General features: G+C 37.3%; 2 protein-coding genes and 1 long non-coding RNA gene across 17 annotated transcripts; 1 reads left to right on the top strand and 2 right to left on the bottom strand.

Moving 5' to 3' along the window:
- Window positions 1–10,867: 10,867 nt before the first annotated feature.
- LOC134678551 (dynamin) lies at window positions 10,868–57,178 on the top strand. Of its 15 annotated transcripts, none has more exons than XM_063537151.1 (19): window positions 10,868–11,197; window positions 15,645–15,718; window positions 20,598–20,747; window positions 26,686–26,889; window positions 27,941–28,133; window positions 31,515–31,724; window positions 32,168–32,375; window positions 32,986–33,123; window positions 34,030–34,187; window positions 35,152–35,196; window positions 35,663–35,769; window positions 36,484–36,668; window positions 37,222–37,341; window positions 37,591–37,605; window positions 42,488–42,697; window positions 43,146–43,380; window positions 44,015–44,168; window positions 47,091–47,258; window positions 52,655–57,178. In XM_063537151.1, exons 1-19 carry the CDS (start codon window positions 11,034–11,036, stop codon window positions 52,716–52,718), a joined length of 2,802 nt encoding a protein of 933 aa, XP_063393221.1. In that variant the 5' UTR covers window positions 10,868–11,033; the 3' UTR covers window positions 52,719–57,178. The 15 variants fall into 15 exon arrangements, 13 of the variants coding, with proteins under 13 accessions (XP_063393221.1, XP_063393220.1, XP_063393218.1 ...); XM_063537148.1 differs by having other exon boundaries at window positions 10,870–11,197; window positions 36,481–36,668; XR_010100202.1 differs by lacking the exon at window positions 47,091–47,258 and adding an exon at window positions 45,458–45,527 and having other exon boundaries at window positions 10,874–11,197; window positions 36,481–36,668.
- On the bottom strand, window positions 40,596–42,481 carry LOC134678577 (uncharacterized). Its single transcript, XR_010100203.1, has 2 exons — window positions 41,163–42,481; window positions 40,596–40,841 (listed from the first exon to the last, which is right to left on the bottom strand). It is a non-coding gene; the product is annotated as an uncharacterized LOC134678577 (long non-coding RNA).
- An 11,033-nt stretch (window positions 57,179–68,211) lies between the features above and the next one.
- On the bottom strand, window positions 68,212–74,302 carry LOC134678574 (uncharacterized). Its single transcript, XM_063537198.1, has 4 exons — window positions 74,232–74,302; window positions 73,131–73,324; window positions 71,487–71,667; window positions 68,212–71,268 (listed from the first exon to the last, which is right to left on the bottom strand). Exons 1-4 carry the CDS (start codon window positions 74,254–74,256, stop codon window positions 71,075–71,077), a joined length of 594 nt encoding a protein of 197 aa, XP_063393268.1. The 5' UTR covers window positions 74,257–74,302; the 3' UTR covers window positions 68,212–71,074.
- Between the last annotated feature and the right edge of the window lie 30,924 nt (window positions 74,303–105,226).

The raw sequence follows: 105,226 nt of genomic DNA, 5'->3' as shown, positions 1-105,226 counted from the left end.
ATGGGAAGACGAAATAAAAAATATCGCTGGTCAAAACTGGATGCAAATAGCTCAAGATAGAGATGAGTGGAAAACTCTGGAGGAGGCCTTCACCTGCGAAGACGGGGTTCTTGCTAAATATTAACTTTAAAAACTATTCTAAAATGTCAAATTGCAAGAAATAAAAGGCTATTTTATTTTATTTATTTATTTGCAGCAATGTAGGTTTATATTCAAATTTCGTCAAGTGGATGAAAACTAGAGCTGGACAAAAACAAGCGCAATGACCCTATACGGTTTTAGGAAAGGATATTCGTTAAAAAACTAAATGATTAAACAAAAAAAATGAAAAGTATTTTGTATTTGAAATACATTATTTTAAACACTGTAATTTGTATTTTGTATTTCAAATACCAGTCACCAAAGTAGTTTGTATTTGGTATTTCAAATACTTTTAAAAATGTATTTCGTAATTTGTATTTGAAATACGTGGAAGCCAGTATTTTGCCCAACCCTGTAAATAATATTAATAATTTCTGTACTGAGTGAGGTTCGCAAACTATTATTTAAGGTCGTAAATAATTACGACAATGTGTGAAGTCGACATGTAGCGTTGTATAACGAAAAACTGCAATGTTTACAACTCCTAACCAAATGTAAACAAATTAGGAGGTTGGTGCTCTATAAATATTTTGATACTTTAACATTAAGTTCTAACATTTGCCTATTACTTTGATTAAGTACGTGAATTTATTAATGCCTGAATCATAGAGTTATATATTTGACAGAGGGAATGTCACTGAAGACAAACTGTGACACTGCAATGGCGGACGGTTTGAAGGTGTGCGTGTAGACGAGTGATACCATGTAACACAAATTCTCCCCTAATGGGGAAACAAATATTTTCATTATCGTCTTTGTTTTTAAATATTAAAAAATAGGTCAGTTTTACGTTAGACAAAAAAAAAAGTGTGTACCTAACTGATTTTATAGGTCTTGAAAATGCGCATTGTTGCACAATTACTTTGTGCAAATATTATTACCTAATGATATTTAACTTGTAACATATCTGGATTTAAACAAAAAATAAATATAAGGTAAATGTACTAGTGCTCGACATGTTAATGCCCGCATCGAGCACCATGAGTATGTTTACCTTACATAACAAATAAACTTTAACTATCAAACATAATTCATGTAAACGTCCTTAATCTCCTTATTATCGGGAAATTACCATACCGACCTAGTTTGAAGTGCAAAATCAATAATTTAGCTATTTACCTAAATATCCTAAATGATCTCTTATATACCTACATAATCTTATATACCTGCTTTAATAAGAAGGGCATCAATTACCCTACTTTCGGGAAATTACCCTATTCAACTTACTGGTCACACCCCTGTTTCGCATTTATAAACAATGAAATATGGAGATTTTATGTACTATACCTTGATAATTGGTCAAATTAGCTATGAAAAGTTATTCCGTCACTTTTTTTCTTTCGATCGGTACAATTCTTGCAGGATTTAACTACGCATGCCGGCATATTTTACATTTTTCTTGGACAAATTTACTTCACTGACGTTTCGATCCGTCTGACGGCAGATTGGTGGATGAGGGCATTGAGATAACTGTCAATGTGTGTGTGTCACGCGTAAATACTAGGAAATTGGTGGATGATGGAATCACAGTTTTTGTCTTAGCAAAACTACGTCCGTAGTATTCTAGGTCCATGGCCTGAATCTCATAAATAGGACAAGGGTATAAAGAAACGGATAAACTGAAAGTTCTGAAAAATATCTATAAAATCTAATTATTGGAACGTAAACATACGTGTTTGTCGTTGACTGTACATACTTTAAATAGTGGTAGAAATTATGTGACCTGACTTTGAGTGCACGTAAACGTTTATTTAACTTATTTCCTTAGGTACCTTACTTGTGCACAGAATATCAAAAATATTGTCTAGTATCAAAACTATAATTCCTACTACACAAAGTGTGACCAGCCTAAGATATTTTGAATTTCCCGCCAAAAATTTAGATAAAATTTCAGTAGCCAGACTCTAGAGTCCAATCTTAGCCTGTCCAGAAGGATGACGTAAAAAATAAAAAAAGTACTTAAGTGGAATGTAACATACATACAATGTAACATACCGGCTACACACGTAACGATAAATCGTAGCGATAAAACTGTGCAGTCCGAACGGCGCAGTTTTATCTGCCGTGTGTATGACAAATCGTTGTCGATTATCGTAACGATTTGTAGAAGATGCCTTTAAAGTATTAAATGTCATACAGTCACTAAGGACAATCCTTGGTGCTATGCGAACCAGTCCAGCGAATGCCATGCAAGTGGAGTGTGTTGACCCACCTGCGCATTTGAGACGTCAATTTTTATCCGATAGATTCATTTTTAGGACTATGCAATTTTCGGTACATCCTCTTATCACAAAATTTTATCAACTCTTTATGATCATAATTATGCAGTCGTCTCCATATTGGCGTAATAGAACGCCTCCTTGTATAATTAATAGCTACCTTAAATTTTTGTCTCTATCTTCTCCTACTGTTAGACATATTAACCTTCCTATACAGTGAGTAAATCTAATACGGGCGAATCTCTTAACGGTGGTTAATATAGGACAAAGTAAAGGTAATTAGATAACATTTACTTAAAGTTGCAACAATAATTTTGTCTATACAAAATAATTCAGCCCGCAATGTAATGCAAACACACTCACGTTAAACGCTCGTTGACAGTTACTTTCAAAAACTCCTATTGCGTATGTCAAGCGTATGTAATGTCATTAACTGTCATGAGTGGGTAAATAATAAATAAGTATGATGTTTTTTATCGGACGAAATTACTACCTAGTTTAAAATCAAATTACATGAAAAAATCTTATTAAAGCAATAATTTATTTTAATAACGACCCATTGAAATTACAACTGAAATGTACTGAAGTTGCTGAAATACTTACCTAAAGAAAACCAACTAAAAAAGAAAACTAAAAAACACAATTTACAACAATACAAATTCTGAGAAACCAGAGTTTAGTTTTGCCCCCTCCACCCTTCCAGTTACGGGCAATCCTTCGCGAGCTCGCTGTATCGCGTTTACAATTACTCGAGCGTTTCTTGGTACAACCCGATGAGGGAATCGCTCTCTGTACACAGCTAGCGCTCGATGACCATTTTGTAGTGTTTCACCGTAAATTAAAATCATGTCCATTAATTCAGGAGCAGTAAAAGTTGTTAAACGAGGCATTTTTGTAACATACGATTACTTTTGAATCGAACGACTGACATTGTCAAATCAGAGTTGGAATAAAATAAGAAACTTGCAATTCCACCAAAGAGTTTGCCACGTTTTCACACAATGTACCAACCAAGTTGTGTGGTGTTTAGACGGTTTAGTTAATTCTCGAAATAATTTTGGTAATAACTGTACAACTATTAGGCGGGCCGTATGCTTATTTTCCGCCATCATGGTATAAAAAAACAGGCAAATTAAATACGACATGAATACACAATAATCACTTATGATATGAGATAGAGTCTGTGCGGAAAGAGAAGAGTCGTGGGATTTGAGGGCGCGCCAGTGCTATTTTATGGTTTTTGCTATGCTGACAACACTGGTCACGTGATTATAGTACGACACTAAAGGTCATGATACTTGAATCCCTTTTGTTCCGGTTTTTTACCACGGCTTACTAAACGGAGCCTGATGGTGGTGTCGGCTCGTCAACTCAATCCTCTGATTTAGCGCAGGCACTAGTTTTCTTTTTAAAACACACTTGTTTTTATGTCTCAGATAAGTACTAAAAAGTGACTGCGATTGACAAAACTGCTAAAACTAGTTAAGAATCTGCCCAATACAACTGTAATTTTAGTACCAAACAAGATAGAGTCTCATTTATGTACTGCCTAATCTGTGCAGTCCAACAGTTATTAAAACCGGGTAGATCGGGTAGAAATTGGGCAATAGAACTGTAATTTTATCTGGGATATATTTCACCCATTGTAAACTTGACTTGTAATGTATGTGTACTTTATTAATAATAAATATGAATATGAATAAAAATAGTGCATAAGAAGGTAGGCCTTATTGGGATATGTCCGGTTCTCTCATCTCACGATATTTTACTTCGCCGAAAAGTCACTGCTAAATATGAAATATAACTTCGTAACTAACAGAACCTACAAATAAAGAAATATTTTATTAGAAAAAGTTTCATTCTTTGTAATCGAAGTCTGAATTAAAATATTCAATGTCACTTATGTTTGAGCTAGCTTCAAAACAACCAGGGACACTCATAGAACTATCTTCATCTCAACTGGATGTGCTTGAATCCGGCACGTAGATTACGAATTCTTGCATATCACCTACTTAGCGGTCTTTTATTCGAGATACCGTAGGTACTTTTACACAATTCAGAAAAAGAAATTCCATATAAATATGCATAAAATGGCAAGTATCAAGACTATTTGTCAGTTATTTTAAAGATCATGAATGACCTGCATATTTATGAAAATTAATATATTTTGATATATTCATTCAACTTACCGATTATGTACCGGAGACAAGTCACTTAGGGGGCTTATTAAATAGGTAATTATTTAATATTAAATACAACATCAATACCCGTGAATAGCGGAAACACGTTCCGCGACTTTTTGTAAGTCGATAGTCGGCTTTTAGCCGTTTTCTTCCCGCTGAAAAAACCGAACAATGTTAAATATAATTTTTCTTGTGGTTTCATGTACGGTTTCATCGTGTTTTGAAAATATTTTATACATAAAACTTGCGGTTTTTGTTAATAAAAATATACAATGACAGAAGTTTGTTTACTTTTTACAAGACAGGTGTCAAAGGTTTGATTGCCATATAAAATTTAAAATGTTAGTTCCCGTTTCTGCCACGACTCTTCTCTTTCCGCACAGACTCTACTGATATTAGATGAATTTTCAAAAAGGGTATGCTATCAAAGGTGCTCAGATTAGAAATAATCACGTCAAGTGCTGTCATCGTGACTGATTAAAATGAAGTCAGTTTCTTGTTGATAAACATGATAAATAAATAAGATTTAATATCTTTTAACACGCCTAGTAGTACTTTTATCTACCAAAATAACTACAAAACATTAAAAGCAGTGTAGTGCTAACATGTATTGTGAATGTTCCTCCAGTGGCCTATTTTATAAAGCTACAAGTTACAATTTACAAGCGGAAGTCTCTTTCTGACCCTATGTGTTAGAAAGAGACTTCCGCTTGTAAATTGTAACTTGTAGCTTTATAAAATTGGGCCCAGATAGGTAAGTTTGTAAATGCTATTGTTGTATTGCTAATGAACATTTGACATTTCGGTACCGCAACCATGTTTACAGTACATTGCTGCAGAGAAATTTAAAAAAAATTAATTATGGGGTCGTAATGAACTGCAACTCAAAAAAACCTTTTACTTCATGATTACACTAATGAATACTATGTCCGATTTAATTTATCGCCCGTATTAGATTTACTCACTGTATACGAGAAAGATTTTGACTCTTTGATTATTTCTCCGCAAGTATTTCTAGAATCCAATATTTCTAAGGATAAAATAAGTGCTCAACCGTAATTTAACAACTTAGTGGGCGAAAATTGGTCTGGTTGGCATCACATATACACAGATGCATCAAAACTTTCTACGAATAGTTGTGTAGGGGTTGGTTTATTTCATCACCAGTATAATGTTGTACAAAAAATTAAACTCCCTCCGGAATCTTCGGTATTTATTGGAGAACTATTTGGTATTTATAAAGCTGTTGAGTATGTTTGCATGTTCAATTTAAATAAATGTGTAATTTTTCCCGATTCTAAAAGTGGTCTCCAAATTCTTTTAAAATCACCTTTCAAAATAACAAACAGTTACCCTTTGTTATATGAAATCCGAGACATCTTGTTAAAATGCGAAAAGAAAGGGCTTACTATAAATTTTGTATGGGTGCCAAGTCATTGTGGAATTTCCGGAAATGAGAAAGCTGATCGTCTGGCCGTAGATGCTGTTGCTTCTGGTGATATCTTTCCATATAAAAATTATTGTCATGATCTTCTGTTACTCCCCAAAAGATATCTCAGGTTAGCCTGGGAGTTCTTTTGGTTTTGGAGCAGCCTGGAATCTGGAAATTATTATCTTAAGATTCAAAATGATATAAAGCCGTGGTTTTACAATAAAAACTTGAATAGACGCGAAATATCATGCTTAACACGCATGAGACTGGGCCATACAAGTGCTCCTTCTGATCTTGCTAGATTTAAATTTATTGATGATCCTAAATGTGACTGTGGTGCTGAGGTGGCTGACATTAACCATATATTCTTTTCTTGTCCCTTATACGATCGCACTGTTTTCATGGAAACTTTACAATCTAAACATATTCCCTTTCCAACTGACATCCCTTCCTTGCTTATTAATCATGATTTATATAACATCATAGCATGCTTCATCTTTCATAATAATATAAAAGTATAGTCTTTATAATATCAAGTATATGTATCACGTTGTATTCTTATACCTGACCTGACCACTTTTTCCAAATTCCGTTCCTTTATTCCTTTCCGCGTTTAATTTCCTACCCTTTTACTTGACGTTGGCTACGGGCAACACCGCCCTCAAATCCATACAAAGAAAAAAAAATCTTGTCAGTAGAAAAAGGCGCGAAATTCAAATTTTCTATGAGCAAAGAATTATATGACAAAGAACAACTCTCAATCTTCAAAAGTGTGACCAAAAATGAAATGTAAGTGTGTGCGTAAATTGTCTATGTGAGATCAAAAATAGTGATGTCATGTTACAACATATTAATAATCTGTCGATGTTTGATTGCTTTATCGACTACTTTTTCAAATGTGTTATTTTAAACACTAAAATTCTATGACATTATGACGTATAAATAACACTTGCACTGCGTTTGCCATAACAATCGTTGCAGACTTATCTTAATGTAACTCTTACTGTGTTGGAAAGTGAAGTTATCATGACACGCTAAACATGAACACCTTCAAAAAAGTATAACAATCGTTATTATTTGAAGTCGGTTATAAAAGATAATATCCTAATGATGTCTTGTGAAGAAATAATTACATAGCTATTAATATACCGACAAGTTATCGATACTGTCATATGAACATTTTGTCAAGCCCTAGCGTAAACTAACAGTTTATGTTTTTACACAAAATATTCTAAATTATTGACTAATATGATAAAATATTAGCACGGAACGGAAGAAAAACTTATAATGAACTGTATAAACCGGCTTCTTACACTTTTTACGCTGTTAATTTGACAAAAAATCGCTATGAAAATTTCGCTCGGAATATCATAAATCCTCTGAAATTAGTATTTGCTTGGATTATTTGGCCCTGTGACACTGCAATCCGGCACACTACAAGACACCATAATTTCACTGAATTACTTTATTTAATACTTTTCGTCCTAATCCGTGTATATTTTTCAATTTGAAAATTACCGTGATACGCTCTTGGCCGTCCGCGGCCGTCGTCAAACTCAAGTGGTTACGTTTTCTCATTGGTAGTCTGACTCTTTCGCACTTATGGGATGTTCATATACGTGATGGCTTCCCTTTCGCACACTTAAGCTGTCTGTCAAGCGCAAGCGAATCCTAGGTCTATGTCTATGAGACAATATCCCTTCGCGCCTACTTTTTTCAAATTTGCCGCCTTTTTCTACTGACAAGATCTGCTTGACCAACTTTATATTAACAACTATACTTGGTCAAGCAGATCTTGTCAGTAGAAAAAGGCGGCAAATTTGAAAAATGTAAGCTTGAAGGGATATCGTCCCATAGAAAATTTGAATTTCGCGCCTTTTTTTACTGACAAGATTTGCTTGACCAGCTATACATTGTTGTTTTTGATTTTTGACTATAGTTCGTTTTTTAGCATAAGAAATAAGGTATACAATCTTGATGAGTCTTTTAATTGAAAAACACATTTTATAAATAAGTTACGGCAAATATGTAACAATTATGAATAATACGGTCATTCATATTCTTCTGCTTTCATAAATAATAGTTACTGATTTTTAAAAAGCGTTATTTTGAATTAAAATACATGTCAAGATCGCTTACCTACCTTCTTTCAAGTTCTTAAAGCCTGGCAAAAAAGAGTAGAAAATAAAAAGTGGCAGCACTGTAGTCTCGTCCCGTTCTCTTACATAAATTGATTTGAAACAGCGAACTGATATACATGGAAGTATTCTGTCCGCTCAGTTATGACCCAACGTAAACTATTCGATTGTAGGCGGTGCTTACAAACTATTCGATTCGCAACTTCAGTTCGTCCGAGATGACAGTCAGTGACGGATGGCTAAATTGATTTATAAAAACAACGTTTTTTTGTTATTAAAAATGTCTTCATGTGTCGTGAAGTAGTGAAGAAGTTATTTTAGTTTATACCAAGGATAGTGGAATCACTTTTCACTTGTAGTAAACAGATAACTTCAGTAAAATTTGGAATAAACATGACGATTTGTTTTCAATACTACCGAGCTAAGCTAAAACGTAACAACTGCATACGACTTTCATAACAACATAGGACTTTTTAAATTACGAGGATAATAGGGATGGTGTTATGCCAAATGAAGTAGACTATTTTATTAACTTGTGCTTGGTTTAGGTATTTTCTATATAATTATAAATGTAGTAATGAATTCTTTCTTACAGATTTGTATTTTCCTTTTTTATTTCATGAGATGGAGCTGTAAAAAAACTACCTAATTATTTCAAATTAATAATCAAATTTGATATTATCATTTTACATTACTTTCCATTCAGATTCCCACAAGATGCCATTCGCAGAGAACTATGGAAAAAAGCTGTCCAATTAGAGAGACATGAAATTAAGTGGAGGCCTGGAAAGATATCTAGAATATGTTCTATTCATGAGATATAACTCGTGAGATAATCATATCCGGTCTCCTATAGGTATGTAGATACACTTCCACTGAATTAATTTAACAAATACACACATTATCTGAAAATGTTGATCATTCGAATCCACCCTCTACCGTCACATATATGTAGGTTCTCTCTCAAGCCATTTCCGTCAGTAGAAAAGAGCGGCAAATTTAGAAAATGTAAGCGCGCGAACGGGCGTGGTCCCATACAAAATTTTAATTTTGCACCTTTTTCTACTGACAAACTTGCTTGACGGCTATATAAAATATTTCCATTGGAACTGAAAGTGGGGATTTATTGTGACTCTGCCTATTCAAATATTTTTGACCCGATTCGTGTACCCATGTAAATTTTGCAGGCTGTATAGCCAGTCCGAATTCTAAGATCAAGTTTACCATACATTTACAATGGCGTACTTGATCTTAGAAAAACGGACAGACTATACCTGAACGTGACTTCGCACTGCCATACAAATTGATAATAAAATATACAAAATACTTATTATAGCGGAATACATTTATACAACAATGATATATTTACTTATGTTGAGTTAGTCTGTCATTTCATAACAACATTTTAACTAGTTATCTTTTAATCTGAATTAAATTATTATACGTGAATTATTTGACTGGTTCTTCAATGTATGGCATAAACCTATCCCTGTCCAAGTCATATTCTAATCAAATATGAACCGCAAACTCTCAGCGGCCAGTACGTACAGCAAGAAGGTTATTAGCGGATTAATGTCGCTGATTGGTAGTTATTGACATTATATGCATTTCATCTACACTTAGCTATGTACCATTAGTGTAATAAAGATGACTATTATTTTGTTTACCAGCTTTGATTACAGGCTCTGTAAACGCGTCGTCTTATTTAAATGTAGGCGTAATTTTGTATGTGTGCTAATTTGGCCCGAGAATTTGAACGGTAATGTTCCTAAAGGCGGTTTCCATACTAAATATATGCGTTCACTGATTTGAAAGGGACGACGCTACAGTGTTGCTACTTTTTAATTTCTACACTTTTTTGCCAAGCTGTACTAATGCTATAATGAATCGGGAACACATGCTAAAAATCGGGAGAATCCCGCCAAATCCCGACCATCTGGCAACCCTAGCTGAAATACGAACACTGAGCTTTATACACGATTGCTTAACATAAAAGTCCAGTTTTAAATAATGGACCTGATTATGATACGTTATGGCTAAAGTTCTTTGGTGAATAACATTGTCCGTGACACATGACCTCAGCGTTACGTTACGCGATACGCTGAATCGAGTTTATCATTTTTTCCCCACCTCAAAAAGTGCTCAGCGCCGCTAAAGAAGTTTTCACTTCAAAAACGAATTATATATAGGTATGGTTGGTCAAGCAGATATTGTCAGTAGAAAAAGGCGGCCAAATTGAAAAATGTAGGCGCGAAGGGATATCGTCATAACGTCTCATAGAATATTTGAATTTCACGCCCTTTTTCTACTGACAAGATTTGCTTGACCATTTATTTACCTAAAAAATATTGAGGGTCAGTATCACGGGTGTCATAGGTATTTTAATGAATCATGTTAAAAATGTTAACAACTTGTTCAATACTAAATTAGCGTGCTATTATTACGATAGTACCTAGTATTGTAAGTAAGCAAGCACTATCTATATCTAGTAGGCAAGACGACTACTTATACTGCTGCAGCCAGAAAACTAAAGGTCAACATATATAAGCAGTACCTATCTTATAATTTGTCTTGCGCAATAAGGAGTACTTATTATACTCGTACTCAGATATACCTATACAGCGTTCTATTTAATCTGAATTATTTGTGTGAGGGAGAAAACTTGCCACACGTAATTCGATGGCCTAAATTTGTTCAAATTTTAGCTCGATATATTATATGTTAGATATATGTACGGGTTGTTCCAGTTCCTTTAATGTTAAGTTCACATTTTTTCATGCAGAGACAGCAATATCTGTTGCTCTTCTCTCATACGCTTGCGCATTAGAATCCTGGTACTATATTGATGAACGAAAAATCAGTAAGCGAAGATCTGCGGAGAAGCTCATAAAACGAGGAGTGTTTGGTAAAACCGGCAGCCATGTCGGGGAATATGGGAATGGAGCAGTTGATCCCCATCGTCAATAAGCTACAAGATGCCTTCACTCAGCTTGGTGTGCATATGCAACTTGATCTACCACAAATTGCGGTTGTGGGAGGACAGTCTGCTGGAAAGAGTTCAGTTTTGGAAAACTTCGTCGGAAGGTAAGAATACGTTACGCCTATCACTTAATCACACGTTACAGGGCTTTACGTATAAATAGGTGATATATTATTCAAATTAAAACCTTTGTTCATGTAAACCCATGGCCTATATCGTACTTTCATACAGAATGCAAAACGAGAGTTTATCCTCTTTTAATAAGTTAATAATAAAATCCTAATATTATCTGAAATGTTTAAGTCGTACTTATATTTCTATGCCTAATTTATGGAAATTGTGACGGTAAATTATTCAAAATATACCAGTTGTATTTACTTAAGCAGTAAATTGGTTATGCAAATAAGTAAGTTTTTATATAACGTCAAATTAAATTCAGTCTTATTGCATCGAATAATCATAATTGATAGTGTAATGTAGGCCTTATATGCTTTGAAGGCTGGCCTAGATTTGATGCGCATGACAAGTATTATTGATTTTACGCAACTCTTCTGCCATTGGTTTTTCATATTTTTACATTATTGAATATTCACATATTTCATTTAACCATATGATATTTACACAATTATCAAAACTAAAACGAATTAGAATAAACTACGTCACATACATATAATGATTTCATATGGCAACCTTTTTTTTGTGAGAAAGAGACAGACCGAAATGTTTTGAAGATTGAGTTGGGATGCCGCTATACAGCGCATTGTTCGTGTCTCGACACCGATGCCTGTCGAACATCACTTTGCGTTCCAGCTATTGTATATTGAACACTGTGCCACTATATGACAGCTCATTCACCAATGACGTACTTTAATACAAACATAGAGCTAGACGTTTATTGGTAACTCATCTGTCATTTGAGCACGGTGCTCCATTCACAGTCGAGGTTAAAATACTTCTAACAACGTAACCACCCACCATATTGAAAAAGTAGTTTATCGGTGAATGATGAACAAGACGTTAAAGTAGTGAATTCGGATCGTAAAGTTTAATGTATTTAAAACAAAATGTCGGGGAATTTCGGAATGCAGCAGTTAATCCCCATTGTAAACAAACTACAAGATGCATTTGTGCAAATGGGCGTGCACATGTCTTTAGATCTCCCACAAATTGCAGTTGTGGGTGGCCAGTCCGCTGGAAAGAGTTCAGTGTTAGAAAACTTCGTCGGCAGGTGAGTCTCTGAATATCCTGGATATATGCGATATCCGTTGTTCAATAGTAAATAAAGAAATATTAGCCTGACTTCACTAGTATGAATCAGCTGTCTGTATTTGTTAGTCTAGGAATCTAACCGAAAGTATTGCCTTTGTACTGTATCATGCATTAGTAAAGTAATTAAACCTTAGATTTGTGCAAGAAGTTTTCGTAGAGTGCCACTTTTGATATCTCTGGAGTCTGACTCATACAAGTCAATATGAGCTGGCTTTTTGTGCCATAGTATTAAGGGTTTTAAGATGAAGTAGTCATCTAGTCTAGTTATAATAAAATTCTATATACTTTTTAAAGATAATAATTTTCTTAACATTTTACATTATACATGGAGAAGATAAGTTGCCATTGTATGATACTTTATCACCAGCAAATGCATGGCCTGAATTGCTATCACACAATTGTTATCAGTTGTTGGGATTGGTTCTGCTAAATTGATTGTTTTCAATAAACTTCATATTGCCTATCCTCTTTGGAAAAACTCTGTGCTTACAATTAATCTTGCATTAAATTCGTTATGTTCTATAAATCCTAATGATTATTATATAGTCATTTTGTCCTTGATTCTGATGTTACAGACAGTAAAAACTATAACCAATCTGAAACCAGAATAGTGCAGTGGTGTCCTATTACTTACTGCATCATAGGATCCCTAGAATGTGGATCCTTACATTTGTCTTTCTGAACAAATGAACCAACTTTGTAGGTGGCTTTAGTTTTCTGTGGTAATGTGTCAGTAATTTAACCTTTTATAATAAACATTCACACAAGATATTTGATCATTGATCATGATGTTAAAAAATAATATCATTTTGGTACATTTTTGTTAAGAAGTTCTTTTCAAGCAGATTTCCAGTAAAAACTATAACCCTGGCTGAAATATGACATCTCAATTGGGGCTAGTTTATTAACATCATCATCTTCTTTGTGTTGTCCGGCATTTTGCCACGCTCTTGAACAATATGCCCAGGCATTTAACAATACCTAATTGTCTTTTGTTTTTCATACTATATAAATAAATAATTATGTTCATAAACATAATTATTTGTTTTCCTTCCTTCCTGCCTTCTAAAAATAGCCTGTTTGTAATAAACTACTATTCTTAAAGCCTTACCATCATACCAATATGTTGGAAAGGGACAAACAATTATTATCGGCTTGTCAACTTTAGTAGACATTTATGAATAAGGGGGTTAATAATCAGGCATATGATAGATATTTGTTCTATAAACTCTAGCATCCCATGGTCCTTTTTACAAGTAAAAATTACCTCTTTAAAGAAATCTAAATCATCATCAAACAGGAACAGAGTTGCTTTTCTTTTGTTGCATTCAGTTTTAAAGCAAAACAAATTGCATATGAGCTTTACCTCAGCAGTATTTTGCCTCTCATGCTTATATTGACACCATGTAAGGGAAATATTCCATAGGAAAAAAAAAGTTGAGCATTGCAAGACTTTCAAGCCACAAGAGGCAAAGAGAATTTACTGCCGAGTGTACAAAATATTTTTATACATAAAGCAAAAAAAATAATCAAAATAAATGTGGTTGCAGTTGATACAAACAAGGCCTGACTTTGTGAAGAAGTATGGTGAAATAAATCTTAGATACTAAACAGTGTAGTATTTAGTGTTGTTTCCAATTACATGATATATCTAACTGTCTGAAGCAAACGTGAGTCCATTTTACAAGCTCTTATTTAGTTTCACCTGACCGTTGTCTGTCTGTCTGTGTGTAATCAAATCTTGCAAGTTAAATTTGATCCACTTCCTGGTTTCCGATTGAGCTGAAATTTTGCATGCATGTATATATCGGATGACAATGCAATAGTATGGTACCATCGAGCTGACCTGATGATGGAGACAGGGGGTGGCAATAGGAACTCTGTGATGAAACAGCGTAACCTAATTGTGTTGGGGGTTTTTAGAATTGTCTCGATGAGTACTAGTTGTCTGTCATAAGAAAAGTACATTCAGCAATAAAAGCTTGTACCAAAAATGAAATTTTTGCCAAAACTTATTAACTTGATTCCCACCAGCTTGCCAAATATATTACAATTGAGTAGGTATCTAAGCCTACAGTTTTCTGAGAAAAAGAATCAACACTCACACATTTCCAATTATTAAGAAGGTTAACCTTCATGATAGAAATAACTAGACTCCATACTATTTCCACATACAAATGGTTATTTTTTGGAAATTAGTTAAGGTGCAGCGGGGCAATTTCCACTGCGGGATAGTTTTAACTAATTGGTATACTGGTATCGGTAAACATGGAAGATATTTCGATTAGTTGAAATTACCCCACAGTCCAAATTGCTCCATTGCACCTTATGTCAATTCCATAATTGAGTTACATTGAAATTATGTATTCTGCAACATGATTAACTGCTACTTTTGGTTTTATGATTGACATTCAGTGTCTATATAACATTACGTCGATTAAATGATTTGTAATTGTTCAAATTTATTTACATATATAAAGTAGTTATTGATTTTTCTTTATGGTGGGAGGAACATGAAAAGAAAATCCGTATTTTCTCAAGGTTGGATTGACCAATTTAATTGCAGTTTTATATTATTGGTATCTAATGATTCTCAATCTTACCAATAGGGTCTTAACTCTCCTGATTGCTCGGTTATCGGTTATGATTTTGATTACATTTTTGCAAAGATTTTTATATTTAAGTCACCATTGTTTTATATACTATAATATCAAGGTAAATATTAGAATACTAAAATGATACTGCTTGTGATTCCTTTTTCTATTTTTGACTCTAGACGGGCATCAGGTTAAGGCTAGGTAAGTTAGAACTTGAGACCTAGCTCGGCGGACCAAACCCAACAGTTTTCATATAATATTCAAGTATAAGGCAAATCAGCGACGTATGTTATCTAATGTTATGTTGATGTTTGCTTAGTCAAGGCAACTAAGTTTAAAAATTGGTTTTCTAATGTGTGACATTTGACTCTTGATACCTCCAGTTTTGTAGGTAAGATATGCATCAACACATATTTTAGCCCAAGACAGAACCCAGTCGGTACACGCTTTTAGATTCCAGGGTTGTTTGTATGTTTCTGCATACAAATGAATGTTTCCAATTGTCTCATAATAGTGACAAACTGATCTGCTGCCTGTAGTTAGGTACCTACCAGACCAGGTCGAAGATAGTTAAGCTAATGACGCTGATATGATTTCGTCGGAAGTCTTTAAATTTATGGTATGTTTATGAGTTATATGTTTTATTAAATCAATAGTGGGTTGTAATGATATTTAATTGTTACAGGGATTTTCTGCCCCGTGGCTCCGGTATTGTAACTCGTCGTCCTTTGATTCTACAGCTCATACATGGAAACGCAGGTACGTTGTCGTAGCATCTACATATTTAATGAGGCATTAATATATACAGATTTAATATAAATACAGATTTGCACGTCGAGTACCTACCACCTACCAAACCTATCAAAACCAATCTTGACAATATAGTTAAAATCCTTTCCCAAGGGCAAGAAATTATTCCTCACGTTAACCCTTTACCAGGCTAAGGGATATATATTTCCCACATACGGAACTTCAAACATGTGTTTTATTTTCGATGAGTAAGGCTGACATTCGATTGTCATTTTTGAAATGTCAGCCTGGTTAAGGGTTAATAAAAAAGGACTTTCGATATTCTCACCCCACATTACCGCTCTATCTTGTCACGCAATAATAGCCTCTAAATAAAAAAGGATCTCCCTCGTCTCTCTCTTCTTATATTTAGAACTGCATGTTCTTAATGAAAAAAAGAACAAAAACACCCACTTTACTTTATGAGAGCATACATTCCATGTTCGCTTCCACATTCCAACAAACGTCATAGCACTTATAATTTTTCAACCTTCCATTTATGGTTTTAGTTACTATAGCAGGGATATTTTTTGTGTTAAATACGTAATTTTATGATATGAAGGTGCTGTTTACTCTTTCTAGTCTCGTAAAAGAACATTTGTCACACCTCTAAACCTCTGATATCAGTAATATCAATTTTAACACTTTCAATACCAAGTACCTCATCTAACTTATCTTGAATATCATGTGTAAAATTTAATGATCACTATAAGAAATTCTCGAGTTCAGTTTCCGATTAAGAGTTTTTTTTAAAAACTCCGTGGCAATGTATATGTCACTGAGTATGATTCATAAAAAACTCCAACCGAAATAGATCTCCAAAGATTCTTGTCGTTTCTAAGTGGAGTTAATGAAATATTAACTTAAATATCGTGTACGTCTTCGCTCTATCCATGTATGAATAATGCAGAGGTGTAGTTTTCGCGTTATGTGCACAAATTGTTGCTCATTAACCTTCGGCGCTCCGACGAATGTTAAAACCAACTAATTGGCTTATTGCGTCTGTGAATTGCGAGCATGCATAGATAGAACTTCTGTATACCTTCTGTGTCTTACTATTATATGTAACAAGACCGCTTTTCTTTTCAATGAAGACTAAACGCTTACTCTACTATGAGTACTACTAACTACGTAAATAAGTTTTTTTTTTGTAAATTGGCATAAATAAGTACCAAGGAACAAACGGATATGTCGAAATTATAATATAAAAGACTAAAAGTTCATGCAAATTTTCGTTCATATTTCAGTGACAAATAAATATATCCGGGGTAAACCACTTATAAATGTAAATCCAATATGATGATGATTAAAGAAAGTGACAATTATGACGAATGAACTGAAAAATAAAAACACGGGGATACCGTCAGCAAACTACCTTATGGGCGCTTATATCGCTTAAGGTTGCAACGCGCTACTGGCGATGAGTAGTTACACTATACGTTACCTGACGTAACCCTGTAACGACCTGAGGGCTTCCTCAACACATATACCTAACACGATCCGCGGCGAATGATTGTTTATTGGGTTGAATTTTCCTTGTATCATTATTAAGGTGACTAGTTGGAACATTAATTTTAGAAAGCCTTCGAACATAAGATTATAATACTGTTTTAAATGTTTCTCTCATACTACTCGAAGCTTGCTTATTAATGTATAAGTTTAATCATTTGCTCCCTTTACAAGCAGCATCCTGTGCATATGTGAATGAAAGACTGAGGAAGGGGCTATTTAATTATATCGTTAATGTTTTTATAGAGCAGTGCACTAGTTATGCGCAATGCCAGAAATGTCCACAGTTAACTGACAATTCTTAAACCTTATTGCTAAAATATAAGGTCCACCGATGGTCAGGATGGTTTTGCTGTTAGTGCCATGGTCAATGCGTCAGACCTATTTTAAGCCTTATGACGACGAGATAGGATCTAACACTGGTGTATTGCTGGTGGCATCTCTGCAGGCAGGATGCAGCTTCCGTATCCGATTTTTACCCATTTCGGTGTCGAGGCTTACACGCGATAAAATATACGACGACCAGTTTCGAATAGATCGGACCTTTATTTATACTGCTACAACTGTATTTCTGAAAGAAATCTACGGTAGATTACGTGGGATAAGTGGCTTTACAACACTCTGGACTTAGAAGAATTAACCTTAGAAGCGAGTATGTAATCTCGCACAGATACCTAGGTGACGATGACCGCATCCTGTCACCATCAGGCGGCTCGTCTGTTTGTTTGATACCTATTTCTAGAAACAAAATGAATAAAAAACCATCGACCTCGCTATAAACTAGTAACGCATAAAACGCCACAGGAGATTGAAAAAGTATGATATCAATCAAACGAAACGTTTGAAAAACTAACCCGACTAACAAAGTCGGATCGACCGTAACTTGTGAGTGACTTACCTCTAGGAGGTGGACGACACTGAAAACTTTGAGCGTTGGAATATGATGTGCAGTTGTGTACCCTCTTTAACACGTTGTGTAAACTAATAGAATTTCAAGAACGAGCGCCTAACATATCCATTTTCCTAATGCTAATACGTCGAATATTTTCCAACTTTTGGCAGCACGCTACGTATTGTTACAAGACTATTGATCTTGACCTTGACGTTTTTTAGTTACCTACGTAAAACTACTCCCAGACTTCTATGTGGGTTTTACTGACATTAACCTATTGTGTAAGTAGATACGCTTTTTGTGAGACTACCCCGTCTCTTTGCCACCTTATTATAGACAGCCTTGATGATAGTAGGTAATTAGAAATTGCTGTACGATAGCGCCCGTAATTGCAAACAAGTTCCACGATTTGTAGTTTTGTATGTAAGTAGTTTGTTTTTTAAGATGCCAGAATGTTTTATTCATCCTATACTAAATTGTATTATCTACTATAGAAATCAATCAAATCGTGACGCATATTTATAGGCATAGCAATACTATTATGATGCCTGAAAAAAACTTGTTGTTAATACGTCTGGTGGTGGTATGGTTAAACTCAATCTGTTATAGTTTGGTCAGTGCGTACCATCGTAAAGGCATTCTGTCTAATAACTCTAATAGAACTCTGTTACTTTTCTTATATACGGAGCGGAATCATTTGAGTTATGAATAATACGCACCAGCTTTTTAAATAGCTTGGTTAATATTTGTGTTGATATAGAAAATTATTAAATTAAAAGAAATATAGAAAAATTCTTTAATTTCCATTGGATATTTGCTTAAATTTAATAATCTGTATTATCGCTCGTAGACGTTTCTGTTTGGTGAAAAAAAAAAGTTTATATAATACCTATCAAAGAAATTATAATTCTTTGTTTTGAGCAAAAGGCAAGATGAAAGCAGCGACAATTCGTTATGTGCGCGACTGGTGCTGCCCTCATTTTGTCGGAATTTCTACGTTAAATCTTATGGAGTAAAATTAGTTCAAGCGGCTGCCGCTAGTACTAATGTCGGACATTCCATAAGATTACCTGTGTTTCTGACGATCAGCGCCACCGACTTCGCACGTTCCTAATACAGTTCAAAAGTTTTAGGCATCTTTATGTTAAAAGCTAGGCCACACCGGATGCGTGGGCGTAGCGTAGACGTGCACGTGGTGTATGTACGTGCGCGTCCCAATGCGTTGTAGAATACGAATTCTCATGTCAAACACACTACTATCACACACTAATTTTGACATCAGAATTCGTATTCGTATTTTGACGACCGGTCTGGTGGCCCTGCGCGCGAAGCCGATGATCCTGGGTTCGAATAGGTAAGGACATTTATTTGTGTGATGAACACAAATATTTGTTACTGAGTCATGGGTGTTTTCTATGTATGTATATAAGTAAAGTATGTATTTATGTATATAAATATGTATATCGCCGCCTAGCCCATATTACAAACTTTGCTTAGTTTGGGGCTAGGTTGATCTGTGTAAGATGTTCCCTGATATTTATTTATTTAATACATAGCATTTCTTGGGTACTTTCAATTAACCATTTAGTTAAATATCAGAATGGAATCGTATAATAAATGTATATAAAACAAAATTTTAATGGTTTAAAAAAATATGAAAAAAATCGTACTTGTAATATAAAATGCACTAGTGCAGAAACGTATCACTTTCTGCACACTGTTGACAATGACCCTCTTTTAGAGCATGAGAATTGAAAAAATATTGAAAGTATTGGCCCCATGTATAGACCGAAAATGTGTTTGTAATTAATGTAATTATACTATGGTCCGTCCTATTTCTTTTTCCTAGACTTTTCTTGGTCACTCGTAGTAGCTTCATTAGACGCGAGAAGTATAGTTCTTATTAAATATCTCTAAAAGTTTCAATACAACATCGTCGCTTCTGAGTATCGTTGCATTATGATCCGGAAAGTTCGATCTGTACCCGTTTTGTCTGGATTTTTCTGGGAAAGTCTTTGAAATATGCCCAGGAAGGTTCAATTTGAACTCATTTAATTTAATTGGTCTTTTTAGTCAATGACCCCCGGGTGGCGAGGCATTAGCACGTTGACTGCATCGTTCAATTTGTTCCAATCAACTGTTACAAATTATATAGACTCTGCTTTTTTATATTGTAAGTCTGATTAGAAACAAATGAAACTACACATTACAATGTGTAACCTTTTTCTGGGTAGTCAGCCGCATACATATTACATTATTTTAATTGTTTTGTATAATCTTACAACCACGAGCCACGTGTGGATGTACGAGTACCTAACAGAGAATTAAAGAATTGAAAATAATTATTTTTTTCTTGCCAGTTTACTACGTGTCCATACAAGGTTGACGCTTTTATGTCATTGCCTTTAAAAGGTTAAAGTGAAGGCTAAGTCACGTTTCCTCCAACAGAATATGCGGAGTTCCTCCACTGCAAGGGCAAGAAGTTCGTGGACTTCAATGAGGTGCGAGGGGAGATCGAGGCGGAGACGGACCGCATCACGGGCTCCAACAAGGGCATCTCGCCCGTGCCCATCAACCTCCGCGTCTACTCGCCCAACGGTAAGTCTCTTTGATTTTTGTGACAAAAATGTTCAACGTTCTCTGTGGCGGAGTCTGGATGAAGCAATACGGTACAGGGTAAAAAAAGTATGCATTTTATCTTTTTATAAGAAGCTGGACATGACATCTAGTCCAAAAGTGCTTTCTGCAAAAGACTCTACTCGAGCTATCATACCAGAGATGAACATATTTACGTGCTCATCAGATCAAAGGAAATATGAAGTGGGTTTTCTAGGTGGTTCAGTGGTAATTATCGTTAGGTTAGAACCTTTTTTGTATGGATACTAAACTAAGTACATTGCAATATAAGAAGAGTAGAACTTATTTACCATTTTCACGGTTCGCGGTGACATTTACTTTTGTGTTGTTAGTCATAGGTCAATAACCTCTGCTGTTTTAAGTTTTGCACAGTTTAATTAGTACTACAGATTTTTTTAAGTGTTAGTTTAAATTGTACTGTCACTTTACGTGTATGTTATTATAGTCACGTTCATAATGATTTGTTTCACCTTCTTACCGCTTTATAAAGACGGGAATAAAAAGTGTAGGTTGTATATGACTAACATTAAAAGAGCTAATGAAAAATAAAACCCGTTGTAGTATTGCTTTAGTGCAGTATAATAGGGGTATTTTTTTGTAAATGTGTATCTGAGAAGTTCGTATTTCGGCAGGTCTCTAATGTACCTAAATTTTAGTTTGGATAAGCAGTAGCTAATTACACCGCCACGGTAACCGTTAGGACGACCACGGTCTAGTAAAAAATCAATTAATTGGATCCGATTCTGTACCGATTTACTTGATAAATATATAAAGAATCCAAATAAGCCGGTAGTCGCGAAGACGTCTTGATCCGACCATAAACGTAACTGGATGCAAGTAAACAGTCAATGTGATCTCAAACGACGTGTTTATCATTAGAATTAGTTAGTTTGGTTTGGTTGAGTCGTGCGTTTTTTGAGTGATGGTAATGCTAGGCTAAAGGTATGCGTGACGCGTTTTTGCGCCGTCTAACCAGGCGGGCCCTCGCTTGCCGGCCTCCGGGCCGTGACGTCACAGCCCAATCGTTCACCTTTGACAAGCTGTTTCGATCTACCTGATCAATGCCGCTCCTCGCTCGTCCTCCTTTCTTGACCTAATTCTGTCCCGCTCCCGATTATTTTGTGTAAAGCTATTTTTAAGGCTCAAATGTATGAGTACAATGTTATTGTTTTAGTTTAGAGGTTAGAGACTGGTTGGAATGACACAAAAACATGCAATATAACGTTGAATAATTGTGGCCTTCCGTAGTCATTTTTCGTGAGTCAATCCTTGATTGTCATTGAAGTGTCTTGAATTGCTGCAGTAGAAGCAACTCAGGCCTTATGATGAGTTTATGACTCACATTTAATCTTAGTACTTAAGATAGAGCCACTGCAAGTTAATTGGATACTGAAGTAACAAGATTGATTCATGTACACATATTGTATATAGATGCACGGATATGTGTGTGAAAAGGGCGGTAGGTGCTACGGGCACCGTGCTTTTATACAAAAACGGCGCACCCCCAAAAGACATTAAATGTATAATAATATAATCTGGTAATGGAATTGTTAAATATATTTTATATAAAAAAGATTCAATTATGACTAATAACAAAATACCAATGTAAATGCATTACAATAAAATTGTATTGCAAATCACAGTTTTTTTTCTTCTACTTTACTTAAATCCAATGTAAAGTAAAAATTAAATGAGCTATTATGGCAGGGTCGTTACTTCAATTAACTGAACACGTAATCTAAATTATCACAATCTGATAGCATGTTCTTTGTAATACCTTTGTCTTATCGGTCATCTGCATTTGCAGGGCTACGATATACATAGAAATCTATATCAAGAGCGTAAATGCGGATAAAGTAGGTATACTATAACCTATCTGTCGTCGGCACTATTCCTGTTCCCTTTGACATGTACAAACTTATGCTGAATAATTTCTGCGTAAACTGGGTGCCATTCACTGGCGTCATTTAGGGTGCTAGTAAAATGAGTCGGTTCGAATCCGGTCTGGTACCAAAATCGCTCAATAATAAATAAAGTCAGTAGTTTGTGTACATAATATAAATGTGCCCTGCTGATGGTTTTGATTTTATTTTTTGACGGCCTAAGACTTTTTTTTTAATGTGGATCTAACTCAACTCAACTCTTTTTTTTTCAAAGAAGAATGTGGAGTAGGTATGTCCAATAAGACAAAAGATCACGAGACTGAAATGAATTTGGCTCAATTTTAGATTTTGTCAGTATTCTAGGAACACATATAAAACTTTATTATTATCTTTATTCATCATTTTTCTTAGGCTAGGTTTTTATAATATGTATATAAAAGTAAAATATAAAAACACTTACAAAACAATAAAAAATACATATAAACACATTATAAAAAACCTAACCTAGGGTGCCGCCGGCAGGCATTATTATTATTTGTATGTCTTTTCCATATCTCGGGACCATGGGGTCCCGGACCTTTGGGAGGCGTACGTGGGGCCGAAGCCAACAGCGCAGAGGCCCTTTAAGACACTTTAATCTAAAAGCAAGGGATACACGTGGCGGATACCATCCCCGAACGCACAATGTGATACATCAAGAGATGGTCCCCGCCAGGTGCAAAGACTATTGCAGTGCAGCACTTTTGTGCTGCGATGGGAACTAAGGTCATGGGCTATAGATTTGAAAGTTGGATGGACTGGATAATGGGCTATGGGAGAGACTAGCGGACACCTGCCGTGACAATCAGTCTCAAAATTGTATAAGACAGGTGGTGACTCGCCAACTCATTGAGTGGGCCCCGCAATGGCCGCACGCACAGTGCGACAACAGGGCAACACTTTGGAGCGGCTGTGAGGTTGTCGAGAGGTGAGTCTGCGGTAGCCAGATCCCGGTAATCCGTTCAAGGGCCGCCGGCGTTATGACATTTTACACTTCCAACCTGGAGCATAGGTCCCGCTCTTGCGACTCCACTCTGGCCGGTCAATCAAGGCAAGCACAGAGGCGAGGGCCAGATGACAGGGCCCTCTGGAATAGGGGTCCGCGGTGTCGCCACTCACCGTCAGCTCGCCACAAGCTGCCCCCGCGGGGTTATTATTATTATTATTATGAGCCTATATTGTCCCACTGCTGGGCAAAGGCCTCCCTCTTATTTCTCCACGTATCCCTATAAAACTTATCAAAATAAAAAATAGTGCAGTTTGTTTAATTCCCATGCCTCGTCAGTATTTCGTAACAAACACTATCGTACCAACTTTACTGCGGACCTATTGGAACGCTGCGAGTACCGGTCAAATGTAATTTTTTATCTAATCGGCCTTATCTGTGTGTGATTCAGAGAGTTGTGTACATTAGATTTTCTCAGTGACTTTATAAATCTGTCATCCCGGTTTAGGCTTGGTGCTAAGATGAATATGATTTCATTGTGTGGCTCGGGGATTTGAATTTAAATGCATTGAAGGTTAGGGAAGTTTATCGACTGTTTTGTGAAGATGAAATCTCTCGTGTAGTTTAAAGCTACAAAACTTAGAAATGAGAGTTCAAATGTAAATTGCATCATTAAAAGGGTTTACGTGGGCGAAAACTCGATATAACTAAAGTCCATCCTTAGAATAAAATTTACTAACGGAATATTCTCGGTCACCCAGATATTGTATTTATGATGCACCTACCAAGCGTGCGTAGGATGTCACTGGCACCTCTGTCTATATTCGCTACATATGTATATTGATGATTCCGGGGCGACGGTCGCGTTTTTATCGCCCGACAATCACTCACTCCAGACGACTCCCAGTGCCATGGTCGTTACAGTAACTGACCATTCGTATGCGTTGTTGCAACGAGATAAGGTCTGCCGATGGTCATTTGCTCTTAGTACCGTGGCTTCTAACTACTTTATAAAGTGGCGAAATAATAAGTGCCTGGGCGCCTAACTCCTCGATCAATAACCTTCCAGCAGATTTATGACACGGATGGCATGACGCAGCGCCTCTTCATTTTAATTTTGGACATCGTTATGGGGACAGAATGCATTTAATGAAGACATTACGTCCGCTTAATATGTAGGTCACTACGTGCGGCCATGATGCATAATTTACAACATTTTTCTATGTCCGCCACCATTCCCGACACATATATATACACATCCATAACATACATACATCATGTCATACTACCCAGCAGGGCCACTTCAGCTTCAATGAATGTAGGTACTTAAATTAGGTTGGAATAATTCTATATTTTACCTACGGAACCTTAAAAATGAGAATAAAAGTAACAAGATTTTGCTCTGTTACAAACTGTATTTATTCTTAGTAACTTACAACGAATACGATGATTGATCTATACCGTACTTACTTCCACAGGCCACTTGGAATAGGCGCTACTTTTAGTTAGTGTAGTCACTGTTGCGTTTATAATGTATAAAACATTATATTGTTTTATATGTGTGTTGTACACTTTCCGCTACGGGCCGCGCTGCTCCCTATATCAAGTTCCTGAGCACTGGCCATGAATCACTGCTTATTTACTATGTACAAAGTAATGAATAAAATAATAGGCACGCTCAACTGACTAAGTCTGATATTATCTTCTCCCAGTTTTAATTTATTTTTGTCGAAGCATGCTACATCTTATTGTAGACTATTTATTAACATCCCCAACAATATCTAAGGTATTGAAGCCCGCTGCCTAAAAGTTAATTTTGAGGTATGACATTTCAGTACATTTTGTTTAAATATTAACTGAGTTTCTGGCACAAAATATGTTGAAATGACTGGTATTAAAATTAAATCCTAAACGACAGAGATGACTGTCTTTGTTATTTTAGTTGCCAGTGATAAAGGCTCTTACTCTATCCGTCGAGACGTTTTTGAGCCTTTAGGGGCATACATGTCCAAGTGTTAGAATGTCCAGAGTCACAATGTCCTATTGCCAATAAGCCCAAATGTAATGTCAGAAAGTCTAAAATGTCGTAAAATGTCTATTTGTCATTAAGTCAAACTTATCGTAGATCATAAGGACATGACATATGACATTACTCTCAAAAGAGTACCTAAATTTATTTAATGATGTACGAGTATATGCATGATCTAAATCGTAATTTTATTTGTATGATTGCGATTTGATGTTTATAGTCACAATTTAGAATTAAATATTTACATAGTAGATAATTTAATACACTGTACTTAGTCATGGGTATTACTGTACCAACGATGTTATAAAATACCGGGCGAGATCTCTTATCTTTGATGACGGAGTCGTGACGATCAACGGTTATTATTGTAATTACTAGGTTAACAAAATAGCATCGTACATCAACACATTGGGATGCATTCTGGTTCAAGGCTACTACAATACTCTAACTAGAATGACTCTAATATTAGTATTAAGTCTTGTAAGAGCTGTAGCAGTGATTTCTAGTAAGAATGAGCTCGAAATTCTTATTAAAGAGGCAGCAGCCATCATAATAATGTGTGTATGTGTTGACTTGAAATATATATACATAGAGCCGTTACGCTGTCAAAATAAATTCACTGATATGTGTTAAATTGGTTATATGTCAAAAAGTATCGCTATCTATTCGACGGTAGGCCAAAGGTATGGCGCCATCGCTTGAAAAGGTGGTACCATACCTTTGGCCTATCCTCGACTTATTATCAATTCATATTCGATCCTCGATTAGTGAAGTAACTAATACACTTTACTAATGTTAAAAAGCGAGGTACAGTGGAGCACTACTTTTGGAAGAATATACATATTTCAAATTCTAAATTCCTGCCTCCAACGGTTTAGATGTGCATTAAATATCTAAGTAGAGGAACTATGTTAATATATAGGTATGTTTAAATATTTATTACTTGTTTTTGATCAAGATAAAACTACGTGACTATTTCAAACCCTCACGTATGATTTCCAGTACTTAACCTGACGCTGATCGACTTGCCCGGGCTGACGAAGGTGCCCATCGGGGACCAGCCTGCTGACATCGAAGCCCAGATCAAGGGGATGATCTTCCAGTTCATCCGGCGGGAGTCCTGCCTGATCCTCGCCGTCACCCCGGCCAACACCGATCTCGCTAACAGCGATGCTCTCAAACTTGCCAAAGAAGTTGACCCACAAGGTATGTCACTTAGTTTTCTCGTTTGGAACATTCAAAGGAATAGTCTATCGTGTGTACTATAGAAACGCGAATTATGTGGAGATTTTAGGTGTTTCTTTTTATAAGTCAAAGAGAATAAAATATGCCATAAAAATAAAATATGCCATATTAACAACGCGTTTTTATGGGACAGGGCCGTGAATATATCTCGCTGGTTTTAGCGTTTACTCGCGGTGCCTCATGTTTAGGTACTGTTACATAATTAATTAACGGCTAATTTCCGGGTTGGGATATTCCACTCTTGCCCGTTTTACCTAATTTAGAATTATATTTTTTTGGAATACTTTGTGGGGGATGGGACAGCAAAAATAAGTATTTTTAAAAACTACAAGTTTCGAATGGTAAGAAATAAGACGGACATGCACTTATTATTGCAGTTTCATGTATGTATTTGAACTAGTTGAACTAGTTGAATAGCTATTATAAATACTCGTCATGTAGACATTCTTAAATTTAATTTTGCTACAGAACTTCACATTATATGATTGTCACACTGACACACTCTTGTAGTTTCCAAAATTAAATTAGCTGTTATGAGCAGCAAGTCTTATACATACGTACAACACGACTTTTACCTTTAAAGGGAACTGAAGCGTAGCCACGGAACCGCCACGCCTCGCGACCTACGGCACCGGTTCTGTCCAGTCAATGAAGCTGGTAGCCCACAGAGGCATAATACTACGAAGACATACCAATTTTAGGGCTCCCCAAGTCCCCATCCGTGAACGTGTTTGAACTACTGCTGACCAGCACTCTTGTTTATTGGAACAGAGTGATCCATGTTAGCGTTAAGTTTACTATTTAGGATACGAGATGGCATACTTTCTAATGCACAAGGGAGCGTGCGTGAGACTCAGAAACAATACTATAGAAGCTACAAGGGGGGAGCGAGGAGGTGACGGAAACGAAATGTTCTTATAGGAACCTTCAGTAGGAGTAGCAGAGGAAGCGTTTGTCCGCGTGCTACGGCCGACTTCACTTTGCTGTACATAACAGTCTCGCCATTGTTCAGGTCTGCGCACGATCGGTGTGATCACGAAGCTGGATCTGATGGACGAAGGCACCGACGCTCGCGACGTGCTGGAGAACAAGCTGCTGCCGCTGCGCCGCGGGTACATCGGCGTCGTCAACCGCTCGCAGAAGGACATCGACGGCCGCAAGGACATTGCTGCCGCGCTCGCTGCCGAGAGGAAGTTCTTCCTCAGGTATGTATCTACGCTGAATGCTGAGCCGGTCCCTGGGACCCTGTCAACGTGACAATTTGTTAGGAACGTCTATTATTCATAAAACTAAAATGCCTCGTAGTTAGAGACAAATGTCTATGTGAAAGAGGACGAAAGAATAATAACTAAATAGCCTGACAAGATTTTATTTGGTCTAAGTAGTACTAATTTAGTTTAATGGCAAAGAGTAGTTTGGCAACTGATGTTGAAAGTCATCGAATGTCACGAGTGTAAAGAAGTAGAAAATATTTCGCATTTATTAACAAATATATTCGTACCACAAAATGCCTACACTTTCCCAAAAAAATTTATAAATTAAAAGAAAAACCAACGGGGTGCACTCCGGGAGTGTCGGCAGAAGTGAAAACTCAACGACATTGTAACTCAAAATATTAATAACAGCGCCATCAAGTGCAAAAAGCAGCACTATGTATGACTTACTTGACTTGACTTACTACAGTTATATTAATACCAGTTTGAGGGAAACTCAGTAGATGGCATTTAAATAAAAAAAAACAATGACATTGTCCGTGTCACATGACGTCACGCAAGCGCCTTACGCGTTACGCTGTCTCGAGTTCGACAAAATTTCGGTACCAAATAGAATCTTGTCAGGTAAAATAGAGTTGCATAAGGGCAAATCGTTATGAACGAAATTCGTTTATAATGTCACTTTGACTTTCCGTGGTGACTAGGTACTTTCCAATTGTTCTACATACTGTTTTATATCTATTATGGGGCAACTGTTTATCATAAAAAATAATAGTATTTTTTTTAAATACTCTGGACAAGCGTTCTTCAACTTCTTAGTCTGTAATGTCAATTTTCGGGATCTTATGTGTCGTCAGGTTTCAACAAGGTGCTAAGCGAATTTATGTGTACTGTTAGTGTAACTGTGTAGTGCAATAAGAGCTTTGCGAAAATAGAGGTCACAGTGAGATTTGGTGCTCTACATATTCCTAGCAATCATGTGACATGCAATTTCTGATTGTTTTTTTTTTTATTAAGAGCCGACTGTGTTCCACTGCTGAGCAAAGGCCTCCTATTCTTTTTCTGCTCATGTCGGTTTTGTGCAAATTTTGGTCAATTATTTTATTTGGTTTAAAAAGGTACACATATTATGCTACACGTAGCTGCGCTTTCTATGTTTTTTTATTGTATTTTTTTATTTGGATTTTGTTTGCATGCCATTTGGACGTAAACGTTTTTTTAATTGGAATTCTAAGGTTATGACAGAACCTCGTAATTGCATTGGATAATTTTAATGCATGAGATCCCTTTTGTTGAGCTACAATCAATTAGTGAATCCTGTTGGTTTTAGTGTCAATGCTATTAACTATTTTATCCGAAATGAACACGTTTCTGTTTGGCGTTGTTAACATTTAGGGTCATTATCATTTTATATTATATTTACTTAAAATTTAAATCGGGCAACACGGCCTGTATTACAAATACCTTATAAACTAACATACATTATACCAAAGAGAACTTGAAATAGAAGAATATTGTCAAAGTGATTTATGTAGTCAGTACATTTACTGCCAATAAGTATCGCCATCTACTCAAGAGTAGGCCAAAGGTAAGGCGCTAAGGATCAAAGTCAAATGGCGTTCTAAAAGTTTTAATGTCAGTAAATGTACTGACTACATAATTTACTTTGACAATATTCATCTATACAAAATTCTCTTTGCTTATACTACCTAAATAATAAAACACTGGTAAAATACGTTCAATTTGTTATTTTTGTGGCAATTACTTTCAGGTAGTTTGTTGTTGTCAGTTTAATATCAATTTTTCATTGACTGACAGTTCTGAGACTTGCGCTAACCACCGGTTAATGGTCCGGTAATATGAAATGAAAATGTTTGTATAAACACAGTCGTATAAAGCAAAATATTGGTACTTTGAACCTTAACTTCACTGAAATGAAGTCGAAGCTTGCTTGTCGTGTACACACATTCAACATGTGATACATTTTCTCCGACTACTACCGTCTAATGTTATTGACGTCATACTGCCAAGCTACATGCATAAATAATGCAATAAATACTAACTCCATTGGTATCGATTTTTGGCACGGCTTAATAAGTTTTGTGTAGGTAAAACATTACCTATATAAAACTTGTTGTTTCGACTATTTGATAAATAAATAAAAACGGTTTTATAGATTGCGAAACTAGAACTCAGTTGCCGCCCCTTTTCCGTTTACTTGATATTTTATTTACTCTTTATACCGGTATCAGAGGCTAGTTACTAGTCTCTGACTTTATGTGTTTTGCTTATTCATTTATTTTTTTTAACATTACATACCCAATTTTCCTATAACCATTACGTTGGTACATTTTGGTCTAATTCATGCATCGAAAATGTTGCTTAATATTTTTTTATTATATACTAGGTGCGATCTTTTATATGTAGTAACGTTAACCAATTAAGTGGCAACGAGTTTTCCTACAGCTTACTTCCTAATGAGATTCCCTAAGCGGTCACGTGAATCTTCGACATTGCATGCTGAGGCATTTGTATGGCCTTAGCACTACGCTAACTAATCGCAACTGAAATGTAATAGGACAGAGAAAATAATTCTAACCCGCACACCGCGTGACCTTGGCCGCCACTTTTTGATTGATTTCGAGGGGGTCATGAATCAAGATATCGTCATCATTATCGTGCATAGCTCATGAGTAGCAGAGTCCTTATTATTGTCTGTAGAAACACTCGTTATTTATAACTCCAATGTAGCTCAATGTTGTTTACTTATCATGCTATTAGCAAATTTATTTAAAAAATGCTATCTGAAATTATATCTGCATTTTCCACTAGTTCTAATTTGCAAATGATTACAGACGCGAAGTTGAAACACGCTTGTGTTTGAGTGACAGAATAAAACTTATGAATTTGTTAAGAAGACAACTTATTAGCATCCGAAATTACCAAACTTGCTTCCCAACTTGGAAAACTGTCACCACTATTAATAAAATAATGCTTGACCCGTTATAGGGTGGTTTACCCTATTCTGCATTCATAAATATTTAATTCCCGGCAATGAATACTAAACTATTATTGATTAATAAATGCTGGTTATGTTAGCTGTCGATAAGCAGAGCCAAGCTAGACTCCCCTTTCTGCTATCATTGAATTTAATCTTAGATTTTAATTAAGTCTAGAATTTTCAAATATTATGCTCTGTAGTTTACATACCTACAACTAAGAATTGAGTGTTATCATAGTGTGTCGAAGCAGGCAACTACTTCATGGAAATATGTTGCCTTGTACTAGCCTAAAATGTACATTTTGTACAAGCGTATTTCTGTGAATGTTGCAGTAGTGACTTTATAAGTTGAATTGTGTATAATCCTGCAGCCACCCCTCGTACCGGCACATCGCGGACCGGCTCGGGACCCCGTACCTGCAGCGCGTGCTGAACCAGCAGCTGACCAACCACATCCGCGACACGCTGCCCGGCCTGCGCGACAAGCTGCAGAAGCAGCTGCTCACGCTGGAGAAGGATGTCGACCAGTACAAGCACTTCCGCCCCGACGACCCCTCCATCAAGACCAAGGCCATGCTGCAGTGAGTATACCCTACGGTGGATCAGATTTTTCTTGATAATATTTGCCATAGTTACATCGTGGTCTATATATAGACCAGCGGTCGGCAACCTTTTAGCAGCCAAGGGCCACATAGTAGTTAACAAAGTTGATGCAGGCCGCACTTTGGTAATATTTGTGACTTTAGCTGACATTGTCGTTTGATAATATTACATAGGTACAAAATAGCCAGGGAGGCTCGCGGGCCGCCTGTTACTGACCGCTGCTATAGACCATCGTTTTATGGGGTTTCAATATACCGAATATGCATTTTGTGTTGTGATTAAAAGAGTCCATTATACATGTATACTGTGCCATCTATTATTCTAATTATTCTAATGATTGTTTAACATAAAGAATTTAAAGAACTAAAAGTTTTGGAATCTTTAATACTGTTTTGAAATAAACTGTACTTCCTTGCTCTAGGATGATACAACAGCTCCAAACCGACTTTGAGCGTACTATTGAGGGTTCCGGCTCAGCACAAATCAACACCAATGAGCTGTCGGGCGGTGCCAAGATCAACCGGCTCTTCCACGAGAGGTTCCCCTTCGAGATCGTCAAGATGGAGTTCGACGAGAAGGAGCTGCGGCGCGAGATCGCCTTCGCTATCCGGAATATCCACGGTATCAGGGTACGTGGACGTTAACCCATTTAATGCCGCGCCCAGTGTGCGCTGCGTGTCATCGTGAACCTTGTCGGGATGCACGAAGGTTGATATTCGGCTGTAGCCGCGCGCATCAAATTATACCTTTGACCAAAGAGCATTTGAAATAGAGAGTTACCGTCATGTCATACCATGGTAATTATGTAGCTACAATACATTTACTGCCATCTTTCGACAGACGATTAAAACTGTTAGAACTCTTTAGACAATTATTCTTTCACTGATATGTGAAACTTATTAAATTTTAATATTAACGCCATCTATTCGAGAGTAGGCTGAAGGTTATGGCGCCATCGCTCGAAAATATTGCACCACACCTTTGGCCTATAGTCGAGTAGATGGCGTTAATATTAATATTTAATAAGTTAACACTTATCAGTGAAAGAATAAGGATCAAAGTCAAATGGCGTTCTTACAATTTTACGTTATGTCGAAAGTTGGCAGTAAATTTATAGTGGCTACATAATTTACCTTGACAATCCGTCTCTATACACTCCATTCTCTTTGCTTTGGCGGTTAAAGGGTTCAATGTGTCCTATCAGTGTTCCACTAAGCTTACACAATATTTGTGCTGCAGGTGGGGTTGTTCACGCCCGACATGGCGTTCGAGGCCATCGTGAAGAAGCAGATCGGGCGGCTGAAGGAGCCGTGCCTCAAGTGCGTCGACCTCGTCGTGCAGGAGCTCTCCAACGTCGTCCGCATCTGCACTGAGAGAGTAAATAACGCACTTTACACCTTGGCTGTAGCACTAACTCCAGGCGGTCTAGCATGAGTTGCATTCTCGCGCGACTTAAAGTATGGACTCGAGCGCGCGAACGCAACACTTATGCTAGGCGGCCAGATGTCATACTTGGCACTAAAGCTTGTTTTTATATCCCAGATGACAGTTTGACTGGCCCAGTCGAACTGTCATTTTAGTATCTTTGATATAAAATAGCTTACATTCAGCGTCAGCCTCTCAGTAATTTTATCTACTCGTATGCTCACAAGCCATTGAGAGGTATTTCTGCCGAAAACAAGTAAGATTAAAATACTGGTAAAATGAAAAGTTGCTGTGGTAAGACTATCATCTTACATACGAAATTTCAATTTCCCAGAACTTCTGGAAGTACGCATAATGGTTTGATGGTCATCAGTGAGTGAGTGAGTCAGTGACAAAATCAGGGTTTTTTTTTAGGTATCAATAAAATCTAAAGTATAAGAGCAAGTATAAGTGCAATTGAATTTTTTTATGCATAACAAGTCCACCATTGACATCATATCTCGAGAGTTTTGTCTATCTGGTATAATCCAAACCCAAGTTCACAAAAACTACGAAGCGCTTCTAGAAAAGGTAGGTAGTGCCCTTGCGCTTCGCTTTGCTCGCCTTGGCGGAGGCATTGCCGTGCCCCCAGGTATATATGACATATGACTTCGCGCCCTTATATACTTTGCCGCATTCAAGAAAAATGATGTCTAAGGGCTGATTAAGACGGCGCGCGAGGCGCAAGCTCGCATGCGATTTTAGTTACATTGCGGACTCTTGGTTACGTCCAATTCAACCGACCGATCAAAGCCCGCAGTGTAATGAAACTCGCATGCGAGTTCTCGCATCGTCTAAATGAGCCATAACTGTGGTCAGATGTCGCGCTACCCGCGCCTGCGCGAGGAGACGGAGCGCATCATCATGTCGCACGTGCGCTCGCGCGAGAACCAGTGCAAGGACCAGCTGGTGCTGCTCATCGACTGCGAGCTCGCCTACATGAACACCAACCACGAGGACTTCATCGGATTCGCCAAGTATGACCGCTCTTCTTCACTTACTCTACCTCAACCCCCACTCCAAATAGATGTTGTTTCAAAAACCTCTGTGCCTGTACGTAATTTAAGGATGGCCGGAGAGTAACCTGGGAATTATTTTAGCCAGACCAAGAATTGTCTGCAGCGATTTGATAGCCCACGCGGAGCAAGTGTTATTTATACGTCTTAATTTCATCGAAGTGTTGACGTTTAAAATTACACTTGCACTGAGTGGGCTATCAAAATCGCTGCAGACTTTTCTTGATCTAACTCTAGTAATAGCATTAGCGAATTCCAGATGACGCAGAGTTGGAATTAGATATTATTTAACATAGTTAATGAATTCAATGATGGGCTCCAAGTAAGCTAATAAAACCCGATTATTAACAAAAATAACATTACATAAGATCAACTATATTTACTCATAATATTCACATCGTGACATTCATGCGACCATCACATCATCCACTTTTTATCTATTTCGTAATCGGGTAAAAGAGAGCCAGTCAAAACTCACAAAACATTATTCGTAAATCTTGTACAACCTGTACACAAATCCAAATAAACACAAACAAATTCACTGTTAACATTATAAGACTGACTTTCTTTCCATATTTTTTTTACCTTTGATTAGGCTTGTTTTTGTCTTCTCCCGACGATTAGTTCTGTTTACGGTCGTGCGTAGGCAGCGCTTACCGCATGCGCCAACGCTCAGTGTTTGTCTAAAAACACAAACCGTTTCCATGGCGATATCATTGCTCGACCGACGTCAATGTTGACCAGCAGAACAAGTCTGAAACAAGCCTCGATCAAGCAAATAGTGTGCAATTGTATTTTAAACTTTTTTAAACGTTATACTATGTTTAGTGGCTCATTTGTAGACAGCACCCGCTAGACTGACCCACGTTTCAGTGTGACTTTCTGCCTCTTCCGTAATAAGGTTCAAAGATAATCGAATTCACAGGTCTCACGCTAGATCTGGTCTGAACGCAGAAAACGTCTCCTCTAGGTTAGTAATGGAGGCCAATGAAATGGAGTCCGTGGTACATTGACTGGTCAAAAGATTTTATTAAAATTACGTGGGATGCGTTCAGTTGTTTACTATGAATTCATTGGCCGTTAAATCGCGTGATAGCAGGTGTATTCACCCATAGCAGACATATATAATGACACTTGATATATCAAGGCAGACGAGCATATGCAGCTAGCTACATTACTAGGGTTTGTTTAAATTCGCCAGGCAAAAATTCAACTTTTTTACGTTATTGGTGAAATTTTTAGTTTGTATGGCAAAATCATTTTATTTTGACTGTTTTACTCTTAAAATTTCTGAACACATCCCAATTTTTCTACCTGTCACTTTAATAATATTTGATCTAGACATCGCCAGTGACGTATATTTACTTGGGCTCCGTAAAATAACAAACGATTTGTGAAATAGCAACGTGTTTTAGATGTTGTCGTCTCTTTTCCAGTGCTCAGAACCAATCGGAGAACTCGGCCAAGTCGGGGCACCGCGCGCTCGGTAACCAGGTTATCAGGAAAGGTTACATGTGCATACACAACCTGGGCATCATGAAAGGTATATCACACGACCAGTTGGCTGGAATGTGCGCTGCGCTATGGCTACTGATTGGTGCTTTTTACTAAGTTTCTTTTGACTAATCTATTAATTTCGAGCAGCATTTTCGAACGGCATTCTGAGGATATATTGAAAAGTATACCCAACTGTACAAAATTTTTGTATTTTGAGAGTATTTATAATAATTTTTGGGTTTAGTCATAACAAATGGACAGTTATTTATGATGTTAGAGCGTGTGGAAAATAGTCTAAAATCGAGAGAAGGCCTGATCTTTAGAATGTGTGGTTGGCTACGTCTAAATTTATAAAATCTCGGCCCTTTTATTTTGTAACGGTATCAACCAAACAGGTAACGTAGAAGTACTAGTGCTCGACGCTGCACTAGTATTCGACATGGGCACTTTATGTCAAAGTGACAAAGATACAATTTGAATACAGAAAAATATTCGCCGTTCAAATTTAACCTACACACTTTGACATAAAGTACCCATGTCGAATACTAGTGCAGCGTCGAGCACTAGTACTTCTACGTTATTAATTGTCTTTTTTCAATAAGACGGTACTGCCATAAATATTCAATTCTATCGACAAACTTTTTCAACGTACGTCCTTTAAAACTGCATCCTAATGCCACTTTCTTCCTTTGCACAGCCGGGCGCTTTATTCAGCTAGCTATTGCTATGGACGAATGTTAGTTTTTTTCTGCCCTAGGAGGTTCCCGCGATTACTGGTTCGTACTCACGTCGGAGAGCATCTCGTGGTACAAGGACGAGGAGGAGCGCGAGAAGAAGTACATGCTGCCGCTCGACGGGCTCAAGCTGCGCGACTTGGAGCAGGGCTTCATGTCGCGCCGCCACATGTTCGCGCTCTTCAACCCCGAGGGCAGGAATGTCTACAAGGTACGTACATATCATCACACGCAAGAGACCACTGCTTACAAACCTATTTCATTGTTTTCATAGTAGCAAACTCAAACAGCATTACAATCTACAAGTCATTATAGCAAACAGTACTTGGTGTTGCTTATAACCGGAGCAATAAATTAAACGGTAGACTGTACTCCTCAAACTGACCAACATTTGTTCTACGATTTATAAAAATAACTAATATAGAGATTTTTATTACACTTTAAAGTTTATTCTAAGACGCAATGTATTGCGAGTGTTTAAAGCGTGACAGGCAACGTCAAAGACACTGATTGCAGCGTACAATGGCGTACATTGAAAATAATATTTGTTTTGTATGAAAACGGAAAAGTATAAAGATTTCATAATTGTTAAAAGTTGTTAATCAAAAGTTATATCGTTTGAGGAATACATTATATGCTTTAATTATTTGCTCGTATTACAGGAAACACCCGGTATATTTTTAACAATTTATCATTTTACATGTGAGTCATTCAGATTAACGTGAATATCTCGAGCAGTGTCTAAAACTGTTGTATGTGTGCAGGATTACAAGCAGCTCGAGTTGTCATGCGAGACCCAGGACGACGTGGACTCGTGGAAAGCGTCCTTCCTGCGCGCCGGCGTCTACCCCGAGAAGACATCCGAGGCAGCGAACGGCGACGAGGTCAGTCCCTATGTCGTTGTAGCTCGGTGTACTTCCTCTCTTATTCTTACTATATTTTATTTTATCAGTCCCCAAGCGTGCCCCGATCCTAACTTTTATGAAACCATATCTAAGTGTATTGTTGCTTTATAAGTTTATAACCATTTATAATAACATATCTTGAATGTATTGTCATGTATCTACTTGATATTACAGCATATATGTCCGTTTTATTTTTAACGTTGATGTATGTTTTGCCATGCTATTCAGGGTGAAGGAACAGAGGTTTGTTTACGCGCCACACACGAATACGCTCCATGTAACTCATGCTAAACCGACACCGTTTTTTTAAATGTTAACGTAGTGAATTTCAAGAATTTATCTATATTATTTGTTTCGTTTTTTATTAGAATACTAGTGATGTCTTGTGCTTTCCTGAATCCATTTTGATGAGGGTCTAAGCGACTTCTCGACATACATATTTACATAGTGAAAGCATGTTCTTATGAGTGTTAACTTTTTGTATTACTTCTTTTGAAACTCCTATATTTCTATCATTTCATTGAATATCATGAGGTCGTTAAGTTGACTAAGTACAAACTACTGGGACGAACTTTCATTAAAACTACCCTATATTTATAACAAAACTAAAAGCCCGAAAGGAAAACGAAAAATATGCAGGTTTAGATACATACTTTCCTTTACAGTATTGAACGCCGTTTAAAAATATGTGAGATATACGGCATTATAATAATAATACTCATAACATTTAAATAATTGTATAAGGGGCACTTGCGCCGTCCAGGGTTAGCCACTAACTCGGGGTTAACCGGTAAAACCCGGAATTACAAGTAAAATTTAACCCTGTGTTAACGAGTAACTCCTGAGTTAGTGGCTAACCCTGGATGGTGCAAGTGGCCCTAAAATACTTATTAATTTGTTACCTGAAGGGTTCGAACCAAGTTATTTGCTCTTCTTTCTCTAAAACCGTCGCCAAACTTATGGTTATGATTCTGCTTCTAAAGTAACATTATTTTTTCCATACATTGGATAGCTTTGGTTTAACTTTCTATTAACTTTCTTGATTTTCTGTCTGTTTCGTTTGATTTATGTTTTTGTTTTATTTTTAGTTATTTCCTTTCTCTGGTTTGTCGGGGATGTCGGGGGGTCGGAAAGCCTCCGTGAGTATATGTTGTTGTCATTGAGCCTGGTGTGTAAACTCGCCAAACTGCTGCAATGGAATGAGAACATTTCCATGTCTTTTTATATGACCTGAGACTCTATATAATATAAACGGGCGGTAATGGCTTACCATCAGGTGAACCGTCTGCTCGTTTGCCTCCTATATCATAAAAAATCATTGCATTTTATTTTCACATTATTATTAATTTATTTAAAATACCAAAAAGTAGGCACGTGGTACGTATCGCGCGAAGAGATAATGTTATGCTTTCTAGTACGTTTACGCTTTTAAAAATAGGAATAAATATTTAAATGCTCGTTGTAATATTGCCTTTATGATACGATTCAGAAAACTATCCTACATACTATACTAAGGATAAATAATTATGCTACCTATTTATAAACCACTAGTGCAGTTTGTTTCTGTGTACATGGTTGAACACAGAAACTAACATTGTTTCCCATTTTATTAAAATGACAGGTGTGTCAATTTGTGACTTTGTAAAAGTTATTTAAGCAGTAAAATAATACTGATGTGATCATTTCTGTTCAAAAATAAAAAGCATCTTTACATACACACATACATGCTCTGCCCGAGGAGAATGTTTCCTTCCATCATATTGTATTTAAAGTGTTACAGTTGTTTTGTTATGGTTTTACAGTTGTTTTTTTTTATGGTCTTGATGTAACACGTGTGACTTAAAGCTGTAACAGACGGGCGTAACGGACTGCGACCTCGGTCCGATCCGGGGCCTGTTCGATGGTGTGGAAGGTGGTCCGTTGAGGACACAGCTATAAGTGAGAGCGAAAAAGAGATATGCTGGCCGGTCCAAGGTCGCGGTCCTATATGCCCGTCTGTTACAGCTTTTAGATTCGTAAGTGCGGAGTGAGTGGTAAGTAAGAGTATGATGCATCCCTGCCATTGAGTGTGTAGTCATTGTACCTTTAAGCTTATTGATTCCACCTCTCACTAGGTTACTACGGCCACCGAATGAGAGAGAAAATAAAATCAATGCTGGGCTGCGAAAAAGGGAGATTATTAGATATTTTTTATTTCGCGGAAAAGGATCAGAAATTATAAATTCGATTGTTGTTACCGTGGTTAGGTCTGTTAAAAGGACACACTCACAGTTACACCCTGTAAAGAGTGCAATTTGCTTTTGTTGCTCTGCTCTTAAATGCGTCTTGTATTTATTCATAGGGAACTATCATACTTACGAATTAGGATACACCGTCTATTGATAATAAGCAGGAGTACTTATGGTATTATACACATGACGACTACGTTTTGGTTGGATTCAACAGATGATTTAATAGTTGTTTGTGTGAAAGGCATTAAAAGTAGGTATTAAAATACACGTGTAGGATGATAGACATTTCATTCGTTTGATATAAGGATCACACGAGTGTTTTAATGACTTATTAATTTATTATGTACAACTTGACTAATTATGTAAAGATTACATATACTGCTTTATCTACACACCTCTGCACTCGTGCTGTTATAAAGTTGTATGTTTTGAATGTTAGTTAACTATCATCACATTGTGAACAGTTTGTTCAACGATATATTACGATTTGCTTTTGTAAGAGTGTTCTGGTTTCTTTTAATAAACTAAAAGATGTAGTGTATTCCCATCACTTCCATGTAAATTATAAATGATTACGACCAAATACCAAAGCACTTAAGCTATTTTATGGAATTGGGTTAGAACAGTCTTTGAGAACCAAGCCTTTTGGCCAAAACGGTTTCCTATAGATATGAGGACATTGCAGCCGCTTTTGGACTCATGTATATAGACGGCACTAGCACGCAATCTACACTCATGACCAAAGAAAACTATGGTGGAACATTTTGTGTTAATGATTCTGTTTCTTTGTTCATCTCCAATTTACTATAAGGTAAACTTGACACCATTAACAAAGCTGACAGTTAGAATGTTTACGCATAGTGCCGCAAAAATGCTATTTGAATGTCACAGTAGCAATCGCATGAGCTTGTATATTTACAATTGACAACATTTCAAAAATTTCAATATCCCTAAATCGAAAACCATTTCGAGAGGGGCTCCTGTAGATTACAAAAAAATATATTTTATATATTTTTTACGATTTTTTGTATTCAAAATCTCTAAAAATAGTTAAAACGGAAATTGACGTCACCCAGCTGCTTCAGTTCTGCCACTACAAGCAAAGAAATGACTTCCGATTGGGTTGACATTGTCATTGTCATTGTCACTTCACTACCAGTGACACTTGACAATGGTTTACTAACAGTTCACATTGTTCGGATATTTTTCTTGTGTGATTTTATTATTTACGACACTGAATTATCACGACTTTCCAAACGACCCTGCATTTTAATGGACTCTACGGTACTTTCTTTAACCATGACCTATTTATACTCCCACAATAGGTAACCTAGCTACGAACGTCCCGGCAAAACCCAGTGGTACGGCCGGGGTTTGAACCCGCAACCTCCGGTTTGAAAGTCACGCGTCTTATCACCGAGCTATACCGGCACTTCATAGTACATAGTTACATACATTCTGATATTAGGTACATACATTCAGATGATCTTCGCAAATAAATAATGCCCTTGTAGGTACATGATCCCAGCCGGCTGCTGCACACCACTGAGCTTTATTGTCCGTCGGAACAGTAAAAAACTTCTTTTTCGCCGACAAACCAGTGTTGTTTTGGCATGTTTTGAAAAAACAATGTTTAATACGAGGCATTTCTAGAAACAAATATTATTGAAAACGGGATGAAAACCAATCGTTTGACTTGAGTTTTGAAGTTTGTGACACTTGTTAATTTGTGATTTTATTTTTAACGTTTGAAGTTATGTGACTCGCACTGTTGTCTATGCTCAAACGTAAATTAATTCAACGTTTTTTCCAGTGTATGAAACAGATCCGTGACGTCACGATTCTCACAAATGACGTTTGTTACATACGCCCTTTTGTTTCAAGTAACAATATAAATAGATTTTATGACCAAAATATAGGACTTACGCAAAATAAAAAAAATACGGGTACCTTAAATTAGTGCGTTTTTTCGATGTAGACAATAAAAAGTAGCACTTAAAAATATGAAATGTTGTCAATCAGAAATAGTTGAGGTGAGATGAGGTTGGTAACGGTATCCTATACAGGGTTAAGGGTGTTACAGCGACTTGTCGTCAATAATCGTGAAATTTACAGTAACGTATTAACGGCAACGCACATAACAATTGTGAATAGGTAACAGTTTAAAATGATTCACGGTTTGTTTCACTAGACTTATATCGACCGGGATATGGACCGTGATTACTTTTTGTATTGTTTTCGGGCTCCCGATATTGCGACGCAGTTACATGCATCTTGTTCTCGGGTAACTGAAGATAGCGGGTGTAGACCGCGCCGCCCTTTGTTATTTGCAAACTTCGCTAACAAGCGAGTCTCGCCAATTATCTCTTTATCCCAATTAATCATGGGCTAAATCAGCCTTACAATAGTTTAAGTGTTCACATTTTTCCCCGTCGTCAAGTTCTTAAATTAGTCCTTTTCTGCTTTCATCACTCATTCTACATTGAAAGCCACCGACGATTGTGACGAATGTAGAATGAGTGACGAAAGCAGAATAGGACTAATTTAAAGAGTTGACGAAAAACGAATGGGACGACCCAAGACGATATCACTTTTTTCACGGTTCATATTAACAGGCTCCTGTGTACAGAGTGATCCATTGAAACATGAGTGTGTAACACTATCTATTGTCATCATTCCTCCCTTAAAAACGACATACGAATTTCACTTTTTGCAGATCCGTAGTCAAAAAGGAAAAAAAACGAAACCCTTATAGTTTTTCTGATCACAATTGAGCACTATGCGTAAGGGTACTCTTCATCTCATCTTCTCTCATTTATTCCTGTAAATATGCTCAAGTTCGTGCGAAATTTAAAAATATTTGTATTAGTGAGGTGAGGCACGGTTTATTCCAGAGCTCGGATACCGGCGGCTCCAGCAGCATGGACCCGCAGCTCGAGCGGCAGGTGGAGACCATCCGCAACCTGGTGGACTCGTACATGCGCATCGTGACCAAGACGACGCGCGACCTGGTGCCCAAGACGATCATGATGATGATCATCAACAACGCCAAAGATTTCATCAACGGGGAGCTGCTGGCGCACTTGTACGCGTCCGGTGATCAGGTATCGTAGAAAATGTTGTATGTTCAAATTTGCCCAGTGTACATTCTCAGAGCTAAGAAAATTTCCGGGCGTTAGGGTTAGATCAATCAATGGAAAACAAGCAAATATGCTGACCTGATTCTTGTCTTGGACTGATTTAACTTTGGCTTGATCTCCGTAGCAAATCGAAACTGGTTGATAATTGTTGTCACGTCGCTGTTTAATTTTTTTTCCTGTAAGCATTTTGTGTGCACATGCAGGTCGACCGCTGACATGTATTTGAGCTTTATCATCATCCTACACATGGAGATGATCGAACAAGCTGTTGAGTACGCATAAGGTAGCGCTTGAAGGGGCAATTACACAAACAATCCCCGGTCGTAGTGTAACCGCAAGGGCCCTCGATAACTGACAATTCTGAGTGACAAAACAGCACCCGACTATACCCTAATGTTAACGTGTTTTCCAGTCGCAAATGATGGAAGAATCACCCGAGGAAGCGCTGAAACGTGAGGAGATGCTCCGCATGTACCACGCGTGCAAGGAGGCGCTGCACATCATCGGCGACGTGTCGATGGCGACCGTGAGCACGCCCGTGCCGCCGCCCGTCAAGAACGACTGGCTCGAGAGCCGGCTCGACTCCAACCCGCGCCTGTCGCCGCCCTCGCCCGGCGGCCCGAGACGCGCCGCGCCTGCTCAGCAAGGCAAGTTTTCATCAATCAATCTTGCAATGCCAACTTGTACCAGGTCTACGAACAATAGTACATTATTGTCGAGGCTCGGAAGTAGCTACTTGCAGGCTGAGGATTCGTTTTAAACGGACGACCTTGGGAGTCCGTTTAATTGAATCCGAAGCCAGCAAGTAGCCTTCCAGCCGAGTCATATATAGTGCTTTTCTCAAAAATGGTGCAAGAAACATAAATATCATAGAAACATTTTACAAAAGCAACGTTCTTACGTATATATTTTCACAGAGAAAAGCCCTTGCCGCCTTTTTATTTTTTTAATAAAAAAATAGAAGTGTATTTTTCGGCCGAAAATACGCCAACCTATTTGAGACAACTAAATAGTCGCGGTACTAATCATCTGTTTGGCTGTTTAATGGGCCTGTGCCTTCATATTTTGATATGGCCATTTGAACTTTTAAAAAGTTTGGAACTCGACAAATAATGGAATTTGTATGCAACATTGCAGTCCCAAAATCGGGACTGCAATGTTTTTAACTTTTTAATTTTTGACTGACCATAAACTCCGCGCTTCGCGACCTATTTTTTAGACGGCAAAGTCGACTTTGCCGTCCATTTTTGAGAAAATTATCATTAAAATATACGTTTGCAGGCTCGATGGGACAACGTGGTGCTCCGCCTCCGCCCGGCGCAGGCACAGGCCGACCGGCGCCCCCGCTGCCGTCGCGACCCGGCGGTGCGGCGCCGCCACCACCTGGCGGCCGCCCGCAACCCGGCGGAGGCCTGCCTGCTCCGCTCATACCGACGTGAGTACTAATGCTACTATTATACTAGGAAACCGCTCTCTTTACCTTTCGATATAAAGATTATATGGATTCGGAGTCAATATTAGGGCAAGTCACAGTTAAGCTCAAAATTATCGAGGTCTAAAATATTAACACAGGTGTCTTAAATGATGACTTGAATCCAAGCCTAGTTCGCACATGACATGACGTAGTATTTACACCATACACCAGTAAGAATGAGCGCTATTCGAGAAGTTCCATGTTGAGCGCTTTAAACGCCCGTACCTATTAAAACGCATAAGGTTTTCCTTGTCACTGCACGGCGTCACCTACCACGAAGTTGATTTGTGTGATATTATACTTTCGAGTATAGATTTATTTGTCGATGTGGCTCTCACACATTAAGAACTTTTTTTACTTTTTTTTCACACATGATTTAAGTTAATCTATGACGTAAAAACTATTAAGTGACTGAGGATATTTTCTTGGAGATAAATAAATCTCATTATTACCTAGTTTGTCATCAAAATTTAAGCACATTAAGGGCCACTTGCACCATTCACTAACCCGGGGTTAACCGGTGAAACCTGGAGTTGCCATGGTTAACAGTACAATTTGACACTGGATTAACGGTTTAACCGGTTAACTCCGGGTTAGTGGGATGGTGCAAGTGGCCTTAAGTACTAAACATTATTGAACTTATTGGTGGAGGTGCATATGCATTTGATAGTGAATTAATGAGTTACTGAGAACGAGTAGTTTACTGATTTGAATCATCTGAACCTTGAAGTTTTTACGTAAAGTAAAGAAATTTGCATGGTTGTATGGTAATGGAAAGGTAAACTTTCTTATTTAATGGATTTAACTTATAAGTAACAGTAAACATAACGCAATTAGTCAATAGTTCGGCGAGAATCTACTCTCCTATAACTTTTACAAGCTTCGCTTTTTTGAGGCATTTGTATGGGTGATGTAACAGCCATAATATGCATAAATAGGTGTACCTATCTTTTGTATACCTATATCTGCTTATCGTGTTAGTATATGTAATTTTATAACATATTAATATATTTCAATTTATGGAATAGCTTATTTTGTGCAATATAATTGGTTTTGTAAATAGTTTGTGCCAAGGGTCATATTTGATTACGCCTCGTCGTCATAGTAATTTTGAAAAAAATAATCGATACAATTCTAAAAGATTGATAACAGTATCTTCGTGACCGAATTCAAAGGTCGATCATATCAAGTATGTTCTATAAATTGAGCGCAAACATTTTCAAAAGTTGAGTGTGTGGTTGTTTTCGCAGGCGGCGCTAAGCGAGCCAGCCCGTCGTCTGCCCACTAACTAACTAACTTAAGTTACGTACGAACCTAAAGGTACTAACTCTGACGCGATTGTTAACTTAGTACAGTTCAATTACTTTCTAAGACACATGTTCACGAACCAAGAGGACGCTAGCGCACTTCGCTATTTAACTAATGGTTGATTTAGACGAAACGTAGGAGCAGTATTCATATATGCGGGAATGCTTTTACGCAAGTATTTTTTAAGTAAGACAGCGTTCAAGCTTTGGGTGCTGTTATCAATAAGGGTCTTATAATGCTGGGTGCTTATGTCTGCGATATACGCTAGCGTACTCCGGCCTCTGGTGATGCACTAATAATTATTAATATTTCAGTAACATTAGCATTTTATGTTTAATTGGTCATCAGTCTAAGATTTAACATTGTCAAATAACTTGTCTGTTGTGAGTTAACGAAGCAAGCAGTGAAATAATAATTTCTCGCAATAAATGTAGTAAGTTAACAACTGCCCGGAAACCTAGAAAATAAAATATACATATGTTACATACATTATTTATTAGTTATAATACAATCTATACTTATGATACGTCTGAAAAATATTGCTTCCAAAGATTATTAAATGAATAGTGAATTTATCATGTACTCTAACATATATATACAAATACTTACATATATACATGTTTGCTTTCAAATTCTCCCTCGGGCAGCCAACAGCAATGTCCCGTTTATTTCACCGAATAGTGACAGGTTAATGGTAATAAATTGATACGATTGTATTGTTCGGTCACAAAGAGGTTGTGTGCACAACGATACTGGTTCACGTTCAAAAGGGCTGCCTTTAGAGAGATGTCTAGATTATAGCCTATCGTGACATGATAGAAGACATCAACTTTTTTATCTATACATTGTTTGTTCTCTTACACTTCGGGAGAAAACGAGGAAACAAAGAGAGATTGCATTATGTTTTTAAGCATTTTACTATTTCTTATTTTAATCATGTTACAAAAGTATTGTTAGAAAAGTATTTTCCTTGGACGCATTCTTTGATAATTATCATATATTATGTGATATCAATCACTGCATGTATTTTTTTGCACATTGATTTGTGTGTGGTCTTCAAAACTTCTTCTGTCTTTTCATTAACTGTAAGTTTATTAACCGTAACTTTATATTCCGTCGTATCGGCGGACGCGACGCGAGTTCAAAGTAGAGCACTCCCTATCGAACTACTCGTAGTGGTAGCACGGCATATCCGCTTTAGCAGTAGTTTATTTTCTTGTATATTGTAGAAATTCTCGCGTGTACTGAAAATATGATTACTGTATTCACAGTTGCCCTGTAAGAATAATAATTACTTACTTTGAACTTTCGTGTTATTAATAAATGTTGTATCAATTATGGCGGTTACATTACTCTGAAAATGTCTTACAGAGAAGCTGTGAGAATCATTGTTTATGTTTATAAATTAGGGGCCAACAAGTTGAGATTTTTCAGTAAATGTCGTAAGTATGGAAGACGTCCGATGTTTGTGTGATTCGAGGTCGGTTTAGGCGTGTGACAGCAAAATCAGTATCTATGTTTTTAGTTTAGGTCATGAGGTGTATGTGGGTAGTTATTGATGTGGGTTGGGTGCAGGCGGCCAGGCGCGGGCGGCGCGGCGGGCGCGATGCAGGCGGCGGGCGCGGCGAACGCGGCCATGAACCATATGCCGCCGCACATGCGACAGCAGATCAACCAGGCCGTGGGCCAGGCCGTCACCAACGCCGCCATGAACGAGCTCAGCTCCGCCTTCGCCAGATTCAAGTAAAGCGGGCCGCGAGCCGCGTTCACGGGCGCCCCGCCGGCGCCTCTGGGCGCGGCGACCGAGCCACACTAACCCGAACGCACAACTCGTACCCGCAAGCGTTGTCGTGTCACCACATTGTACGACGTGTCGTGCCGATCCCGCTCCGACATCGCCAACACTATTTGTATAGATTAGTCAGTCGGTTTTTTCAAATATATCGAAATATTAATTTCTATACATATATTTGATACAGTAATAACATTATCGTGTCTTACACGAGGTAGATAATTAAGCATCGTTGCCGCAAATTACCAAGGTGTCCACCCATTTGTTACGCTTACTGGTGTTGTCCGAGATCGAGATTTTGTGTAGTGTGTGCGCGACACTAACAGTTAAGCTTTTGTTGTTCGTGAAAAGTTGCTTCCGGACGTTACCCGAGTGTAGCCAATGTATTGTACAGTGCCTGACTAACATGACTGTTGTGCACATATTAACAGTTAGATCACTAATGATTCGTTATCAATGTTACCATTTTATGATAACGTCGCTAAGATTATGCCTTCGCCCTGACCTACAAAACTCCATTTAATGTAATTCACAGTATGCCTAAGAAAACTTGCTCAATCAGAAGTAACCAGACAATGAGGTTTTCTGAAGATCGCACACGATTTCAGTTATTTAAGAATTCGTTGTACCGGTATACATTCGTAAAAGCAATAAGATCTTTTAAAATTTAGTACTTAACGTGTATGAAATCGAACCAAATTCGTGTTAAGTCTATAATTCTCAACATGGCAATGGATGAATTCAGTATTAAATATGTTGAAATTATTGTTGAAGAGTGCTATTTATGATTAGCTGTACGGATACTCCACGATACGGGTGGCGTATGTAATCTTTATTATTATAAATATTATTGAATACAGTACCGGTCAAAAGTTTAAGTTCACTCTGTAAATTCGGTTAAATGAAGCTATAACACAATGTACTAATAAAAGTATTTAATAATCTTTTATTACATAATAAATTAAAGGTAATTCTCTAATTTAAAACCACAATTAAATAAAAAAGATCAGTTTTTGCCAACTTTAGACTCTTCAAAATATCCGCCTTTTGCTTTCAATGCTGCCATACACACTTTCGGCATTCGCGTAATTAGTTTTTGCAGTGTTGATGTCGAAATTTTATTCCAACAAATGTATAGGTATTCCCAAAGCTGTTCTTTATTAGTTGGCTGCATTTTTCTCACACGCCTGTCCAATTCATCCCATAACAACTCAATCGGATTGAGGTCGGGCGATTGAGGAGGCCAATCCATATATTTTAATTCTTTTTGGTTCTCTTTGGATGAAATGTAGTTTTTGCACAACTTCGACGTATGCTTGGGATCGTTGTCTTGTTGGAAAACAAAACCTCTGCCTACAATCCGTTTTCCAGATGGAAAAGCGTGACGTTGCAAAATGTTATGATACATTTTCTTATCCATTATGCCATTGACTCTCACGAGATCACCAACTTTATCACCCGCAAAGCATCCCCAGACCATAACTGATCCTCCACCGTGCTTCACTGTTGGCATCACGCATTGCTTTATCATTCGTTCGCCTACTTGTCGTCGAACATATTGACGACGTCTCCCTCCAAAAATTTCAAACTTCGATTCGTCAGAAAATAAAACTTTAGACCACTGTTCAGACGTCCAGTTTTTGTGTTTCTGGGCCCATTTCAACCTCTTAACTTTATTCTGACTACGTAACAAGGGTTTTTTGGCAGCAATACGACCTTTTAGACCATAGTTTCGCAGACGCCGTTGCACTGTCGAAACCGATACTCGCTGTTCTCGGGTGGCGTTGAGTTCTTCGCAAATTTCTGGAGCAGTTAGAGTACGTTGGCGTTTGCTCTGCACGCAAATAAATTGGTCTTCGCTTTTAGACGTGACTTTTGGCCTACCTGATCGAGATCGACTGCAATTAAGACCGGTTTTTTGTTTTCGTTTCAAAGTACTCACGACAGCGGTTTGAGAAACCTTCATTTTTTCAGCGATTTTCCGCGTCGTGTAGCCCTCATTTGACAGAGTTACAATAACAGCACGAGTTTCGACACTAAAATCGGCTTTGCGACCCATTTTAAATGATTTCTAACTTCACGAAATCTCATAGGAAATACGGAACAAAAATATTAAATGGATCAAATTTTCCGAATAACATAAAACGATTCCTCCAAGAGGTATTTTTATTGTTATTTGGTAGTCGTGGAAACAATTAAACGTTTGAAATTCAAAACATATTCTATATTTGAGCATAATTACATATGATAACCTTATTTCGCAGAGTGAACTTAAACTTTTGACCGGTACTGTATGTAATTACCTTTATTTAATGTAATTAATTGTAAATGTTACATTGAGTGGCTTATGATAAGTGTATAATGAATTATGTAGATGAGCTGTACGAAGGGCTGTTAGCTGCGACTGCGCGCCCCGCGCGTCTCGATCGCGTGAGGTGACCTCTGGGTCGCACCGGCGTGTATCTAGTAGATCGGTGTGCCGCCTGCTATAGGTTCCGCGACCTCGATTATGCCCGGGGCCGCCCGTCCTCCGCAAGCCGCTCTGTGCCGCGCTAGGGGACTATCGAGCATATCATATTGTTTTGTATATGTGCTAGAGTTGTATGAACGCATTATATTAAGACGAGAGTGTTTATTTGTCGTTGGTGCACTCGACACTATGTTCGCGTAGAGCTAGCTGCATAGATGCAGTTGTTGCAACTCGTTCTCACCTCAGTGTCTAGGTGTTTCGTAGCATTGAACTTGACCAGACGAGTCTCACGTTACTCTTCCGTCTATAGTAGGTAGTGACGCAACGTGTCTATTTATGCATTTAATATACGACGTGTACCCCAGCTTGGTTTATAATATCTAATCACGTTCGATTCACAATATTTGTAGTACTTAGTAAAATCAGTGGCGCTTATCGTGACATTATCACTCGATGAAGATTATGATCACACATCGCAAATAAAAACAAGACCAGCGGCCAAGGAATATAGTCATAAACATAACAATCTTACGAGTATTTGTTACAAGTATGTGGTATTGTACATAATTGTATAATATTATTTGTAATATACACTCGTGAAATGTCAGGTACTTGTAACAAGTACTCATAAGATTTTTGTACCTCGTACTCATTGACGAACCCAAAACACAGCTTATTGTTGCGATGTATGGTTGCGATATGTACCCGCGATGGCACCTGCCGATAACATGTATCTTCTATTATTGCTGATAGCAATATATTTGGTCAATTATTAGAATGTTTTACCACGGTGATACAATATGAATTCGTTATTAAATATGACATTTGAAAGTTTATGGGCATTTGGATGATATTCATAATGTGAGTGAGCGTTTGTTCGTTCGCTTCTGTCCACGTTCAGTGATTAAGAGCCGACTGTAAGGCCCCATTTATATGATGCGAGAACTCGTATGCGAGTTTCATTACATTGCGGTATTAGATTGGTCGGTTGGAATGGATGTCCTCAATGTAACTAAAATGGCATGCGAGTTCGCGCGTCGTCTAAATCAGCCGTAAGTTTGGCGAGGCGAGGCCGAGCACGAAGTGTGTCGGTGCGCGCCTCCCCGGCGTCCGCGAGGTGGCGCAGCTGCGGCTGCCAGTACCGAGTTCCTACATCACAAGTATTTAGCGCTGTAGCCATGCCATTGCTCTATGATATTAAATAGACGAATATGATACAATAGTTGTAATAAATCATCTAACGTTTTGCTCTCTCTCTATTGTTAATAGCGTTAGCGTACCATCGAATAAAGGTATAGGCAGTGATTGTTGGATTTGATATAGTTTATGAATATTGTTAATCTTATGCTGTATAAATAGAGTAATTAAACGCTATATGTGTACCAGAGATGTTTGATTTATTCCAGTAGATATTCGAATATACAATAATTTTGGCTTTATTTTTTTTAATTATACAATTTATATAAGTAACAATAAATTTTGGATGCAATATTCTGCGGAAAATTTAGGTAAGCTTACTTTTAATTACAGTAAATATAAGATATAGAGTAGTGTAACAAAATAGGCACGTATTGTTTTACCAAGCTATGTTAAGACGTGTTTACTGAATATGAACTTGGTGATTATCTAAAGAAATATAATAACTAAGCTTGGTTAAATAAATAATTCTACATTACATTAGTCGGCAAGTGACGGTGCAGGTCTAGTAAAACACTTTCCCACAGGCTAGGAGAAAACTAGCACTTTAAAATGGGCAAGTTTTTCTCACTATATCTGTGGTTGTGGTATCATGTAAATGAGCTTCTCTGATATCGGTATTAATTCCTATATTTAGTTGCTAGAATATCAGTGGTTTAAGATAAAAGTTAGTCTGCAGAGACACGGTCACTTAGAAAGTCACATAAAATCTGTATCGAATTCTGTGTTATATATATTTCATTCGGTTTCGGATCCAACGGATGGCAACTGTTCTTGTGTGGTGGGCCGATTGAGGGTAAATGCGGTTACCCACTGAGGGTAAAGGTGCTATATTTGTGTATATATCAGATTAGCCCATTGACATGAAGATTTGTATAGGCATGTAATTGGCTTCTAGACGACTGAGTCTGGCACTGCTTGCCTAGCGAATGAAGTCAGGGAACGATGCATGCGTTTGGAGAATTATTGCTTTAATATAAACCACGTGTACGAAGGTATAGGAAACGGCGTAGAGATGTATTTGCATGAAACTAGTTATGCATTATCATATACAAAATAATAAGTAGCATGTTAAGCTTTTATAAGGCAGAGGGAATATATTTTCCACCTGATTTTTTTACATTATTTTAAGTGTTAAGGTTCAATATTGCATAAAATCCATGAAGAAAGACACCCTTACGCCTTATAAAGGGTAAAGAAAGGGTATACACATTTATCTAATTAGCCCTAAAGTTATTGAAATTGACTATGTAATAATGCACGTCGTTGGTATTTAGTGTTTGCATTGTAACCTAGATAAACAAACACCTGCTTGCTTAGCTTATAGCTGTGTGTTACAAGTAGGTTATAAATGTACATATTGTTTCTGTCTTACTGGCCCAGTGGGTGGCATCAGGCAACAGAGAAAAAAATATGTTGTTTCTCTATTATAATATTTATAATTTTTATACAACTATGAAACTAGTCGTTTGACGCCCCACCACTGTACTGTTCTGTCTCCAATATTAGTATATATTTTTTAGAATTCGTTGTATATATGTATTATATGTACTTAACAAATATGTTTTACCTTACAAAAGTGGGTTAACAAGTGTTGTACCCAGCTTTTTTAAGATGAAACAAACCTGTTTTTGTTAAATGTCGAAGGATATTTAATTAATGCTGGTTTTTCGTGTGTAGCCGACCTGTCCCGAACGTGCCGCCGAAGTTGCCCGAGCGACCACAGAACGGACGACCATTTTGAACTCCTTCGCCGCCATCTTGTGATACGCTGCACTGTAAATATATAATATCCTATTTCTCTGTATATTGCTTTAATTCTATTTATTTAAGCGTTATTATGTCGCGGTCTGTAAGTTATAAATTATAATTAAAGTTAGCATAATTTAGGATCGTTGAATTGAAATTAGTATTACCTAGGTATATGAAAGTCAGAAGGTGTGATTGTGTCTTATTAATTTGCGAGCATGTGATACGATGTTATCGAATGACTTATTATTATTCGGGCAACTAAATATTAATTGGGAACTTTCATTGGGCATATAATAATATAAATTGGCTGTGCATTAATATTTTAGCGCCAATACATTTATATTAGCCTCAAATATAAGCATCATATTACTAAAAAACTGGCAGCAAAATCAAGCCACCCAAAATAATTTTAGGGAACTTGAAGTGATAGGTTGGCATCTAAAATAATAAGTTGGCAACTAATATAAATCTCCTAATACCATTAGGTTTCAAGTTTCAATAGTTATCAATTTTAAAGCTTCATTTCATTCAAATAATAATTTGGTACCAATGCTATTAGCCTATCTGCCTATTAATAAACAAAAGCTGTCGTTGGCATTCAAATACAGCTCATACTGATATATTTTAAGGGTCTGTTTTTGTTGCTAATCTATTAATTATAGTACCCATTTCTATTTATTTAAACTAACCAATTTCGATTAATTAGTTGACCGGTTAAATACGTGCCTTACTGAATCCATTATTATGAATTTAACGTGATGTAATCAAATTAGTAGGTATACTTAAACATCGCAAGCAAGACTTGTTGAGAAGTGCGGTGTCCTATGAGTATAATAATCAATATTTTTAATGTGACAATAATAATAGGGCTATCTATCCGTTATAGTTCATGTAATCCAGAATGGTTATTTTAGTCTAGCGAAGCGCTTATTTAACTTAGCACTGTGGGTTTCCTTAACTGATGTGTGTATTCTACTGTTATATATAAAAGTATACGCTAGGCGGGTTCTGTGTTCGTAGGCGGTTAACGCTACAAAGCGCAAAACACGTGTTATCGGCTACGATCTCGTACTGCGTAGCTTGCGCTGGCAGTGAATGGGCAGGCAGTAATTGAAACCTGACCTGTTACTAGTGCTATTTATTAAATTAACAATCTCGACGAACTCTCGTGCGATATTATTCTATGTCAGAAATGCGTGGTAAAATTTCTATTGTAGGAAATTTTGATTTAAGTATTTCCTAGTTATAATCTTATAATTCGATTGCAAAGTATTGGTTGTATGTGTTTATTGACCATAGTCTCTAAAATAATGCACTAGTTACTGACTTAGTATCGCATAACAATTCATCACGGAACATGGCTTTGATAAACTTATAGGTACTGTTGAAATTATTAAATATTCCATATTGCGTACATACATCTCATTGCCATTGTAATTTATCAATAATATTAAATTCATATTAGGTACATAGAGTATAGAGCACACATTAATTTGGTGTCAGCTATACATGGGTGTGGACGCTAAAGGTTGTACCATAACGAATATCAAGTGTACGTTAACTATAGGTATAGAAATATATATTACATGCACGTATTATGGTTAACGTGTTTAGCTGCCAGATCCATACAATTTATCCTTGAATTGCGTCTAAAATATAATTCATAAGAACGCTATCCAACCGGTGACGAAAAAGCGACTAGCGGTCCACTATTTTCTCTCGCAAGAAAGACATGTAGCTAAATCCAGTGTAATAAACGTAATGCTTATTAATCGGTACGCAAAGTCAGCGGCCTTTTCGTACTGACAGTGACAACTTTTTTAAAGAGAAAAGATTTTCTCATGGCTACACGATTTTCGCTCATCGTCGGCGGTGGGATAGCTGCCTCCAGTGGCGGCGCGTCCATAAAAGCAGATTCCCACCGGCTTGCCTGTTTTTGGACGTTTGAGCATAGTTGTAAAGGAAAATGTAAGCCAAATTAGTCCCGGCTTGCCTATAGATATGTTTGACGCGCCGCCACTGGCTGCCTCAGGCAGTAAGTATGTCTTATATAGCTACTGTCACTCGGGCAGTAAGCTGTTTTAACAAAGACACGGAAAATACACAAGAATTGAAATGAGCATTATAATAATAAGTCAAAAGGTACAAGGTAGATACTTTTTTAAGTAGGTAACTTGCAGAAACAGTGCCAACGAATTACGAAACTAATGAGTTAAACCAATGATTATAATTTATTATTGTGTATTTATTAGTTATTATCGATGTTTTCATATAAGGCCTCCTAAGGCTCACTGTCCTGTCCTAGCTATAGATACCTACTTATTAAGTTCAATGAAATTTAAATCATTCACAAGTGGAACACAGTTTTAGTTGTTTAGTGTCGTCCAAATCTCAATTAAAACTAAATCAACGTTTCCCATGCTTTAGGTTCTAAATTCACGAGCGAATTTTGTATTTTTAATTTGTTGACTGGGCCTTGGGTGGCTAACTAACAGCAAAACACTTAACTGACCAGCTGTGAATCTTATGTCATTACGGTAAGGTTTAGGAACTGTCGGTCGACAGTATGGACGATGGGACATTCCTTGCAACTGAACTTGAACTTTATGAAAATTACTGCAATTAGGTTATCTTTGGCGCCAATTGTTTTCTTCTACCGCTAATTATAATTTAATCGTGATTTCACTGTGTCAGTATAGAAATTTTACGCAATAATCCTTTCGTCTGGCAACTTAATTAATAGATAGAAAGTTAAAATTCCAATACCTCTAAAATGATGTGTCCCAACACTCCCAACTGAAGGGCTAAAGTCGGCGCAACTTAAGATCACAAATTTGACAGTTACGAACTGATCCTTGCATATATGACAATTAAGGCTATATCAGTTAAACGTAGGTCTCAAATGTGTGATCTTGGAATAAAACCACTATAGGTCTTGTACCGTCATGTTTCGCGGTGCAAATGTTTATTCTATACCTAAATGATATGAAGTTGTAAAAGTTAATAATTTAATTTCATGCCTTACATCAGAGTGCTAAGGAAAAGTTAATTGGTAGGTACTTTTAAATAGCAGCTGCACTAAATGGATTTATATAATGGTAGTCGTACACTGGCAGGTATATAATATTGTGTGTCAGAGGTAACATAATAAAACACTATCAATACTACCATGTTGTCGCTCTCATATGTTGTTACTCGTATATAGCGTTTTATAACAGCCAGTATAGGAGCACCGTAAGTGTATACTACGAGTATACAAAAGATATGAGACTGTTATAACCACATCTAGTGTAACTGCTATTTTTATACTTTTGTAGCTGATTTCATAAGAACTAGTCCTAGTCCTGCGGAAAATGATAAGCCGTTTTTAGGGGCTAGCTCTCCGTCTGTAATATCTTCTAACTGTGGGTGGGTTATACAAGCTATGTTTCTTCATTTAGTTTTAAGAATATACATAATGAACCTTTTAAAATCAGTTTAACTAGTTTAACTTGGGCGTTTAAGGCAATGGAACGTTAAACGCGTAAGGTATAAGCTAGTTTAAAATAAATGTAGAAGCATCAGCTCCCCGAGGCACTTAAGGATTATGTTCGGAGGTAGGCAGCATTTAGTGGCATTGCTTTCCCGGCCCGTGAACAATGACGATACATCACACGCAAAGAGATTTGAAGGCTAGTCAACATTTTTTTATACCATTTCTTGGAATAATTTTATACTTTTAATTTATTAGGTTATTACTGCCACTTATAAAAACTGTATTAACCTTTTGGACGTCAGATCGCCTATTGTCCGTCGCCCAAAAGTCATTTAATTTAACCTGCCATTTCAATGGATATTGTATAAAAATGTGACCTTTTTGACACTATTTTAGAAATAACAAGAATGATAAGAATATTTCTCGTAGGTAGTATACTATGATGTAGATACATAAATAATTAAATACCTGTTCAAATTGGAGAACTTATTTATAGTCCATCTAACTCTCCGATGACTATAAACGATATATTTTCGTGACACTCCACACTTTCGCACCGAATAGTCTGTGCAGTTGTGAGAAGTTTATGTATTATGTACCTAATTTTGATTTCAAACCAATGGTTCAGTATTGTATAATTAATATAAAACCTTATACAACTATAATTTGACCACAGAAGCTTAGCAATATCGATTACCTACTTATATCACACATATACACTTATATTAGTAATGTTAGCTTTTATTTTTGCTCATCTTTTAGGTACTTTTGACACTGATAAATTGAGTTGTATATAAGCCTCGTGTTCGTCCCTGCTGATCATAAGTTTATCTTAAATACATTCCCTAAATGTGCATTGTTCACGCGCCAGGAAATATATTTTGTATATAATTATTATGTAAATTAATGTAACATGGACTTGTTTATATTTCGTGTACTGTTGTACGCAATTGTAATAAATGTGTATAATAAATAATAAAACCAAGTTCTTTTGTTTGTACTTATACTAGGTTTCATAACCTAGATGAACCTTATGTGGGTGGATCGACTTTATTGTGTTGCTTTTTATTCTGTTTCGTTATTCAGTGGATAGTGGTAGTTGGTAGAAGAAATGTTTTCACGTCCCACTATCGTACTTAAGATGTCCCATTATGAAAGGTCCAGAGAAACGTTACCATACGTAAACGAGTGACAAAAAATATTGATTCACCCATGCAACCCTACCGTCAAAACTTGGGTAAAAGATACTCGTATAGTAATATACATAAATGTAAATATTATATCACTTATATGTCAGGTGTCAACATGGGGTCTATGGGCCGCTATAATATGTAAACAGGGTAAAGTAGAACACGCATTTAAGCACATAGAGTTTTTATCAGTTTGTGAAATACTGGGCAACACAGATGGAAACAATGAAATAAACTCTCCTACTATAGTTAGGGAGGCGAGGTAGCTAAATGGCGTAATTCAACGGCGCCATCGAGACCTATCAAAATCGAAAGATAAAATAATTTCGAAAAGAAAAGCTCGTATGGCAAAAACCATTTTAGCGGTGGGTTTGGCGTGTACGGTTTTTCAAAAATGTTAAAAAAAACAGTTACTTGGGCATTCTCGAGCGCGTCAGATATTCATACTACGTATGCCCCGAGTGCCTCTGATAACAACGGTATACTAATCTGCCGGTTTGCGTGGTGGGGGTAGGCATATAAAGTAGTCAAAAATGCAAAAAAAAAAAATTTACTCGGGCGCGTCAGATTTTCGGAAGGGGTGTTAAGTAGGCCCCAAGGAAGCTTCCTTTAAAAAAACTGACGATTTCGGCGTGACGATAAGTTACGATGAATTTTTGAAAATGCAAAAAAAAATTGTTTTTTTGAAATACTCGAGCGCGTCAGATTTTCATAGGGGAGGTTTATCTCGGTATCCTGAAAGCATATTTTTTTAATCTGACAAAAATGTTGGTGGGTTCTCTTAATCTGACCGATTTTATGATGCTTCAAGTCAAAAAGTTTTAACTTTGGACAAAAATGTAAAGAGACCTTTTTTGTGTAAAATAAAATTACCTTTTTTGTTTATTTAAACTTTTTTTTTGTAAAATGTATCGTTCGCGACTTATATGCCGCAACGCGTTCTTAGGAAGACGAAATGGCTCCTCCACACTTCCGGTCATGCGGAAACCGGCAGATTTTGTATTTTTAGTAAGTTTTAGATTATATTCTTCAAAATAAAAAATAAAAAAATCGCGCTCGAGAATGCCGGATTAACGTTTTTTTTTTACAAGTTCGCGACCCTATAACTCGGCGGCGTCAAGGACTTATCGTCAGATTAGTTAAATTTAGTCTTTAAACACTAAAATCAACCCCCAATATCTTAATCTGACGCGCTCGAGTATTTCAGACTATCCATTTTTTTTTACTAATCTGATCGTCTATCCTAGGCGCGCGTCACTACATATAGAGCTAAATACTTTACAAGGTTGTTCTATTAGGTCTAAGGTATCTCTCATATCTTAAACTGCCACGCTCGAGTATTGCCGAAAATTCCCCTATTCGCCTCCCTAACCACTAGCAAATACGTAAATCGACAATAGGTTTTTCCTTTTTCTTGAATACTCTCCCGCGTTTGGATGCTCCTTCATTGCTGTTCTCTTCTCGAGTATTTTCGCCGGTCGGACAACAGTATTAGGTCTCACACTCAGAGCATGTGGTCTCACATTTTGACATACTACCAAGTACTTTGCAAACCTTAGAGGATATAACTACACGGAGACGCCTTGTCTGTAATTTTCGGTACAAACCAGTGCCGATTTTTGCGGAGGAGGGGCATATCAAATGTATGTTACGTAACGTAAAAATATATAGGTTTAAATTCGCTCGTAGGTACTGATGAGTGCTTATACCTACATACGAAGGGTTAATGCTGACAATACGGTACTGATATGGTATAGATTAAATATGATTATTAAATTATGTTGCAAACGTTAAGTAAATACGTTTGATAATTTACAGTGATTTGTTAACTTTCTGTTCTGTTATTAACCCTTTCGTTCAATTTACTTTACTTCTACTATCCCTACGTTACATACCTACCTTATGTATTAAATCTTCCACGGAGGGCAGGGATGAGTAAGCATTAGCTAATGACGTCCCTCGCGGTACCTCCGCGGGCACAGCTAGTAAATTAATGTAAGTAGATAGTAAACAAGTACATATTAGGTAAACCTATGTATGGATCAAACTATAGGTCTACCATTTATCTCAGGCGGGTGGGAAAGAAGATTAAAACCAGGCAGTTTATATTTTACATTTTTACTTATTTCATATAAATCATCTTCATGCAGCCTTCTTCTGCAGTCTTCAATCGTCCGTACCTGGCTATAGGTAATAATATTAAGTACGAACTGTCTTAGTTAAGCGGTAGACCTATAAGTAGGTACCTAAACTTTATATATATATAACATGAGTGCATGTAAAGTTATCGAAGTATCCAACACTACAACGTAAACAAACCTAAGTTTAATTTCTCCTTTCCCCTCCTAATCATTGCTAATTGCCAAATCGCATGATGCGGAGCGCGTTTTAACAATGTGAAAACGTTTCCGAAAACAAGCTACGCGCACTTATAGTTATTATTCGCTTTGAATATTAATATATCTTAATATTAATATGCCATTTAGTGAGTTATTAGTCGGAAAAAATGCGATTACGACCTCATTTTCATAAGGGAGCGTAAAAATTGGCTTACGTAGTATATTAATATACCATATGGTACAGGCGGCAAAATACTACACGTTATAAAACAAAGTCCCCTGCCGCGTCTGTATGTGTGTTTATATGTTTGCGATAAACTCGAGAACGGTTTTTCATGCGGTTTTCACCTATCAATAGAGTGATTCTTGAGGAAGGTTTAGGTGTATAATTTGTAAACCCGTGCGAAGCCGGGGCGGGTCGCTATATATAGTGGTATTGATAAGAATTTTAAATGACGCTGACAGTTACACATTTATTAATGTAAATCTGTTATGTTAGCTGTTATCCTTATGTGTTGCGTATCCACTTTTCAGTAACTACCTATGGGGGCCGTTCGCGTTAGAGAATCGGAAACATATGTGCACATGTACACATTGCCAAAGCAGGTGCTACCATCTTCCGTTCTCGTTGGTAGCTAGGTACGTTTTCTTGTGCATATTAGTCTCATATTAGTAGGTTCTGCCATCTTTTGACGGCTCTTATCCTGCCCTCTATGGCAATTACAATTGGGATATTTGCGCTAAAATGATACCTACTATTAATAATTACATTAACGTAAGTACTTAATGAAATGCGACATAATACAATAATCCCCGAAAAGTTATACCGCGGTAATCAACAGTAGGTACGAGTTGATACTTACGCCTCGCCTGTACACCGCGCTATGACAAAAACACCTTCCATCATTACGATTTAATGAAGAGAGAAAACCATTAGGAACTTGCCTTGATTAAATCGTCGGCGAGCAATTGTCGACTCAGATGGCGCCCTGCCTCGCTACTCACACAACACTGGGTCATTTCACACGATTATTCCCTTTACTGTCCCTGTCTGACCTTTACTAAGTTTTATATGTTGGACAAGGATATATACATAAATCCGCCCGACGCTTGTCGCGGGCAGGTCGTCGAGTAGGAGCCACAGTATGGGCCTCTAATCGCACCGACACGATTCTGATTACGTGTGATTGTCATATCAATCATTTCCCCTATCAAATTATTCAGTGGCCAGTAATTCTATCGCCTTCGCCTGTCCGTGGTAATGGCCAGAGATGGCCCAAAACTGGCGGAGTGGTGATATCGTGATAGGTAGATGCGTAGCGTGAACCAACCAGGCTCCATTAAATACCTATTCGTCGTTTGTTATGGTCTGTAAGTACGAGTAGGTAAATAAAAAACTTTCAGACAATAACATGCCCAAAAATATCTGTAATAACTAATAATTTCGGCTATAAAGTAGCGAGGCTTTTAGTTTCAGCAATCACTGCTTTGTCGAGGAAATTACCAATTGTGTACTGTTTTAGAAAAAAAACTCTCATTGACGGAATTTTCTGTATGACGGAATTGGCCGCATTGACCTTATTATCGTATAAAGTGATACATTAAACTTAAACAAAGTAAAAAGTTGCAATATTTTTTTGCAAGGTTTATAGCCCTTCTTTAAATGTAACACATGTTGCCTACCTATTTATTCGGCGCATTTTCATTGATCCATGGGGTCCGCATACCCCATGCCTTGCTGACCTGTTTTCTTTTTTTACAATTCATACTCACTATTACAATTTATAGAAATATATTTGTTGGTTATAAACCTTGGTACAATATATGTAAAGAGTACGCTGATGGTGTTCTAAGTCAAATTCAATGTCCCGGGCCTGTAACTGTTGTGTGCCGAGTCTACCCTCGCACGGCATCGCCGGCCGAACGGAAACATTCGGTCGCACTTAGTCTCGCTTTGTTACTCGATGGATTGTAATTCATATGCTATAAGTGTGTGTAGGTACACAGTTAAAACGAAAATTAGTGAGAAAATTGGCTCCTTTTCTATTGCCGTTGTGTGCTACATAAACCTAACTGTACCCTTTCAGAATTAAATTAGGTGCCACGTTTATTTACCTGCGAACCTCAGTACTGGAACTATTCAGAATTGATGATGCTTTGACGAATAAAAGTATTTACATATAACTTGGTCATATTCTAGATTATGCTTAAACAGGTTAAATTACTTTTATTTTTAAATTGCAGCCCTCATTTATTTACTATATTTTATAATTTAAATACCTACGTACCTAACTCACGCATCTACCTACTTGTAGTTAAGTAGGTAACTTATTATTTATAAAGAATTTAATAAGTGTACATAGGTAGGTGTAGGGTGTAACTTATCATGAGATTCACTCTATTTACAAACTTAACTGAACTAATAATACTACTGCACGCTGTCGCTAATTATACAAGTAGATATCTGAAAACTAATTAATAATATTCAGTTGCATTTATATAATACTTTTAAATTGCCTCAGCGTAGAGTAAGATCTAGAAGACATGAATGGGGGATGATATAGAAATAATTAATTTGGACAAAGAAATTGGACTTAGGTAGACGTCAGAGTGCAGTATATGACTATACATATGTCATATTTTCTTATAAATTTCATGGTCAAAAGAGATGTGGGCAGGGTGTCATATATTTGGCATTACTTAGCATGTCGAGCAATAAAACATTTACCTTACTTCGACGAGACCAAATTATGATAATTACACTCCGTAATGAGTTTAAGGCGGCATAGAAGTAGGTAATATAAAAAGCCCACCTTTGAATAAATAATTTATGAATAGTATCAAAGTTAAGTACCTCATAACCAATTTTGCCGACCGGCAACGCCGGTACGAAAACACATGTACTTAATAATCTCAACAGGGCCTGTTAATCGGTTCGTTTATGGCTAATCAGTCATAGTGTTAACCTTAGTGGGCTAAGTCACGATAGCCCTCGTGTGACCCGCGATTAGCTATGTAAATCGAACCAAATTACATTGCCGGTTACTGAAACAGCTATAAAGCGGCCGATGCCGGTAGGACTTTAGAGGAATGTTACCTTTGTGTTCGTTTGAGCAAAGGTGACGAATGTAGTTTTATAATTTTGAATAGTTACGTTTATAGTGTAAATAATGCAATTAAATTTAAAGACCAAACTTACGGTTTAGAGAAGCTTTCGATTTCATATACTGACTGGACAGTATTATAATTTTTTACCTTTCTAAAAACTTTCTAGCTATCGTATGATGACATGCTTAAGGTGCCGTCACACAAACGCGTTTTCCGGGCGGGGCGTGAGCGCTGAGTGAGCGTTATATGTAAAAGCGGCGCGCTCCGCTCATGCGGCGCCCGCAACACGCGCCTGTGTGATGGAGCCTTTAATCTGAAGATGACAGCCACTCCTGCCATTGGGTGAGCAACTCAAATGGTCAGTTAGGAGAAAACTGGAGTTACCTATATAAAGGGTTCCTACCTAAAATTGTTCTAAGCAGTCATAAGGTCGTTTTATAGTCGAAACTGGTCTCGTCATTCCTGAGATTAGTCCATACTAGTTGATAAGTACCTACAAAGTTTCAGACCCCTGGTACTACTCCGAAATATCTAGACACGACTCTATTATCAAGGCGATCACATGCAGGTATATACTTAATGCCTTTTGAGTGGTAGAGACTTTTAATGGCGCCCATATTATAATACCTACTCTTTGCTTTTTACATTATGTAAGTAGCTAAACTAACATATTAGGCACTTAATTTACTTACCTATTTGAAATTCTTCCTTAATTATAGAAAATTTGTGAGATCCTTGAGAAAAAATAATTTAAGTATAAGTTACCTAAATCATTCCCCCAATTATTCTCCTTGTTAAAAAAAGCGTCAAAATGATTTGAATTAATTGCCTTAATTAAAGCAGTGCCGGTGACAGGTATCTGTTTGGTACGGTATACGAATCGAGTTATGTTTTTAGTATTTTTACACGGTCACGACGTGGTCTACTCTTAACTCGTAGCAGTAAATACACATTTAGCTTGAAGCGATGCTATCTGGAGCGGCTCACGCGTGGCCGGCGGTACAAAGCCCTCTGATAAACGGTGGTTATGTAATTAAACAGTTGTCTAATTTAATTGGCAATAGGCGAGTTTCCCACAAGTCAGAAAGTCACCCTCGCTCATTACACCGAAATATGGCGGTGTTATTATATCGTAGTAGGTAATTACAGGTGAGGCGGCGAACGCACGGTGGCGGTGCAGGCCGCTCGGGTCGTTGTGACAGCTGCCCACAACATTGATTTATTAAACTGCAACATTCCAACATATTACGCGTATAGTACTTAATCTCTTTCCAAGCCTCCCTTTACACTTATATGACAAAGGATGACTCACGCTAGACCGGGCCGGGGTCGGGCCGGAGTTTCCGGCGCTTCTTTCTCTATGGAAAGCGCCGCTGATACAGGTACCTAATGCTTTTTGGTAAACTAGGGAAGTTTTCAAGTGGGCGATTTTGTAGTAAGGACTATGGTAGTATTTTTGATTTTTTTTTCGTTTTGTTGCTACATAAGTATTGGTAAAAGTGTAACAATTTTCCTAAATTCAAGTGTACGTTAGTTCCTTGCGTTGCCCTTTACGTCTTTGAAGTCACTATGTATAGGTATATAAGGAATCATGATCACCACCCTAATCTAAAACGACCACGGTTAAGAACTTATACGCCCACGAAGAAAGAATTGGGAAAATAAAACTGGCATTAATTTCTCATTTGGGCGCTTGAAATACGAAGTGACCCTGCGCTGCCTACTTTTAAGTAATTACAATTATTACTTTTTATAAAGTCGTGGTGTAATTACGTAGATTCATCGTGTAATTGAAAAAGTTTTCCACCGGTGCGGGGAAACAGCCGAAAATTACGCTTGCTTTCATATTTCATCAGTGGCGAGATCATATCGGGTTGTTTAGCAGTTGTTATTGAACTTTAAATAACGCCAGTCGATGTAGGAATGCCGTGTTGATTCGGAGCCTTAATAACTCCAATGTAACTACTTACAAAGTAATTACAGTATAGGCACCTAGTTTTATTCAACTATGTACTTAAATAGGTACAGATTGACAGCGTAGATAGGTATATTTTTTTACTAAATTAACTTGTTTCTTTATATAAGGGTGTAATTACCGATACGGAGAGATTTTTAACTAATAATCCCTCCTTTTGATTAAAGTATTATGTATCTAAATTAACGAAGAGAATAAAATATATTTACCAAGTAAATCTTAGGATATTTGATGAAATGAAATAGAACCACAAAGTCGGAAAAGCAGTAAAACCCGCGGTGTTCTCAATTACCTATTGGTAAGAGGTACTGTTGGCTAATATTCAGATAATGTAGCTGTGCACAGTCGGCATCAACAGTAGGTAGCGGATAAAACAACGCACCAAAATATATCAAGGCCACTCTAGAATACTTTTTCAAATAGAGATATATCTCTAAGTTTGCGTTTAAACGTATCTGTAATGGTCTACCTACATAAAGAGAAATAGCCTGACCGTAATATAAGATTACTAGCTGTTGCCCGCGACTTCGTCCGCGTGGAATCTTATCTTCAACATTTTACATCTTTAGTACCTATAATTTTCATATGCAAGTTGTATGAAGTTTTAAGTCAAGTGGATTTTGATGTTGGTTGCTGAAATTATTTTTTTTGTATTCTCATAATAGGTACCTATGCCCTTATACAAAGATTCAAGTTCGGCACTCACAAAATATCTGGTCTCCATACAAACTTTCAACCCCTTTCTCACCACCTTGGGGGATGTTTTTCAGAAATGCTTGAATCAGTTTTCATGTTTTTTAATTTAATACCTTTTTTTCCAAAAAGTTAAAGTTCGTAGCTTAAAATTAAATTTACACACGAAGACGAATTTTTATCCCCATTTTTAGCCCCCTTAGGGATTGAATTTCCAAAAACGTTGCAATTACATTTTTTTTGTAATCGGCTATTATGTCTTTCTAAGAAGTTTCAAAACATTTGTAATGGATTCAAACTTTGAACCCCATTTTAACCCTGTTAGGGGATGAATTTTACAAATCGGTGAAATCACTTTTATTGTCTTCTAATAATATACCCAAATACAAAGATTCAAATCCCGCGCTCGAAAAAATGCACGATATCCATACAAACTTTCAACCCCGTTTTCACCACCATAGGGATGAATTTTCAAAAACGCTGAAATTTGTTTTCTTATATTTTAATATAATACCTTTTTACAAAGTTTCAAGTTCCTAGCTTCATGCACCTGAAGACGAACTTTCATCCCCTTTTTAACCCCCTTAGGGGTTGAATTTCCAAGAACGTTGCAATTACTTTTTTTTGTAATCGGCTATTATGCCTTTCTAAGAATTTTAAAAGCATTTGTAATGGATTTAAACTTTGAAACCCATTTTAACCCTGTTAGGGGATGAATTTTACAAAACGCTGAAATTACTTTTATTGTCTTCTAATAGTATCCCCAAATACAAAGATTCAAGTCCCGCGCTCGAAAAAATGTTTGCTATCCATACAAACTTTCAACCCCTTTTTCACCACCTTAGGGGATGAATTTTCAAAAACGCTGAAATGAGTTTTCTTGTATTTTAATTTAAAACGTTTTAACAAAGTTTCAAGTTCCTTGCTTAAAATAAAATTTGCACCCGCAGACGAACTTCCATCCCCTTTTTAACCCCTTAGGGGTTGAAATTCCAAAAACGTTGCAATAACTTTTTTTTTGTAATCGGCTATTATGCCTTTCTAAGAAGTTTCAAAACCATTTGTAATGGATTCAAACTTTCAACCCCTTTTTAACCCTGTTAGGGGATGAATTTTACAAAACGCTGAAATTACTTTTCCTGTCTTCTAATAATATCCCTAAATACAAAGATTCAAGTCCCACACTCGAAAAAATGTTTGATATCCATACAAACTTTCAACCCCTTTTTCACCATTTTAGGGGTTGAATTTTCAAAAACGCTGAAATTTGTTTTCTTGTATTTTAATAATATATCTTTTAACGAAGTTTCAAATTCGTAGCTCAAAAGAAAACTTTAACCCCATACAAACTTTCATCCCCTTTTTAACCCTGTTAGGGGATGAATTTTACAAAACGCTGAAATCACTTTTATTGTCTTCTAATAGTATCTCCAAATACAAAGATTCAAGTCCCGCGCTCGAAATTTTTTTTGATATCCATACAAACTTTCAACCCCTTTTTCACCACCTTGGGGGATGAATTTTCTAAAACGCTGAAATTAGTTTTCTTGTATTTGAATTTGATACTTTTTTACAAAGTTTCAAGTTCCTAGCTTAAAATAAAATTTGCACCCGAAGACGAACTTTCATCCCCTTTTTAACCCCCTTAGGGGTTGAATTTCCAAAAACGTTGCAATCACTTTTTTTGTAATCGGCTATTATGCCTTTCTACGAAGTTTCAAAGCATTTGTAATGGATTAAAATTTTCAACCCCTTTTTAACCCTGTTAGGGGATGAATTTTACAAAACGCTGTAATTACTTTTCCTCTCTTCTAATAATATCCCTAAATACAAAGATTCAAGTCCACCACTTGAATTTTTTTTTGATATCCATACAAACTTTCAACCCCCTTTTCACCACCTTAGGGGATGAATTTTCAAAAACGCTGAAATTAGTTTTCTTGTATATTAATAATATGTCTTTTTACGAACTTTCAAATTCCTAGCTTAAAAGAAAACTTTAACCCCATACAAACTTTCATCCCCTTTTTAACACCCTTAGGGGTTGAATTTCTCAAAATCGCTTCTTATCTCTTGTACACTTTATAAATGCAATCTGGTGTGCAAATTTCAACTTTCTGGCTTTTGTAGTTTCGGCTCTGCGTTGATGAATCAGTCAGTCAGTTAGTCAGTCAGGACACTTGCATTTATATATATAGATATAAATATTTTCCTCTAGGTCATGTCTTGCATTTGCTAGAAAGGGCAATATATTTAGGTAATTATTACTTTAACAGCATTAGAACTATTGCGGTTGCAGCATTCATACGAAACTGATTCGAATATATTAATTGGAGTATTAAACAAAGAACCCCGTCGATTAATAAGAGTCGGCACTTTAGTCGAGAGCGTTTTAACTTTTTGTAAAGTGCAACACTTTCCCAGCCCTCGCGAGTGCCCTTCAAAACGTTACTGCGATTAGAGAAATGAACAGCGGTGTTGCACCCTCCGCGGCACACGCCACCCGACAAGCCATTCAGACTGGATCTGGAAGAGACTTCTTTTTTAGACATTTTATCTAATACCCTTAAACGAACAATTCTTGTTCATTATGAATCTCGGAAACGGCTCTAACGATTTCGATGAAATTTGCTATATTGGGGTTTTCGGTGGCGATACATCGATCTATAATTCGTTTTTTTTAGCATTAAAAATAAGGTAAACAATCTTGATGTGTTTTTTAATTGAAAAACACATTTTAAAAATAAGTTACAACAAATATGTACAATTATGAATCTAATACAATCATTTATATTCTTCTGCTTTCATAAGTCATACCTAGTTGTCTTATGTAGGATCTATAAATTTAATTTAAGATGAATTTCTGTTTTAGGTTTTAGTTAGTTGAGCATTTAACGTACTGTTATTATGTTATTGGTACGGTAAACGTAAATTGTTTTGCCAGGCTAATATTTTTTTTGTTAGTAATGGAGTAAAGGTCGGCGGAAGTTTGAAATCTCATACAAATTTTGAGCTATGTGCACATACCCGCGGGTCCTTTGGTTGGTTAGACTGGCGTATGTTGAAACTAAAGAGAATCTTAAAAATATACTTATGGCGTAATGACACTGGTACCCTGGGTCGTTCGCCGGGTGTAAAAAATACCGGGTGCTTGCCGAGCTCAACATTTGATTCGGCGATAGCCTTAGGTCAGCGGTCGGCAACAAGCGGCCCTATTTTGTATGGAATATTGACAAACGACAATGTCTGATAAAGTTATAAATATTAACAAAGTGCGGCCCGCGTCAACTTCGGTAACCACTATTTGGCCTAAATGTCTCACTCGGCAATACATAAGCATTAGCCAATTCTAAAACCCGTAAGAATTCTACAACAGTTCACCTTCCTAACTTCATATGTATAACAGCTCGTATAGTTGTCGTACTTGTCGTTTCCAGAAACTCTTGGTGCGGGTGACACAATACGAACCACGCCACAAAATGGCGGATCCGTGGAATACAATAAATCAATTGGAGTGGGTGGTTGACTTTTCACTCAAATGTGTGGTTAATTGTAACCGAAAATGACTGTTGATCGAGCCACACTTAATTTGAGTGGTGCTTTAGTGTTATTTGTTGGGGTTGTATTTTGTAGCGCTGGGGTGGAAAGTAATGCTTCGGTCGGGTTGATTATTTGATATTTGTATTAATTTTGTTAACCGGAACTATGCGGCAATTAAGCATCTATTTAGATCGTTAAATGCTTTTCGATTACAGAAATCGTTATTATTAGTTTATTCTTTGAAAATTTTGGTTTGTGCTGATGTGCTGTTACGGAATATTAAATATGTGCAGAAATATTTTTTTATACTAAAAGCGGCAACAGTAGAAAATTTCAACTTTGACAAAAATAAAGAAAAATTGAGGTGAGGTTTCTCGGGGCACACGGTACCTGCCCCTCAGTAGCATAATACGTACCAGAGTATATTAAACTTCGTTCTATTCAGACATCTGTTTACTGCGGCCGACAAAAAAATTACTCACAACCAAGACAAATTAAGTACGCTGTTTTAAGAGGGAATTTTGACTGCATACTTGTATCTGATTAATCTCATCAACAAGGAAAACGCTCCTGCCGGCGTATGTGACTGGCCCACGACTGGCCATACATAGTAATTATCACAGAAAACCGCCTAATTATGTAGAATTATTATTTACCTACTCGCCCATGCCTGTCATGATATTTGCTGCACCCTTTCACGATAGTAAATGCAATGGGTAATTATAATGTCTTTTGATGTCATCTGACTCTTAGATTGATTGATGTTAGCATTTAATTGTTTTACCCGCTACCTACTTAATTTATTGTTAATGATATATTCCATGTCCACGGCATGATATATAGGCATTTCCGCAATTTAAGCTTGCATTTAGTGACAAACAATTTTATTGGAATATAATATTCAAACAAGCACATAGTACTTAATATCTTATTTTCATTATAAATTATATTTGTATTCCTTCAAAATGTTTTGTATAATAGGTATCTAAAGTAGGTAGGTACCTAAGTGTTTTCTAACAATTTAATCATAAAATGGTACTAGTATTGTAGTTACTTGGTTACGTAGCTGTGTTGAATGCAGATCCAGTCAAAATTTAGAGTACTTTCGCATATGCTCATATGGAGATTGAAATACCAAATTACTAATTTAATTCTACACTTTATAGTGGCTGTAAAATAAAATGTATTATCGTATAATTTAGTAAAAATAAAACAGATTACATATATTATCTTATCGGAATAGCTTAGCTATGGTAAATAGAAAAATAATTTGTCCACGAGCATGTGTTGAGCTCTGTGTAGGGATGAAAACTTCATAAAACAAGTTTTAAAAAATCATGAATAGTTTAATTATTAGTTGTCGACGACCTTTAAATGGAAATTCCAACTGTTTATTTAAAGGGGCTGTCCATAAATTACGTCATCGATTTTTGACGATTTTTGACCCCCCCCCCCCTATAATCATCCAAAAATCATGCTTCAAATGACCCCATTTCCTCCTACTTCATGCTACCGTCATCCGATGTCCAGACCCCCCCCCCCCCCTAATTTTAAATGACGTAATTTATGAATAGCCCCAAAGGTTAAGTCATAAAGTCTATTATTGTTATTAACACTCTACCTTTTAAAAATAACTCTGTTTATTTCGTGTTACATACATAGATACACATAATTATTTAGCCATATACTTAATATTTATATTAACACCCGTCATATTTCTGACCAGAATAAATAGTAACATGAGTAGTAGAGTAGTAGAATAGTAAATAGTGACATTTCACGGATGAAACCTGATCCGAAAAACATTCTACTCTAGGATCCCTATATAATAGTTATAGTACTGCTCTAACAACGGAGCGCAGACGGTTGATGAGATAATATGTGGTGATTTTTTAGTACACATTTTAGGCAGTCTTGGAACTAAATCAATAGCTGCCGCCATAAAATCGAAGTTACGCTATCTTTTTAAAATGTCATGAGATAATTACATGAAACATAGTTGAACATTTAAGTTATATTCAACAGTCCCTAGAGTTGGTTAACGGGGGTGGCATCATCAGGCCAGAAGGCGTCGAGCAGCGTGCGCAGCCGGTCGTCGACGCTGTGCGTACGGCCCATGAGGAAGGCCACGTGGTCCACGCAGTCCAGCATGTGCAGGTAGCGGCCCTCCACCAGCTTCAGCCGCATCGGGTAGCGGTGGAACTCCGCCAGGTCGAACTTGCCTGAGGAGTGCAAACAACCAATTAGGATTCTAGATTGTTTTTATGCGAGGGGAAACAAGCATGCACAAAATGGTGGACTATCTAGCACGAGCGCGTCAGACTGCTGTTTTGGTTTTTACAAAGACGATTGTCATTTGGTTTCCAGTAAAAATATTTCCAGCCGTTCCAGGAAGTAGGTCGCGCGGGAGGTATGTTCCATAAAGTAGAAGAATAAATACCATTATTGGCTGGCATCTGAAGAGTTCTGTAGGAACCGTGGTCTTCCAGCCGCTCCAGGAAGTAGGTCGCCCGGCGGGTGGCGTTGGACTGCGCGCACGGTATCTGCATCTTGAGGGTTAAGTTCTTCCACTCCAGGTTCTCCACATATTGGGCGATTAGCTCTTTGAGGCCATTTCGTTCCTGGATATTTGGTCAAAGTACCTACTTTTATTCTAATTTTTGTTACGAGTATATAGTGTAAGTATTTTCATAGAAACTTATTAACATTTAAATCAAACGTTAGCTCATTCCACCGTCCCCATTCTACCATCGGACTTTTAGACGCACGGCCGGTTTCCATCCTTACTTGGTAGATATTCCGCCAATTCGCACTAAGCGCTTTGCTTCTACTTTCCTTATGCGCACTGCCAAGGAATGGAATTCCTTGCCGGCGTCTATATTTCCGTGCTCTTATAACCCGGCAACCTTCAAATCAAGAGTGAACAGGCACCTTCTGGGCGAGCTCGCTCCATCGTAGGCCACGTCTACGCCTCGGCTAGTCTGTGGCCATGAGTAAACCCATGCATAATAATAAAAAAAAAAAAAGCTCGGTAAGACTCTTTTTACTACCTATTCAAAAATTAATATTTTATAATTACTATGGTAAAGAATATTTGTATTTCGTTTTTAGTAGGCTTTGGGGATTCCATGCGACAGTAGAAAAGTAAATGAGTTAATACAGTACGTTGCGAATGTTACAGTTCCAGATAAACGAATTTTCTACACTGCCAGTTCCCTAGTGATAAAGAGGAAATACCTCATTTGGGAAACGTACAAAACTGCCGTAAGGCCAAGGTTGCCCGTAATACATGTGTTCCTGCATTAAGTATGTGAGACAATAGGTATTCGTACCTATCACACTTACACTCTTGCTACCTACTACCGGTCATAACTTTACACGCGATCACGGTATTAGTCTGAGTGATCTGGTTAACACATGGAAATTTAAGACATATATGTCAATGCGGCCAATTACGTCAATAGCATTTTTTTTAAACAGTACACAATTGGTAATTTCCTGGATAATGCAGCGATTGCTGAAACTAATTATTTGTACGAGATCATAATTATTTGTCTTTATCAAACTATACAGAGCTAGACCAAAAAAGTCTGCAGCGATTTTGATAGCGCACGCAGTGCATTATTTATACGTCATATTATCATAGAAGTTTGACGTTGCACTGCGTGGGCTATTAAAATCGCTGCAGGCTTTTCTTGATCTAACTCTAGACATAGTGTAGGTATGTAAGTTAAATATTAACTTATACCGGGTGTGGCCTGTAATATGAGCAAAAAATTAAACTGTAGGCTGTACTCCTCATACTGACCAACATTTGTTTAGCGACTTTTAAAAATAATTTGTGGTTTGATTTTTAATTTTTTAATACACTTTAAAGTTTATTCTAAGACGATTGCGAATGTTGTTATGTTTAAGGCGTGACAAGCAACGTCAAACTTGTTGAACAAAAGTGTCACCGTTTGAGGAGTACAATCTATGTTTTAATTATTTGCTCGTGTTACAGGCCACACCCGGTATACATAATATTTACTGACAGCTCCAGATGGTTCCTGTGCGCCTTGAATGTACGCGGCTGGAGACTAACCTCCTCATGGACTCGCGAGAAGTCCACACAGTGCGTGTTGTCGACGACGTTAGTGGCCTCAGTCTTCATGCGCAGCAGTATCCAGGTGCCCACGGCATGCTGCTCCTCGAAGCGGGCCCCGCGCCCCGACTCGTGGCAGCTCCAGTGGTTCTTGTGAGCCTTGGGCGCGGCTACAGCCACACCTAGGGCTACCACTGAAAGATACATAAACAATATGTAATAGGAATACGATTTGTCATCAAACTGGGAAGTCTGCTCGCAGTCAGCTACAGCTAATGTCTTTAAATAAGCGGCGCATTCGTCAAGTACTTATTATTATTGGTTAGGATAATAATATCTGGGAGACCGAGCTTTGCCCGGAAGACATATAAAAAATTTAAAATGGGCGTTTTCCCAGAGATAAGATAGGTCTTAAGATAGATCGATTTATCGCCCCCGAACACCCCCATATAGCATATTTTATCGAAATATAAATAAACAAGAAATGTTCGTTGAAAGCTATTAGATAGATAATATGTACATTCATTCGATTTAACAGCAGTAGCGTATATTATCAAGGGCTCAATTTAACATGTTAAGTCGTTAATTGTGACATGTCAATGCCATGGCTTATATCCGTCACTTTTTGTAGCAGGTATGTTCGGTTTTGAGACCCTCGACACCGTTTAAAATATTAAAGATGTCAAAGGCCGACCGTTTAAAATATTTATGTAAAATACCACTCTAAATGTTCTGTAGAATAATACACAGGGCAATAATTCTCGCCAATGTATCTAATTTATGGTAAAGGTACAAATAATAAATATTTTCTATAAGCATTTGAAGGAAGTCAAATTCTATTGACATGTAATATTATAAAAAATAGTACTTTATAGTATATTCAATATACATATATGATACGAGCAACTAAGGGCTGTATGTGGTTCAGGAAGGCGTGTATTCAAAAAAGATGTAGGTATTCCACGAGAGGAATTTTCGTAAATCATTTGAGCAATAAAGTAAGTAGATAGCTAGTATACGTTTAAGAATCAAATATGCGAACTTGTCACACACAATTAAACTATATTTAGAGAGAGCTTTACGTATTAAAAAATACTATACCTAAAACGGTGAGATGTGGAAACATGATGCGTACTGCTTCAGTTCAGACGAAGCAATGAAGTTGATGACAGAGCGAATCGTGAGGGGGTCACTTATTGTGCGAGCTTTTAAGAAGTTGGAGAAGGCAATTAGCATTTACATTCATCGTAACTACAAGTATTCCTCACGTATTAGACACACCTATTATATTAGATATTGTAAGTACATACATAAGGTAGCTAGTTGCCTCGAGACGAACTTGTACTTTGCATACAACTTCGTGCTCATGCAGGTTTCTTGTCGATTCTTTCCGTTAGGTGCCACCATAATGGCGCAATCACCATTGGGCAAATCGCCGGATCGGTCACCGAAAGTAGGTATTCATGACGTTGCCAGGAAACTGTCATTATTTTGCCTGTGGCTAACGATTAAGCTAGTGTGATTGGGTTATTATTCGACAAAAGAACGAGTAAGTAGCGTAAACACCCCAATAATCGACATGACAAGACGTAATATTCGACATCTTGCTGTCAATTATTGAAAATGTCGATTATTGGAGATGTGTTGGGCACTGGAACCTCTACGTTACTACCCCGAATTGTGTTTGATATTTTGCCTGAAGTGATATACGTATGTTTGGTAACTCCAAATCATTTATTCACATTATTAGTAATAATTCCCGCAAACGCAGTGTTAGTGATAATTAGGTACTTTGTACAAGTTTTACTAGCTCCCATAACGTGAAGTAGGCCACTTAATACCTAAATTCTTGAGTGTGGTGAAAAAACTACTAAAAATTCCCGAACCTTATTTATTTTAGTCTTAGGCACCGACCGATAAGTGATTCCTGGATGTGGACAAGTTACCCGTTAATTAATTACGTTTATATCCGCACGTATGCGTATGCCGGATAAGTTCAAAGAAACAAAACTAATCGCGATATCATGCGATATGTAATATTTATAAATTGGTTTTGGTTAAGCAAATACCTACTTAACGATAAACATATATTTTTGTAAATAAGACAAAACTGACTAAGCGCGTTTTTATTTGGCGGGTCATACTTAAATTTAAATACATAGTAAGATTAAGGTTCTAATTTCTAAATTGCCCATTCACCACACACTTTCTATCATTTAATTCATTTACATATAGGAAATGAGTTCCGGGATAAAAAGTAAAATATTGTTGCCTTTTAAATTTATTTCATATACCTATGTAGATTGTAGTTAGATCCGTTCAGTTCAGCCATTATTAATAAGCAAAAGTCAAACATTTATAATCCTTTATTATTTACACACATACTCAGTTGTGATTTAAAAACTTAGAATTCAGTACCTACGTGTAGATATTTATCGTTAGTTTAGGCCTAATTAATGTTTCTAGCTCGCAAGAAAGTAAGATATTTCGTAGAATTTGCGACCCAAACCCAAGTTTTCTTATGAGTGGGCAACTGCTATTTCGAAACGTCTACGGAATGACGGACCTATAAAAGTTTAATAAAATCTGAAATATTATAAGTTTACTACTTTAGTATATAAAATAGTTGCCAACTCTGCAAAAAGAGTAGCTCGTTGTAGATGCGTTGGCGAAGACTGTCGAGCAAACTGGATAAACTGCCACATCCCGTCCTCAGTACAGACGGTTTAATTTCTGAATAACTACTCACTGCACGCTGAACTGCAAGAAGTACCTACTTATAGGACAAAAGAACTGATTGATTAGCGGTTGGGCATCTAACACAACGTGGATTGAGTCTGCCGAACGAAAGTTAACCCTACTAAATCCAAGGCAGTTTTATTTACTTACACCCGTCTTACACCCTATGCTTACACGCGTATCTAGAAATAAAAAGTATTATTCACGCTCATACCATACTAAATGCTTTGTTGATTAGGCTTTTAGGTTATTATTTTAAAGAGAATATTAGTTAATTATAAGTTTGAATAAGTAATTAATTTTGTTAGTAAAAACAAATGATATATAATGTAATACTTACTTATGAGCCTGTCATCGGCATTTTCCCACCATTTGGGGTAGAATGCGTCCAAGTCGTCCCGCCATCTCCTTTTGGGTCAAACAGATCACTGTGTTACGTTCTTTCCTGTAGACATACACAAGAGTTAAGGGCTATAAAGTTTAATTTTCTTATTTAAAAATGTATACAGTTCGCGCGAACACGCTAGTTTTCTCTCCTGTGGGCAATAGTTAACAGCTTGTGGGCATGTAAGTAATGATTTTATCATAGTTCTGTAAATAAAAGGAGGACCTTTTTACGTGGGTAAAGGTTAAATAAGAAAATTAACCTTTATAGCCCTTAACTCTTGTGATGTCTACAGGAAGGAACGTAACACAGCGATCTGTTTGACCCTTTTCGGTCTGCCTGAACTCCGGCCTGCACCGTCTATTTGGGTCTATTCGACAGGGTCGAGTGGAGAAAACGAGGGGAGGCCTTTGCCCAGCAGTGGGACACCAAAGTAGGCTAGAAATAATAATACTAATACTTATGAGCCTAGCTATAGAGTGTCTCATTGCTGGGCAAAGGCCTTCCTCCTCCCTTTCCACGTATCCCGGTCTTGACCCGTCTCCCACCAGGCGTCCTGTCAAAGGCGTCGAGGTCATCTCGCCAAATATTAATTAGTTTTAATAACTAATATTTGTATTTGTAATATGTAACTAATTTTTATTTTAAGTTTATTTAGTTTAGAGATAGTTTGTATTATTATTTGTAAGCTAATTTAATGTTTGTTTATTTACGTTATAACATTATAATTTTTTCTCCCACTAATTTTATCACAAAAACGTTGTTAAGCGCGAGTAAAACTATTTGAAGGTTTAATAACGTGTTATCTTGGTTGTAACCATTTATGGCTGTAATATATGTATGTCAAGACAGTCCATGCTAAGTGTATCTTATGCTGTAAGACGTGTAACATGACCGTTGGACCGCAGCTCTTCGCGGCGTCCTGATGTGTGGTTCGAAACAAGGGGCGCGTGCCCTTTTGTTTTGCATTAAGCTTTTGCGACCGCGCAATTGTTGATTAACGTCGCATATTTATATAAAGCCCTAACCGACATGTGTCATTGTTCTTCTGAAGCACAGCCCTGTTCCTAGGGTGCGGCAAAGTGGGCCTTTTAAAGCGCTGTATTGCTGTTTCGGTTTCTGGCCGGGACTTGCGGTCTGTGCGCACGCGCTTACGCCAATCCTTTGTTGCAAAACAAAGTGAACGCACCTGTCGCTCTTAAAAGCCTTTGGTCTTTAGCTTTGTCCAGTATGCAACCAATGTTTTTTTTTATTGTACGAACATTAACCTTATGTTACCTACGAGTTCCAAAGGAACCAGAGAGAGGGCCTACCGCGAACACCGAAGTACGCAAATTGCGGGTATCTTTCTCTTTTACTCCAATTATGATATAATTAGAGTGATAGAGAAGGATGCTCACAAATTGCGAACTTCGGTGTTCGCGGTAGGCCATCTGTATATTCAAAATGGACGATTATTTGATTAATTGTATCAAAAACGGGGAAATAGTATAAAAATTAACTTTAGACAAATTAAGAAGGTTGTAGAGTCGCCATGAGATATATCGGAGCGGGCAGGCTGTTTACATTATCTGAACACGCACTGTAACGCCCTGACTATAGAGGCGTGTTCAGATATTTGTGAGCGCCTTGGCCACTCCGATATATCCGATGGCGACTGTACATATATCAAATCAAAATCAAAATACATTTATTTCAGATAACTAAGATCCATACATGATAAATTTAAATAAAATTACAAATAAAAAAAAATAACAATAAAAATCATACATCACAATATTACTAATAAATGTTAAAATACAATTAAAATTAATATTAAAACACACAGTTAAAATTAATAAATTAAGCACATAAAACTAAATAAAATTTTAAAAACATAAAACAAAGATTAAAATCACAGTACGAGTAGGTAATATCTTAAAAACTATTTATCATATGACACACACCCCTTGAGACTATATATATATTTAGCCTTTCAATACAGTGTCGCTACCTACTGCTGGTTTTTTTTTCGCGGTTTTTATTCAAAAGATGCATAATTAGATACCCGTAACAAACCTATTAATATTTCTTGACATGTCAAATACAATTCTTAGGTCCTAAAGGCTTTAAGAAATTAATTATGACTCTTGGCCCAGGAAAGCATCCGTTGCGTTGTTTATGGCATGTGTATAACGTGTCGAGGATATCGCAAGATTAGATTAGAGCGCGCCATATCTCTGCACGATTTACGCCTACGGGTGACCCTCCGCGGGCCGTATGGTCCAGGCTGAGCACCATTATAATATGGAATAATCGTCGATACCTTATCGCGTCCCGATGCAGGTGTCACCTCTCGCTCAGAAGACTCTCCGCACCTGGAATTCGAATTAGCGAAATCATATTTCATCGCGCGTCATTAGCGGCGGTTCTAATTGTTGTAGGTTCGCTTCGCCTTTTGTTCCGTTCGGACTTCCCGGCGTGCTTTTAATTACCGCCGGCCGAATGCGTTAATGTAATCAAAGCTCGATACATCATACTCGCGCTATCTCCCCGCCTCGGCTTGATTAATAATTCTAATGAGCAGCGGTGCCTAAACGAGTTAATAAAACGTTCGTTTTTTACACCGCGGTGCCACTGGGAGCCGTAAACGGGCGCATCAATCACCGCTTTGTGCCTGCCGCCGAATTGCCTAATGATTGAGACTGCAGCGCTGCCCGCTGCCCGCGACACCGACACTTCAAACGGACGCACCTATCCCCAAGTGGTAATTGCCACAACCTAATTATTTTTAATCTACCTCCTCTACCAAAGGAGGAAAACGTTACATAGCTCGAAAAATCGGACTCTGTTAAATAAAATCCATTATCATTGCCAAATTGCTTAAAATAAACCAGTAGCTTAGCCCGCGGCAGACTGAAGGAAATAATTTAATCATAGCTACAAATAAATATATACCGTCTCAATGGATGGTTCATGTTTTAAATTGATATTCGATTTCAAATTAAATCGGCATTATGCTGCTGTAATCATACATTTGCGTAGCGAATATTTTTAAACAGTAGTTAAAAAATATTAAAACGAAAACGTTGATTATTTACATTTATTCAGAATGCAATTGTAACTAAAGTGAAAAACAAAGGAATTATTTTAGATCACCTTCAAAATGAGGATCAGGAAGGTACGTGACAAATGGCAAAGATTAGTATGAATCACAACAGTTTATTCTGTAAAACTAGTGGGAACGGGCTTCATCAAACACTATCAATCACGCAGCACCCGCCGCGGGCAGAATTGCTTTAATTTGATAAAACGCAATTAGCTACCAAAAAGAAATCTAATCTGTAGACGGCTTACAGTTTTTTGGCCGGTGTAATTTTTGGGATGTGTTCCACTTGTAGCTTATGAAAGTATTGTACAATATCTCGGTTTCATCGAGGGCTATAATACCAAAAAGAATAGATAGTATAGAGGTGTCATAGTAAATTTTGTAGATAGTATAGAGGTGTCACAGTAAATTTACTGCCATCTATCGACACACGACTAAAACTGAAAACGAAAACGTATAAAATAATCAAAAAAAATTATGTATATGGATAAATGATTTTATTATTTTTATATCATTTTGATTCATGTTCATTCACTGATATCCAAGATTGTGTTAAAATTGTTAAATATGAAACGGTGTCGTCACGCCATCTAGCCGAGCATAGGCTAAAGGTGTGTGCGGCATCTATCCGAGATGACTTTGTCTTGATTTCCGAGGCACGTTTTTTCCTTAGAATTTATTCATCTTATACGAAGTTACATAATTATGTCTTTGATATACTATGGGACTAGAATTGACTAGATGAATGGTAACTAAAAGCTATGAGTAAAAATAATTGATACCTACTTACATTCGTAATTGTATTAAAATGCCTTCTTACAATGTGTGCAATATTTTGTTCTAATCGGTTACAACGACATAACATTTTCGGACTTAACTATTTATAATTTCCGGACTATTTATATATATAGGTATATATTTTATAAATTGTAATCTGGAGTAGGTAGGGCCCGATATTTAGACCTAATGTTTCTATTGAATATTGTTTAATGTTTACGAATTACTACTACATGAATTAGTTTACAGGAGAATATCCAATCATACTGTTTCACGAGACGTACCGTCACTCTCACGTAGGTATCGTGTGCAAGGTAGCGACGAGATTGGCAGCCCGAGCCAAGTGGAACGCCGCGGGGCTTAATGTGTAATTCTCCGCGCTACCAACAGGTGGCAGCAGTGCAGCCGCGGCGTTTCAAATCTGACAGACGCCATTGCCTTTACGTCAAAAAGCCGCGAATAAAATTAATGATGTTCGCGCCTTAATGACGTCTCACGACGCCGCTCCATTGTATCCGTAATACAACAATTATTAAGATCATTTATTAAGTTTATTGATCTTTTAACTTAATCTTTTATTTCGTAATTTAGTTCCATGTGAGCTGCGAAGTCTGAAAAAAATATCTCATATGCAGAGGCATTTTTTGGACTATTTTTGTCATTATACGGCGTGATGTGAGCGGGTCTTTGAATGTGGAAGCAATTACTGCCCCGCATGTGGTTTGATTATGTACGACGGACCATTCCATCTAGCGGTGAGGCCATAAAACGCCGGTAAAAACATTACTAAAACCTTAGCCGTTGGTAGTTTTTAAGCTTCCGTTGCTAAATTGAAGTTGATATTAAGAGCTATTCTTACAATTTAGGTAGGTAGGTCGTTTGTTTTTAACTTTTCTTATGAACATTAAGAGAACAAAATACTTGAGTGTGTGGTTGGACATAAGTAATATTTCGTTGGGAAGGAGATACAGTTTGGGTAGGGACCGGGCCAGGATGGTATATAAAGGTTAGCTGATAAGTATACCTAAGCACTAGAAGTTAGTTTGGCGGTTGCCAGCAGGCGTTGCTAATTACGAGTTAGTTGACAGTTAGCGTCCTTTGGCGCCGAAACTTGGGCGTCTCATCTCTAATAGCGGCACTTGCGATGTAGTAAGTGCCGTTTCTACATGTTTATAGATAAAAAACTTACCGGCGTTTTATGAAAGCGCAAGAAACTAGACACGATAGTTGAAGAGAGCAGTAGCGATCTGGGACGCAGTGTTGGTCCAATTGACAATGTATCTTTAGGCACCCCTTTACTTCTACACAATTTAAGACCAATGTACCGGTTTTAAAATTATATACCTATGTACAAACATTGTTTGAGTAATTGTTTATCAGCAGGGGTGCAAACAAGATTTACTAGATGCAAAGCAAATTTATTCTGCTGTGCTCTACTGTGATCTCATCATCTGGAGCATAATTTGAACATCTAACAACACTAAAACAAAACAACTAGGTATGCGTAAGTTGAGGTCGGTCTGCCAATTAAGCTAAGTTCTTTTAGTACTTACCTACCTTTCTTTCCTTTCCTTTCTCACACGGGGGGCAGGCAGGGGAAAATCAGAAGATTCGATGTTGATCTTTAAAATTTTAGTTAATAATTTGCATTAATGAAACGATAACGATTCATTGGTAGCATAAGGGTAAGGCTTACTGTGTAAATAATTAATTTAGAATGGCGGTAGAACTTGTCTATTTTAGTTTTTATTTACCTATTGACGTTGTAAATTTGTGTGACCTATATAGGTAATGGAAATCTCAAATTGACATCACCAAATAATATTTCGGAATGAACTTGAAAGTACATATTACACAAAATTATTATAAATTAACAATTATAAATTAAAGTTTCAATGATCACAAAGTTAATCGTAATAGTGATATAAGCTGCTTATAGAGCATTACAAACTAATGTTCACCGCTCACGGACTCACGAGCAAATCGCGAAACAAGCGCTCGTTGCAAACAAATTAAGACACGGAAAACACGTCCCGCAAAATTATATCTAACAACGGAAAATTAATACCGCAAAATAATTTTCACAACAAGGAATCGATTTCACAATAATTGTGAAGTTGTAATATCTCAGGATCATAGACATATTCATCGGTAATTCCTCGCGGGGCCACGACTGGAAACCGGCGCAATTAGATGTAATCGTGTCGGAATTATTGTAATAACCGAAAAGGATCGATGGTCTAACGATCGCTGATGGTCGATCGGCGCAGGCGATTGGCCGGACGCACGCCAATGCGCGCGCAGGCGGACGATAACGTAATTATACAACCCCGCGCTCTCGCTATTCGCCTCTATTTTCAGATTGATCTCGGGCTGAAGTCAGAGCCTTCGGGCATACGACAGGGTGTGCTTAAGTAGCTAATTTCGCTTATAAAATGGTATATATTTGTATGTTAAAAGATTTGATAGCTCTGCTTGTATAAGTACCTACAATATTTTCGTCATCTCATGATAAAAAAATAAGCATAAGTACAACTTGAATGATCAAATATTAATACGAGTAACGAAGTAAGATAGTAAAAATTAGGCTGATTTGAGTTACCTACTGTTATTTTATGTTTGATGTATTTTGTTAGCCAAGCAACGCGTTTATAAATAATATGCTGTATACCTAAGTATTTGAAGACTTGGAAATTTACCTAAGAATAGCTGTGACGAGTACATAGAGTATTAATAACGTTTAAATTGGTAGACAACTAAAACCGCTCCTATAAATAATTAATAGTTTAAAAAACACTAGAAAAACACGCCTTGGACCTTTCTCACAAGTGCAAACACGACAATGATACGATATTCTTCATGCTTCATCATCAGACCTTGAAACCCAATCGTGGTCAAAGTTCATTACAAGACTTTTCCAACAAATCCAAACACAGCTATGATACGATGTTCCATCATGAAGTTCCGGTCATATCATGTATTTTCATCAGAACTACATACAGCTGCCAATTTTCATGACGCTACGATCCTTGGAAGATGGTTAAATTAGTTATCTTAGATTCCATTACATAGTTACATACAGCCCATACAGGTCGACCTAATAAAAGCGTGTTAAATATATTGCATGTGAAGCTATATTGAGAAGACAAATGGTCAAAGCCAGTGTCATTAAGTAACATGTTTTTATTTGTTTTATGCTCTGATTTTTAGGAGTAAATATGCACAAGTAAGAATATTTTGCTTGACCCGCATTCGTGGAGGCCTTGTCAATAAAATCTCTACTTCGCAGTGTGATGTATTACAACTAGCGTATTACAATTAGGTATGTATACATATGTATTATGAAGGTAGGTAAATATATATGCTAAAATAGATGAAGAATACGCTTACAGTTATTACGCATAAGACAATTACCCTGCTGTCGGCCTTCGACCACATGTTAGCTAAAAGCTGACACAAAGATACCTAGAGTGTGTAATTGGCACAATTATCCGTAGAACGCATTGCAGGTATCGTGGTCACGTAGACGACTCCGTCCATTACAGCTACGTGCCTTTAAACTTCAGGCTATGTACTTCCATCGGTCACCTAGCGTTCACCGAACACGACCGGCGCAGTGTGAACTGTGATTGCTTATAGATCTTATAGGAGCTTTGAGCTCACTCTATGTTTTTTTAGAGGCCGCTCGCGATAGGAACAGCAGTTCAGCAAAGCCTAGCACATTATAGACTGCATGTGCATTGTGAATTCAATGGGCAGTTTTGTATGATGATGGTATTGTTACATCTATTAAGTTTAGCCTTCAGTCCTACTTAAATATTTATAAATAAATGTTATGGGGACCGATAATTAGTATATAAAAGGCCAGGTGATCATTTGTAGCAGCGTGTAGGTATAGCTTTTCTTCCATCACAGAAGAGTCCTTATGCTTCAAGTGCAATTAGGTCCTTTCCATCTGAAATTTCAACAGAAATTATGATAAAAACATCCAAATTGCACATGCAGTATGGAAAGTCACTTAGAAACATTACAAACCCGAATTGCCTCGAAATATTTAAGATAGTCAGTTACAAACTTCAATGATCATGTTAGGTAACACAAAAGTAAATATGACACATTTTAAACAAAAATATGGAGTATCTTAAAAAAAATCTACTGAATTGATAACCTCCTCTTTTTGAGATTTGGAAGTATAAACAAAACTATCAGTATTAATAGTATATTCGATTTTGAAACAAAAATGAGAAAAATATTATTAGTCCTTTTAGCATCATTGGCCATCTATTATGTTAATATTGGGGAAACCTTGATGTATGTACTTACTTACCTGCCTAACAATATACAGTTCAGTTGATCATATTTATGTGTATATTCTTCTATTACTTAGGTACTATGTAGGCGTGGGCGGCTACATGTACAAATTTGTTCCGATGACGACCGGTGCGTTTTATATATTTACATACATATAACTAAGCATAATTTTAGGTTCTCAAAAGATATCATATAACTATGCTTATTTAAACAAAGTTACGCTATCCTTTTATAGTTAATAGGATTTCTCTACTTAAGACATCTTCACTTCTAAAAATACAGATTTACACCTATTTGAAAATTGCAAAGCGCAGCTCAAACCGTTTCATAAATGCATAAGCTGCCCGACTCAGCCGCAATGCCATTTCGTCTCTTTTCGCACAACACATATTATAATAATTGCCTGCGGTTTCCACCCCTAAATGCTTAACGATACGTGCGTTTTGTTTTGTCACTGAGCGTTGCGAACTAACAAGGCCTATAATAATGTATAATTTATTTTATAATACTTGTCATTTAATTTTGAACTTCCTTGAATTAATGCGGTTTCCGTGGCCCGAGGCATCAGGCGCACGGCTATAGGAAGCGACTGTCGCGACGCGAGCGCCGGGTCTGATACCCAGTTCCCACCGCGTATCGACCGCAAACGAAACTTCGCCAATGCGATAACAGTGCGAGTCGGATCTCGGATGACGTTTAATTGTTACGAGTCTTGAGGTCAGATATTCTGGTTTAACTAAGTCGAACGCTCACCTGAATGGTAGGCTATATGAAAGTCCGGCGCGGGCACAGCCGCGTGGGCGGCTACATGTACAAACCATTTGTTCCGATGACGACCGGTGCGTTTTATAATAAAATCCATTTACTGTGTGCGACAACAAACACTGTCTGAGTCATGCGTCCATATCTCCGTACCTTCAATGAAAAGGTGTCATAGGATAGCTTTTTTGGGTCCATATGTAATTCAAACGATAATTAGGAAACTTGACCGACTATGACACCTTCACCAAAGTAAATGAAGCCCTTAAGGTTTGCGAGTTCTATATTAAACAATTGACGGCATTGTTATCCAAAATGCCCCTCATTTCTATATCATCATCCTATCGTGGATTTTGTGGAAGGATAAGATTAAGCAAGATTTGCTTGACCATCTAGGGCCAAAAAATGTACTTTAATTTTTTTTACAAATTATACACTAAATCAGCAATATCATAGTCGAGGGAACGTATCGATTACTTTTTTTATATCCAAACGTGGAAAAAAATAAAATTCAAAAACATGATTATTCGCACTCCCAGGCACGCACTTCCATCTCGCTCACGCTCCCATATGCTCAGTAGGAGTGAGAGAAGAACACGAATTTACTGGTTATTAACAATTTATTTTCTTATAAATTTATACTAAACTTTACATAAAATAAAAAGCGGCCAAGTGCGAGTCGGACTCGCCCATGAAGGGTTCCGTAGCAGCAAGTAACATAATAAAATTGCGGTTTACGATTTATCACGTATTAAAAAAAAACTTCTACTAGATCTCGTTCAAACCAATTTTCGGTGGAAGTTTGCATGGTAATGTACATCATATATTTTTTTTTAGTTTTATCATTCTCTTATTTTAGAAGTTACATAGGGGGGGACACATTTTACCACTTTGGAAGTATCTCTCGCGCAAACTATTCAGCTTAGAAAAATATGATATTAGAAACCTAAATATCATTTTGAAGACCTATCCATATATACCCCACACGTATGGGTTTGATGAAAAATTTTTTTTTTGAGTTTAAGTATGGTGACCCCCAAAATTTATTGTTTTTTTTTTCTATTTTTGTGTGAAAATCACAGAATACATCTACTTACCAAGTTTCAACAGTTATAGTTCTTATAGTTACCGAAAAAAGTGGCTTTAACATACGGACGGACGGACAGACATACATGACGAATCCATAAGGGTTCCGTTTTTTGCCATTTGGCTACGGAACCCTAAAAATGTAACTAGAATTAATAATATATTTTGATATGCGGTGATTTACAGTCCTTCTGGTTTCGTATGTGTTTCTGTACCTACGAGTAAACTCAATACACCTTGTTTCCATAAAATAACTTCATGTGAAAATTCGATGACACGTAATATATATGTATATACATACATACAGAAAACCTTAGGCTACCTTTGCCAAATCAGTATATAATGTATTAGTAAATATAGAACCAGTAGGTGTTGCAAGCGTTAAAAGCGTTTTCTTGACCGTGCTCACCCACGGGAAATAATTGGCGTTTGAAAAAATACAGGAAGTCATTAGTGGCAAAACGGGCCGCATCTATTTCACGACCACGTCGGACTGATTCCACGCCCGGCTCCGCTCACACCGATGCGCACGGCCCTTATCGAGCGAGCCAGCGAAGCTAGATAAGTTTATTTTAATTTTATTTTATTTATTTATTCAACCAACTTACATTTACAGCAGATTGCTATTCAAACATGAAAGTTAATCACCATATAGGTCACCGTAAAAAATATAAAATTATTAATTACATAAATAGAAGTTCTTTGTTTCAAATTGCAATACACGGCTGCCTAATCTAAATGAAACTGGGTAAACGTGTAGTAGGGCATTACATTTTAGTCATTAAATTATGGGCAGACTCGATCAAGGGGTTACGTCGCTAGAAGAGCCTAAGGCCAAAAAGATAGTTGTGTAGGGTCTTGCTATGGTCTGGTAAAGTATGGTCGAGTTTGGTATAAAATGAAAGTGTTCGGTTTACACATGTTTAATATTGTTTTTAAATATACAATTTTAAAATGATTAGCATAGATAAAACACAATATAGGTATTTGACATTGTATAAGAAAGATTACGGCTTACCACAGATACAGATTATTTTAATCTCTATGGTGACTTAAATCTACCAGTTAAGGGCTCCACAGTCCTTGCAATAAATTGCAAGCGGTTTTTGATCCATTGCCGATTAAAAAGGTGCAACAAATTCTATCGTTCTATCTTTTTAGCGAACCGCGTACTGTCTTTTTATTATTATACTCTTTAGTATTTTAATAATATAACCTCAAAAAAGAGTAGGTTTTAATTTATGCTACTGTTACTAACACAATGAAGAGTAAACAATAGCTCCCCTGACAAAGCTGCCGGACATATTACAACGGTGTAAGAGGTAGCCGGAGAATTAGATAGTCGCCGCTAATAAGCAATGCGTCCTCGCAATTTGACATTTCAGACATTTTAATTCACTTTTAATTTGCCTTATGAATAGCGCTTTTACGCGGTTTGTACATCATTTTGTGTTCATTAATATAAATTTAATGTCCCTCGTTATATGTGGTCAGTCAGTGAGAAGGCCGTTTGCGATCTATGACATCTATTGTTGACTGTTTTTTGTGTTGTGCTTAGAGTGGATGTCGATAGACGCTAGCTGAATGAAAAACATTTAGATATATCATTGTATAAATAATACAGTCATTTGTAGCGGTCACGGTGCGAAGCACAGAGGAACATTAACTTATTTAGTTCAGCGCTTACATATATTATCATAACGTTCTAAAAGCAATCAAATTCGTTTGCTTATAAAATACCAAAACCAGTTGGAGCAACTCTGGCGCGTGTAGACATTTGATAATGGTCGCATTACAGATTGTTTATGCAACGTGTCTGTTACGTAGGAAGAGGTGCACAAACTGCGTCATAAATCGGGTATTTCTGAACGACACCCATAAAACCTTTATGATTAGTCAAACTGCTAGCGTGGACGATTCATTATAGGCCATTATACGTCGTGTTTATCGACTTACTCTCTACAAGCCAATAAAATAACGAACGACCGAGATAAGAACCGGACAGTCCTCTAATCTCCGGAACAAGGGTCACTAATTCGATTGTGGTTTTGGTCGAGGCTTTTTTGGGGTTTACGACACAAATTGAAGTGTTAAAAAAACTACAAATTGGCTTTTTCGAGGGCCATTCATTAGTTGAGCGCTGAATGGCGATGGTTGTCTCGTTTTCGCTCAATTAGTTAAACGGGAACTCGGGCGGTCGCACACGGCGCGACGGCGACGGCTCGTCACGATAATGCCGTGTCCTTATGTATTACCATCAATGTTAGATAGCGCCTTCAATCCTGTGCACTATCTCGACTGCGGACGCGCGTACAATAGGACAGCGCATTTGCTAAGTGGTTTATATTTTATGCGCCGGGCCGTTCCGGGTGGTGTTGGGTGAGAACCAGCTGTTGTAGGTCCGTCTACTTGTGCATGGACATACAGCCATTAAGGATGCGGGATCATTCCATTAAGTATGCGTATTAGGTATTCATTAGGTCCATTTACTTTTTATATATTACACACAAAAATCAAGTCAGTGAGAAGACGATCAATATGTAACAAATACGCTATCTGCTTTTGTCACAATCACAAAACTGACAAATGACGTAAGCTAGTTGTATCTGCTAGTTAAAACAAAATTAAAAATAATTTGATGCCAAACTTATTTCTAACTACATTTCAGACTTTAATAATTGCCACTGGTTCTGAGTTGTTAACAGGTAGGTATTAAGAACAAATTAAATAACTTTCTATGATAAAATTTTAATTATTTCGTACGTGGGTATTAATTATAATAATTGTGCACGAAAATTAGTTTCCAATTGTCAGCCATATGCATAATGAATTGATTCACTGGTTAATTTGTATAAGTATTGTATACTTAATAATTTTAATATACGAGTAGTATGTTTGATCTCTTAGCTATCGTCTACTGGCTGATAATTATTGACATGTCAAGGATAAAGCTACTCTTTATAATACTCGTAAAGAGCATAGTATATAGAGTATTATTGATTGTCTTGAAGCTACTACGAGTGTTATATATAAGTATACGTACGTACCTAAGACTTAGGCTGTAATTACATTATTATTTATTTGTGTGCCTGCCGGCCTTTTTGGCGTCGGCCCATGGGGTGATGGACCTCGTTGCTGATATTTTACCTAAAAATGGCGACAGGGTGTGCATTCCTTATGTGGCGGACGCCCTTGAGGCTTGGTTGTGTACCAATCAGGGAGCGACCGTGCCAAAGAACCCCAAAATACAGCGTGCGTGGGAAGACACCCGCTCTAAAGCTACGATAGATAACCTCATTGCGAGTGCAGCGGGAGTAGACCGTGCGAGCCTTCTGGCAGTGTCACAACCAGAATCTGGGGCATGGCTGCACGCGTTGCCTTCACCCCAATTGGGCACCTTACTTGAGGGCAACTCGTTACGCGTGGCCGTTGCTCTCCGCCTGGGCTGCGGTCACCACGCACTGAGTTGTCGCCGATGTGCAGGTAGGCATCCGCGTCACCATGCCCTAAATGATACGATCCAGCGAGCTCTCAGGTCGGCTGGTGTCCCATCAGTGCTTGAACCACCAGGCCTCAGTCGTACCGACGGTAAACGGCCTGATGGTCTGACTTTGGTACCATGGGAAAGGGGACGGTGTTTGGTTTGGGACGCTACATGCGTCAGTACGTTCGCCGCCTCCCACATCAGCCGTACTTCGCGCGTGGCCGGAGCGGCAGCCGAAACTCAAGCGGATCTAAAGCGTCAAAAATATGCCCCTCTCTCCCCCGCCTACATAGTCATCCCTTTCTCTGTAGAAACGGCGGGTTGCTGGTCTGCCGACGCGAAACGCTTCACTCGTGATTTGGGACGTCGACTCAGACAGAAACGGGAGGGTCCCCGCTCCGAGTCGTTCCTTGTGCAAAGGCTGTCCGTGGTGATCCAGCGTGGAAATGCTGCGAGCATCATGCGGGTACCTTTGCACCGGGAACGGCAGGGAGCGGTTTGTTTTCTTAAATTTATAGTTTTAATTTTTATTTGTAAGCCTTAGTTGTATGTTATTTGTATTATTTATATATAAATATGATTTCATACATGATCTATTCTACAGTCATATAAAACTTATGAGTTATATATTAAATTAAATATCATAATGGATACTGTTAAAAAACGAAAAATAAAAGACGTAGGTATTTGGGTTAGATCATAAATAGCAAAAGCGCTAGGCGGTCAGAAAAAGGGACCCCATAATAGGTACCTTAATGATGTTATTTTTAGACAGCAGGACATTGCAAATAGGTAGAGTTAGCAAGAAGTCTGCAACGATTTTGATAGCACACGCAGTGCAACTGTTATTTTAAATTTCAAACTTCTACGGAATTACTTATCACGTATTATATAACACTTGCACTGCTATCAAAATCATTGCAGACTTATCTTGTTGTAACTCTAGGTACTGTGTGTGTAACACAACCGCTATATTAAACTATATTAAGGAGCTACTAGTAATCAATGCTGACTTCAATTTAAAGCAAAATAAACGATTTGAGTTATCGTCATCGCCGATTTAGTTAATTCACATTAAGGTACCATTCCATAAAGTTAAAAAACTGGCCAAGAGCATGTCGGACCATTGCTCAGTGTAGGGTTCCGTAGTTACCCGTCCGTCGCAATAGACTGTCTTAAACGGGGGCTATTTAGTAAGTATCATGTTCCTAACAAGACCTATCCAATGACACCTTACATTGTAACGTTTTTTAGGGTTTCGTAGTCACTCAGAAACCCTTAATTTCGCCATGTCTGTCTATCTGTCCGAGGCTTTGCTCCGTGATCGTTGGTGTTAGAAAGCTGCAATTTATACCTAAAGGTGTAAACATTTGGCCAAAAAAGCTATATTTTTAATACATGTATTGATGTTGTGATGTGTTGATTTACAATGTTGATGAACATTGTAAATTATTTTAGTGGTTTACCATTAGGTACCTATTATAACATTATTTGTAATGTCTCCTACTCACAATAATAAAAACAATTCTGAGATAAGAGCATATTGGTGTATTATAAAATTAGACATAATTTATATTATTATTCGTTTGAAATTGATTGTTCATTTAGTCTCGCACTAGCCACAGGACAGATCCATTAATTTCCATTTAGAACCTCACAATATGTTAAATTGAACACATTTGGCGTATCACGAGTATAGTTAAAAGCTGTATAATGGCGTTATCTCAGGGCCGGCACTAAATTGGGATGTCTCCGCGAGGTGTGGCACTCTTATCAGTTTTGTCGTGTTCATCTTGAGTTGTGTTAGGCTTTAGCGGGCATATTTACGCGGAGCCGGGCCGGGCGGCCTACGCTACACGCGACAATGTCGGAAACTTATGGCCTACGTGCGCCAACCAAGAAATGCCGCCCCGCGCTCCATGTTGTCCAGAAAATTCTCAAATAGCGAAATTATTACGCCCCGACGACGCTGGCACGGGAAAATCTGATATTTATTGTGGAACCGAGTTTGTTTATTTATAGAAGTAATGGAGTGGAAGGATAAACGGCGCGGCCGACGATCGATCGCGCTAAGCGACAACCCTTGCCGGACGCATCGGATTGATAAAGCGTTTTTTTGATACTTTTTCTCGTTTTTTTACTGCTTATTGTCCGTGGTCCATTGATAAACCGGACAGGTATACGTACTCAGACCGGCGCCAACATTCCTCGCCCCGACCTCACACTTACTCGTGCTGTATAAAAAGGGGCACATTTTTTTATATTGGCTCTTTTTGGCTTTATTTGCCTCCCTTTGTGTCCGTCGTGGTTGTTTATTTTGGTTATTAGCGCGGCTGTAGGAAGTGGATGTGATAAACCTATTGGGCCTAAGCGTTTTATTGTACCAATTTTTGATGTCCGTTTTATTTCACATGGAAAGATATTGTAGTGTCGCAAGAATGACGAGGCACTTATTTGCTTAATGGTAGACATCACCTCCATTAGCACCTTACTCAAATAGGATCTTCTTGAATTATCTCCTCGTGAGTGTGAATCTTAATTAATAATTTAGTAAAGAATATTAATATTACTAGACGGGCCCGCAGCTCCGCTCGCGTAAATGAAATAAAGAGTTCGTCTTATGTTTAGTTAAATACCGACATTATTATGTATTCAACCTTGCCATGGTTTAAAACGGTGATAGGGATTCCTTATTTGTAGCCGTTATTTGGATAACTCAATTCGCAAATTTGTCAAAAATGATGTGATTTGATAAAAGGCAAGATTGTATTTTTTCATCTACACGTATTTATTTAAAACTTGTTTCAAGATAAAATTATTATTTGTTCTTATAAGCCTAGTTGCAAAAACGTTCATTAGATTAATTTTCGCCTTAAGACGAATATGGACGACCACCGCCCTTAAATCGCCTTTTCATACAAACATAGGTAGTCTAGTCCTCTCGGTCTTGCGATAGCTCTCGCCAGTCGCCATGGCCGAGGTTGAGCAGGTCTTGAGCAACTACGTCGTTTCAGCGGTACCTAGGACGTCCACTCGGGCGTCTCCCATTTTGTTGTCCCAAGTACCTGCGCTCTCTTCACGGCACGATCCTCTCCCATTCTCTCTAAGTGTCCGAGCCACCACTGAATTTAGCCGCTTTTGTCTCTCAATATTTCGCCACTATATCGGACCACATCCTTATTTCTATGGCAACAAAATTATATTACGATATTTGGCTGACTGCTGACTGTATATTTGCTTATTTTTATCAGGTCGCTCAATAATATCTGAACATGCACTTTAATCTACCTACATAACTTACTATCAACTTTGTATTTTTGGCCCATCTCAGCATTCTTAGCCCGTTCCCCGGACGAATGGCAATGTTTGCCGAAGCCGTGAAAGTCAATCTGAATAATATAACTCAAAAATAAATTTAAAACAACAAAATACAAATTGATAAAAATAATATAGTAATTACTTTGATTGATAAGAATGATAAGTCATATATGACATAAATCACTCGTATGGGCTCTATAGACTAAGGTTGAGGTTGACAGCACTTTTTATTTTACTTCGTGTAAAAAAACTCAGAAATACCTGTATACCAACATGACAAACATAATTTAGTTTACTTTAACTTACGGATTTTTTGGTCTAATCTGTAGCACCGCCAAACGAAAGCAACCGAGAGTTGCCGAGAAATGGACGATGTCGTAAAATGAAGATTGTTTTCAAAATTTCATTTCCTTATTGTAAATTAAATACGCATCGGAAGCGATAGTTTTTATGCTCTAGTGCTATTCCCACATGTAGATAATTGATGTGAACAGTTTTTTCTTATCATACGTGCGTCGTATTCGAGAAACGTGTCAAAAACTTTTTTAGAAATTTGTAAGGCGCCATCTCGCTTCTTCCCTCGTTTTTTATCCCGTTCTGGTTTTTCAATTTTATATATATGATTCCACGAAATAGTTGACACTATTGAGAGTGATAAATAAAGGGCACAGTTATTTTATGAGATAAACGGGTCAAACACATTTTAGAAAAAGGTCACTTCTGTGGACATTGGACAATACTATGAAAGTTAACGACTCTGGTACGTACTTATATACATAGATATCCCATTTTTCTTATTTGAGCCTCAAGTACTGAAAAAAAATGTATCCCGCGAATCCCGCCTGTATCCCGTAAAAAATAGCTTTAGATTCCTTTAAATTGGCAATGTCTTTTCTGTAGACGTGAACGAGTTTGCTATTAAATGTTTATAAATAACCCAAACAACAATTTATTTTCGTCCAACAATCTGATTACCAAACATTGTACCTACTTATTAATTACCTAGATGCTATTTATAGGTATGTTACATTTTATTAAAATTTTTACAAAAGTAACGGATTTACGTCAATGCAATTAACATCCGGTAAGAGTTCCATTCAGTATGAATCGCCGCGATTTTATGAATGGGAGAATGCCCTTAGGCATGAGAAGTGTGGCGGACTGGCGGTAGGTCGCATTAGGAACGATTTAGCGAAGGCTGCACCGCCTCGGCGCGACCGTAATCACGCCAGCGGTGCCTTTGCGACCACGTCCTAATAGCTACGTTTAGACCTAGTGCAATTTTGATTTATTTAACGAAAAGATCATTTCCGGTTCTAAATGACGTATTAGCTTCATTCACTCTTTTTTGCAGGAGTCCGTCCAGTGATCTTCCGAATGAGATGAGAGTGAAACACTTTTTTTCATGGTTTTTCGTAATAATGGTCAAATCAATCAGTCAACGAAGAATGTTCGTAAATTTGAACAAATTAGATATGTAAGTAATTTTGTAAGAGTATAAATACATATGTTTAGGGAGCAAGGCGTGCGTGGGTGAATTAGAACTTTAAATATAAGCAATTTCACTTTTGTAATAAATCCCTATAAGTGCGGTATCATGCAAATATGTAGTAAACTTTAATAATTTATTGTCAAGCATTTAATTTTTGAAACAAGTTTATATCGCTGACTGTACTTTTCTTTTAACAATCAACTAATAGGTACTCATCGAGACCATTCTAACAAACCCAAATATACACTGATGACGCGTGGTTTTGTCACAGAGTTCCTAAGGCAACCTCCGGTCTCAGCCATCAGATCAGCTCGATGGTAGGTACCATAACATTGCATTGTCTTTACTTTGCATACAAGTCATACAACTTACAGAGGTCTGTGAATATTCAGCTAAAGGGAATAATGGGCAGTGGGTCTAATTTAGCTTGCAAGATTTGATTACAAACATATTTATGTCTGTAGGCAACAGGGCAGCAGAAACAAAAAAACGCTCATTTAAATAAATGCTGCATTATGTACGCTGGTTGCTGGTTCATAATTATGAACTTAAGTAGGTAATAAAAGTTACCCACTTAAGTTCATAATTATAAAAAAATAACCACTTAATTTTGTCATAATTTTTTGTGAGCTCTCGACAGTCACGTAGGTATGTACATAAGTATTATGGTCACAATCGTTTTCAGTCGAGCTCGTGTTTGATGTTCCTGAGATGTACAACAAACATTTGGAGAGGCTTGTTTGAGCTGCCGATAAATCGGTAGGTCTTATTTGCACTGCCCCGGATTCCTGCACTTTGGCATGGCGTCGTAGTATTTCGAAACAAACTGTATAAAATGATATGTTTAATGCAGTAGCAAATATTTGATGTGTATTTAGTACCGCGAAAGTGAGCGCGTTGACGCCACCTAAGTTTTTTCTTAAAAACAGAAAAATCCCTGTGCGACAGAACAGTGAAATACTATAATGTCCCATTGCTGGACAAAGGTCTCGCAGAAGAGGGCTTGGGCTATCGTCCCGATGCTAATATATCTACCTACGTCTATAATCTAGTGACTGATCATTCTGATCAAGCACCTACCTACATGTAAAATATTCAGAGAATTATATTAATTGTTCATAACTTTTTACAAAATACCTAGATATCTATACACATTATTTATTCAAATTAAAAGAAAATGACCATCAGATACTAAATGTTGAAAACGACCATACCAACTCTCAATTGTAAGTTTAACCTGACGGACAATGGTTTGAGCCATTAACTAAATACAAGTTTCATCAGACACCTCTGTGTCACCAAAAATATTTGATTTTGAATTATCCATATCTCCACTTAACAATGCTGTGTGCTTGTGATGTCATTCAGCTTCGAGCAGGTGTCATTAAGTACCTTCAGATCGGACTTTCTTCAGTTCCAGTATTATCCGCGACATAGATCTTTAAGCTCATCAGCATAGGGTACAGAATAGCTCAAGCCCCAGATCGTTAAGTGCAAATGAATGTTGTCAGGCCTTATCTGCGTCCCGTCTTGTGTAAGCTCGACCGGTCCCGCCTGGGTATACCTACATTTGTATGTGTTCTTTTCGTGTATCCAACTAGGAGACTTAGAATATCCACCAATTCGTATAACTGTTTATGTTATGTTACATAAAGGGCTGCTTCGTTTTCGTCCAGATAACTGTGATAAGGCATTGTAAATAGTGTCTACTTTAAGTTATAATCGTTGTTCAATAAAGATGTATGGTTTGTGTTAACACTTAATGATTTCAAATTGGTTAAGAAATAACCGTTAAGTCACAATAAACGAAATAGACGCAGATTCATTGACACACAGTTCATTTAACAGTGTACCTATAATAAAACAAAATAAAAATGTCATACAATTAAATTCTTAAAAAAAAACAGCACTGAAAAGAAAATTCTAATCGGCAATAAATAAGCGTTCCCGGTTAATATGTACTACTAACTAGGTATAAATAAGAATTAATCGCTGTGTTTGAACATGAACAAAATTAGTCGTAAGGCGCCAAACCGATTAGTCCCGGCGATCACTCTCTGATTAATTTGTTAAAAGGCCAATAACGACTTTAATTAACCAATTAGCATATCCAACTGTTGTGTCGACTAGCAGTAGGTATATCCGACAGCGATACGACAATCAATGAAAACTAAACATCGATACCAATTGAAACAAATGTTTACCGGGTCGAATGAAAGCGATCTCTGCTCACATACCATCACGCTTACTGAATCAAAGATTCTCACAGAACCCAGCATTTAATTATACGAATGGTTATATGTAAGTAATACGATCAAACGATTTATTTCCCATGTAAGCACGTCACGTACGATCTAAATGATCGGTCATGGCCGAAAATACACCGCGATCGCCGGGCCTATTAGCCTACGATCGAATGAATTGATCCAAATCGTATGAAATCGATTCGTATCGTGGATAAACACTACAATCAAGGAGACTTGCATCTGTTAGATATGCAATCGGCGTCAGCCACTAAAATAATATGACACAGCCGTTTCTATATCTTTTCACATACCCAAAAAGAAACCCATTGATATAGCTATACAATTATTGTGCGGTACGGTGGGCAGAAAACCAGCGCCACAATATTAAAACGCTTAATATTTATTGTTTAGACTATAACTAAATATAAGTCAAATAACGTCGTCGTATTAAATTTATATATTCTTTACATAGATCTAAAGTATTGTAATTAATTACTTTTAATCCTCTCTTCTCTTTTAATCTTAGATATAATATGTACATATTAAAAAAGGTATACAATTACCCATGTCATACTGAAACTATATCTCATAAACTGCGTACATGTAGAATTTATAATATTTGACTCATTTGGATACCTAAGACTGTCAGAATCTGCTGATATGAGATTTTATCTATGTAACTTTGTATCATTGATACACAACTGTGATTTTAGTTTAGAGTGTCGCTGTTGTGAGATGCCCTGGTTCTCGATTATCCTCCGTAAGACTAATAAGAAATTGACTAAAATGATAAAGCAGTCGCACGAGAAGTGGGCTTCATTATAAGATACTACATACTCGAAGCCTGGTATAACTTAGTTGACGAATGAGGGCGCATTCAATTAAAAGTCGTATGGTATTGACACATAAAAAAATTCTCGGGTTAAAATTGTAAACCCAAAAATACAATTTTCAAACTGCCGGCATGCCTAAAATACAAATCACACCCAAACAAATTGTACCAATCTCAAAAAATAGACAAAGAGTAACACCCCATATTTTCAAATAATTGTTTTCTTTCACTGCGTTAATCTCAGTATAAAAAGTTTCAGTAAGTATTACTCATGTATTGCAATCCCTTTCTTCAGAAAAGCTAGAAATTTTTTCAGAAAAGCTTCGTTACCTTGCTCAGTGGGCTCGAACGTTTGGATTGAACCAGGGTATTAAAAGATTAAGAATTGAACTTTCACTTAAGGTACTGTTTTTTTTTTAAATTTACCTTGAACTTAAAAATTGGACATAAGTAATTAAATAATTTCCATTTCTACAATTTGGAACTACATAATATATTTCCACGGCAATAAATAAATACTAAAGCTAAACTTAATCGCTTAAATAATAGATTATGAGTACTGATTTTATGTGGGTACATGCATAATCTCGCAAATAACATTAATTTTACAATGTTATGTGGGTCTGGAAGCGTCATTAGCGCGGCTGCTGACGCTCCGCGCGGGATCAACGGCGGACATTGTGAGTGGTTACTCATGCTTTCAGAGCCTATAATTTGACAATATTTTGTGTCATTTTGGGTTTATTATTACTTACGGCATTACATGTCTGTGGATATAACCTTAATACCCGGACATCGTGCCGCGGGGCCGATTAAGGGCACTAACCACAGGGTCCCCTAATTCAAAATTAAAAGCATCCTACAGAATGATCGGCAACTAATAATAGCCTAATTTGAAGAAATGTCCCTGAGAAAATATCGGAATGTCATCCTGTTTCTTAGGTTTTTTCACATAGAGCGAATAGGCAATGAAATTATAGTTTTGGATTACGGACATTTACAGCACGAATGGTCTATTAATGTGGGTATAATGTCGTCTAAATATAATGAATACATAATTATCATTGAATTTTGGTTTATACGGGACATGTGAAACTTGCCTTAGTGTGGTTTTATATAGGCGATCAATTTTTAAACATGTCATGGAATTCGAAAGAAACTCTAGTGACCGATTTATGCGCAGTGAGTGAGTACATAGTCATGTTTCAGTTTTTGTTGCCTTCAAAGTTGTGTTCTTTTACTTTATTGCATAGTTAAGATAATAATACAAATGGCGGATTTTATGAAACACTTATTAAGGTGAGGTATGCCCGGGGAAAATTTTCAGATTCTGTCAAATTACCCCATTTCACACACAAGCAAACGTCACTCACACTACCTCACTTTACCGGGACAGGTCAGTGACCCATCCTGTTTTTTTTAAGATGCAAAAGAGAGTATTTTGAGTTTCGTCTTAACCACTAGCCTCCTTTGAGGAAGAGAAACTCTAAAAAAGTTCCATTGAAAGAAGGAAGACAAAACAATATATTTTATCTTGCTCTCCTTGTCTGTTCATGTCACATGTGACGTACTTAAATGTAAATTAACTAAATAATCGAATTCATTAGATACTCGAACTAAATAAACCGAATAAATACAGAAGTCGTCAAATGAAAAAAATTATTTAGGTACTACTCTAATTAATAGGGCTTTCGATAAGGCACAAATCAATTCAATGACAATTTCATTAAAATCATATGTGTATTCCGATGATGTTATTATTATATAACTTACCTTAGCTTAGCTTCAATTTGTATATATTTAGTTATACTACCTAGCTACAAAAGCAAAATTTGCATGCTTCTTCAAGTGAAATATAGGGGAGAGCGGGGACAAAGGTAACTGCGGGTGGAAAGTAACTATTGCTCTGTAGGTTTATCTAATAGACAAAATACCACTCCGCTGCTATTAAGTGATAGACAGTGGTGCCCCCTTCACTCAGTCAGCGCATTCAGTCGAAACGAGCGCCACGTGCTATTAGGTTGTGTGAGAGGACGCAACGTGACGCAAAATTTTTCGAATCAAAAGTACGTTTTTTGACTTTTAGTTATTTGATGTTTATGTTGTATTAAAATTCATACATTTTCTGAATATTTGCATATCCCCTAGAGTGGCATTGTCTGGCTAGGTCTCTATGGTGGTGGGGAGCCGGGAGATGGACAGATATAACATGCCGTTGAATGGCGGCGCCTCAGATTTAACGGTGGCTTGAGGTTGAGTGGTGCGGCCATTTTAGAAAAATATACGTCAAGTGGCGGCGCCTCCATGGGTGGTCATCGCGAATTTGGCGTGTGCTAGAAATATGACCATTTCTCAAAAATATGTATGATTGAATTGAATTCAGCATAAAATAGCTTATTTGATTGTATAGGTACCAATGAATTTCATTATATTTATATGAATTATGCTGGACTTGATCAAATCTCATATTACCAATTATTTTTTCTTTCGTGTATAAAAATATGTATAATTAGGAAAAAAAAACAATTGATTGAAAAAAAGCAGTCTTTATGACAAAACATTACATTTAACACGATTCACACAGTTTATTTCACTTTTTATCACTGCGTATTCCATTTGTGTACCTTTGTAAGGACAATGTTGTTAGCAAATAAATTTCTGGTTTCTGAATGTTCGCGGCTCGACGGTCGTTGCTTACGAGGTCTGGTGGGGCATGAACATCACGCCATTTCTAAAAAACATTATTTTACGCGGGAATTCAACCTTTAAGGAATACCATCCTTGTTTAATGAAGAATGCATCTTGCAAAAGTGAGCAAGCAAGGCATAGTTTTAATGGTTTTATTTTAGGCGCAAAATACGGCGTCGCACAGAGGCCGGGAGACGGTCTCTGCCACACACGGGCTTGTTGTGACGGAACCGTCTCCCGGTTCACCGCTAATTGGGGAGTGTCTGGCTCCCGGCCTCTGCCACGCAGGGGCATGTTTTAAAAATGGCCGCGCCATTTTTCCTACCGTTCAACCGGAGGCCCTGCCACCCGAAGGGATATTGATTAGATTGATTGCAATTTATTTTTCTCGCACACGTTGCGTTTCAAATTCAAAGATATCTTTCATGTTTTCAGAAAAATGCGGTCGGGTACAAAAGTAACAAAGCCATACAAAAGTAACATTTACATCCCATACAATATACCTATTGGATCTATGCCATATTAGTAAACGATGTATGCCATATTTGTAAGTGAAAAAACTCTGACCCCTGAATTATCTGATGAGATAACATGTTTATCTCATCACTTGAAATAAAAACAATTTCTAACGAGGAATTAATATTGATTTGTTTTCTTAAAATACTAATGTTTATGTAGTTGAAATGCAAATATTAAAGTGTGTTATCAATAATAATTTACATGATTAGTAGGTACTTTTAGGGTTCCGTAACTCAAAAAGAAAAAACGGAACCCTTATAGGATCACTCGTGCGTAGGGGTCACAAAACCGTGCGTATTTTATAAAACCGGTTTTTCGGTTTTTGTGAGATTGCAAAACCGGGTTTTCGGTTTTTTCGGTGATTTCGATCTTACGTATAATTTGTAAAATAAGCAATTATTTTTAGGTTCAATGTTTTGATATTACGTCTTCCACGACATTTCTATTTACTTTACCAAGACCATATCAATAAATCAATCCAAATCCATCAATAAAGTTTTTAACTAAGCAGTAATTCTAAACCGGTTTGCCTAAGCAACCTATTATATGACAACGGTGTTGACATAGTCCTCCTTCTGGAAATACACCGCTGATGATGCCCAACTCGCTAAACGAGATAAAATACCGGGATTTGATTTGGTAGCGGCATTATAATACCATAAACAATTAATATAGAACTTCGACATGCGGCCGGTCTTCTCTTACTGCCCTGGTCAACGTGATTTCAAATAACATCGATGGCAACAATATCGCCACCACGATTATTCAAATCGGCGGAACGCGGATATGCAGCATATATAATCCTCCACGTAGCTGCTGGCATACTCCACGCCTTCCTTACTTGGAACACCCATCCCTTTACATTTGAGACTTGAATAGCCACCATACCGGCTGGGAATAAAGGAAATCTGACGCCAACGAGAAGGCGATCATGGACTGGGCAGATAGGAACAAAACAACACTGTTTTAGTCGTTTCTCACAAAGGCAAAGGAACGTTCAAATCAGCTCGATGGAGAAGTGAACCCGGACCTAGTCTTCACAACAAGAGCAATAGACGGTACCCCAGTGGCCGCCGAGCTGTACGTGCTAGCGGATTTTCCACACTCTCAACACAGCCTAGTATTAGTTGTCATAGGTCTGAAAAGGTCTGAGTCGTATCCTGCCTAACACCACATCGCGGAAGTTTGCTTATGCTGATGATGCCCTTGTGACACAAAAAGACAGCTTGAAAATTGAACTAAATATCCTGGAAAAGGACCTGGATCTATTAGATGACTATTTCTCTCAGTGGCGTTTGTGCCCCTGCCCTTCCAAGACCGAGGTGTTCTGCGTTCACCAGTGCAACAAACTAGCCAACACGGAGCTGATATTAAAATTCAGAGGCAATCTTCTCCGACACAACTTCCTTCCTAAATATCTCCGAAGCATCCTGGATTGAAGCCTTAACTTCAAGGACCATCAAAGCAGTCTATCTGCAAAACTGGGCAAATAGATATAACGTTGGAGACTAAAAAGCTGTTCATTTATACAATTAGTGCGTATAGTGTATTGTTTTTTTAATTTGCTCTTCAAAATAATGAAACTATGTTTACAAAAGTGTAAAATCGAAAAACTCGAAAAAGCCGGTTTTATTAAAGTAAAAACCCGGTTTTGACAATTGGCTGTAAACCCGGTTTTTCCGGTTTTTTCGATTTCGGTGAAACCGGGTTTGTGACGCCTACTCGTGCGTCTGTCTATACGTCTGTCACAGCCAATTTTCTCCAAAACTATTGGACAAATTAAGTTGAAATTTGGTACACATATGGAAGTCTGCTACCCAAAGACGGACATGTAACATAAACAAATAAATTTTAAGTATAGGGGGCTATTTTAAGGGGAATATGAGAAAATTATAAAACCAAGTTTTGCAAACCATATCGTGTTACATATTAAAAGGGCTTATTTTGAGGATCTCAAATATATTTTTTTTATAATTTTATATAAAACAGTTAAGAAATTATTTAAGAAAATAGGCAAAAGATGACCCCCCCCCCCCCTTATCTCCGATAATATAGGGTCTAAAATTTTGAAAAAAAAATACACAACCTTCTACCTCTAGATGACAGGAAAACCTATTAGAAATCTAGAGTCAAGCGTGAGTCGGACTTAAGAAAGAAAACGCGGTTGGGCTGTTTTAAGGACACAGCCGTAATGGTTTACGTGAAACGTGGTGCGGACAGCTAGTGCGAAGGTTGATGGCCAAGCTCTGCGTTGGGCCAAAGGCCTGACGCATCCGAGAGAGGTGCACCTCCACGCAAGGTCGAAGCATGACCTTTAGGAGGTTAGAGCTCAAACAGAACAAATAACTGGTTTAAGTACGAGTAGCTAAGTGAGAAGGCTGAACTGCCGTATATCGCGACCATCGAATTTCGCAAATTGCGGGGATTTTTCTATTACACCAATGAAACCGTAGGTAATTAGAGTGACAGAGAAATGCCAGCAATTTGCGAACTTCGAGCTTCGATTTCCGCGGTTATAGCCCTGTTATCTTGAATTAACAGAGATACACCTAACAATGAAAAAAAAAATGTAGGCACTATGCTTAACATAATACTTGAACAAAAAAAAAATGGGTAACTAACTATCCTAAGATAGCCAGCTGTGTGTGGACAAATTGAATAAACAGTTGAATGTACTTAAGAACTTCGCTTTGCTCGCTCGTTCAAAAATGTGTGCAGTACGGAACCCTTGGGACTTGAGTTCGACTCGCACTTGACCGGTTTTTATTTTGATTTGATATGTCATATTATATTAAATTACAGCCCACTGTGTCTTGTTACTTTTGACCCACAACGTGTTACTTTCTGCACGCCAACGGGGTGATTAGTAACAAAAGACGATTTTTTTAAAACAAAATACACAATTATAATGTTAGTCAAGGCGTTAATGTACAGAACATGCACTGACGTTATATATGACTACATTAAACTCATCAAAATAATAAGGGTTAACCAGAAACTAAGGTCAAAGTACAAAGTGTTACGTTTCTCCCCGCTCTACCCTACGCATCCAAAATTACTGTCCACCTATGTTCATCACTATATGTATTTTTTGCAAATAAATATATGGTTATCTTTATCAATAAATTAAGTCCTGGCAGGGTGGAACTTTCATTTTGGCGGATTCTTTCTCTCTGCATCTGACTGTACCTATAGCTATTACGGCAATTTTTTGGTAAACTTACGGTTATATGTTCAGACTCTGAATCTCTATAGTCATTTAAGACGAAAATATTTAAGATATATGGACATACCTCTGGTCCTTGAACTACGTCCAAAGAGAGGTATGGGAATGGGAACTGAGAATGACATCTCGCTTTGTGTGGTAGGGCACAGCACAGCGGATGTCATTCCAGATCTAGAGCAGAGCTCAACCTTACAGAAATCTGCAGCCAAATAACACTAGCACTAGACCCTACTCATAGTGTCCTTCCTGCCGGTGAGTATGGTTGCCAGTTATCAACGAGGGGTGCGGAGTGTTAAACTCGGCAACGCGCATGGAGTTGCAGGCGTCCAAAGGCTACGAAGATTGCTTATCATCAGACGGGCCGGGCCGTATGCTTGTTTTTTAGCGACGAGGTATAAAAAATAAAATTAAATATGCACAGAATATCATTGAATTAAAAACTTTGTTTTATTTTATAGTAAATTAGTATAACACTCGATACACAGGCAATCACAATCCAGGCCGCAGCGATTTTGGGCTGTAAGCCTCGTAGGCCAGTAGGTATATCTCGGCCTCACAAGCCGCAAAAACTCGCTAGGACTGAGTCTAGACCATAGCCGTTTATTTATTCTTGATTTCATGAAGGTTTGCAGAACAGTACGTAACCGCATTATACATCTATCTTAGACGGACCTCACAGCAACAAAACAGGTTTACCACTGCACGATTTTCAAGTAGTACACGAAATATTTACATAATGTTCCGTATTAATAGGTAATATTTGAAGATCAAAAGTTCTCTAACATAAATACAAGATCACAACATTGTCATAACAGTTCATTGACGTTGACGTACAAAAGTACGTCAAATAGGTATGCAATATTAATACCAGCATAATGAAAATTAATTCCAATCAGTAAGTATGAGTCTTCAAACTTTTTTCATTCTAAGCCGGGTTTCAAGGAGCAAATTACTTAAATGATATTGGAATCGTATTGTTTTAAGATAGTTTACTGCCTTTTTCAACCATTATGCCCCAACAAATCAAATCTAAGATGAGACTCGAGCTCCATGTGATGATAATTATTTACCCTGTTTTTTTAAATACTATTTGTCTACTGGTATACTTTTTCGTATATGTATATGACTTAATGTCGAAATAAATGC

This window comes from Cydia fagiglandana, chromosome Z (genome assembly GCF_963556715.1).
Source record: "Cydia fagiglandana chromosome Z, ilCydFagi1.1, whole genome shotgun sequence".
NCBI classification, from domain to species: Eukaryota; Metazoa; Arthropoda; class Insecta; order Lepidoptera; family Tortricidae; genus Cydia; species Cydia fagiglandana.
The sequence above is the reverse complement of the archived record's forward strand: the minus strand, read 5'-3'. Positions and strand labels throughout refer to the sequence as shown.

Excerpts from the sequence above, each read along its gene's own strand:
- LOC134678574 (XM_063537198.1), bottom strand. The coding sequence starts at position 74,256 with ATGTTTCCACATCTCACCGTTTTAG. Across the intron at positions 73,325-74,231 it reads TCCACATCTCACCGTTTTAG|TGGTAGCCCTAGGTGTGGCT; the intron begins GTATAGTATTTT and ends TGTATCTTTCAG. Across the intron at positions 71,668-73,130 it reads TCTCGCGAGTCCATGAGGAG|GAACGAAATGGCCTCAAAGA; the intron begins GTTAGTCTCCAG and ends CCAAATATCCAG.
- LOC134678551 (XM_063537150.1), top strand. The coding sequence starts at position 11,034 with ATGTCGGGGAATATGGGAATGGAGCAGTTGATCCCCATCGTCAATAAG. Across the intron at positions 20,748-26,685 it reads CCGCGTCTACTCGCCCAACG|TACTTAACCTGACGCTGATC; the intron begins GTAAGTCTCTTT and ends TATGATTTCCAG. Across the intron at positions 32,376-32,985 it reads GGAATATCCACGGTATCAGG|GTGGGGTTGTTCACGCCCGA; the intron begins GTACGTGGACGT and ends TTTGTGCTGCAG.